General features: G+C 39.6%; 1 protein-coding gene across 3 annotated transcripts; it reads right to left on the reverse strand.

Moving 5' to 3' along the window:
* Positions 1-46,907: 46,907 nt before the first annotated feature.
* Positions 46,908-120,901, reverse strand: SATB1 (SATB homeobox 1). 3 transcript variants are annotated; one of them, XM_084282788.1, is made up of 12 exons: positions 120,805-120,901; positions 117,675-117,910; positions 113,697-113,873; positions 112,690-112,816; positions 111,838-111,961; positions 93,221-93,332; positions 90,259-90,713; positions 81,756-81,968; positions 73,295-73,450; positions 51,739-51,942; positions 51,144-51,239; positions 46,908-48,581 (listed from the first exon to the last, which is right to left on the reverse strand). In XM_084282788.1, exons 2-12 carry the CDS (start codon positions 117,883-117,885, stop codon positions 48,099-48,101), a joined length of 2,358 nt encoding a protein of 785 aa, XP_084138914.1. In that variant the 5' UTR covers positions 117,886-117,910; positions 120,805-120,901; the 3' UTR covers positions 46,908-48,098. The 3 variants fall into 3 exon arrangements, with proteins under 3 accessions (XP_084138914.1, XP_084138913.1, XP_084138912.1); XM_084282787.1 differs by lacking the exon at positions 51,144-51,239 and having other exon boundaries at positions 46,908-48,554; XM_084282786.1 differs by lacking the exon at positions 51,144-51,239.
* Positions 120,902-144,179: the final 23,278 nt, after the last annotated feature.

Below are 144,179 nucleotides of genomic sequence, written 5' to 3' on the forward strand. Positions count from 1 at the left end.
TAATCCCAGGCCTGCAGGGGCAATGGGTCAAATCCTTTTGCCTCTGGGAACTTCTGTTAAAATCATATTCTAAAGCTAAAATGGACTCAGAGATATGAACTTTGTGTCCTTGACAGATGGGGCAGACACTGGCTATAGACTGAAAAGAATATATTGACTCACTAGCTCATCTTCTTTTCATAGTGAGAAGTACTCCATTGATGACATTTCATGATGTTTAAATGTGGGTAGCATTGCCTGAAAAGACAGAGCTGGAGGGAGGGGACAGAAAGAGATAATATTAGAGCTTCAGCATACCAATGTACAACAAAGGCCAGTCTCAATCCTGAACTGACATTGTAGGTGGATTTTTACAGCACTTGTGACTGTTACTAATTGGGATTGAATCTGAACACTCTGCAACATGGCTCAAAAATAGCATAGATCAGACACGAAGAGTTATTTTCCTATACTTCTCGGGCATCGGTTTCTAGACATTGACATGATAGGTGCGGAAAGTGAAAGAGACAACTGCGCCCATGCCTCGGATGAGAAGGGACCAAAACGTCATTTAGTGTGAATTTATTTAAAGTCCAATAGGTTTGTGTCAGTTGACAACTGAAGAGGATTAGACCCAGAATAGACTCATAAGAGTGTGATTGGGTAGGGTACAATAAATATCTTTAAGAAGAAACACATTTGAAAGACATTCGGCATGAATTCAGGTGAGAAGCACCTCTGATATATGAGAGACATGAACTCCATATCTAAAAGATGTATATTTTTTTGACTATTCAATCTACTTTTAATGCCATACATGAATATCTCTGAAATCTGCTTCCATTCCCTGTATGCACTGATCACTGAAGAAAAAAGAAAAAAAAAAAAAAGGAAGATAATACAGCACAATATCATCTAATAATCTAACCCCCATTTTTTAAAGGAAATTGTCAGATATCCTATTTACTACTTGGCTATTTATGTTAATATGTTACCTGGAATGTAAGTAGATTTGGGTGTCTATTGCACTGAAGACATGACAAAGATTTATAAAGCTTCATCACAATGAGTAGAACTCTCTGAGAATATTGACAGTGACTAATGCTGCCTATGTCTCAATGGCAGCACTCTATACCTTACCCATTTTCTACAGAGAACAATCATATTACTACCGATTAGTTCTTTCTATCCATAAATGAAAACCCCTCTTGCTTATTGATTCACTTAGTTCAGTCATTTATGATACACTTGAGTAGATATATTCTAGTTAAAAAAGGTTGAGATATTTTCTTCTGGTTTGTGATGGGGTTGGAGAATTAAGTTTGCAATCCTGAGACATTTTACATCTCTAATAAAACCTGCATAGAGTTCTGTGGCTTATAGAAAGTATTTTTGGCCTTTGATCCACATGTCACTCAGCATACATAGATCTGGCCAGGAGAAAACCAAAGGAACATATCTTCTTTTAGCTAACTCCATGTTCTCTGCCAAAAATACATAATTGTTTTAACAGATCCTTGCTTGTGGATGAATAGATAAGGACAAGGATATAAGAACATGAATACAATGGAAGAAAGAATGGTAGGGCAGAAAATACATTAAAAGGGGAAACTGGATGTGATGCATAGTAAGAAGGAAAGGGAAAGAGTGAAACCAGAAAATACCTTTTTAGCAGATAGTGGTGTACGAAGACTTCTTTAAAGCATGTGGTGTGCTCTCTAAAAATATTGAATATCTCACTGTCTCCATTAGTCATATGAGTAGTTCAGTTGTTGTTGTTGTTTTGTTTTTAATTTAGACATGATTCCCACAGCTACCTATCCTTATGAGAAATCTACAACAGATTTTCTAACCTGTTATAAAACTCTAGTGGACTGGGTCTATTTTCTAAAGAAGAATTGTAAACTTCCATAACCAAATACCTGTAGCGGGACAGCAGAGCAATTTAGGAGAGGAATATATTTTCAGTTTACAGACTGCAAAAAGTACACAGCAGGATATAGTTGACAAGCCATTGACAAAAGTTATCTCCTTTTTTGTGCTGGTTTCATACAGAATTTCCTAGTCTTTGAATGCTCTGGAACCAAGATGAGAATAGTCTAAGAGGTGAAAACAATAAATGATAATTTTCAATCAATTGGAGGACTCTATAATGTGTGAAGTTCTGGGGCCCTTCCACAGCTAAAAGACAGTCAGCAGCTATGTTGTGACCTTTTGAGTTATTTCTCTTGGGATGTCTGATGGTCCTAACATAGGTCCCAGGGGAATAAACCTCCTCACCAACCTTTATTTAGTTCCACTTAAGAGAGAAAGCTGGACTTGAAACAGTTGCAGAAGTAAAGGTCATTGCTTTATCTACATGAGCTTTATATGCTAGACTATACCCTCTGTTTTCTCTTTTATTCCCCAGAGATCTCTGCTTAAATCATTCCATCCTTTGAACTATTTCTTAGTGATAAGTTTTCTTCATCCATGAGCAGGGACTAAAGCAAGTCTTGTCTTTTAAGGCATGTATTCAGGCAGCAATATGCTAAATGGCTGGTTTTGTCCCATAATTTGTGCACTTTTCTTCTACTACTTGAGTTTTTCCTAGGTTTCCCTATATACCACAGCACAAAGTATATATTTGCTGCCAGGAACCAGAGCAAAATCAGCATTTGGGAGAAAGTACAATTGAGTTTCATATTTTACAGGGAATAGCTGCAAATCACCGTGTCTTTCCAAGAATTGTGAAATCCTCAGAAGAAAAGGTCTTTATTACAAGACCACTTATTAGACTTGAAATGCTCACTACTCCTTCTAGAACAGCCTCTACTTTCAACCATACCTGATTTTTTTCTTCAGCTGGTAGAAAGAAAAACTTATTTAACAAAGTTGGGGTTTCATCCAGTGACTCTATATATCAGTGCTGACTTCAATGAGAGCTATGTGCAGCTCTTGAATTGCCATCATTTTCCAACTAGTGAAGACACTTGAGCATCTGGTGCTGTTCTAGCAAGCTTCTTACACAGCCTTGGTGAGAATTTTGAGGCTGACATAGAAAGAATTTTCCAGGGCTCACAAGCTCTTTGTATCTTCTTTTCTTTTTAGAAACGCTCCTGACACGCTTGTGATACTGTTTGAATATGAAAAAATAGAAGAGAAAGCTAAACTGAGCATTGTAAAACATTCTGGGCAAGTGTTTGCTTAAGTTTAAAAATGGACTTGCTTCTCTGTGCTTATACAATTTTTTAGCACTTTGGAAGAACTGAGATGCGTGATTGCTCTTGGAACGTGGAGTTCAACCCCCTCCACCAGACTCTGCAGGCAATGAGGGTCTGGGTGGTGAAGCAATAGGCACGCTGGGGGTAATACTGGGACAGATCTCCTGGGGCCTTCTTCTTCCTGAGTTTAGGAGGGCAGTTTCTCTGTCTCCCACTGTAAAGACATATTTTCTTCGTGTAGGCTGAGGGACATCAGTGATAATTTTACCATGTAACCAAATGATGTCTTACACGTGCTTCACTATACAGTGAAAATCTACTAGAATTTGCTGGAATGAGAATCGCATTTAGGAAAAAGCAGTGTGCTCACATATGTGCCAGTAGTAGAAAGACTGGCAAATAAATATCTACTATGCATTAGTAGATAATGCATAATTATGCATTAACACAATGTGTGTGCATGTGTGAATTCACTTAGACATGTCGAGGTACATGCACATATGTATCTCCCCTCTCTTTATCTCTCTTTCAAATATTGGTATAGTGAGTATAACAACTTCCATGTTGCTTACCAGACTCTAACAGTCCCATCTTCTGTACAGGCCTGGGCATACTTGCCTTTTTCCTCTCTTTCTACACTTTTCAGTTAAGAGGCTCTCTCCTTGATAGCCCCCCCTCCAAAACTCCCACTCACTTCAGAACAAATCCAGCCTTGCTTATACATGTGTGTGTGTTGAACAAGCCCTCATAAAATGCCTATCACATCATTATTTTGTTTAAACATTTTTATTTCTCCAGAGAATTTAAAATACACAAACATGTGATTCCATGAGGAAATGATCCAAAAGAGATTATAAATACAGCTATAAATGTCAAAGTTCTCAAAACATTTCACTGGCTCTATCTTCAGAAGAGACTGTTTACACAGAAAACCCACGTCAGTGTGTTTTATTATTGTTATTGTGTGTTAAATGTTACAAATGCAATCTGTTTGCCTTACACGTAAATGATAGTCTCCAAATATCTTGAAGAATCACCTCTAATAGTTGTACTCAGAGACAGGAGTATAATTCAGTAGGATATTAAGCAATCTCTCCACAGCAGGAAAGGTTTCTGGGTTTCATACAACTCTCGTCAGAGGCACCTATCTTTAATTTCCCCAGAAGTGTGTATTTTGCAGTGGATCATCACCCTGGGCTCCATGATTGTGAGAGAGATTGGAATACAGAAAGCTCAAAATGTGGACATTTGAAAACTGACTTCTTGCAGACTTGGGAACAGGCCCTTTGTGCTTACTGAGAGCATCAAAGGCTTTTTTTTTTTTTTTTTTCTTTACATGTACTTTAAATTTCTTTCTGCATTCACCATCAAAGGATGCCCAAGAGACTCCTGCTACGAAAAAACTCATGCTTCCTTCCTTCTCTGTGCAAAGAAGTTACCTCCAGAAATTAATAAGTCTGAGTTAGAAGAACGAAGTAAATAAACACCGAATCTCTTGCAAAATACAATATGTCTACATTTGACAGAGTAAGTTAAAAATACATGGCATGGAATGAATTCTAATACAGAGGATTAGAGTAGCATATATCTGAAGTTTGTGGCAGATATGTAACTTGTTAGGAATAATGATAAGTTTGGAAGATCTTTTTCTTTGGTCTACTTGAATGTTGATCACAGCTATTTTCTGTAATTATGGAAAACAAAGTAATATTTAAATTTCAAAATTTGTTTTTAGAGGCTGCATAGGAATGTTGGACATAATTTCCCTGTAGTCACGGGAACCTGTGGGAGACATTTTGTTTGGAGGGTGGTCACAGAACATCCATTTTATGTATCACAAGCTGCAAAGTCTTTCCCTATATCCTCTACACTTATTTAAAAGCAGCATCCACAAAACGGGAATGTGCCACAGGGGGAGAGCAGGAGAGGACAGGGACATCACCAGTGCACTAGGCAGTTGTGAGTGCATTTGTCAAAAAAAATACCTCTGGAAGAATCTATATTACACTGTCAGAGAAAGCAAAATTCCTCCCAAGTCTACCAATCTCACACAGAGAAAAATATTCCTTCCTGACCACAGATTAAATTCAAATTCCAAATTATGTAAATGGTAAATGATGTAAATACAGCTTTGCATGTCCTTTGTCTTCTCAGTGTTATTGTTCTTCACTTTTCTCTACAAACAGAAGCAGAAACAGTTTGAAACATACAGCATTGCATCATGCTCCATTTCAGTATTGTCTAGAATGAGAGTTGTGCCCTTAGCTCCTTGAATTTCATCAGTAGCTACAGGATAAGATTTGGCTCTCAAGCTTTCATCCTGACTATGTTCTGAACTGTCAGGAACTCAAAGGAGAATAAACGGAATATGGAAACAGTCTCACCGTGGCCCCATTTGGATTTAGGGGCCTATGGGAATGGTGCACAAAAGGGAGAAAATCTGGCAGCTCAGAGGGGAGAGATCATTTGCCCTTCATTTTTAGTGGTGAAATGTGAAATTTATTTATTGGCTACAGTTTACTGGCCCAATAGTCCCGGATTAGAGGTTTATCTCCTGAAAGTGGAATGTTTAATTCTAGTTTTGATTTTACCCCAAAACAAAGTCTCTGTAATTCTGGTTTTATGATTTATTGGCTGCAGTTTTCCTGAGATGAAAGTAGGAGTTCAGCAATCTGTTCTTGGAAATCCAGCATTTTGCAAGGATTCTCTGTCAGCAAACATGTGATAAGCAAAGACATTTTTTTGATTTTCAGGCCAGTGCCTTATTCACAAGATATCTTCCTCTTTGAAAACAGGTCCTCACTCTCACTGTGTTGCTCTATTGATCAATCTGTTTCAAGAGAATGAGAACTTAGAAAAAAAAAAAAAAGAAAAAAAAGTTTCTTTTCTACCACATTAAATCCATTGAATTTGCTTCAGCCAGGCATGATTATTCTCCAATGGGAAAGGTCTTACACTAAGTGTCTTGTAAGCTTTTCTGGTTGCTCCTGTAACATACAGGGAAGATAATCAGTTAAGCTACCAGAGACTAACAACTCTGTTGAGCATCTCCCTGTGGCAGAGGGAATGAACACACATCAGTGGACATTTTGTGTCTGTACTAGAAAGGGAACTAAGGAGAATGATTGGTGTTTGCCATCAAGCCTGAAGCAAGGGGATGATGTGAAATACACAGCCTTTAGAGTGATCACACTGCTGTTGCAGCCTATGTTGTCTGCATTGAGGGGCACTCTCATTCCCACAGAATTCAGATTGTGTTTACTCTTAAGTGGGGCAGAAGGAGACCTTGAAAGTTTGTCTTCATCTATTTTTCCCAAGGAAATGACTTTAAAAATGATTTTCAAGTCATTGTGGATATCCATGGAAAAAATTTTCCAGACACAGAAATTTCCTGCAGGAAGGTGGTACATAGCAATGGTAAAAGAACAGTTTGAGTTCTTACATGTTCCCACCTTCTTCTGGACTTCCAGTAAAGCTCATCTGTTTCTCTCCTATTTGTCTACACAGAATTAAAGAATTAAATGAAAATATTTTTTCATCCTGTTTGTGTCCATTGGCCTCTCTGGAGGCCAAGGACTGAGAACTTTGAATAAATCTTTTATATGTTCCAAAGAATTACTTAGTAGCTTGGCTGTGACTGAAAACATAATGAAATTTCTTGCTAAAACAAAAACACGGATATATTGTTAGCTAAATCATTTAGTTTTCCACTTACTCTGCAATGAGCCTAATGTTTGAAATCATGGGCAAAAATCTTGCTAGTAATAGAGAAAAATCAAAAGATTTTGGTTCTTATAGCAGCTAAAAGCACGTTACTAAAACCAACTTGGTCTTCCAAATACTAAGAGAAATTTATCAAGAATAGGATGCTTTTATGAGACTGACAGGAGTTGTTTTTGCCCTCTGGGCTGGAAACACTAAACCAGTCATATCACTTCCCATACTGGACAGAAACAGAAAGTCCAGAGACCTTCTGGGAGAAAGAATGGGGGGGAAATGTGTAATTTAAATTGTTACTCTCCACTGCCATTAACAGTCCCTGGAAAAACTAAAACTAAATTTTCTACATTTAACATTTTGTGTCCTATTTTCCCATACCACCTTTTATCAACTGAAGATTTTCAGAATTTTTATATTATTTTTCAAATTCCCAAGATGGAAGAAGTAGGAGAGAATTAAATGCACTTGAGTATGTTTTTTCCTTCAGCTTGCAATCCTGAACAGATTATTCCATTTGCTGTACTTCAACTTTCACTCTTGTGAAAATCGGAAAGAAGAGCTATTTACTGCAATTATTTCCCTACCCGCCATTCATGTCTAAAACAGTGACAAAAACATAATGGATCACTTTGTTCATTGAATAAACAACCCACAAATGCAACTTTATAAGGTACATTCCCAGGAAACAGATCTATAAACCTGGTAAATGCACCAAGACCCCATCAGGGATGTTTGAACTAAATCTTAATTTGTCATTCATGAACACTTCACATGCCCCTCTAAATGAGTTATGCACTGCATCATCGACAGGAAATATAACAGACTGCACGTTGGAGATTCCAAACAGGGCTTGTGGGAGTGTTTTATTGAGTATTGCACAGGTGTTAACAATAGAGTGGGTAACACAGATCAAAGGATTGTGCAGAAGCCACTTGATAAGTTATAAACTGTTCATCTACTTTGACTGATAATAAACTGCATGTCCACTCCTGGCTCCTCTGCTTACCCTGTGAGTGCTACCTCAGCAGAACAGAGGTGAGCAGCAATGATAACTTAACTCCACAGCTTCAGCCCTTGATGGGTTTTATGACAATTTAGAACAAGAGTGAGGCTGCCCTATCCTGTGATGATGCCTGGCAAAAAAATTGAGCGTGCTCTAAGACAAATTTGGTTTTCCACCCGTATCATGCCTTCTGCATGGTGGAGCTGGCACAGCACAGGCTACCAGACAGCCCAAATGAGCAACATCTCCACATCATGGTGAGATTATGTCCTCAGGTATCTGAAGGACCTCCTCAATAATACAAACCAGGTCACAGAGGAGAAAGGAAGGAGTCACTCACTTAAGGAGCATTATTTCCAGGCCAAAGAACATCCCACAGAAAAGCCAGACAGTAGTAAGTTAATTTTCAAATATGGACTTTTCTTCAATACCAGACACTAATTTCCAGGAGGAGGAAGACTTGAGGTTACTATTTCGTGTAACCTGTGGTTGACATGACAGTGATAGCCCAAATAGCTGTACAGCCACCTTCTCTATCCACCCTTCTTCCTTCCCTCCCTCTTTTCCTCCCTCTCTCCCTCATTTTTCATGTACTATATTATCTGTCCTGATTATCAAAAGAGGGTGTGAAAGACCGAATGACCTGGGTCATGCTGTCTAGCTCTGTAGGTTTTGTGCAAAGTCTAATTTAATCTGCTCTGTGTTTGTTTCAGTTTTCAGGCTCTTTCCCCAGTTTTCTGCATGCTTGAGAGCTTTGCTTCAGATCAGTAGTCATGGTGGCAAGTGCTGGGCAGTGGGCTGAAACAATTTTATCTTGATGTGATAAAATAAAAGTGCATTACAAATGACAGTGACAAGGTTTCAATACTGGCAGTCTAGCTGAAAAAAGGATGTGAAAAATGTCTGCCCACTGGTCCCAGAAGTTGTTGCTGTACTGACTGTGCTACAGAAGCACTTGTGTTTTTTGAGACCAAAGAAACAGATGGAGACAGAAACACTGATTTCCATGTATACATTCTGTTAACATCTTCTCAGCTTAAAGTTCGCTTCATGTCCTTGAGCCTTCCAAATAGCATAGTAATGAATATGGAAGAAAAGTGCATGTTTTTGACTCAGCATCAACAGAGCACCACTCAGTACTCTGTGAAAAGTAGATTGAAAGAGCCCTCCTCCTGAAGTTTATTATTTTTGTCTGAAGAACAAAGTCACATAGCAGACACGGCACACCATCTAGCATGCTAGGTATTGTGCTGGCAACCATTAGGGGCAATTCCTACTCTGATGATCTTACAGATAACTTTGGATTGCCTTGCTTGTTTCACAGATCAGTAACAGAGGTAAAGAGAGATAGAGGGACTGCATCCCATTCCAGTGTCCGAGCCACAGGAATCATCCTCTTTCTCTCAGATCCCCCGTGTATAAAATACCAGCTGATCTGATTCCCAGTACCTGATCTGCAAAGAAGAGGTGCTTCATTTGGAAAAGCCTAACCTACTAACAGACAAGGCTAGGAAATGGAAATGTCGCATCTAGGCACTTGCATTTTGAAGTTTTTACAATTGATTTTATTTTATTATATTTTCTTAGTCCATTAATTTGTTCTTCCAATCTGTCATTCCCACAAAGACACAGCTCCCCAGGCACACACGCAGCTAGCAAACCTGTATCTGCAGAAGGTCCCTCCTTACGCAATATGCAAATCCTTCTGGAAGCTGGGAAACATTTGACTTATGAGGTTCCTGTCTCCTATACCCAAGTCATTCATCTAATTTGCATGTATTCAGCTGCCTGTTTGTTTGCTTAGCATGTTAAGTATCATTTTTTAGAGAGAGTCACCATCTACATATGCTCTTTACAGGATGTGCTCGTGTGTTACACAGAGGCTGCTTCTCTTTTTACCTATTGCTGACTCCCTGGAGAAGACTGTGGTGAGGTCTCCTGTGCACCAAGTGAAGACTTATTTCTATGCTGTATGTAGTGTGTATGATACAGTGTACTTATCCATCCACCCTCACTGTTGGGCTGGCCCCTTTGTTCTGTGGTCTTCTCTTGCTTCTTTTCTTGGCAAATGAGATACTGATGTTGTTTTGCATTCTTTTTGTTCACCAAAATAAACAAATTCTGAGCAGCACACACCACAGCAGGGTGAGTAGGGCAGAGAAGTGTCTGCTGTTTGGACACACTGTTTGGAATCACTGAAAGAATGACTTCATGAATCCTTCCAAGGAAAACTGGTCTCCAGCCAGAGCTGATGTGCATAACCTTTGGTGATATGTAACTTTAATACTCAAATTTAGTAAAAAAAAAAAAAAAAAAAAAAAAGTTCCCTTTAAACAAAAAAAAACTATCCACCATCTAGAGGGAAATTAAAGAAGGGACAGAGATATTTCACTTTCTTTTTTTTTTTTTTTTTTTTTTTCTTTCTCATAAAGAATATTTTTCAAATTATCAAACTTGCTGTTTGAAGAACACATATTTGTACTTGGAAACCTCGAAAAAGCAGCTAGGTTTTCAGAGATGCTGACTCAACTTTCCACTGATGATAACAGGGTTTGGATCTGGCCCTCTGTTTGTACATGCCTTGTAGGTAAACAGAAACTTTAACATCTCTTGCTTGTAATCCTCTCATACATGCAGAGAACAAAATTCACCATGTGAAGTAAGGAAGAAATAAAATAAACATATAGGTCATGCTTGCCAACAAAAGCAAACAGCAGGCCCTCCAAAGCAGCCTAAAAAGCCTGCCTGAGAACAGTTCTGGAGTCTCAGTGCCGTTTTAACATAACAAACCCCTTCTGGGACTACCATGGTAATTGCTGCAAGAAAAATCATTTTCATCTGGTAGCTAACTATGCTGTATTTCAAGCCAGTGCCTAGATTATCCTTAAATACCTTTGACCCCAGGGAAATTTAAATTTAACCTTTTGTAACATTGCATTTGCCAGTTTCAAATTACTATTACCATTATTTTAAGTTATATGTTTGATAGACTATGTGACCTAGTGTAGATAAGATATACTTGAGACCAGTCAAAAGTAGACGATTGTTTCACAAGCTGTTCTGGGAACTGATCAATGTGTAAGTGTCATATCTTGCACAGTTGATTGATCAAGTGACAAAAAGAAGAACAAGAGAGGCTTTCATCCATCTGCTTTCGCAGGTCACCATTTCAGCCTGTACCCCAGATTCCTCCCTATTTACACCTGCAGATAACTCCCAGCTGCCAAGAGAGGGGCAAAAGGCTTTCTCCTGAAGAAAAGAGACTCTACATGTCGGACTGTAACACACTCAGAAGGAAAAAGACCTGATCCACTCACACCCCCTTGAGACCCAGACTGAAGAAATGACTGGTTCATATGGTGTCTCTCTAACTACTGAGTAGCATCTCCATAAGAATATAATCCACAGGGTAAATTTTATTTTTCACAATGCTTTTTGGAAAGCTGTATGTAAACACTGGAGTGATTTCAATAACACTCATATTGAGGACAGTGGGAACTGGGAGAAAGAGATTTACAACTTGCAAAAGCCTGGAGGAAAAGCTAAAAGTTGTGTAAAAAAAATAATAATACAAAGAAAAAAATAATACAGGAATGAATAAGGATTTCTATTTGCCCTTCAGCTGTCCTCTCTTTTTTCTATTAAAGCTGCAAGAAAAAAAAAAAAAAAGACAAAAAAAAAAAAAAAGACAACAGTTCATCTATTTTATTAACATCTTTTCTTCCCAGGAGAATTAGATGGGTGCAGACAGCAAGATGGAGAGAATTATTTTAAGCTAATACCTCGGGTATTAATTATATACCTAGGGTATAATTAGGGTACAGCTAAGAATCCTGGGATAATTATAGGAAATGGAAAACTGAGGATGAATATTTGAAAAATTTTTTTTTGTCTGTACTGAGCTGTAGAATAGTTGCCCAAGAGAAATGTTCATTGTTCTGCACATGTAAAAAAAGTGATGGACTACAAATTGGGAAATACATCTTATAAATGTCCTTGCTTTCATGACATGCTTCTTATTTTAAGTTCCAGATGATCTATATCTGTTGGTGTCCTCTGTTTTTCATTTGCGCCTTGTTTATATCAGAAATAAGAGATAACACAATTGATGTTAAAGAGCTGTTCAAGGGTCTGATATCCTGCATCGTTTGCTTTACCATACATTCTTTCTGCTATCATTAGTGTTTCAATGACAAGTACACATCTCTTTTCGATGCATAGTATTCAACTGTTGCATAGGGAAAATGCAAGCTCCACCAGGAACTACATCACAAAGAATGCCCTTTCCATGGAAGGAAGATGGGCAGGATGCAGGAACAAGTCTCTCCTAACTCTAACTTTGAGGATTATCTGAAAATGATACATTCAAGAGGAGGAACAGACAAATAAATTATCTGTATCTATAAATTCAGAAAGGATAAAACAAAAGAGTCTCCTTACTGCTAGCATAAGAAGGCCAACACACCAGTAAACTCTGCAATCTAATTATCTGTCTGAGCATCTTTGAGGGCTTCCCACAGCACCTGAACCCATTCCTTAAAGGTTTTCAGGAGCTGGTAGGCTCCAGTCTGGCCCAGAGTGAGAACACAGATATCCAGGTGAAGCACGGGCAAAAACATTATTTGAAATGTCCTTTTTATGACCATGAGGCTTTGGACTGGGCCACTAGCATTGATCAAGACTTGATTATTTACGTACCTTTTCCTCTGGTCATAACTGGTAGTACATGCTGGTTGCTTAATCGTAGCTTCTTGAGGAAAGAGAAAATGGAAGACTGAAAATTACAACTGGTATTTTGAACTGCAGGAGAATATCCCTGTTCTTCCCTTGTTCTTTGTAGGAAGCTAATTGCTGTCATCTTTCTAGGACAGAGTGCCCTTACAATTGAATGTCAGGAGTTGTATAACATGCCTTAAAATGTTCTGTTTATTATTTTGGAGTTTTCCTGTTGTTCCTCCACTCCGCTGATTTGCTTCAGAGAAGCTAAGTGTACTGTACATAAACAGCTATAGCAAAATCTACTTTCTGTTGTTTTATTTTTTTATTTTTTTTTTCTCCAGCTTTTTACATATGTTTTTAATGACATTTGATAAGAGACAATCTGTAGTTGTAATAAAGCAACGTATGTTTATTATTATTGCTATTGCATTATTATCATCATACTGTACACTATTATTATTGAATTGTAAACTTGAACTCTGTGGTGCATTTTAACAATTTTCTGTGATTTGCAAGTGTTTGGGGGGAGCATTTCCATAAAATGCAGAACTGATGAAGTTTTCGTGCATCCTACAGTGAATTTTACTTTGTAGATTTGTTTTAAAAGAGTAATGTCACTCATTTTTTGACTACCTTAATAATTTGCTCTGCCTCTAGTTGGCCACAATTTTAATTTAAGGAAAAGATTCAATGTCTCAAAGACACTGGCGGATCCTGACAGTGAATCCCACTGCCTGTGGGAAGCGTTGATTGATATTCAGAGCTTTAACACTTCCCATTTTGCTGAAGGAGGAGCTTCATCACAGACGTTCTAGCTCTTTGGGCCCTATTTTTCACTTTTTTACATCCCAACCACGTGTCTCATGCCTTGCCACAGCTACAGTACTGAATTCCTCATCAGAGAGCTCTCTGAAAGCCAGATAATGCTCCCACAGTCTAAGCAGTTACAAAGCCGTCTGGGAGGTAAAATACCAATTGTGGGGATCGATGGGACCTGTTTTCTCCTTGTTTTGCTGTTTTCCTTGATGCAAGAAAAAACTTGTCTTGAAGAGAGGGCACTTGTTTAGGATTTTACATCTTGCCGTGCCCAAAGATACTAGTCAGCAAACAGATGGATTTCAAAGCCATCTGGACATTTGTGTGGGGAACTGCATGGAGAACAGTAATGGTTCCTACTGTGATCCTGGGTCAGTAATGTTTGTTGAGGGATTTGCAGGCACACCCCCACACCTGTAGGTTACAGCAAGTCACAAGACAATTAGGTGTGAGCTGGAGCAGAGTAAAGGCAAAGGTTATGGCTCTTGATGTGAAACTGATGGTCCTGTTCTTTCATCTCTGGGTGACAGATAATCCATTTTATAGGCATTTGCTGAACTGGATCAATCAAGGGGATGTTTGAATGCCTGGGAGTGTTTGACCTGTGGTTGTGTCACCTCTGTGAAGAAGTTTGTCATTCTCAACTACTTTGCTGCTGCTTTATCCACGAGCTCATTCTCTTCATGTCCTTCTTAGCTAGGTGAAGTTTTAACTGTATACTAACCAGCCTTTACTTAACTAAGTATCTTGTTGCTGAGCAGGAAGACAGTTGTAAGCCCAAAAAGCAATGCATGGACTCTGCTTTTCTACTAGCACTAGATAGGGACATCAGAAATATCTCCTTCATGTCCTTCATGTTTGTATTTCCAGCAGCTTCCTCCAGACAGCTAAAGGCTTAACCACATCCATCCTTCTGAATGTGGCCAACACAGTTAACCCTGAATGTGTCTGTGGAGCTGTGCCTGTTTCTAATAACCTGAGTGGTTTTCTTTCTTTCTTTCTTTCTTTCTTTCTTTCTTTCTTTCTTTCTTTCTTTCTTTCTTTCTTTCTTTCTTTCTTTCTTTCTTTCTTTCTTTCTTTCTTTCTTTCTTTCTTTCTTTCTTTCTTTCTTTCTTTCTTTCTTTCTTTCTCTCTTTCTCTCTTTCTCTCTTTCTCTCTTTCTCTCTTTCTCTCTTTCTCTCTTTCTCTCTTTCTCTCTTTCTCTCTTTCTCTCTTTCTCTCTTTCTCTCTTTCTCTCTCTCTTTCTCTCTCTCTTTCTCTCTTTCTTTCTTTCTTTCTTTCTTTCAATAAATAAATTTATTTGTATTTTATCTGCTTCTGGCAAAAGGAAGCAAACAAGCTGACAAAACAGCTATGATGGAAAGGTGGGGCCTGAGGCCTGCAGGAAGGCAGCAGCTCCTGGCACAGATCATCAGAGAAAGCCCAGAGGCCCCAGGGGTGGGAGTGCTCTTTCAGCAGTTCTTGGAGACTTGAAGAGGAAAGGACAATAGATTTAATCCCCAGGCAGGTTATTTCTATTAAAACTCACAAGATAGTAAAGGTAGGGGTTGTTCTGTGAAAAGCTCAGGCAACCGCACTCAGCTAAACGTCCCCAAGAGGAGTTGCCACCACAGTCTGGTGCTCCCTGTGTATGGGGAGCTCCCTGGGGTATGGGGAGACAAGGGGAGCCCTGAAACTGAGCTTGTGTTAGTTCATGCAATCAGGAGAGAACTATGTTCGCTAAGGTGGAAGACATGCTAGCACTGCTGGGCCCCTGAGGAGCTCAGCTAGCAGGATCTTGTGGTGAGAACAACAGGTAGCAAGTAAGGCGAGCAGGCATAGTGGGGCAAGCAATGGGATCAAGACCTGTAGTTTCTTGGCTGAAGCAGTGAAACCTATCGCCCAAAGCTGCAATAGCTGTGGAAACGTTGCACCTCCATGAGGCCAGAGGAGGAGAGCAGGGGCTTGTCACCCATGCTGTGACTCGCTCTTGTTGAGGAAAGGCTTGGCCTACTGCCAGTGTGTTTTGGAGATTGGTAGTTAGCCATAGGGGATTATTAATATAGACAATTCTTTTCTATTCCTCCCCCACCCCCTCTCTTTTGAAATACATGTTCTGCTGGTTAAGTCCATATGCTTATCACATTGTGTGAGGGGAAAGAGTTCTTATGCACCCAAGCCATGGGTTTTCCTGAATTTCTGGCATAGGAGCTTGTACCAGTGTTTGAACATTTCAGGAAATATTCCCCAGAGGCTCATTGCGGCTGCCAAAAAGCATCCTGGCAGATGGGTTGCAACTCCATGACATGATGCAAGCAAGTGGGAGGTCATGCCTGCTCGGTGTGTCACAGCCCTGAAGCCTCCCAACACTGACACTACCCTGCAGCAGCAACTGTGCTGCTGGGCTGATCTTACCCAGTGAGGGGAACAGTCCCAGAGAAACTTTGCTTGCATGCAGCTATTGATCTCAGCAAGCGTTACTTTAAATGACCACTTACAGCATAGTCTGTAATCAGGATGAAGCTGAGATTTATTGAAGTTCCCATCCTCAGGGGCTAGGTGTATTTATCTGAATTCAGTGGGTCCCCATTTGTCTGAGAACAGGACTGTGCAGATCTTCAATCACAGCATTTTTATTTTAGCAGCAGCAAACACTTTTATTTTTGAAGTCTAGAAGGGCAAAGCCCTCAGAAACAAAAGCCCTCATCAGAGGTTGAAAAAGCCCCAAACATTATATAGAATAAATAAGTAGGGACATAGTGGGAATGTTTGCCCACAAGGCAGGTTCTTGCAGGTTGTATTTTTCAACATTCCGGAAAATAACCACTGAAAATTTCGCTTTTTTTTTTTTTTTTTTTTTTTTTTTTTAATAATTTTGCAAGCATCTACTTGTAAAGTCCTTTCAGTAGTGTGGTAGTTTCTCTTAAACATTTAGCATGTCACTGTTTGCAAAAAGGCAATGAATATTTTCTCAGCACATTCTAAATTATTTGAAGCTTTTTGCTAAAATAACAAATTAGTGCTCACCTTAGCCAAACCCACAAATATTTGTACAATTAAACAGCAAGCTTTGTAGTCAGAATGGGAAAAACATTCTCTTGCATTTTGTGGCGCCAAGCAGATCTTTTTGTCCCACTAGATTAAGTTAGATTAACCAATCAGATAAAAAGAGCAACATTGAATGTATTAAACAATAAATTAAAGCCTTCTTTTTTTAGGAATGTTTAATTCATTAGCTTTGATATTTGGAAAGACTGAAATGCTGTGGAGGTGGAATAGAGATAAGGTCTTATCTGGCAATTAGACCAGAGGTTTTAGAGGATTAGAGAGGGTAACTGCAGCACACAGGTGGGTCAAGACCAAGTACGTAGAAAGAAAGCAAAGAGGCATGCTACTTTCAACTGCCTCCTAGAAATTCCTCTTTTTTATGCCTTAAGTAAGTTATTGTTATATAGGTGACCTGCACTCAATCTTCCTTATGTTTGATTCCTGTCCATTGTAGGCAGCTGGCAAGAAGATAGAAGTCAGAAAAAAAAAAAAAAGAAAAAAAGAAAAAAAATATTAAAAAGGAAGAGAGATGAACTATTTCTTCAACCATGTGCAGACCTGAGAAGAGTTATGAAGGTGAGGGCACCATGCCAGAAGGGAGATTTTGAGAAAGGATTGACATGCCAAGAAATGCTTGGTAGGAAGACAGTTTCTCAGTGGAGAGCAAGAAAGGGGAGAGCCTCTCTTGCAGGCACAGGGCAATAGATGTATGGATCTTGTCTGCCTTGGCAAGCAGGACATGCCTTTGGCAACGACCCTCCTCTCTGGAGTAGGACAGTGGTGGGATTTAGGTTGTATGCCAATGCACATTTAATTCACTGTTTCCTGTGGGAATGGAGATCACTGACCATCACAAACATGTTATTTTACATGTATGTATGATACATCATCTATTTATTGAGAGAGAGAACAATTCTCTTACTCTCTTTGTAATTCACTAAGGACAAGTGAAGGCCAAATATTTCAAAAGTAGTTTTAAAGTGATAAAAAAGGTGTAACCCCTCCCCTCAAAACAAACAAACAAACAAAAAACTAACACCAAAAAAAAAAAAAAAGTGCTATTTTTTGGAAAGAAGTTGACACAGTAGAAACTATTCCATTGCTTCAATATATAATTTCAGCCTTTCTGTTTCCAGGGATATTTTCATAAAGACATGGTCTTTATTGCTTGAGAGATCATCTGCTCCTGCTGCTTATTCATCACTTGCAGCCATATAACACACAGTCCTCTGTGACATCATAATCATCTCCGGAGCAACTAATTATGATGCCACAATCACAGGAGTGACTTCAAGTGAGGAATAAGCAGCAGGAGCAAATGAACTTGCTAAGTAACAAATAGTCTGTTTTCAGGCAAATGTCCCTAGTAATAAAATAGGAGGAGGGGGGAAACCTACAGAAAATATGACACATGGCCAGAAATGTTCGTAAATAGAACATTTAACAAAGTTTTTCACAAACGCCTCTTTGATGTCACATGCGGTAGCTAGCTTCTCTGGGCCAAATTCTGAAAAACTGGAATAGCTCCAAGGATTTGAGTCACTTGTATTGGCAAGGAAATGAAATGCACCAGATTACTCCAGATTTGCCCCGGTGTAACAGTACCTATCATGGAAGTAAAATTAAAGGGACATCACATGGGGCTTTTGCATTCAGATTAGGCAAAATACAAGAAAATTGATAGTAAGTGATAATAAACAACAACAAAAAAATGGTTTTAAACTGATTTAGAATTTGGCTTTGTAGAATTAATGGTTAGACACATGTAAACATGAACGAGAAACCATATATTCATCTGCGTTATAAGGCTACCATAATCTTGAAAAGATGGTCCAGAGCAAGAAAATTAAAATGGTAATGGTGACTTTGGCAAGAAAATATGCCAACAAACCTCAGATATCTTGTGGATCAGCTTGGATTCAAATAAAGGGCAAAAAAAGAGAAAGATTTTTTGGAAACTGAAGACTTGGTGAAGAAGTAGTACTTTTTTTTTTTTTTTTTTTTTTTTTTTTAATTTACAGAAAGTATACTCTATATTGAACAACAACAGATGTCCTAGGAGTGAATGCAGGGCCGTAATTCACTCTCAAGGCTCTGCTGCTGTTCATAAACTGCTCAGGCGCTGTCTGACATCGGCAGAGTTCCGCAAGTGAATTACAGTCCTTTACCCACACTGGGGCCATACATTATTGGATGCAACGGGTAGCCAAGACACAGTTGGCTCATGTCACCAACTGGTTTGTAAGCAGACTGGTAGGGAAGGAAAAAATTTTATTTATCAGAGGTAGTTTTCTAAACACCTTTGTTCTGAAGTGGGTGTTGGTGTTGGCTGTGTTAACTTTGGGATTTGCTGCTGAAGTAGGAACAAGAAGCTTTGAGGAGCATGTTAAACCTCCAGGAGAACGGGATGCCTGAATTTCATTCATTTGCCTGTGCAACACCAGGAGAGTAAGAAAGGACATTAGTGCCCACAAAATGGTCTGGGGAACAGGTGTTATAGCTGATGGCAGGTTAAAATAGACCTGGAGGCTCCAAGAAATAGCCATTTCCCAACTACTAGAGAATAGCCCAGATGGTAGATATTCTGATATCAGTGAATCTTTAATACCATCTCATAAAGATTTAAAATGCAGTTCAATTTCAGCACAGTTATAAACTCACATCTTACTGTCATACCAAAAGCTCCCTTAATACAATATGGCTGCTTGCACTAAAAGCAACTTAAGCTAAGGATCACTAGTAAATCATTTGTTTTATGTTCAATTCTTCTGAAAAATATTTCCCATATGTAGTAACTTTGTTCTTAGCATTTTTCTCCTGGGATTTAAGTAACCCACAATCCCTTCTCATCTTTCTAGATGTCTGAAATACTACATATTGAAATAAAATTTGGACAGAATTCTTCATTTCAAAGGAATATCCAGTTTATTTTAGAATCCTTAATAGCTGTAGAAAACCTCCCTCCTCTCAAAAAAGCCTTTACTACCACTCCTGTCCCCAAGTCCTATTTCCACATCTCCCATAATTACCAGCCCCCAGATGCTGATTTTGAAGCCATCCATCTAGAACAGGCACAGCTGAAAGGAGTGGGAGGAGGGCAGTGACTCAGCACTACAGACTGCAGTGCAATTGGTTTTCCTCTTATCTCTACTCCACCGTAAAAAAATTGGCCATAAAGGGTAAAATGAGGATTATGGCAAGAGTCAGAACTATAAGGAAAATTTGTGATTTTTTTTCTTCTTCCTTATTTTGGTTTGTTTTTTCTTTTGCAAAACATTGAGGAAGGATTGGACCTACTTTTTAGGGAAACCTACTAATATCGGTCAGATAGTTGCTAGGAATGAATTAGGGAAATCCCGTAATAGCTTTTATGAATGCATTGAAGAGTTATATTTTAACTACTTCTTTGTTATCTACACAAAGGAGCTGGTGTTAGGCATCAAATTTGGAAGAGGAAAGAAATAGTATGCTAATGTAATTCATGGTCAGATGATACAAAGTCAAAAGAAGTTGCAAATCTGAGTGAAGATACAAAAAATTACAATAGGCTATAGAGAGGCTAGAATCATAGGCAAAAACAGCATAAAGGGATTCAGTGTGGGGAAAAACAGTAGCTTGGACGGAACAATAGAGGCAAGTGATCCAGAACATTGAAATTCAATGGAAAGCAAAAATATGGAAAGCAATTGCTCTGTTAAAAAGGAAATGTTGTTACTGGGCAGTAATTACACATGGGTTTGAATTGCAAATCAATCACCCAAACAAACAAAAAACAAAAAAACAACAAAAAAAAAAAAAAAAGAAAAAAAAGAAAAAAAAGGACAAGTGCAATATCAGGCTGTGTATGTCAAAGTGCAATGTGAGTAGAGACAGTGGTTTTTAACACACTATGTTTAGGTTGACTTTTCCTTTCTGAACATTTCAGTAGCAAAGGAAAAAAATATCCTAGCAAGTCATTAGCTTCTTTGAATCTTTTGTGAGGAACTTCAGATATTAGTATTTATTATTATTATTATTATTACTACTACTACTATTATTATTACCACCATCATCATTATTATTATCATTGTCATTATCATCATCATTATTATTTTATCCTCTAACACCTTACAATCAGTGAGGGAATATACCACTCTGAATTGAAACCTGCAGTTCCCCAAGCTGAGTGATAAAGGAAAATTGGTTGGACAGCCCCAAGACCTGACTCTCCCCACCCATGTGCAAGCACTGAGTGCTCTTCCAGGTACCTCTATTATTAAAAATCCTCTCTGCTGACATCCCCCTACAACTCATTGCTACTTTTTTTTTTTTTCCTGTCTTGAAGAAACACTCTAGTCTCAAACCAGTCATCTGCATGTTAAGCTGTATTTAGAACAAATCATTTTAAAGCAAAACAACAACAAAACCAACAAAAGAGCTACGCTGATTTTTTTCTCAATTTTTAACAAAATGTTTGATGTTGTAGAGATTTCCAAACAATTAGTGTGAAATTGGGGATTGTTGTTCCCATGATTTATTTACCATCTATAGAGAACTCAGCTGTGGTGCTGCTGCTGCTGCTACTTTTCCCTCTGCATTTAGAGTTGAAAACTGGTAAGCTTTTTGTTGGGGCACACTTCCATTGAATTAAAGTGTGCTGGAACTGCAAAGTTCAAGCTACAGCAGCATGAAACAAGAGTTGTTTCAATAAAGCACATACAGAAGAGGCAGGCTGGGTAAGAGCAAGTCAGGCTTGCTCTTTCCCTCCCTCAGTAATACACGGGGTAATGTTGGGAAGGCCCGAAGAGCCATTTTTTAAAATATGACTTGCTTTTTTTGGTGAGGAAGGCAGTGCTGTTCCCCTGGGGTTAACAGGGAGCTCACCAGCCTCCAAAGGGTGTTGCAGGGGGCCGCTGTGCTCCTGCCTGCCCAGTGCTCACCCAGTGCAGTTGAGCACTTCTAAGGTCATATCCTCTGGCAGGCTTCACACCCCCATCTCAAAAATTGCAATAGTAAAATTGCAACGTGCTCAGTTTGTGTCCTGAAAGTGCAAAAGAAGCAACCTGAGGCAAACACCTGATTTTGTTTGGAGCACTGGGGGCTTGCTGTTCAAAAAGGCATTTTTCCATAGAGGAAGAAAACCAGGTTGCATGTCCCTCACACCAGGCTGACACTCTACTCTCACCTCAAACAGGTTCCCCCAGGCCACTTCAGGCAGGAAATCTTTATCCAGGCTTAAGAGACGTCTTCAGTCACTAGCTCCCTGGCAGCATGATTCATCTGGAGCTGCAAATGTTGAGCTGTTTTCACTGGGCTTTCTTTTCGAAAAGGCAAATCTCAGAGGTCAGGGGTAGCCGTCGGGCTCCAGCTGCTTTCTGCTTGCTCCAGCCGGAGCCAGGCCTTCCTTGTCCACATGCTTGATGAGGACCTAAATTACCAGATTTGGTTCCTCCTACAATTTGCTGGTCCCCCCAAGGGCAATCAGTTGACTGGTTTCTATGTATATATAAGATGGAGAGAAGCAGTGCAGAGATTTGGAGCAGAACTTGAGGGCAAGGAGGATATTTTGTTTGTCTGTGCTTTCCTCAGCTAGAAGAATGTTTTATTTTATTTTTTAACCACTGCTACTAAGAATCCTATTTCCCCTGTCTCTTGTTTTAATACTGTATGGCTGCTTTCAATGGTAGCACTGTAGCCAGAATTAGATCTAATAACAGCCATCATATAGCGAACGCTAGATGCAGCACCACATAAATAAACCAAGCTGGGTATTCTACAAAATTGTAAAAATGAAATAAGGAAGGTGTGAAGTTAGGGGGTTGATTTATGTGTGGAAAACTAGTGCCAAGAATATTGTTATGGGCTTGGCTCCTAGAGGCAAGATTTGTTAGCAGAAACTGTCTCTAAATATTTATGCTGAGCTAAATAATTGCTAAATAATTCCAGTTCTCAGCTGGAAATTCAGGATCAGGCCTAGCCCAAATGGGTGGCTGAGTAGGATAGTATATTGGTATTTTATACAGCAGTCCTCTTACTCAATGACACTTGTAACTTTCAGGATATAATTAATCTCCTTTTATAAAGTGCTCTTCATGGTCTGTCATTGGAACACTTCTTTTGGAAGTATTTCTTTAAAATAAATGAAGCACTTAAAAGCAATATATTCGGTGTTATTTATTTAGGAATTAGTGAAGAAAGTTGTGCTTTTCTGCTCTGATTGTGTACTCTGCTTTGCATGAACTCTATTTTTGTCAGTTAACAACTTTGTGTGTGAGAGTGAGATTATGCTATTACTGTCATTATTTAGGCTTCTGCAGCTTAGGGACAAGATTTTTTTTTAATGTTCTTTTTACCATGTTGGCTAATACTTACTGTGCTCAAGATTAATGGTGGGCTCCCTGTAAGGAGTTTTTTATGGAGAGACTCTAGAAGAAATTACCTCTTATGAACATACAGGGAAGAGAGAGCCTCATCACTCAATGCAGCTGGGAGACAGACATCTACAGTACAATATTCTTGTATTTTCCTCATCTCAGAGCAGTGTTACAGTGATGTGGCAAAGGGGACTATTTCGAGTTTATGATCATGAAACAAAGAAACATTTTAAAGGGACCTTGTCAAGATTGGGAATTCTGATACTGGTATGGGCCTTCAAATGGACTGGCTTTTGGTTACCTCTGTCCTGTCTCCTAGGCTGCCCCCTCGTCCCCACAAGACCGTTTCTGTAAATATGTTGAAATAATCCACTGTCAGGATTTATAAAAAATCAGATCACAGCAAAGTAGCAAGTGGCAAGACAACAGCAAATGGGAGAAGCATCACTTCTGAGGGGGTAGCACAGGACTGCCCAGGCCTGGGAATGAGCAGTGAGCATAGTGCGCTATTCTACAGAGGTTCTTTGGTAATTTAGGATTAGGGCTACCAAATGGTGTGCTCTTAACATTTTTGAGTTAATAGCTTAGCATTTTCAAAAACTGGTCCCTTATTGTCAGAGCTGAAAGGGTATTGACCTCTAAGAAAATGTATTTTTGTTGGGGATTTCCCCAGGCTTTCTTGCACCTTGACTTAATTTACTGCCACCACCAGACTTTTGGACAAACCTACCATGGGTTGTCACAGTAGAACCAAAATTTTTCCTCTTCTTCCCTTCTCTCTGATCACTTTTCTAAAGTGCTGGACTGTCTGAAGCACAAAAGGAGGGAGAAACAGTTCTGTAACGCCTCTCAGTTTGCAGTTCTGTAAATGACTTGTCAAAAAAGGGACCCTAAAATCTTAAGACTATTGATCTTCTGGACTTCAAGACTTTACTGAATTTACAGAAGTTAAGGTATCTTATATCATTTACATGTACAAAGCAGCAACTGTCTTCTGAACCAGATATATTTTGAATATTTATGCAGAAACAGCTCCTTTATGCATTTTCAAATGTTCCTGATCTCGTTTAATCAATTAAAACAACATTAAATGCATTTGAATATCTCAGCTCTTTCTCTTATCAATATAATTCTCAAATGTTTTCTTTTCAGAGCCCAAGGTGATGAAAAATAGATTCATTTACTCTATTACTTCTTATAATTGTGGCTTCAAGATTTTTTTCCCCTAATTTTGAAGCCACAAGAAGACTTTATGTGGCTTTAAAACTGCTGTTGGTTTTCATACCACAATACTCAAGGGCATATCTCTCCTTCAGGCTGCTATTGTTTGCAATCTGGAGATAAAGGCACACTTGATAAAACTCTTTTAATGATGTTAATATTAATACTTTGGTGAAATACTTTATCCTCTAGTAATAGCTTTAAAGAGTTTGTTGAGATTTTGTCATCTCATACATTTTAATAGAAAATTAGGTTTGTGATTAACAAGAAAAATATATCTACCTGTTACTTTATTTTACTTACAGTGTCATATAACGGCTGCCAGTGGAATAATGTATACCTTGCACCATATGTAGCTCAGCACTCGTGGTGAATACTTGATGCTTCAGACAGAAAGTGAGGTGCAAGCTAGTTATGAGCATTAGCATAGGCCACGCTGTTTAGTGTCAGTCCCGTGGGAAGCTCTGTACAGAGGTAAGCTGCTCCAAGGAGAGGGTGCGAAACACTTCTTTCTGAAGCAGGGAAAGCTCCCAATCTCACAGGTGACCCAGCTGCTCTGATACTCCCATTACGGGAAGAAGGTCATTTTCGTATCTGTAACGCAGCAGGACTGTGTAGGCTCTGGAGCTAAGCCAGGAACTCGTAGTTTTTCCGTCTCTGCTCCTCCTCTGGGAAGTTTTTACACTCAAGGAAATAGTAGTAGCAGCTTGAGAGCACTTAATGGCAGGGCAATGGTGAGGAGGGCAGAGGAGTCCTCTGGAGGACTTTGTTGAATGGAAAGGATCCCAGTAAGCATGTGCAATTGCAGTCGGTGAAGCTGTGCAATATCCATGTGGAAGGAAGCTCAGTTAGTCCTGGGGCAGGGAGCAGGGATGAGTGGAGCAACGTCTACTGTCATAAAAGACAGGATAAGAAAAGATGCTTAGTGCTCAGGGACTTGCTTTTACTGCTGCCTGTCTGACAGTCATGATACACACTCTGCTGACTCCTCTGGCTCACATTTGTAACCCACTTTTACCATATTTGCCATGCGTCTCCTGAATCTCAGTTAAAACCAGCCATCCTCTGGGCTCTAGGTTCAGGTGGCCACATTTCTCTACACTGCCTGGTTTAGAAATGAGAATACTGATGACATGAACTAGAAGCTATTAAATTTATATCCAATTCCCCAACACATGTACAAGCAGGCTAAAACTAAGCCTTCACTAAAGGGACTTAAGCCTCTACACGATAAGTCCTCCTATGGGCTGTTAGTGAAACCACTAACAGGGTTTCTCGAGAAAGGTGGAAGCAGACCTGCTGAAGGGAAATCATATCTGGCTATAGTCAATGGTATCTAATGCTATCAATACGCAACAGGAGGGAGACAACATTAGTCAAATGGGCCAGATTTACTCGCATGTGGGAGAGAGAGTAGGGGAGCAACCTCTAGTCCCCTTGGTGGAGGACAGGGCTGCTTTGCCTGGCATGGGGCTGCATCACAGCGATGTAAGTGATACCACTATCCTTGCACGGGTCAATCACTTCAGATGCTATTGCATTCCCAGCTGCATAATTTATTGTGGCTGCCACGTGAGGGCTAGTGAAGACAGCCAGAATGAAGTGCTGTGCCAGTAACAGCCTTGGTAAATTAAGTAGTGATGGGCTTGAGCAGGAAGATTTTGATATGGATCTGAATTCTGAACAGCTCGAGTTCAAGGGAGCTGGGATCCTGGTTTTGGGCTCTGTCCCATTTAGAATTACAGCAAATGAACCCATCACCATTTTGAACCCAATGTTTCACACTGTGATAGTGGCTGTGGGAACACTTGATCAGCTGCTGTCAGTCAGAGCAATAAATTGGCCAGCTTTGTGTCAGCTGATGAAAATGCTACAGGAAAAAGTGCAGGCTCTAAATGTCCTTTGGTCTTTTTACTCTCAGGCCAAAAAACAAAAGATCTTCATAATAGTATAAATAAGAATGAATTCCCCAGATTCCCCTCCCTTTCAAGCTGGTAAAACAATCATCTTCTCTTCTTGCAATGCACATCAGAGCTCAATTCTTTGTGTCACAGCCAAGTATAGCAAAGGCACTACAAATAAGGGAAAATAAGCATTCTCTTCTTGTTGTGTGGAGTTATCTTAACACGATTCTTGCTGAATGCCACTTTGCAGGTCTCTTACACAGCCCAACTATATCCCCACCTGAAGGAACTTGCTTCCTCCAGAAAAGCTTCTTGGGGAGAAGTTTCCAACCCCTACATATGGAAGGATTTTAATCTTCTTGATACTATATGGAGTGCAGGATTCATACTACATAATGAGATTCCACTATGAATCAGGACTGGACTTTAAACCTGTTAGGGCTGGTGTAATGTGTCAATTAAAGATAATCCTGCTTGGAGTTCCTTAAAAACACCCTACCAACTGTTGGTCAAACTAGTAGGGCTGAAAGTGCTGATAGTTCAACAAGCTCAATCTGTGTAAGTCTGTATGAGCTTGGGCTATTCTGAGCGCATCTTTTTATCTTTCAGGTACATTATCCAGTGTGTAACTTTGAGGTGACACTTAAGTGGCATGCTTAACTGGGAATAATGCTTCATTGCAAAATTCAGTGTATGGTTGTTACGTTGCAGAGAAACTGCTGGGAAGTGTAGCATGGCAGGAAACCTTCAGCTTGCATTAAGAAAGTACATTAAGAAAGTACAATATAGACTACATGGTAGCTTTCTCTTACTTAGTGAGGAGATGGACTATTATTTCAACTAAACTTGTCAATCTCAAGTGTTAACAGTCTCCTTGGCCCATGTTAGATGTCCTCTAGTTATGTGCACGAGTGCTAGAATTATAGAGCTAGCAAAAGAGTGATTTCCTGCTGAATGCCCAGTATTCATGACACAAACTTTTTCCTTTCGACTCCTGCTGCCCCAGGATTAATTAATACTATTTTCTAGACCTCTGTGGAGAGGGAAACAGTTTTTTATTTTTTATTTTGCTGTTCTAGATGTAATTGTTATTCCTGGGATTTTTTCATTCTTTGCATTTTTTTTTCCAGCATCGTTTTTCTTACAGAGAGTTCACATTGCCCAATGTAACCTTGCTATCAAAGATAATGGACTTTCTGAAAGACTCGTTAAGTCCCTTCTTTTATGAATAATCCTAATTGCCTAAACAGCCCATATGGCTTCTATGAGATTACTTGTTTAACTAATGGTTTCTCTCTCGTCTTACAGTTTCTTTCAATCCATCTGGTAATCCAAGGTTATAATTGGTCACAAATACTTTGTTAATTTGTTTTTGCAATTCAGAAAGAAAAAAAAATCACTGAATAAATGGTTCTTCTATTACTTTGTAAGGCTATCATTCTTTGACAATTCAAAACTCTAACAAAAAGTTCTAGCAAAATTTTGATATGGTTTTATCTTCTCAGCTCTTCTGACTAGTAGTTTTGAATTGAATTTTCCCTATTATAAATCTACTGGGCTTACCTATTGTGTATGCATGACGGTAAATCTAACCATGTCACTCTACGAATATGATTTAGGAAACATGGCTATTCTAGGGAGGGTATTTCTATCTTGACATTACCATGTATTGTGGTCCTTCATTGTCCTACAGTGCCTTTTAAGTAGTTGCCTTTTTCCAGTCTCAGGAGAACTTTTCAAGTGTGACGAGGTGATAATCTATAATAGGATTTCTTCCTACACAGTGCTCACAGGGTTTTGAAGCTAATAACTTTAGCTAGAGATATTCAACATTCTTGAAGGAAGGGTGCCCAAAGAAGGAATGATTTCAATTCCAATGTAGAACAATAGATCACCAACCTAAAGGCTAACTGATGAGTGCAGATGTTCAGGGATCATGGCTAATTACATCAAAAGCTGGCAACCACTGGATTCTAAGTACCATATGTTGTTTCTCAAAAATAAGTGATGCTGCTCCCATCCAAGAGACTGCCACCACTGTCAAGAAGCTAATAAAAGAGTTTGGGGTCTCAGTGGATCTGCACTGGAGCCAAGGATGTAACTTTGAAGCTGCCACTTCACAGATACAGCCTAATGTTTGTGTGCCCAAGACCTAGACAGTAGTGCCCATGTTGCAAGTGTGAGAGTTGCTGTCTCTTCCTCCTGAGAAAGCCCTTGCTAGCTGGTATTCGATGGGAAATTTGGTAGGAAAATAGGGTGCCTGTGCTAGTAGTAAAACGATGCAACACTATAGGGGGTATTTTGCAAATACTTTAAAGGCCCACCATTTGTTCTGTGAATTATGTCACCAATCAGACCTTGGAAGAGTCTCGACTATTTATTCCCTTATACAGGAATATTTGGGATATATGTCTTCCTCCTGCAGCAGCAGCTGCTGTCAAGCTCTGTACTCATAGCTGTGCTTGTCGGCAGGAAAGAGTTCACACACACACACAGAATTGCTCCTCTGCGTCACTTGAACCAGTTGTACCTGCCCCAATGCAGGGCTGGGGCTGAGGTTTCAGCTCAGCTCAGCTCAGTTTCCTGCCCTCTCCGGGGGTGAGGTTTCCCTAGGCTAGGCACACAGATGGCTTGTCTCAGCTACGGTGCTAGGCGGGCTAGGCAGCTGGGTGGGTGTTTTTGGGCGGAGAACTCCCTTTTCTTTCAGAGAGTCTGGAAATGGACCCCTGGAGAACTATGCAAATGGAGGCCCTTGGATATTAGCAGTGAAGGAAAGAAAATACCATGGAGTAGTTTTACACTGAATTTTTCAAGTAGCTCAGTCACAAGTATCTGTATTGAGAGAACATCTGTGCAAGAAAAGTTGCATATGCAATATAAAATAGTGGTCTTTTTATTGTTGGTTGGATGGTCTACTTATCCACACTCATTGCTTTTGCCTCTTATATTAAAAGCCAATCAAAGAAATTAAACACCTAGCAACTGCAGTGAAAAAATACTAGGAAAAAAAAGAGACAGAGATGAGGTCTCTGAGGTTTCAATTCCGAAACACAAGATCTCATCTCCTGTTTTATTACAGCAAATGGCAACTTGACCAGCAATTTGGGGAACAGAGTCATTAAGAAACATAATGTTAAATATCCATTTTTGAAAAGTCTATTCTGTGTAGTTTTTATGATACATTATTTTCTTTGAATTTCAAATGTGTTGGCTGTCTTAAGAAAGAAATAATTTCTTAGAAAAAAGATCTAAATAATGAATAAAAAATGTGGTTTTAGCCAAGACCAGACATTGTAAAGGTAACTATACTCCAAGTAGAAGCTCTGAAAGGACAACGTAGAAAGTTGCCATAACAAATTCAGTCACAGTTTCAACCCAACAAGATAGAATTTAGTGTAAAAAAGGCAAAACCTTTAGCTGTATTAATTATGACATTTCTAGCTCAGAAAACCTCACGTAGCGACAGCTATCAAGAAAATCTTCATTTGGAGTGAGAGGTGCCTCTTCAGGTGTTCTGGAGCACTTGCTACACTTGCACCTTCATGAAATTGCTTATAACCATGACACTTACTATCCCGCTGTTTACTCACATTTAAGATTAAGAAATTATTCATTGTTTAATACAGCATGTAATGCCTCTCCTAGAAAACACCTCCTCTGTGCAAACATACCATGTATTTATTATGAATGAAACTCATTAATAAGTAGTGCAATCAATATTTGAGCTCTCGCAAATATCACATGCTAGAGGTTGCTGTTTGGCTGCTATTCGTCTTAATGTCAGGATTTGGAGAACAGGTTGTACTTCAACGGAGGTATCAATTTCCATAAGTCAGAATCAGAAGTCGTGTCACCTGTTTTGCCATCTATCTACTAAATCTTTCATCTGTCTCTTGCATACATACACACACATTGGACTCACTAGTTATGGCTGCAATACTTGCTAGTTTACTTTTACAGTTCTTCCCACCTCTGTGTTTATGCCCCAGTCAGGAAGATCTTTTTTTCATATGACTCCCCATTCGATTACCTTCTACTCAAATAGGCAAATAGTTTTCCTAACCAGATTCTCACTGACATATACACTTCATCATGTGTGAGACACTTCAGGAGACACTTCAGTTTAGTCTGGCTCCTTGAGATTTAGAAAAGGTTGAAAATATAAGTACGATGGATCTTTTTTTTTTTTTTTTTTTTTTTTTTTTTTATGTGTTAACCACTGTGTGTTCTGTACTTTTCTTTTCTGAACTCAATACATAGAAACTCCTTTGTACATCTAGAGAAATCCAGACCTGATGAAGAAGCAGTGATGTAATGTGAGAGTAAGTCTGAGTAAATGACTAAATCTGTAGGAATGAAGAAATGATCCCACAGGGTGAGATATTGGCTAGGTGTGGGATTTAGGATAATTGCAGAATGGCTGCCTTTAAACCTGCTCAAGTCCTCTCTGAAGCTTGCTGGTGGCCACAGAGAGAAGCAGCCCTGAGACTGTTGCTGGTCTTTGCTGGTTAGTGGCCAGGTTTTGGTCCTGGACACATGCCCCACGCTGCAGGACAAACAGCTCCTGTGTTGAGTAGTCCCCCACCTTCCCTGTCCTCCATCCCTGCCTCGCCCTGATAGGGATGCTTGCTGCCCTGCTCTGCCACTGCCCCCTGCAAGAGGGAGGCTGTGCTCACCACAGAGATGGAGAACCTCCTCCAAAGGCTTCTGGTACCGTTTTTTTTCTGGTGTAACCTCTCAGGAAGACATATTAGTCTAAATAAATAACCTGTTCACTTCACAATGTGCTTTCCAAGTACAGCTCTCTTTACTGTGGGAAGAAGAAGAAATACTGAAGTAAATGCAAAATTAATTCATATATATATGTATGTATATATGTGTGTGTATATATATATATATATTCTTCTCTTTCTCCTGAGGGGCCTTTGGAATTAGAGTAAGTTCCTTTCAGGGACCTTAAAATATTCCTTTTGAAACTTCTTAACCTTTATAAACTCAAATTTGTCTTCTTGAGCATGAAATCACAGTTTTTCTGTTTCCTTTTTGTCCCTAATTCTTACAGCAATTCTTTTAGAATGCCTGTTTTACAACTCTTGCCTATGTCTTCTCTTCTGAGAAAAGAAAACTCACTGCAGCAAGCCTTATTCTACATAAAGCTGGGCTGGAGCCATTCTACTATTTGTTAGGGCTGGTCTGTTCAGATTATTTATCTAACTCATTTTATGAGCAATGTAATACCTGAACCATGCACAGACAGACATCCAGGCATCAGGCTTCATAGCTTCACTGTAAGTAAATATATAATACAGTAAAAAGTAAGAATGTAGCAAGATCAAAATTGTAAACAGAGTTCATAATGTCCAACTGAAGTCATATGAAGATAGATGCCTCAAAAAATCACAGGAATATGTATGCTTGCAATTTAATTTTGTTACACAAATGTTTTAAAATGTAATTGCGGCACTTTATAAATTCAAATTTCTGCCTTTTACTTTGGAGCTGTTAAGCAGTAAAATACCTATTTGTTCCTAAAGGCAATATAGGTACAGATTTCACTGTCTTGTTTTCTGCTGTAGGTCTAGAAGCCTTCATCCCCCTCCTTATTTTTTTTCATATTATTTTTTTCTTTAGGTATGTAAGAAGCAGATTTGCACAGCAATCCAGTACAGCCTGTGTAAATCACTCCATCCAAATCAGCAGAGCTATACTGATTTACACCAGCTGAGGCACCAGCTGAAGACAGTCGTAAATTTTGTGGTGATGTTTGACTTCAGACTTCCTCCTTTTTCAAGGATATGTGTGATGAGATCTCTCATGTATCTCATGGGCAAGTGTGTTGTGCCTTTCCTTTTGAGAAGCTGTGTGGGTTTGTGCTACATGTAAGTCCTAAAGGTGTTTTTAACTGTCCTTGATTGTTCTTCCACTAAGGCTGCAGTTAAGCATAGCTCTGAAGAAACACTGCTTATAAAGAAACTATAGGCTTTTGTGTCTTTTTTTTTATATATATATATATATTGATATACTTAATACATGATGTATTAATCAAATAAATACCACTTCAAGCAGTGCATAGCTGATTTAAGGAAGAATATTCTCCTCTCTTAAGCACAACTGAAAGCTTATATACGGGGGGAAAAAAAAAAAAAAAAGGAACAGTTATCTCCTGAACTGTATCAGCGTCCTCTGATATAGCCATCTTTAAAGCACTCCTTTGGGTAATAGTACTAATTAAATCCTGCAATGCTTATTCAGTCTTCTGTCCATAAAAACTCCCACTGATGGGATCTGAGAGTCCTCTGAAAAGCAGGGCTAACTTTATTTACGTGTACAGATATGGAATTAGATGACTAACATTATACAATGTGTTGGAAAATGTTGGCCTCCATGCTCTAGGACCACAGAACAGGAGATTTCTGAGGTGGGCTGATAATGAAACAAAGCTCTCTCGGCCTTGTACCAATATAAAGGTGCAAAGAAACCTACAGTTTGTATAGCTGGGTAAAATTTCTTTCCTTCAAGGGGAAAGAAAAAAAAAAAGAAAAGAAAAAAAAAAAAAGAAGAAAAAAGCAAGCATTGAAATGATAGAAAAGGAAGTCAATAGTGACTTACTCCATAATATATAAGAAATTTATGGGACATGAGTTCAAGGTAATGTACAATTACAAGAAGAAACTATTTCAACTATTCATACCTAATGCTCTGTTCCGAAATAGAGAAAATCTCTACACAAAGCCATCAATACCAAAACATGTGGTTTGTTGAAACATTATTTTAATGGAAAAAAGCACAGAAAAATTAACTACACCATAATGTAAGTTTGTCCTATTGTATATGGATAAGTCCTTTATAAACTTTTGTCACAGTTGGGTGATTGTGACATGACATAGTGTTGATTCTTCTGTTAGTTGTGTTTTGGTACCTACTGCCTTGTTCTGTCCAGATTTCCATGGTTTGAGCAATGGAGCTTTTTTTCTTACTGAAGGAATGTTAGGAAGCATTTTGTGATATTCTGCCTAAATATTACCAGGTTTGGGGAATGTGTCCTATATTCCCCACTGCTGTTTATGTGCAAGGTCATTGTGAATGTGACCTTCTTCAAAACACCCTGGCAATGCTACTTTACCTTGTCACATCCTTGCACCCCGGTTTTCAAAAGTCTGTTGGAAAGTTAGCAGGACTGTGACTCCTAAGACAAATTTTCAAAGCTGCCTGTTTACATTTTGATGATTTGGCCTTATGTCCTGAATGTTAAACATTGAAATCCCTCTGGCTTTGCAAAGCTAAGAGGACTGAAGAGAGATAGGGATTGTTTCTGTATAGCACTTGGAAGAATATCAGGTAGTTTATTTTTGCCTGTTCATCCAGCTGCTCAGCCATTTACCATCCTAATAAGTCTAAGTAGGCAACCTTCTGTTTCCCTAAGGAGTCTAGATTGCCTGTGGCTACGTGGATTGGTCTCTAATAGGCAAAGTATCCTATACGCAGAGGATGTCGTACTGGTACATTGACATTTGCTCGTGGAGGGGAGTGTGCCTTCACTGTCCATCTCCTCAGCTTTTGCAGGCAATTTCTGCAGAGGCTGCAGATCCTGCACATTGGTCCCCCACCTCCTGCAGGGGTGACCCTCTCCCCTCCATGGGGTGCAGGGGCTCCACACACTGGTGTGGGATCAGGACTGAAGCAGCTCAGGCATCACCCTGGAAAGCTGCTTGGCATGCAGCATGTCTGCTGTGTTTGGCAGCCTGGTATTTCAAGGCTAATCAGCATGTGCTGGAGCACAGACAGCACAGTTTAGAGTGGAACTGACCCCCAAATGTCCCTTTTCAGGAGAAACAGCAAGGGTCAGATTAAGCAAGTCTCACTGCTGAGCTGACTAGGCTGGAAGGTTGCTTTGGTCTTGCTCCTGGCTTCAGGTGGCTCCTGTCTTGGCAAGGGTCATCTGGCCCAAAAATGGTCATCATGCCCAAAAAGATGGGGAAGGTTGGCTTTGGACCCATTCCCAGCGTCTGACCCCTGTAGCTGCCCAGTGGGATGCCCACATTCGGCCCTCATCCCAGCCACAGCTCTGACTCAGGGGACAGGAGATGCCAGGTAGCTGATGTCAGCTACCATCAGTTTGACATTAATACCTCCAGCGATTAGTGCCTTAACAAATAAGTCATTAACTGCAGTTTCAAAGTGATTTTAACAACCAGAGCACACTGCTGCTAGGAAAGGAAAGAAATTTTTTTATATCAATATTTTAACGAATAGGGAAGAGACTGTACCTGCTGCCGAGTACTTTGTGTTGTGTTTTAAATAAAACAAGAGTTCTGCAGAATTTTTCCTATTTTTTTCTTCCTTAGTAGTAGAAGATCAATTTTTCTGGCTGGACACAACACAGAAGAGAAACTCTCAGGCTTGTAATTCCCTTGAACAGGCAGGGAGCTTGCAAAGCAATTATGGGCTTCTGTGGATTAGGATAAATAGCCCCTCTGAACTACGGTGTAGCTACATACAAAACCAAAGTATGTCCTACAGCAATCTCTGCTGTGCTTTGGTCTAGCTTGAACCTGCCAATGACTAACTTGATATATGACTTTCTCAGAAGCCTAGCAATAAGTAGAATTATTTATGAAATTGCCAGACAACTAAAACAACGCTTGCTCTTCCTCACTCCTAAGCCACAATGAACTTCAGTGGCACTCTGTTTTTTCCTGCAAGGAGGTCTGAAGAGACACAGTGTTTTTAATGTGACATTATGTTCTCCTCAGAAGGAATTGGGGCATGGCAGGATACTGGCGAGAGCAAACATCAAGATGTGAGGAATTCCTTCTCCCACTGAAATTTTGAAGGAATTTTCAGAAAACAGAAGGACAGTTTCAATATTTCTAGGAAGATGTCAGGGTACTTGACTGACTGAAGGTCCATTTGGATCTCAGTGATGGTTGGGTACCTAGGTGTTTCATTCCTCTTTACCTGTCTGTGTATCATGATGCCCCTCTTACTCCTGGACATAGAAGGATATGTGCCAGTATCCTTTTTAAGGCCTTTGGGGGATCAAAGCTCTAGGGGCAGGAGGAAGGAACAGATTCCCTATAGTCTTCAGAAACTCCTGCCTCCAGATTGTGAGATAAAGAGACAGAAGAGAGAAAGGCAGTGGAGTGGGAGCAGCAGAGCTCCTTAATGCACAGCTTTTCTCTGTGGATCAGGCTTCAGCCCATGGCTGGGGCCGCTGAGGGAGTGCAGGAATCCCACTGCTGGACCAGGGTGCTTCAGCTGAGCCCTTGTCCACTTACCGTCATTAAAGGAACCACAATCTTTTAAATGAGACATGACTTAGCCATTACTTTCTGGTTATGTTCCAAATGAGTAATCATATTTTACACAGGTTGCACACTCTTCAGGGAGAGTTTTTGATCTATACTTAGGCTACTCACTATTAATAACGGGGACCTTTGCAGAGGTAGGTGATAGCTCATTAACATTCTTCCCAGGACCTTCTATGTTTAGATGTTGTGTTGATAATACTGTCTTCTGGTACAAGTGCTCAGAAATAAAACTCTAATATAATCGGCAAATTAGCTGCAGAATAATAAGCTTCATTACAGCTAGCCAGCTACTCCAGCCTTCTGCTTTTATCAATGAATTAAAAGCTCTTCATCTGCAGTTATTACTGTAACATGACACGGCAGCAATGCTGAACAGTTGAGAAGGCGATTTTGCTGTGATAAGCATGGTCCCCCACAGACTCTGTGGTTCTGTAACATGCATCCCCAGCCATGGGATTGTTCTCCATAATCAAAGATTTCATTTAAAAATAAAACTGCATTACATCCAGCATGCCTGTAAAGGCAGCTTTTAAAATAGTCCTCCAGTGTAGGACAGCGTCAGGATGTCAGTCCGAGACTGCAGGCAGACAGGAAATTATCAAGCCTAATTTAGTCGCTGCATTCCTCCCTGTGTTTTGTGCAGGGGACAATGAGAAAATGTTCGGGTCCCTGCACAAAGACAAACTGTGGCAGTTGAAAGCTTAGGGAAACCTTACCTTCTCTTGGGATTTCTGAACTTCCCAATGGCTTTTTGTTGAGTGCAGGGTCCTCGCCGGTGTCAGTGTTCTTTTCTTAGGTATTTGTATTTGTCCAAGGCCGAGATTATTAGTTTTAATCCTTCTTCTTCCTGAGATTTAGAGTTCCTTGTGCTGAAATATTCTTTCCATGATGGTTTCCAATGGTGTTTGCTAAAGTTCTATCTGGCATTTTAGGTGTAACTAAAGGTACAGAGATAAATGTATGACAAAAAACAAAACAAAACAAAAACAAAAAAACAGCTTGGAAAAGTTTTTGCTGTTGTTGGTGGTTTTTTTGTTTGTTTGTTTGTTTGTGAATTTATATCCACACATCTTTAAAAGTGATTGTCAGCTACATATCTGATTGGAAATCCTTACTGATTTCAGCATAGGTTATCCAGGGCTTATGTTTCCCAGGTTCCATTTTGAAAGGGATTTTGTCTGTCACTCCCTGACTTTGGTAACAGCCCAAATGTTTCTTTTCCAAGTGGAAAGTCCTTTGAACGGCGGTCATCAGACACAAGGACACAAGGGCTTTGTGTGAGTGGTGGCAGAATGAACTTTTTGGGTGCTTGGGTGCGTGGGAAAACTCCTCCTACATTTCTCCTGTATAAGGTCTTCCTGTACTTCTTCTGCTCTAGCATGCTGAGGGCAATGGCAGCAGCAATGTAGCATTGTGCTGGCTCTTCTTAGAGTTGGGAACTGCTGTGAGAAGCTGGAGGAGAAGGTAAGCTCAGAAGAAAACAAGAGAGGGGGGGTTGTTGACTGCAGTCACCTTCTCATCATTGACAGTTTCTCTCAGGTGTAAAAAAATCAGCAGGCAGTGTAATAGCACACTAAGCATATGGACATAAATTTTATTTATTTATTTTTTTTCTCAGGAGAAACTTCTCCTAAAAATCTCATTCTCCCACACTCTCTCTAATAAATCTGGTAACAATATTGTCATTAGCCTTCTCTCCTTTCCTTCCCAAAACTCTTCAGGATGTGTTTTTGTATGATACAATAGCTGAGGCACTGGAAACAGCCTGTATTACCTAAGTACAGCTTAATCCCTCCTGCTGGCACAAATAAAGGGACGACACGAAGGTGGGAATGAGTACCCAGCAGAGGCTTTTTAGGTTACATTACAGTTCAGGAAAAGTTGTAGGTACTCATATGTTGAGGATTTAAAAAATATGAAAAAGCCATCCCTTCAAAGTCCATCTTCCTTTTTTGAACTTTCTAACCTTTGGGCTTCTTTCTCCAAGAATGAGCATAAGCACTGAGTGCACCCTATGGAGTCAAGAACTTGGAAACTTTTTAGAAAGATCAGAAATCTTTTTAAAAGTAAAAACCTGAAAATAATCTCAGCCTTACAACTTGATGTCTTTGAATGTTTTAGACATGACTACGCAGTTCGGTATGTGCAAAAGAATAGCTTTTTTTTTTTTATGAAAAATCATATTTCTGAAATAAATGTTTTTGCTGAATTTCAGTTTGTTTGTGTGAAAAAGCATCATTTTCTAAATAAAAAAGTTCAGCTGCTGTGTAAGAAGGCTCAAAGAAAAAGACATTTTTTTGAGTTTGAGTGACTTTTTTTGTGCATCTATTTTGAAATGCCAGCTCAAAAATGAAATGCAAGTTTGAATCTTTTCCAGGCTTGCCATGTGAAAACAGCACTTTTCTAATAAAACAATTATTTTATCTGCTGATTTCTTTCTCCTTTTGATCTGCTTTAATAATGATTAATACCAGACATAAGTTTATAGCAAGTCTTTTTTGGCATATGCCACAGATAGCATGTACATTACATGTTGGCTCCAAAAATAACCAGTCCAGTCCAGGTAACATTAGCCTCTGCAGGTGCTCGTGGAAGGTAGGGCGGGAAGCGCTCTCCTCCTCAAACAACTCAGCAGCTCCTTGCCAAGGAGCTGGTGCAGAGGAGGCCTGGTGTCTCCAACTAGCCAAACTTCTCAGCTGAATCAGTAACACCGCTGATGTGCCAGCGTTTGTGGGCTTCCAGGGCTTTGGTGGCCTTCTTGGTCACTGATCTCCTGTGCTGGACGGAGACCAGCTGTTTTTGTCCAGGCCAGGGCAATAGCTTTCCAAGGGATGGCCCATCCAAGAGCCAGTTAATGGCTGTTGTATTAACTCCTTCAAGGAATTTTTATTCGGCTTTATTGGGGCTGAATGGTGGTTTGATTTCTATTGCACATTCGTCTCTGTGTAAAGATGAGGCAGGACTGTTTCTGAGCCAAGGAGAGGCCCATCATTGCAGGAGACAAGAGAACAAACACTCTCACAGTATAATCAATCTTATAGAGCAGATGGATACAGTAATTAGAGCAAAAACAATTTTGCCAAGAATATTAACATTTCAACAGTTTATCAGAAAGGGGGTGTTGACACCGGTCAATAATTTTCTGATTATTGCAAAAACATCTTAAGTTGTTGACTGTTTTGTGCAAAATGGGACAGACTAATTTTGGCCTCCTGACCTTGTTTACAGCGATGGGAGGTAGCTTTGCCACCATTTTTTTTTTTTTTTTTTTAAGACAAACAAACAAACATGTGTTTTTCCATGATTTGAAGGTATCCTAGGCCATAAAGATGTATGGGGTTTCCAAAGAGCATATTTATTTATATTTTACTCAGTCTCTTGATACTTGGGTGCATGTTGCAAAAAATTAAACAACTGTTGCCAACATTTAGCATGAGTCAAGTCTACCCATTCCTCCCCCTCTTCCCATGCGTAGATGAGATAAACATCATGCCAATGAGCCCCCAAAAAAGAATAAGAATAAAAAAATAATTTAGAAGAATCCAAGTACTTCAAAGTTTAAAACACTTCCTTCACTGGGTAGGAAATACTTTCTATTTGATTTCTACCAGCTGAGTGAAAAACTGGCAAATCTGTGAGACATGGAAGGAAATACTGGAGTAATATATATATATATATATATATATATATATATATAAAGTATGAATGAGGGCAGGGGCATTTTACAACTGTTAATGTATATTTCACTCATCTATTTGTCTTTTGTTTCCTTTTTGCCCTTCCCACTTTATTCTTTTGTCTATTTTCTCCCATCAGTTCCTCTGTTTCCTCCCCTGCACTGTTCCGCACATGACTCTGTCTGAGATCTATTCTCCTCATGCTATTTCAGTGTTGTGCCCATTAGCACTGGTGCTGCTACACAGACCCAAGGCATCAGATCCTTCTGCTGTGTTGAAAGACACTCTCAACTACTACTGGAAGGGATTCCTCCACAGGGCAACCTTGATATACCTGCAGGTTACAGAGCTGGACGTGAGCTTCTCAGAGAAGTCAGGACAAATCCCCTGAAAGCATTTCATGCTCCTAGTTAACGATTGCTCACATTCAGGTATTGTGAAAGACTGGAGTTGTGGATATAAATTCATTTTTTGTTTCTTGCTTTGCATGAAGGAATCACAGAAGTCAGGCTCAGAATGAGGCCATGAAGGAGAAATCAGCAGAAGGAGGGAATTTCCTTGGTATCAGGAAAGATACCTACCTGCTGCAGCTCTTATGCCGAAGACGGGTAAAAGACCAAAAGGACCGTGTGTCCTACAACTTCTGACTAGTGGCAGTAACACTTCACGGCTCTAATTTTATAGCCTTAGACTGTGACCGTACAAATGGTTTGATATTGATGAGCATTTCTTGCAGCAAAACCAGACAGTATGACCTTAAATCAAATTTGTTTAGCCCCTGTCTCAAGTGCCAGGTGACAATGAGGCCAGTTCCTACCATAAGCCAGAGCAACACAGAGACTGCTTGAAGTTACACTTTCTGGTCCATGACATCTGTGGGGCCACAGCAGAACTGAGGGCTCAGCTGGATGAGTTAATGTGTTGGCTGCTCACTTTTTTTTTGCCCTAACACAATCTTACCCTTAGGAGGTGCGTTGAAGAGGTGCAGTCCAGCAGTCATGAGTATGTCTTGGAAAGGGTGAGGGATGATATCAAATCCCTTGATCCTCCTCAGTAGAATAGCTTACTGTTTATTACGTGGGAGCTGGCTGTAGGGCTTCACCTCCCTTTTAAAGGCAGAAGTCAATTAAGACTTTATAATATGATGTCTTGAAAATAGAGATTTTTCCTCTTGCCATAGCAAGTAGCCAGAGACCAGGAGCAGAGCAGCTCAGCAGTTGCAGTAGAAAAGGGGCAGCTGCTACTCAGAGCTCTTAGAGCTGCTCTGTACTGGACCTGGTGGGTTAAAAGTCTGGGCTTAGAAGTCCTTGTGAGAATAATTGTCCCATCTACTTGCTATCTGGCAGGGGTTGCCATCGACAGCTGACATTGATTAACCAGGGGAGAGAGTGGGTAAGTGGGTAGAATCCTATCTGCACGTGAAATTGAAGCTAAATCACTGGAAATTTGCCCCTGTGAATCCTTAAAGGTCAAGAGTGTGGATCAGAGATCTAGTAGTGCAGGCCGTGGCGAGAGAGTCAGTGCTCTCAAGGGCCTGAAACAGCTTGAGTTTTGGCTGTCAGGGCTTGTGCAAAGCATCTCCCAGAAGGAGGTGGAGAGGAGCAGGGCAGTCTTACGCCAAGCCCTAGGGCAGGCGGTGGCAGATGCTGCACACTGGAGCGGTGCTCCACGGGACACGATGCCAGCCTGAGGCTCTGCCTGCACAGGAATGATACATTGGATTAGGCTATTCACCCTGGCTTCAGGAATGAGCTGTATCAGACGTGAAATGCAATCACATTGCTTTGATCTGCTTTCCCACGGTGCGCTTTTTTGTCCAGCAGCATGCTTGCAAGCAGTGCCATGCTTGTGTGCCACGCAGTGCCCAGGGAATGTACCCAGGGCTGCAGTGTCCGTCCGTCCGCTCGCTGCACCCTGGAGGGCATTGCAGAAAGCCTACTGACAGCTGGAGGAGACCTGGGATCAAATCAGTACATTCCTGTGATTATTCTCCCAGCCGTCCTGTAGTGCACCCTAAATAGCTTTGGGCTGATGTAACATAAGGGAATGATGCAAATATACACGCCTGTTTTTTCCAGTTGTCCCAGAAGCCCTCACTTACCTTTCTCCCACGTGAACCTTTCCAGTGGTGCTTTTCAAGAAGAGAATGGAACAGGGCAGCTAAACCTGAATGAAAGTAGGATGGGCACAGGGGGGACTGAAAGAAAGGTGGTACCACATAAAAACAGCCTGATTTCATAGGTAAGTGGGTCAAAGGAGCCTCAGTTCACTCTTGCTGCAGTTGGAGCACAGTTGTGAATAGTGACTGCACTGGTACCATGGCAATGACCAAAGTGCTTTGGGTATAAATTGTTATACTGGCCTGTGTGGGAGGGAATGTTTTCTAAATAATCAGGTGACCCACTCCTCAATGAAATTATTCAGGTCAGTTGTTTTAAAATCCGGTTATGAACAAGACAGGGAATAGAGCATACAAACTGCACTCAGTGTACCTGAGCAAGAACACTGCCGCTTTCAGAGCTCTTGCATTCGTCTCACTCATGACTACGGAGCACTTGAAGCAGCCATGCCCCTGCTATGAAACAGGGTGTGCAACAAGAAGGTCTGCAGTTCAAATTTTTTTTTAAGCTGTTGCTTAAACCTGCTGCCTGATAATCTCAAACATCGACTTTATTTGCCTTATAAGAAATTTTGAGTTTTCTTTTTGTATTCACCCCTCACAATTTTGCAGGTGTTTGTTAAGGAAGGAATCTGCTGCTACCTTTTTGCAAGCCTTCAGTATTTAACCTTTCCACTAAAACAAGTCCATAAGACTGATCCTTCTTTCTGTGTTTTTGCAGGTTGTTCCTATATCTACATCTAGTATGTGAACCATGAGTGCTTCTCACTTTTTTTTTTTTGGTGTCTTAACTCAGATCTCCTTCAGTTTAAACTAGTCTTACAATTCTCCACTCACTGTGAGGCATGACTGGCCCTAAGAAGTTTGTATCCAGATACTTCTCCTCTGTCTTCCTTTTCTGTCTCCTTCGGTCTCTCAGCTGTTATTAAATTCCTATTAGGCTGGGGATATAGCATTTTTCCCACTTAGGCAAGCCAACAACAACACCTGTACTTATTTCCCAATCCAAGCTGTCATGCTGATAATGATAAAGAATCACTTTCCCTACACTTTTGAAAGGACATCCTCGCCTAGCTTTCCCTGCCATTGTTTGCTCTAAGGTAAGATGTTTTCTAAAAAAAAATCTTCTGCTTTCCCCATGTAAAAATGTAGCCTGAGGAAGAAGGGCCTTTTTTAAGTTGATGATAAGAGAGTAAAGAGAAAGAAGGAATATAGGGGCATGCTTTGAGCAGGGAAGCCCCCTTGAGATGGGGTAAGAAGTGATGCACAGCTGTGGGCAGTGCTGCCAGTTACAGGATGGTGTCCTTCTTTAATGCAGATGTAGAAGGGCAGCAACATCCAACAGCTGGTCTTGCAAGGCTGTTTATTTTGTAATGTGAATAACTCAAGAGTGCTCTTTGCCTTGAATTATGTTTTGGGAGAAAGTCTGTGGCAAAGTCAGCAACATTCTACACAATTTTTTCTGGCCCCAATAATAACAAATCATTGCAACTGGTTTAAAATGTCAGTAGCAATCTGAAGCTTCTTGGAGAAAATTATTTGCCCCAGATTTTTACCCCAGAACTGTGCATGCTTATATAGTTCTGCATACCCACAGAAGCAATGTTTTTTTTTTTTGTTTTGTTTTGTTTTTTTTTTTCTTCTGTTCTATTGCCCTGTGATAAACATGCAGGCCATACAACACATCTGATTTGTTTCAGCTCCTATGGCACATCTGGTTCAAGGAGGAGTTAAGGCTGTAAACATGCTGTTTGTGGTTGCATGGAATCCTGTCGGAAAAGGAGTTTTTTTTTGTTTTTTTTTTTTTTTTGTTCCACAGACTGTATATTGCTTTAGCATATTGTGTGGGTAAGCAAGGGACCTGGAAAGAGAGCCCTACCTTCATCTGCCATGGCAGCTGCCAGTCTGCAACTAAGGAAAAAACCTGCATGCACTACATGGTGGGGTGGCACCAGAACACACACTGTTATGGAACCTCTTTTGCTGTGGACAGGCAAGGAGACTTTTGTGTTATGCTGTATCTTGTATTATGCTGTATCTCTGTTGGAGACCATGGTACATTTCTGGTCAAGAACATCTTCTACAGCATCCTGGTAGTACAGTGTAGCCTTCTGGGGTGTCCCTCTAGCACACCCTGTAACAGAGCCCACTCCTCCAGGATAGCTACTGTGACTTTCCTGATGCTCCCATCCTTCTCTGTCGTCATCCACTTTTTCTCTTCCTGCTTCCCTCTGGGACACATATCCTCTCTGCCCCCTCTACCCCAGCACCCCAGGGACTACTTGCCTGCTGGTGGCTTTGCTCCAGACAGCACAATCTCTCTGATGAAAGTGAGCTGTTCCAGAAAACCTATAAGGCTCACGGCACGAACGGTGATGATAAAAGGTAGGTGACGACAGATACGCACCGTATTTACTGCCTAATAGTAAACTGTGGTGCACATACCCGAGTGCTTGCATGTAAGAGGAGAGATGTCATTTGGGCAGGCTGACCCAGAGCAGGAAGGGTGCCTGGGCCAGTCCAGTGCAAAACAATGCGGCGGCGGGTGGCGGGGGGGCTGCCAGTAGCTGAGCGGTCGGGAAGGCTCCCGTATGAACCTAAAAGCAAACAAACGCACTGCCAAGTAGTGCTGCTCCTGTTCCAAGGAGGATCACTTATTGCAGTTTGAATTATTAGCTCATTTGTTGTAGTAAAAGACTGTGTGGACGCAAGGCACTGTGAGGAGACCAAACTAAAATTACATCTGTGTGCAAAAAAGGCCTGGGAGTGTATTTATATCCCTGCTTTGCCATGGGACTCTTATTCAAAGCACAATATAAATCATTATGTAAAAATAAAAAAAAAACCTTTGGTCTCTGCAATGTACCTGACATAAAAACACACAGTCGATGTTAAGCAGAATTGCTAATACTTGGTGCTCAAGTAGATCTTCAGCAGTATGTTATTTACTGTTAATGTATGGGGCATTCGCTTTGGCAACTGGACTAAGCAGCAGTGTTTGGTGTTTTCCAAGCACACAACCAGAGTACTGAGTCAGAAAATCACTGAAACCGTATCACTGGTTCAGGGAAACCTTCTCTTCCTCCTCCACTTGCTTCACTGTTTTATCTTAAATAAATAAATAAGCACGATAATTTACTTTCAAACCTAGACATTTCTTTCTGCATCATCTGCCCAGTTCAAAGTAGCAATGCAAAGTGCAGCTCTAGAAATCCTCTACCGTAGGGCAGGGAGACTGCAATGGCACTTAACCTTTGTATGTGTTCTTCGGGCATCTGACTGCCCCCAAGCCATGGCCCTCCTGGAATAGGGGGCCTCTTTGGTTTCATTTCAGGCTTCAAAAATGCTCACTGGAGACTCCAGTATATCTGCATAAATCTTGTCACTTAAATATAGATTAATGGGAACCAGCAGGGAGTAAAAATACTCTACTTTTTATGGTAAAAACCATAAAGCATGGTAAATGCTTAACTTCAGTTTTATAGCAAAAGCTGTCCTGCCATCCCCACCCAGCACTCAGTTCTCTCTTTTTTAGGCATTTGGCTTTATTCACAGCTTAAATTTTATTCCTAGTAAGCACTATTATTTCCCCATACTTCCCTAAGCACATACAAAATACTCTATTTTCATACACTGCCAGCGAAGTCCTACTCAGCAGTGAGTTCTACTGACAACTTCCCAACTAATTGTCTTTTTGTCTGGGCTGCATTTAGAAAGAGACTTCATTACTGAAATCAAGCCCAATTTCTTGATCTCCAAAGAAATTGAAAGTTTGTTGATAGGGTTATGCCAGATGATGAGAAAAAGAAACAGAAAAGGGCATAAGGTATTTCCTACGTAGTCTAACCGGTCCTAAAGTCAAGGTGACATATACTGGTAGTAGCTTAACTTCTAACAGTATAAACCTCTTGAACCCACGTAACATTGAGATCCTTAATATCTGTATCACCTTTGAGGATGCTGCTAAGGATTTAACAGAAATACTTTGGTCACTCAGGCCATGGTAAAAGACTGCTTTCAGCCCACCCACGGGGACACAAAATGCACTGACTCAAACCTCTGAGCAGGTGATGTGTGACTACACAGGCTGGACCTCATCTGAGGCAGATAACCTCATCTAGGCCAGGAGAAGGAAAAACAAAGGTAATGGAAAAGAAACAGCTATAATAACCATCTGCAAGCCCACATGGCCTCCACTTCAGCACCCATAAAACTTAAAAGGATAAAAGAAAAGGAAATTGCTTTCAAAATTGAAAAGACAATTTTATAAATATTTCTTCATATGCTTTTATAGGGTGTTGGACTTGTTGCCCTACTTCTGATATTAGGAGTGCTGCATATATTAGCTTTTAGCGTGAAGGGGAATATATTCCGGGAAAGTGGCATTTTCCTTCTACCCTGCATATGCACACATTAGTTTAAAAGTGAGTTTTATTTTTATTTTTAATCTTAAGCTTAATCTTACTGCAATGGGCTCTTGGCTCTTCAGCTGTCCCCAAGGTGCCAGTGGCACCATCCTGCACGTCAGTTCAGCTTGCACTGCCTGGACTACAGCAAGTCTGGATCCCAGAACAAATGATCAAAACAAATGATCCCATTTACAGTATGAGAAGAAAGTCAGTGGTGTCCACAGAGGCTTCCCTGGACTGAGCTTAGGTTATGCCCTTTTGCAACCAGCACAGCTGTTGGCTATCAATAGCTTTATACCCAGTACAAGTTTCTTAAGTGATAGTATAGCCTTGCTGTCTTTTCCTTAAATTGTGATGTCAAATTACACATCTGTGCCCCTCCTAAGGCTTGTTGCCCTCCCAGCATGGCATGAAAGCTCCATTCTTTTAAATCAAGCCCAAAGCCCGGTGCAGCCTGGTGCAGCCCTGGGAGCAGCCCAGAGGTGCCATGGCTGGGACCTGCTCAATAAACCCATGGGTGCTGAGACAAAGGCCATGGACAACAATGATTTTAAATGTGGTATGAAAGACTGCCTTGTTACCTAAGGATTATCTTCTTAAAGAACTGAACGGGGCTAAAAGGAGAATTTTTCAGCCACCTAAGAGCCACTTGTGCTTTTGAAACAAAACTGAGGTTTGTAAACTTTTAGTCATTTTAGAATCACTGTGCCGAAATTGAATCTCATGTTAAAAGCTAAATTACACCAGGTGGAAGTTGTCCCTCCTCTAGGAATGGAGAACAACTGCATACATGTCATGTACAAGTTTCAGCTGTAGACTCCTCTGTAGCCTAGACAAGAGCTTTGCATAAATTCAGAGCTCCCCAGTTATGATGGCTTTATCAAGAGACTTATTAGTGATCATTTAAAATTATCTTGCTTAGAAGGGGACTGCTATGTGCAAAGCCTATCTTTCCTATGTAGTATGTGACTAATAATGGTTTATTTATTATTATTTTTTAATGTTTCTACATTAGTGCAAGGAATAGTGTTAGCATAATTCTAGTGTAAAAGAAAACCAGCTGTATCCATTATAAGTGCATTACTGCCAGGAACTGTAAATATGTTTATGCCTGATAGCCTTTTGACTCAATAATATCCTGCTATCTCTGTTGGGCAGGCAAGTTTTTAAACCAAGAAAAGACAGGTTATGATTTTCATAACCAAACTGTGTTTCTTTTTGAAGTATGTTATCTATATTCAAATATTAAGAAGGTCATTAAAAAAATCTACTTGTGATTTTAAAGGAGAACAATTGAAATGTCATCTTCAAAGTGGTGGCAAGAAGGTACGATGTGCACTAAGAACAAGTTATTCCTCCCAGATATACACATACGCAGACAAACCCTGCCATATCATACCATACAAACAATTTTAATTGTGTAGTTACAGTCAATAACCACTCCTAGTCAGAACATTTCTGCATAAAGAAAATTGTGATACACTTATAAAAACAGCCAGCTGTAACAAAATAACTGGTGTTTTCATAGCAATAAACTCATAAAAAAGAAATACACCTTTATACAGAAAATTTATACAGCTGTAGCTTTAAAATTGATTGTAAACCAAAGGAAGACACATTGCAAACATCAATTATTTTCACATTAATTGCATAAGTTTCTAAGGTGATCTATTAGTTTTATTTACCTAAGCTTATTTGCATGATAGTAAAAATTGCATACAACAATAAGAGTGAAGCTTATAGTATGAATTGCTTGGATAACATAGAGCACTTTTTATAGGCAACTGTGTAAAGCACATTTTCTCTATTTAAAACTTTTAAGACACTTTGTTTTACTGCCCATCAAAATACATTTATAAATAGAAAAAAAAATCAGTATGATAACAAGAGAAGCAATATTACATTTAACGGAAACTTCCAAAAAAATTAATTACAACATGATGCTGCAGGATCTACAAATAAATAATGAGGACTAAATTGTGTTTCACATTTTCTTTTTCATTTTCTTTAAAACCATGTAACAATGAGAATGGAAAAAAAAAACAGTGACCTTTATTTCCAAAAGAAAACAAATCTGAATTACGGCAGTGCCATATAATACAAGGCATTTGTTGGCATATGTTATCTTTAAACTGCATTCCACAGTCTATAGTTTTTTTGTAACATACAATAGAACAAGAGTAACAAACTCTTTTTATTTTATTTTTTTTAAATAAATGTGAGTTTCCAAAGATCAAGTGTGGAGTGCTACAGTAATAATTAAAAAAAAAAAAAAAAGGAACAACAACAACAACAAAAAAAAAACAGTAAATCACAAAAGTTGTAATGCTTGTCTGAAGGCTCCAGAATCAAAATCACTGGTATCATGCTTATTGGGTACACTCACAGTGTATCCAGTGAACACAAATTAATATCAAACAATCCTCAACGCTTCATCTGTTGCTGCGAAGCAGTTTGTAAAACAGAGTAAAACATCTAGTGCAGTCTGCATTATCCTTTTTTCAACTTTTGTGCAAGTTTTGGAAGATTCATTGGCCAAACAATGTATAATAAAGGTTTTTGACAGAACGCAAGATGGAACTTTCATTTCATTAGTAAATACCAGTGGCACTGTTGAAAGAAAATAATACTTTTAGATCAGTCTTTCAATTCAGCATTAATTTCTGTGTTCCCTTCTACCGATAACTCTTCTTCTAGTTTAACCGGAAAAAGCGTGTTTGCATTTTTATCTTGGATGCTGTCTTCTAAATCCTTGAGCAACTCTTCCTCCTTGTATTCTGCAACATCCACCTCTAACCCAGAATTGTCCTTCAGCTTCCCGTGGTGCTTGAGATAATATCGCTGGTTCTGAAAGAACTTGATGATGGTGTGCTTGGGCAGGTCAAGCTGAGCAGAGAGAGTCTGGATTGCTTCTTCATCTGGATACAGGCCCACGTCTTGAATGAAACTCTGTAGGATCCCTAGGGCTTCAACAGAAATCTTTGTTCGCGGCCGGGGTTTCTGACGATTTTCATCCTCAGATTCAGCTGGTGATGCTACTGTCGGTTGCCTTGGGGGTAGTCTGGGACCTGGTTGCTGTTGCTGCTGCTGCTGCTGCTGCTGTTGTTGCTGTTGCTGCTGCTGCAAGACAAAGCACAGCATTTTTTGTACATGCATTCCTGCCCGTATTTTGTGTTATGAAGAAAATCCATGGGAAAAAAATTGCAGAGCTATAAGTAATCGCTCAGTAACTTTAAGCGAAACAAAAAAAAGGCTCATTATCAATGGTAGTAACGTGACCCTGAATTAAAATAATTAGTAAGCCTCGCATACCTTCCACACATCTGCACATGTGTGAGCAGGGACTGGGGATAAAGGGCTGGCAAGATGCGGGCAGAGTGGTGGAGCACTCTGAGTTGGTCCAGCTGAAACACCGATGACGTGACATCAGCGGCAGTTCAGCCGACAGTTCAATGAACGTGCTCCATGAGTCAAGTGCAGACAAGACAAAATGCTAAGTAGGTGACATAGCGTAGGATTAACTTGACCAGCTTAGCCAGAACTGTAGCAAGGGCAAAGTGAGAAAAGTGCCAGATGAGGGCAAACACACAGGAGCTCTGCCAGCAGCAGCAGCTGCTGCCCAAAAGCAAGGACTGAAAATCTCTAGCAATGGCTAGACAGAACGGACCGGGGGGATCGGGGAGAGGGAAAGCATTTTAGCTAAGTGTGGAATATCCCACTACCGATCTGTGCTGAGCAGCCACTGAAGCCTCCCCAAACTTGCAAACGTTACTGCAGACTGCGTTAGCTGGAAGGGTCTAACATCATGCTGCCAAACCCTGCCTCCACAAGGACAAAGAGATCAGGAGGTAGCAACTCCTTGTTTCCCGGTCTGGCTCTGACCCATCTTGCCTGTGGCCACGGAGAGGGTGTCTTGTCTGTGTTCAAGGATCCCAGCATATAAACGGGGAACAAACATATTTACCTACTGCAGTGTTTGTGCTGGGGATTATTTAGTTAATATTTATAAAGCACTAAGATGCAAAGCTCTAAATAAGTTGCACTATTATTATTAGAAGGGAACATGCTGCATTCCAAAAACTCAAGCAATAAAAATGAGCCAGTATGCACATCAGAAGAATAAGATAAAGCAAATCATGATGTAAATAATTAACAAGAGCTTAAAATGAAGTTTTGCAAGCATGGATTCAGAAACATTCTTAAAAGGTGAGGCACTGAGCCCTAGGGACAGAGATGTTTTTCTCCTCCACTGCTGGAGTACAGCACATTATAAGATCATGTTTAAAATCAAAAGTAAATTTATCAGCTACTGTTTTTGTTGACAATTCTCTTGCTTCACAGCACAGGAAGCACTGGTTAGTAAGATATTTTGGATCAGCAAATTTCTTGTCATATGGTACAAACCACCAGTTATTATTAAAAAACAACAGCAGCAAAACAAGCAGCTGCTATCACTACATTTCATTTCCCTTTGCGAGTCTCCCCTCGACAGTTTTTTGTGTGTCAGAAGTGGTTCCCAAGCTTTTGGTTGCAATCTACTTGCAGACCTTAAGAAGCACAAAATATTGTAGGGATTGGATGAATTTAATTTCTGGCCATTTTGCAGTGCCACTTATGGTTGTGAAGACTTCATGTAGGTCTCAACACCCACTTCAGCAGCCCCTGCTTGAAGCGATCCTGTTATTGTAAAATCTGATGCAAATGCCCATGGAATTAGGGCTCTTGCCTCATCCCTATTCACATCCTTTCATGTTTTACGCTCTGTGAGCAGTCCCATTGAAGGTTTCAAACCCACAGAGATTCAAGACTACTCCCAGCACATTAAAATCTTACAAGACTGGAGGCTTTGTATATACAGTTTGAAAACTCATGTCTTAACTACACAATTTTGCATCTCCAACAATTACAGTGTAGAAGAGCACAGACAAAACTCAGGCCCAGTCTCCCAATCCACTCTTACAAGTCATATTAAGAGATTACAGTGCAACTGCTTAGGTGAATAATATTTGTGAGATCAAACACAAAACTTTTATCAACAAGGCAAGAAAATCTAAGTAAATGGCATAGTGGCAAAATGTTTATACCGTGCATAAGCTTTTCCTTTTATCCCCTTAAGAAGTGATTTTATTAAAAACAATGTACGTTTTCAAACAAGTGCTGTTTTCTTACTTAATATAGATCTTTCTCTCTCTTTTTGCTAAATCAAACAGCAACTTTCCAGTCTTTCACAATTATTTTAGTAGTTGATATCCTAAGGGATTGACTTATTCAGTTTGCTTTATCTTTAATATACACTTGTGTTGTTTCTGGCTGCAAGATAACTCTATCCTCCCTAGCTCTGTAAATATTTTCCTGTATAGGTAATACAAATCGTGCACCATGTCTCAGCTGAGGTTGGGAACTGAAAAGCAGGGGTAATATCTGCCCTGTAAGAGGGAGCACTTAAAGGCTGACCTCAGGTCTTCAGTGAGAAGGGATTAAAGAGTCTCTAGCTCAGAGAGCTGCAGATCTGGCCTGTGATATTTAGCAAACTGGCCAGCTGTGCTCCCTGGCTGAGGGGCCACCAGGCTCGTGTGCGTGATGCCTGGGAGAGCCAAGGGACCAGCACCTCCAAGCCAGGTGGCGTGGGTCCTGCAAGCCTTCTGTTCTCTCCCTGGCACATTTGCCCTTGTGCCAGCTCACCTGCGGAGCAGCACCCAGCCAAGGTCCAGCGGTCAGCAGGCCTGGTAAGAAAGCGCCTCTATGCTCTCCTTTCCCAAGGGTGGTGGGAGAGGGGCTCTAAAGGAAAAACAAACAAACATTGACTCATCCCGGTCTCGGCTGGGGATCAAATGGGACGAGGAATCATGTCCCCTTCCCTCACTCCTACCTGGGGTGGGACATCACTGCTGAGGGGTTGAGCTTAGCTTTCCAACAGCAGCATGTTATCACCTCCTCCCACTCTGCTGGCAATGCACAGCTAGTGCCCAACACATCTGTCTTTTGGTCCTGATGCCTGTCTGATGCCAGGCAGCTCATGCGGACAGCTTGTACTGCCCCACGCACATGTGCCTGAGCTGCCCTCTCCATGCAAACTTGAAAAAACCCAAACCAGAAGAAAAACACAGGGGGTCACCCACTCATCTTTTAATTCAGGTGGCGGAGGGCAGTGTGCTGTTATCTCTTACCAGGAGACCTGTAGTTAGTCTGGCGGGGAGGAAAGAAACACTAATTTCCTTTGCTATGTTTAAAGCTTTATTTACTTAGTGCTCTGCTGGATTGGCCAAGGTAAACTAACCTGAATCTGGTCTGCTGGCACATGGATAATGTGGGAAGGCCTGTCACCATGGTGATGAACTGCATTGCTTTCTTGTTCGTAAATGGCATCGCGTTCAGGCTGAGGAAGACTGAGGAACCTTCGGATCATGGAGAGATTCTCCCAGAGGGTCCTGTTCTCTGGTGAGGGATCTTCTTTCCAACGTAACAGCTCGCAGAGCCACCCCTTGAAGATAACACCAGCAAAATGTTAGTATTTCCTCACCTCATGAGGAGCAAATGAGGGTGAAACGTGGACTTCAGCAGCACTGCATTCTCTCACCTCCTTGGCAAGACGTGGCTTTCACTGTAAATGCTGGATGTGAACCAAACGTCAGCACACCAAGAGACCACCACCTTATTGCTCAGACCCTTGCAAGACACAAGCACATTTTCCTTGGTCCTGTACCCCAGTGCTCTTTGTTCAACAAACCCATTGACCAAGGCAGAATCCCCTATATCCTCCCCTACAAACCGATACCAGTACGTGATACTCTCTCTGCTGCCTGTTTTATTTTATGCAAGCCTACACCCATCTGAGAGCATCAACACCACATTTCAGTAGCTGGTAGATCAGCTGCTGTGCAGTTTCTAAATGCTGGTACTACTCCTCCAAACAGGAAAGTACTTCAGTTACCTGCTTTGACTGCAGAGCTGCCTGATGGAAATCAGAATGATAGCAAAGCTCCCTAATGTCTTTTTAAAAGAGAGGAATCCTTTTATGGGATGCAGGAAAGTAAGATTCGTGCAAATGCTCTGGGAAGCACAGTGTGCATTGGCAACAATTTTTTGGTATATTAAAATTTAGAAACAAAATATTGCACGCATGCAACATGCGTATTTCTTCCTTTTAGCATCAAGGATCTGTTTTCAAAACTAGGTCCATGCAATTTTATTTCTTAATGCTGTGGGAAAGATAATATGACATTTTATTGAATCAACAAATAATATAAATGTACAGAAGCTTTTAGATCCTTTTTATATGTACTGGTATTTGAAAAATGGTTTATCCAGACCAGTTTACTACTAGATACAATAGATACATAGATACAGAATAGATACATTATTTTTTTGAAGACATTCATATCTTTAGCTAGCAGTTAATAAATGCAGTGTAAAAATATTGCCATGATAGGAAGAGGTGAAAGTAAACAAATAAACTTAATGCATTCATATTGTATACAAAAATATTTGGTGAGGTGTGTATAAAGATTTCAAGTGTATGCTCTTGGAGGAAAACTGAACAAATGACACAGGAGAAAAAGCAGAAATAACCCAACTGACAAATGTTGGTGAGATGCTGGTAGCAGAGCTGAGAAGGCAAAAATTTAAGCAGGGCCCAGACCCACTGTGTGCTCATCAAGTGTGCTGAGACGTAGGTGAGCAGTGGCAGCAGAGAGGCCCCCTGCACCCTGGAGGTGGGGCACACCCCACTTTTTGGCCACACAGATGCTGGGTGTTGCCCCAGGGCTTAAAAAGTGAATTGGGAAATGTAGCCAAATGCCATCCTACAGATGTACACATAATGTACAGCTTGTCTCAGTTCGAGCTCTATGGCATGTTTCTAAAACAGTAGCAAGGGTATGTATGTTCTCCCTCCCCATCATGAGGAGCCCTGGGATGCGTCAGCAGGTCGATGCACAAACTCTCCCTGCCCCTAACAAAATCCATATGCTGCTTGTGGTTCTCTGCTTGCCTTGCTTCTGTGGGGTCAAGTGCAGGACTGTGCTCAACAGCAGTACTAGCTTTCTGCAGCAAGTTAAGATGTGAAATCAGAAAGCATAGGTGGTTTGTTGGGATGGAGGGGAGAAGATGAAGAGAACCAAATTGAGATCTTTTAATTGAAATGAAAATTTCATTAAAAAGAAACAGGCCCACCCTGAAGCTGAAAAAAATGTCCTAACCGAAGGACAATTGGAGTCTGCACTGCTTCATATTGAAACTGTTGGTCCTGTTTCTAATGGTGGTGAAAGAGAAAGGTGAACTTCAAAAGCATTTAGGTGAAAAGTTTTTTTTTTTATATATATATATATATATATATAAATATATATAAAAATACAAGATAGACAACATTTCCCCTTCCATGACAGCTCTTTAAGGTATACTCACAGACCTAACAAGAAATTGCACCATGCACTTAGAAGCTGCACGTTTTGTCTACTGGCAATGGGAATTTCAGATGCTCTTTTGAAAAGGCAGTTGTAACTCTTATTAAATGCCCCATAGTAAAAATAATTCCTAAGCAATCAAAGTTTATGCTGATTAAACATATTTCACAACAACACTTTTGTTAACTAAGAAATTCCTTCTCCCCATATTGCCTTTTCTGTGTTTCTACAGTTGATAGATGTCTTTAGCCTTACAAATTACTGTTAACTAGCATTGCACTTTCAGTACTATGCTATTAGTATTTGCACTGAAATCTCACTTCTAATTTTTTATGTAAAAATGATTTAATGAGTTGTAAGATGAAGCATGTCTCTGCTAGCCTTTCAGAGAAACACTGATTTTGAGATACTGAAATCAGTTGCTTCTGACACTGTGTATAGAGTATACTGCTACTCTAATTAAATGTCTCTTTTCCACTCTGTTCTTCACGCTCTTAAGTAAACAGTTATTCTGATAAAATATATGATAGACAACATGGAAATGACCAACTGAAATCTTCTAAAATTACAAGGACAGAAGCAATTTTGGGTCTTTGTTTATTTTGAAAATATTTGTAAAAGTTGACCTTACAGAAATTCTCAGAAGAGTCAGTGAGTGGGCAGTAACAGAGACTGTAGGGGTTTATTTAGTTAGTAGGACTTTATACCACCGTGTTCAGAAAACCAACCAACCAACCAAAACCCGTAAGTATTTAATTTAATTTCAGTGCAGACTTCTGTTTGAACATAAAGCTTATTCAGAAAAGTAAGCTAGATGAGAATGTATGAAATGTTTTTGTAAATTTGAGAAAAAATAATGATATAGACTCGTCTAATGGGGATTTTAAGTTATGCAAAATTTGTAGGTTTTGCTTCTATTTGATCTAAAGAAGTATGAAGTGCTATTGTTAACATAGTTTAATTTACTAGTGAATTTAACAAGGCTGATTTTTCTCCTCTTGTACGCACCTACATCTAGAGCAATTTCTGTATAGTTCATACAATTTATTCTGAAGGAGAGCTCACACCACTGCTTTTTCATGCTTTTATAATCTTATAAGAAGTGGACTGGACCCTAAAATAATAAGGAAGTATCTATAACTCAAATTTGATGACAGCCAGTTTCTACAGCACATACAGCACATCATTAAAAAACAGCCTTAAAATAATTAGACAGATATATCTATGCAGCAAGGCAAACCCCCCAAAACTCTGCAATGACATTGGGAAAAACCTTGATTTTAAAACAGAGTAAATTTGCCAGGCAACATTACACTGAATATAAAGAGAGTACAAAGCAAAATATAAACATTAGCCACATGTAAATATGTTTGCAGAACTTTCAGGATGTTACTACTTTTCAAACTGACAAAGTTTAATTTGACACCTTCTGTTCTAAAACCTTTGTTTCTATTCAAAATCACGCCTTTAGCTGCTATCAATCACTATGCTCTCCCTATTACTTAAAATACTGGCATGGGCCCTGGATAAGCTGAAAATGCCATGCAGATGAATTCTGAGATAATATGTTCAAACCTGTTATATACAACACAAATCCTGTAAAGTTATGTATTGTAAACCTACATTTATTGGGAACTAAAAGTCTTAAATCCATCTGCTACAAAGAAAATACTGTTATGCACTTTCAAGTAACCAAGTACCATCTGCAAAGGTCTTGCTACAGTAAGCAAGAAAATGGTGAAAAAAAAAAAAGATGCTAAACCTAAGATATTTAAAATAAATAAGGGTCTTCTGCCTGGTTTTCTTGTAGGGATTTAGTAAAGAAACATTAAAGAAACATAAGATATTAAAGGAAAAAAACCTGTGAAAGCTCTACTGCCAAACTATTGCAAGAAAAGCGCAAAGAGGATAACTGCCAAACATTAGAGTCTGCAAGACCCATGAGCACGCTTATTTTAAAGAAAGCATACGTGCATTTTATTTACGTATCCAAATGCTATTTTATTCAGACTGAGTTGAGCTGTATTTAAAGTCCTGCTCTGTCACACACAGCGTCTAAAAAAAAACTATTCTTGCATTCCAGTATCCTTCTTATTATATGAAAAAAAAAAAAAAAAGGAAATCTACACTTATGGTGTAAATACCAATTCTAACTAGATCAAAGAGGGTAGCATTACCAGCATGAAAGATGCTCTCTGGGCAAAGCTTCCATCCAAATCAGCAATAAACAAGTCCGGGAAGAAAGGGCTTCAAGGTGGAGCAACGGAATTCTTTTGTTTGGTGAATTTGCTATAGTGATGATAATTTGCCAAATGATGATTTTTTTTTTTTTTTTCAGAATAACTAACAAGGAATCAAACATTTTTAAAAGGAGCTGTAATTTGAATCCATGAAGGCAAAACATTTTACAGTATCAGTGCTAAGATGCGAACAGCTTTTCTTTGGTATAGCATATCGGAGATTATTTTGTATCAGTCTCTGGGGCATATAGCATAATAAAAATATATAGTGTTAGAAGAAATCAGTCTAAATAAGGAGGTATTTGATACAAACATTTTAGCAAAAAGTGTGAATTGCATTTCAGCTTCTACTGTGAACAAAGACTAAGTACATAATCCATTAAACAGTACTTTGAACTAAAAAAATTGAGTATTGTAGACTAAACTAAAGTAGGCATTTTGAATGAGCACATTTTCAGCAACTAACTATAAAGCTAGCAATTTATCATTCAGCAAATAATTTTCTACTTTTAAAAGAATCTGTAAGTGTTACTTATGCTAATGAAGACTGTTTTTAATCTGCCCACAAACATGCTAATAGAGGGCAATTTTTTTTATTTACAATGCTGAAGGCACTCCAGTTTATAGAGCACAGATATGAAATTACACTTGGTAAAATGGGCTCTTAATTGTCTGAGCAACCCAAATCCTTCACCTTTAACACAAAAGCTTATAGACAAAACAAAGGAAAAGAACTCATGAACTAAACTTTAAATATTGACTTTTTCCCTTCAAAAGCTGTCCAACTTGCTTTACAAATCTCATTTTTGTTCCAAATGGCTGTGTTTGTCGTAGATATTTCCATTTCTTTTCAAAACTGAATCCACACATAAAAGAGAAGAAAAAAGGCCGATACCACCACTACAATACATGCATATAGTCTTAGGCCTCAGTATTAAACTTGTAAGCTGCTCATTGTACAGAAAGGTTGCTTTTGGAAAAGTCATAATACTTCCAATGAGATACATTATGGTAGCATAGGAGTACTGAAAGCATTTTAAATTATTTACTAGGTTAAAAGGGTGAAATGGTACTTTAAATACATCAAATTTCATCATCTGGGCCATTTTTTGGTGGCAAAGTGGTATTGATCTTTCCAAATGCTTAAAATTAACTATTTCCAGAAGGTCATTATTTGATTAAAGGCATTAAAGTTGAGGGCAAGAAATGATGCACTTTGTCTTCCTTCCCATTCAAATAATCATGTAATTTAATCAGAACTATCCCTTCATGTCCTGTAATAAAAATGTTTGTCTTAAGATATTGTTCTTTACCTAACATATTAACCTTTAAATGTTATGAAGTTCTTAAGAATAATCTCTGCTTAGAGAAGATTCTTCCATAATGCAATGAAAGGATCACCAGCATTTAAATTGATAAGGCCAAATTTCCTACACATTGATTGGAAAACGCATTAAACCCTTCAACTGAGATTTCTCAGAGTGTTGAACAGGATCGAAAATTCAGGGAGTTCAGAATACATAAGCTTCTGTATATGGCATCATGAAGGAAAACAAACAAATGTTGCTTCAGCACAAAACAAATCCAACAAATAAGTAGCAATGGACTCTGTTTTAGTTTACAGTGGGAATGCAGTTTGCATTACGTTTGTATTATCCAGAAAACTACATCAGGCAACCCCCACTGCAGTGGAAGAAGACAGCATTTAATTCAAAATTCATCTTTGGGCTGAGATTACTGAAATTTGACTTCTTTCTGGGTGAAATACTTGTGGGTTCAGACATGGGTACAAGCCCAGATGATCAGAGTGCTCCTTTTAAGCCTTAAATATTCTTCAGGAATTCCCTGACTTCAGGAGAATTTATTCTGACTGCAGGTTTGTATTTTTCCTAAACTACATAAATTGTCGTGGTTATCTCCTATCAAAGTTGAATAGACCTATATGTTTCCCAGAAGAGCTGAAGTCTGTTAAAAGAATGGCCACTGCATATCTTCATAAAATGTTAAGGAAAATTAATAATCTGTCAGATTCAGTAGTTTTTGATACTGAACAACGCATTTGTTAGTGAAAAGCTTTTCATTTTAGCTTATATTTTCAAGTACTTTTAAGAACTGACTTATGTGAGGCACATACTTTCAAGTAAATTTGAAAGCTGCCATCAACGTTCAATAGCTTGGGATTTCCCTATTTTGCTCACAAAACTGTGTATCTGTAATTCAAGAAGCAAAAGCTGGTGTTCAGTCTGATCCAGAGGATGAGCAGAGCTGCTAGAACATGAATGCATCTTCTTGAGATGTGGTGTAAAGTGAAAACAAATGTTCCCAGAAAGATGTTTGCTTTATTATTTTATTCACACTAATCAGTCCTAAATTTCAGGCTCTGCTTTTTAGCATTCCACTAAATCAGAGAAAGTTTGAAACCTGAAGCTGTCCTTTATCTCCAGCTATTTCTGGTTTATCTGTTCTACTGGCTTTCATTACTAGAACATTGAAAGGGGAAGCCAGATGTGAATTTTAAGTAAATCTGTATCTGCCATTGTAATAGATGAGATTTAGTAAAACAAACAAACTGAAAACCCCACAACCTCATAGGGCTTTTCAGAAGAAAGGTAAACTTCACTAGCAGGAAAAACTTCCTTTGAAGAAACAGATTATGCCGTTAAATTTCTTATCCAACCTATTATTCAGCTGCACCATCTGTCTGCATGTTACCTACACCTCTTCTCTGGGTTAGGAAAAAAAAAATGACCAAGCTGCCAGCAGTGGTGCTGACAGCATTTCACTGCATTTTTCTGGGGGGGAAAAGATCCCTAATGATCTTTTTCCCTCTGCCTTTTTTCCCTGCATAGCTGCAGCACTTACAAATTAAATATGTATTTCTACTCTTGTAAACAACCAAACAAAACAAACAAACAAATAAAAACCACACACACACACAAAAAAAAAAAAAAAAAAAAAAGGAAACTTGCTAAAGCAACCTGTAAAATTCAATGATAGGCATGAAATGAGTACAGCAACAAAACAACCCAGGAAACTGCTGCCCTGCTCCTGCAGTCTAGTCTGTCATATCAGACCTCTCTCTACTTGGAGCCCTGGTGTGTGGCTGGGAGCCAGTGCTACAGAAAAACTTGTCGGATTAAGGGCTGAAGCTGTATCAAAATCGGTATGCACGGTCCCCGGGTGCGAATACTTGAGACGTACCACCAGCGCCTGGGAAGAAAAAAAACAGAACGCTCCTAACCCGTTAACTCTAAAACTGGCTGAAAACATAAATATCATTACTTTTTAGTCGAGTACAGAGGGAATTAATAAACTAAATTAAGGGCTTCTCCCAGGCTTGGTTTCTCTGCTCTCAGCCTCCTCCACCTCTCCGTTTCCTTGTTTAAATGTATCTTTTCTACAGTATTGCCTTCAATTGCCTAGCAATGATAGGCACAAGCCCTAATCAAAAACATAATATGCATTCCTTTGAAAATCTTTCTTACATAAAATGCAACTACATTCATATGTAAAAAGAAGGGAAAAAGTAATAGATGCAAAAAACAGTGGGTGAAGCTTTATTCTGCCTTCCTCTCCTCCATATCCTTCCTTTTTCACACACACGATTCAGTTGGCATTGTAACCACGAGATATGCAGGACAAAAAATATACTTAAAAAAATCTAAACAAGAAAAAATATCTGCTAATTATTAAATAAGTCAGTCTTAGTCTGGTACATTACTTTTTATGGCATAGGCACATAAAATGGGTCAGTGGGTTTCACAGAGGGTGACTGGTAATATATGGCCCTTTATCTTTCATTTAAGTAGGGAGAACTACTGATTTCACTGCAATGCCAATGCTTCCCCTGAAAGTAAATACAACCCTAAATCCAACCATGACCCTTAATAGCCCACATTTATTTAATCTTAAACGTGCAATCAATTTTCATGTGGCAGCTATAGCTACAGCTTAGTTAGAGAAGGGTCTTTAACAGAAAGAGCTTGGCAGTTTTAAAAATCTTTTTTAGTACTATCAATTTACAAGTGAACTGGAAATGTTTATTATTATGTTGCTTATGGAGATTTAACATTTGCTTTGGGGGAAAGATCTCTAGTAAAAAGGCCATAGGTCCAAAGTGTCACTTCCGCAATTACTTGTACATGTGCACCTCATGTCATTAGATTTATTTTTTTTTTAAAGATTATAATTTCCCAGAGGGAGTAATTTAAATCTGTGGCTCCTTGTCATATGCCTTTTTTCTTTCCAGAATTCATTTTGGATCACAGGAAGATCCACCTCATGCTGAGGAATCACAGACTTGTAGATATTCGGACTTAACTGTGAATTCAGCTCAGCTGACAAGATGCTCCAACAAGTGACATCAGTCCAAAACCCACACGGCTCAAACACGCTCTCAGACATCTCAGGCATTTTTATGGCCTAACTAAATGCTTTCCTGTGTATTTGAATTAGACTTTTAAATAAGCTGAGAAGATTTCTTTTAACATTTCTCATACGATTCAGCTGGATCCTGCAGGTCCTGGTTCCGTGGTGAACAACATGTAATTCTTTGATCGTGCCAAAGGTGAAGGGGTCTTAAAGAAACTGAAACCAAACTTTTCCCTAACTTCCCTCCACACTTTGTAATTACATCAGAAAATTAAGAATGCCCATTTCCTCCACACATTTTAAAAAAAGTTTAAAATTCACACTTGTGAAAGACGGAAACCTCCCAAGCGAATGAGAAAGAAGCCATCAGAAACACATACATCACCCATGGAAAAATAAAAGCAGTGAAGCCATCAGAAAGCTAAAATCCCCCGAACTGCAGTGTGCTTGCTTGGGGCATCGACTTACAAGAATAGGAAAGCTGAACTAAAAGGGGAAGCTGGAGAGGAGGTTTTTCCCCCCTGGCTGGCTGTGGCTGGGAACCCACACAAGGGCATTTTCAGGTAGCTTGCCCTCATGCTGGGGACAACCGTGGCCACGAGGGAAATGCTCCTAGAAAGAGAGCAGCTCTTAGTGTTAGGTGTTTCCTCACCAGCCAAGAAAAGTAGCAGCCAAGTGGAACATTTGCAGGCAGCAGAAGGGGCTGGGAAGAGCAGCATGGCTCTGCGGCAGCTCCTGCCCCTTGAGCAGGCGCCAGGGGAGCAGGCACCCTCCTGCCTGCCCTGGCCCCTTCCCCTGGCTGGGGAAGATCGATCCTTTAGTAAGACTCCCTCCTCATAAGAATATGAAATGATATATAAGAATAGGAAATGATTTCTTAGACATGAAGCAAACTGGCTTCCCCAAAGCAAAAATAAAAAGCAGCTCCTTTAAGCCCTCCATAGCTTTTTTTTTTTCTTCTAATAATCATTTTTATATAAACATTGGAAAGTTCCTGTATGAGTATGCATGTTACATAGACTAGAGATGCTAAGCACCTGGCTCAGCAAAATACCCTCACTTGCCCTAACACTAGTCATCTAAGCACACCCACAGATACTCGTACAAAGCTTGTTCACGTGAGGTCCAAAACTTGAGGGAATTCTGCTGCAGGCCCCTCAGTCCAACACCTTTACTTTAAAAAGGTTCTGAAAACTCTTTTCATTTGTTTCTTGAATGCCATCCTGTATTGTAAGGGAACTTGACAGCCACACAGGAATAAAAGTAAGATGACCATGGAATAATGTGGATTCTGATATAATCTGGCAGATTGGGAATTAGATAAATATTTGCAAATTGGATTTTTTTTTCCAACTTAGCAAGCTGTGCACTTGCCCTAGTCTTTTCATTACATGACAGCAGTTTGGGCTAATCTGTAACCAAAACCTTGGAGTTCGACTTAGAGGTTAAATTTGAGGAAAATGAAAAACAGACACAATAAGAAATCATCAGAAACAGTGAAATTAAAAATTATCTGCAACAAAACGGTCTCCTTTCTCAGCTTGCACCTAACAAGCCTGTAACATTCTTTCAGGTGTTGAATGCTTTGAATTACCCAGCTTAATGTCACAAATCTACTATTCCTTACCCCAGGAATAGTAGGGTGTTTCTTAGTATTTCTTAGCCCAGCTGAAGTGAATTCACCAGAATTTTAATTGGTCACTCCTTTAGCAAATTGCTTCTCTGACTGCTGCTGCATGTTTGCGTTTGCAGAAGATGCCTTTATTCTTTGCAGCAGCGTATTTTGTAGCCCTCGGTTTCTCAGGATGAAATTTACCCTGCCGCATCCTGTTTAGTTATGCATTTTGCTCTCTTTTGTTTTCTGCACTGTTTACTTGGTGCCCTGCTTCCCCCAGTGCCGGGAACCAAGGGCTCCTCAGCCTCTTCCTCAGCTCTGGCACTACAGCTTTGTTTTCATTTCAGTATGCCATTAACTCCTGTACAGCTCACTCAGACTTTTCTTCTTCCTTTTTTTTTTTTTTTTTTTAATACCTTAGTTTCATGTTAAAAACCCAATATACTGAGACCTCAGAAGCCCCTACATATCACTAACCTGCATTGGCAATGAAGAAGGGGTGGGAAATACACATTGGGTGAGATGCCCTACACACAGTTCCGACATGCAGAGAGCAGCAGTGGGACAGGAGAGAGGGGCAGATGGAGCACAAGGTGATGGTGAGCATGTAGACAAGGTGGGAAGAAGTCAAGGAAAGGCTAAGAGGAGAGGTATAGCTACAGGGATTAGTGAAGGTGATGAGAGGAAAGCAAAACAGAAGGTGAGGATACAGAAAGCGAGGATACAGAAAGCAGGAAGAGAGATTAAGAAAATCCATCCTGCCAGAAACAGCACCTCTTGTCAGGCAGACAGCAGGTGCTGCCTGAGGAGGAGCTGATTCACGCATCTGGAGTGTAGGAATCGAAACACCTCTACCTAGGAAAGAGAAATTGAAAACAAAAGACTCAAAGGAGGTGGGAGAGGGTGCCACGCTTTCTTTCTCTTGGCAATCCAGTGCTTCCAGACTGCATTGCTATTTTCAAATAGCTTTGCAAGAAATGAGAGATGGATTTCTGGACCCTTGCGAGCATCCTGACAGTTCACGCTTAGCTTTCTCGCTTCCTCTCCTCCTCTGCCTTACCCTGGACTTATTTTGGAATCATCAGCAGCCACGGCACCTCCGGGGCTCCTACTGCACATACAGAGGTTACCTGCTCATGTAGGGTCCACAGGGACCCCGGGGATATGTCCCAGAGGTGGTGGTGCCGTGAAGCACTGGCGGCTGGCAGCACACCTGCATTGCCCTGCTGCAGCTCAGCACTGGGGCCAGGCTGTGCGGGCACAGCTTGGGGCATGTGCTCTGCCTGCACCAGGCTGGGGGGTTATCATGTAGCGAGATTTTCCTCTGCAAATCAGGCCATCTGTGGCATTCAAACACTACCCTATGTGCTTTTTTTTCAACTATCTTTGAACACCGAGTCTTCCTTGCACGTTTCATGCACTTTTGATATTGCCACCTCATCGCAAGTCAGTGGCAATGGCTAAAGCGGTTGCTTACTGAAGCCACTTCTTTTAAGCCTCCCTTGGAAGCCTTATTACAGATTAGATTTGAGAAATTTCTCTCAGCTGTGTGGCACCACTCATCTCACCTGACAATACCTGCAGCATCATTTGGGGAATCTGCTCAGTTGCACAACACACACATTTTTTTCCTTGCTGTAAGAAATGTTTTAGACACTTTTAATTAAAACTTTCAATCAAAACTGCTTTTTTTTTTTCTTTGTGTAAGAAAACTAGCCAACAGTGATCTACTAAAGAGTAGATGGTTTTACAAAGCCTAACTAAGTACTGAAGGCTGTTTAACTAGCTGAGAAATTGAACTGAAAAAATTGGATTTCTAAAAAAAATGTATCAATTTATAGACAACATTTTGACTCCTAAAACCCAATTGTAACCTGTTTTCATAGGAAATACTGGAGTGTTTTCATTAAAAAAATCAATTCTTCATTTGCCGAAATTCTCAACACTTTGATAATTCTTTAAAAAACAGTATCTTCTCCCCAAAGGAGGAGGAAAAAGAAAGAGATAGCACAGGGACAAAATTCATGGAGGAAAACTTTGGCAGAAAATTTTATTTCTGCTAAATTCAGGTGGCGGCAAAGGCTCAATTTTTTGGTTAGAAGATCTTCTTGAAGCGAGGTGTTTGCTGGCATGTTATTTTGAAAAACAGCACAGTAGGATGACTTCTTTAATAAGTGGGCATAAAACAGAGATTAGAAAGTCTCAGAGTGAGAGGCAACCCCCCCGTGTGATATCGGATTTCTTTGCCAAAGCAAGGAAGGTTTTTAATAAAGGTCATGGAGAAATAATCTCCAAAGAAAGCAGTGTCTCTCCCCCCCCCCATATGTTTACCCGTTTATTTCGCTCCTTTGCAGCGAAAGGCAGACCTCAACACACACACACGCACAAAAGGAAACAACAACCAAAGAGGAGAGAAAAAAAAAAAAAAAAAAGAGCCTGAAATTTTAGTTACACCACATGTGGTTTTCATTTGTGAAAAATGAACAAGCTGTTTGTGGTTAAACTGTCTAATCTGCTGTTATCAATCTAGCGCTGCATTCAAGATTTACAGGATACATCAGCTTCTGTGCCACATTAGCTGTAAAAGGGAGAGGGGGTGGGAGGAAAAAGGAGGAGGAGAGAGTTTATCCTGAGGAATAATATTTCCAATGCAGCCACACTCACACTACATCTGGTTGTGCTGGTAGCGGCAGTTAAATTGAAATATTTCACAGCGTGTGTCAGAAACATGCAGAATGGTAATTATGACAGATCTGATTAAGCCTGAGTGCCACTCGCTCCCCGGCCAGCTCCGGTTGTGCAGGTGTGACCTTGTGCGTGCCTGCGTGTGTAAATAAAATTAATTACAAGCGAGAGGGCGAAGGCTCCGGTGACATCACAAAGCGGAGAAACTCCCAAGGGGGAGACCTAATGGAATATTTTCCCTCAGTCTAATAATACAGTTCATATTGACTTGAGGTAATTAGTGGGATCATTAAAGCAGTTTTCCCGGCGTATTTGGCTGCCTGATCAGATTAGTGAAAATGTTCTTCAGAACAAGCCCTGTGTGGTCTGCCAGGGAAGGAGGAAATAAAAAGCAACAAAGCATATTTTGGAATGATAAGCAGCGCTGGACTTCTCGCAAGGCGCGTTGCAGGGCTGCTCTCGGGAGCCTGGCTGCCCTGCTCTCTTGATCGTCTCGATGCTTTCATCCCGGCCGCATGTGCTCCCGCTTTGCAGGATCCAGGACTTTGGTTTAATTTTTGCTCCTCTGTCTCTTAAAACTACGCTGTCCATATCCCTCACTGCTTCAAAATCAGGTAAAAGCCCAGAAGAAGTGGTAGCCTTAGAATAACCACCTTAAGATAACCGGGGAAGGAAGGAGAACAAATACATGATCGGCTCCCCCCGCCTCTCCCCAAAAAGCTGATAGGCCACGGTTAAAAGGATTGAAGGCACTGGATTGAGAATTAGTAACGTTTTCATTTCCTAATGAGCTTACCCCAGAAAAAAAAAAGGGGGAAAAAAGAAATTAAAAAGAAAAAAAAAAAAAAGAAAAAAGTTTCACTCTAATATAAAGTCTTCCACGGTAGCAGAACACAGAGCCCTAGTCAAGAAATGGACCATTTGTTCAAAAACAGTCTATTGAGCATGCTCTACCTTGCAAATGGAATATGCCAAGCTCTGTCACAGATGGCAAGCTTTGACAGTTCCCATCCGTAGCGTCGATACTCGACAGTTCAGCACAAGATCAGTGACATTCTGTCTCATTAGAGCCACGCTAATTATCACAGCTAGTTTCAGGGGAAACCATGTGTTGCAATGGTCAATTTGAAGGAGTCTGTGCATCAACAAACTGGTAATAAGGATCAGACACCTTATTATATGACAGCATGCTGCCTATGATCTGATTTACTGAATCAGAGGTACTGAGGCAACACTGAAGCCTGATGGGTTATGGAATCGTGTGTACACAATGCATGTCTGAAATGTGCTTTAAAAAGAAAAGGGAATTATACAGAAATGGTACATTATTTTTTTTTTTAAATTGGGAAGCTATAATAAGGACATCTTTCATTTGTCATTAAGACATGAAGAGATGTTCAAGATATTGTTAGCTGGTTTTATCTTTAATCAAATCAAATAAGATAAATAATTCAAAATGAAAACTGTAAAATTATGGATTATGCTACATTATAATTCATTCCATACTCTGATTTTTCAGTTGCAATAACATGTACCAAACATTCCTTATGTTGTGCCGTCTTGCTTCCTTAACAGAATTTTATATTTTGTAAAAAGCTTTCCCTACTTGGCTCTCTTTTGTCATTTGTACATTTGACAACTTAAACTTGCAGCTCTCATCGCTTCTCCCCCCTACCGTGCTCCTTCCACTGGACAAAACCACCCAAGCAAGAGTCATGAATGCTGCTCCTGGCCACCTGTGAGATGGGGCTGCATCCTGCCCAGTGCTCAGCAGCCGCAACCCCAGCGCCTCGAAGGGATGCGCTGCAGGATGAGACCGTGAAAGCATTAAGCATTAACTCCCGAGTAATGCCAGGCAGGTGTGCACTGCATTCCTCTGGGAAATCTCTCCTTAGGGCTCAAATATGCGGCGCTTCTGGAAACTGCTACCAGCTCCTCAACCCACCTCTCTGGGAGCCTCTTGCAAGAGCTGTTTGACCCCACGTGTAGAGTACACTTGGGAAGCACACTCTTCAATCCGTGTGTCAACAAACCCAACCTTTGCCTTACGTGCTGAAAGGGCTGCCCGGCCCCCAGGAGCAGCTTGAAGTGGTCAGTATTGTCCTCTTACGAGTGAAGTATTTTCCATACTGAACCTTTTTCTTTGGCTTCAACTCTATCAGGGTTTTAATGCTTTTATTCCCCTCCACACAGATTTCCATGGGCAATTGCACACTGATATGAACTGCCTCAGAGATTTTCAGGCTTACACTCTTCAACATATCACTGTTGATTCAAAAAAGTTGCTGTCTACTTTTTACAAGTGGGAACCCAAGACTCGCTGAAGACAACCTGCTTAACCAAGGTCATGTCCATAAAACAGGGATGGCCAGGACTGCTGCCAGACCTTCTCAGGTTCTGCCTGGAGTAAGCAATAAGCCAGCTAACTGGACCTCATTTTTCTATTGCCTGAGAAAGAATTCAAAGAAAAGAATCCTTCAGAAATTTCCTAAGGTTTTAACCTTTATTTCTGAGAAGACACAATATAAACAAAATTAAGACACAGGCAGAGGAAGGACCTGGAGTGCTCTAAGCACTCCTTTTGTTCCTGCAAATAGAAACCCGAAAATCTCTTTGCATCCGACCCGGGCGAGGCAGAACACACTGCCTCTGCCATACGATATTTTGTGAAAGAAGCAAATCAGCTTTATCTGCCAAGTTTCACAGTTTCACTGAATGACACGCTGCTTTATGGGGCCATTCTTGATCAAGCACAGGAGCCCATCTTGCCTTCTCGGTTCACACTCTTCCTCTCCCGTCCCTGCTGACACCGGATCCCATCCCAGCTCCTGCTGCTCATGGCACGTCTTCAACTGCCAGAGCAATCCCCGCGGGGAGTGAAGGGGGGGACATGGAAAAAAAATAAAGGGAGAGGCTGTTGCATGGTGTGCTTCTGCTGCTAACGCTTGCTATCTTGCCTTCCTGCGAGGGCGAGGGGTTTATCTCCAGGTGGAAGCGAGGGATGGCGGAAGACCTCGGAGCACATTTTTATTTCTACCTTGTGGCTGCCTGTGCAGCATCCCTCCCCACTCCACAGTGAGCCCATTGTAAGCTGAGAGGGGGGAAAAAAGGAGGTTTTAAGCCAAGATTTAAAAACAGGAAGTGACTCAGCTGCTCGTAGGGAGACAAAGCAGGAGACAACTTCACAGAGGAGTGGGGTGAAGGACCGAGCCCCCAGGCTGGACTGCCCCAGGACAGCATGAGATGCAGCTCTGGGAGGAAACAGCTTTGGAAATAAATTGTGACCCCCCCCTCCCCTTCCCTTAAAGCCACATTTTTACCAGAGGGTTACTCCTGCTTATAAAAAGGTTTCTTCCCCCCCCCCCCCCCCTTTGAAAATAGTTGAATAGATCGTTATATATCTGCAGTAATGGCATGTTACATCTTCGTGCCAGATCCACAATACTGTGCTTGTTCAACGTGGGAAGCTGTTTAAAAACGACTTTCCTATTAAGAGTATATAGCTCAGTCTCTAGATGGAAAAAGCCAGATCAAAGATATAGCATTTATAAAACTGCTGGTTAAAAGATAAAAGTGAGATAACAGACATCAATTTTTCACTATAAATCTCTGGGTTTACTACAACATTAAAATTTCCAGTAAAAGCAGGGTTTTATATACCTGAACTCTAATGGCCTATTCTGAAAATATTTATGTCAGGAAAAGCATGGTATTTGCATGCCAAAAGCAATTTTAGTGCCAATGTTTAGCATTCCCTTCCCATTTAACTCCTTCCAATCTACTCGCAAGTGGGAGATGCTGTTTCAGTCCTACCCCATGCACCTTCCCATGCAGAGCTCCAGAGGAGGGAACTCCAGGTGCATACTAAGGCTAAGTTGAACACTTCTGATAAAATACCACTGCACGAAATACTTGTGCGATGGCTTAGGGTGGAGTCTGTAGCGTGGTCTAAACCACTGATGGCACCTCCATGGTTTGCATGCAGAACTATTCATTTCAAAGAGGATAACTGCCTAACCGAATTGAAAGACGGGGACAGAGGGACAGGAAATTAGGCAACACTTTGCAACAGCTCAGAAGTAACGGGTCAAAACCCTCTTTAATTACATGATGTTTCTGTAGGTTTGGCTAAATTCTTATTTGTTTTATTCCAACATTATAATCAGAGTGTGATCCTGGAAGAGCCAAGTGCCTCAGCAACCACAGGCTTCAACATACAGACATTTTTATTCAGGGAGAAGGAAGGGCATCTGATACCTATCTGCACACGCACAGTAATTCAAAATGCACTGAAGCTGCAGAGGGGTATCTATTTTACCTAGTTACCGTACTATAACCTAAAATTACTTAGGTATAATAAACCAGGCAAACAGCTTTATATTATAGTGCATAGGACTCTCAGAGATATGGAAGTTGGTATCAATTCAGGTTTTGCAAATTGTAATTTCTTAAATTTAAGACAGCTTTTGCAACATAAACTGATTTTCATCAAAGTTTTGCTTTCTTCCTCATTTCATACCAGCATGCACAGGCCATAGCTTTCAAGGATAAGACATAGACATAACTTCCCAAAATACAGAAAAATGTAGGAGCACTACAAGTCTCTACGTCCCTTATCTCTCGGGGCTTTTAGGTTTTTGTTTGTTTGTTTGTTTGTTTCCTTGTTTGTTTTTATGGAATAAAATTAGATTTCAGCATCTGTCACCATCAAAAAAACCTTCATCCCTAGCTCCCACATGAAAACATTGTAACCAATGCACAGTTACTGAACCATGATGCCTTAATGATCATTACACAAATCAACTTTTTTTTTTTTTTTTGAAGTAACGAAATTAAGAATGTGCTCTCAGAATTATTTGAATCAGACTGTTAGGTAATAAATTTAATAAAACCCAAATATGATTAAATTGTAAAAGTAATGCATACCACACAAAATGTTATGTGTGTGGATTCTTTTCATTTCGACTTATTCAGGTGTGCTGATTAAATTTTAGCAAATAATGCTGTTAGTTCTGCCTTTCTTTCACAAAAAAAACCCAGGGAGCAGAGACAAAGCACTTGGTAAATATTTCTGTCTTTTATTTTTATGTGTTTTTCTAAAGCTCTCTTTTCAACGCAACCTAACAAAAAAATTGCAGGCCTATTATGCAGGCCAAATGCAATAAAGATGTAAGACTTTAAATACTGATAGTAGGTGTTTTGCTGATTACAATTCTAAATTCCCCCAAATATATTATGTATTCAAGCATTTTTAATTATGGCATTTTCCTGAATTCTTTAGTATGATCATCATAACTTTTAAAGTACATATTTTGAATTTAACATAATTTGAATTTATTTTGCAGATAATATATTGATCCTTAAATACATAGGATTTTCTGAAATACACTTATTGTGTACATTCCTGCATGGGAAAATAATCCAACACTGGGAGGAATCTCCTAGCTACAACCCCAAACTCATTCCAATCTATTTCTTCAGGAAAGTCAGGAAAGTCAACCAGCAGTTTTTGAGTGAGTCGCCAGCAAAGTGCACCGTGAAACTGCAAGTATGCAAATCACCACTCACTTAGGGCAGAGCACAATCTCACTGGTATCACTGCAATCTCTTCCTGCTGCCGTCATCTTTCCCTTGCCCTGTGCTACGACATCTGCTGCACCCAGCCCCTGCGCCCACTGGGTCCGTCGAGCATCAGGTCCTCACGTATGGTCCTCAGTGAAGCAGGTAACTGCTGCTGAAGGCGCTAACACAGCACAAGGGAGGATGCTCTCGATTTTTACCTCAGCGCTACCTAAATAGAAACTTCTGTAGCGCATCATTTAACAGCTCTTCTGTTCAAAATGCTCTAGTCAGCAGAACATTATCTGCAGTCTCCTGACTCGGGCAAGCCCAGCCACCTTGCAGATGCTGGTTGCTTAGTTAGAGGCCCAATCTAATGTTGACACAAACCAGTTTCTGGTTTGTGAAAGAAAAAAGCCCTCCAGCAAACAACTATTTTTGTCCGCTGGGTCACTGCTTTAGGTCACACACTGTTTTATACCAAAACTGCAGACTTTACATCCAGCAGTTAATCAAGTTTTTAAATGGGAGAAGAATATACAATTTTGGTGAGGTTTAAAAAAAAAAAAGAAAAAACACACAAAAAAAACATTTTTAACCAGCACATCATTTTCTACTATGTGTTCTCCAGACTTTTCATTTTAACTGGAATTGATTATCCCAGGTTTTCCAGTCCTGAGTGAGAAACCAATATCCCCAAAAGAAAAAAAAATAAAATAAAATAATAAAAAAAAAAAGAAGAATGAGCTATGTAAGAGCCTCTTAAAGAATATGTTTGAACAAGTCTCTGGTTCATGCAAGACAAACTTCTTTGCCCCAAGAAATATTTCTCTGTACTACTGACAAGCTCCAATGAAGATTTTTTTACATGACAGATATCTCCTTTACTATACATGGCTTTGTTACATATTTAAAAAAAATATATTGATTGGCTGACTTGTACTGAACTAGTTAGAGGAAACAAAATGCGTCCAGTTACCTATGAAGTTACTTCTGTGAGGCAGGTTTCTACTACAAATGGCACTTTGGCTAAGTACAGTCTTGAGAATTTCCTTAATAAATTAAAAAAAAAAGTAACATTAGCTTGCTTAAATCCAGGAGAAAACACAGCCTCTGAAAATAAAGACAATTTCCAGAATGAAAGGGAAAAGAACTAAGCATTTTCTCTTGTTTGTCTTGTACAGCCTTGTGCACAATCTGCACAAGAATTGAAATTTTATACTAATACTCTAAAAAGAATGCCCTTCATCCTTTGGAAGCCTTTGTCTTTCCTGTGCTGATTTGAAAAGGGATTACCTTTCTCTTTTAAAATCACAATTGGAAGAGCTGTCCTGCCTAGAAATTTTAAGATTACACCCTTAAATAAATACTCTATGACATAAACTCAGATCGAAATGACATGGACCAGTAGATCAGATTCATACCTTACTTTTGTGGAGAACTGCAAAGGGATGGGGAAGGTGTAGAAAACGGACAGCTCTCTAGCCCCTGGTCTTGACATGTAAATAAAGACATCTGAGGAGCACACAGGTTGGGAGCTGCTGTAACATTCTATCATAATTAGAAACATTTCAAGAGCCCTGTAATTTCCAATCAAAATTACAGTAATTTCTGATATACAAGCCATGATTCATGACAGAATTTTTACATTCCATGGGAGATTATAGTGGCCTGATGTATGACACACTGAGTACAGCACTAACATAAACAATTCAGTTTAATGTTTAAACAGCACTTGGCGTTTAGAATCCCACAATAAAAGAAACATATTATTGTAGAAATTATCACTTTGACAGTGATTGAAGGGTAGGCAGGCATGTGGCCTATAAAGCTATAATTTTTACAGTCCACAGCTTGAGTTTAATCATTTTGATATAACATTTCCAAAATATCCCTTTAAATACTCCTTACAGCATATAACTTAAGAGACAACATCCTTTCTGTACAACAAAATGCAGTAAACTCCAAAATGGAAACACCATAGAAGTCAAAAGTCAAATAAATTTAAAAAGAAAATCAACACCAAAATGCTGAAGGTCCAAGAAACACTGGTCTAACTTGATAGCTTGCAGCTCTCTCTGGAAGAGGATGTGTTTTTCTAAGAGTGAGTTTTAGAAAAGTAAAGGAAAAGTGACTAACTGGACTTAACATTTAATCTGATGTGAAGATTTAATGTTGCAAGGAGTGGTGCCTTTGACATTTCCTTCAAGTGTTGGTATAACTGTGGTTCTATTCATTTCCATTTTTCTATATGTTTTTCCTTGAGTTGCTTTTTGAGTACATTCTCACTTACATCAATGCTTTTGCATACTCCAGTGATCTTTCTCAGAAGACATGTCACTTATGGTAATCACAACCAACAAGTGCTCACTGATTTCCCTCTCTTGCCACTAAACTTGACAGAAATTCTTCAGTTGAAGAAAATAGCATAGAAAACCACATAACAGAAGCTTAAAACTGAATATGCAATATGACTGTAAGCCCCTGCACAAGTAACCAAGCAGCCACAAAGACATGCTTTTTCAGATGTACCTTGTATGACCATGTGCTTTTTTTTTTTTTTTTCCCTGGACATGGACAATTCTGCCCCACTTTCAATGCACAGCCTCACCGAACCCCATTTCTGACTCATCATTTTAGCAAAAATCAGAACCCCGGTGTTCCTTGTTACAGCCCATGCAATTAAAACACCAAAGCCTACCTTCAGCACCACTATAGATAGCTTGTACACCGTTTTTGCCTCATCCATGCCAACTATGTATTTATGAAACCAGCACTTGCTGAGCTGCATAGGACAGTGAATAAACAGTACCCAGACGTTACCTTTGAACTCAAAAATGAACTCCAAATTGTGGCACTGTGCCATCATGCTAACCCACGTCCAGCCACTATAACTTACACAGAAGCAGGTCAAAACCAGATGGGGAAAAAAGAGAGGCCATTACGACCCAGGAACTTTACCTGGCTTTTGGTTGCTGCCACCTTTGCAAACAGTGCTTGAGACACCTTAGCTCTCTTCATTTCCTGCTGAATCTCATCATAAATGGAAGCATTAATGTTCATGGAATTATTTTCTGTTTTTCCATTCCTCTCTGTAGCGATAGTAGCAGTTTTGACCTAGAAAATATGTTATGAGACATTTTTCATTATGAAAAAGTTATTTTCCTCTCATTCTCTCCCCTTTCCATTTTATTCCTTTTATTCAGTACTGCTCTTATATTCTTTCAGCTTTTTGGTAACTTAAGTTATCCATAGTTCAGGCAACTGGGAAACAAGATAATTCAGCATATTGTAACAGGTGAATGCATCTGAAATATGAGTTACTCTTAGCTGACCACTGTGAATTTCCATGTCATAAAACAAATTAGGTGGAAATCTGTCAAACAGTCTTGTAGAGACTTGTGAATCCTTACAAGATTTCTTTGCCTTGGACAATTTAAGTAAAAAATTTAACTGTAGCATAAAAGTATTTCCAATAATATAAAGAACAACAGAAAAATGCCTTACGTCCAGTACACTCAAAAGAATTGTGATGTAGAAAAATTGTTGCTTTAGATTTAACTTTTTAACGTATTGTCTGATCAGTTTAATTCTTAAGCTGTTTTTAAGAAAGCAACAATTTAGATTAATGCATATTTTAATCTCACTCATGAAATCAAGACAGGCTTATCTTAAAACTATTAATGCTGGTTGTATTTCACTTACATACATCAAATATGCATTTTCAAGTATGTATTCTTCTTGCAATCCAGTTTAAAGAAAATAACATGAAAATAAGGCAGAATGACTACAATATTGCCTCTTCTGTGTTAGCTGCGTCTGCAGTTTGTGCGGTATCAGTTGAAAGGTACAAAAAATTAGCAAGTACACTGAGAAACACCTCAGAATATCCCTACAATACTGTCAACAGTTAAGGACAGCATCTTCCTTTAGGATCTCCTCTTGCAGTGCTTGCCTGAGATTTAAGGACTTTCAGAGGAAAGACTGTATTTCTGCCAAGAACCCTCAAGGTGATGAAACAAAATCAAACCTTTAGATTTCAGTTCAAATTGGTTCATACTGAAGTTGTAGGGAGCTGAATTAGTTTAGCCATTCTGAAGTTAGCTGTCTTGCCTAAGTTAGTCATTCAGGCTACCTCTAAGTTAATGGCCAGAGACAGGCAATTCCAGAAGGTGATTCAGCCTACTCTCCAGGATGTGTCTAAAACCAGTTTCACTATCAGTTTAATCCAGAGCAAGTCAGCATCTTCCTGTGCTCTTAAGTCCCTTAGAGTTCAAAGGGAAATCATTAGAGCATGACAATTCATCTCCTAATCTCACTTTTATATGAGCTTTCATGTCACAGGTCTACCAATATGAGAAGGAAAGGGTTTGGGTGAGGGACATACTTAGGCAAATCATTGGTCCATTTTTTTCCTAGAAATGTCATGCTCAATTTAGCCTAACTATCCTCTGTGGTACTTTTAAAATAAAATAATCTAGCCCAGAAACTGGGAGTGCATGCCACTTCTGCTGAGCCTTATTTGTCTATCAGGCATTTCCAGCGCTGTACTAACACCTCATCATTTGCAGCAAATGGCAAAACCTCAGCATGGACAAGGCACATGCTTCCACCTGCCTCCTACTGGCAGGCATTAGTCTTTCTAGTGTCTGAGAACAGGAATCCTAAATCAAAAGGGAAATGGAAAAAAAAATCCCAGAACTCGTTCATACAGTCTGACTGTACATGACTTTTTTTTCCATCTGAAAATAACCAGTACCTTGCAGCAGTGACCAGGACAGTGAGGTGTTTCCTTTTCTGCAGTGTGACATTTAATGGGTGATACTACAGTAAAGGATGGTCAAGCCTGGGCCAAGGGCTGCTCAGAAACGTTCCTGGCACCAGGCAGTGAACAGCATGAGAAGCAGCACCACGAACCTCCTCTTATTCACATTGCAGGGTGGGAAAACACATGCCTCACACTGAGCAGACTAGCATGAGGCCACAAGAGCAGGTGCATCTCCTGAACACCATGCAGTGATATAATTTGAAAAATACAAAATCAGTGGAAATTTTATAACCTTTAAATGGAAAGGACTCACTATAAGATAACTGATGAACAATGGGGACATTAAATTTACTATTGGAGAGAGCCCTCACTGTGCACATATAAAAATCAGGCTAAGCTAACTTAGAAAACTAAAATGTGATGGCTTTGTCAACACATCATCTTGGACCAGAGATTTAAATTTTGGCAAAGTTATTTCACTCCTTCCAAAAGAAATACTTCTAACCTGTATCTAATCTTGGAGGGTTCTCTCGGGAAGAAGAGACGTGGCATCTTTTGGAAAGGAAATGCTTTGCTCTTGTGTTCCTGATCAGAATGTCTCTTTTCTGCAAGCATACTGACTTTCTGATTGCTACTCAGCTTCAAAAGACAGCTTCATGTCATAGCAGTACTTCATAGACTACTGAACTGAGCTGTGGGGTGAACAGCCAGATCATCAAAGAACAGAATTCACACACCATATTGGAGACAATTTAAATTGCGTGTCTTGGTCTATATTTTTCCACGTTCAATTTAGTATGGATATGCATTTAACTTAGAAATTACTGAAAATTCTCGTTCTAGTTGTTAAATCACATCTATCTTTATAGAAGACAATAAACTCAATGGCATCTAATGTTTCTGAAGTTAAAAAACAAACAAACAAACAACCTCATACTGCCCTGTTGCCTTCTGCTGATCTTGAATTAGGAAATGAACAATAGAAAACGCTAATACCTTCATCAAGATGCCCTATTAGCCCACAGATCTTCAGGAGAATGAAAGTCTTAAAGTTATAAAATAGTGGGCTTGGGGATTATCGAGAGTTGTACTTCACAGCCATATCCTAGCCCTCTCCAATTTACATCACTGGCCAAGTATAAAAATTCTTCCCCCGCTTCTTAACAATTTCTCTTTAAAGATCAGGTATAGACTATGGCTGGACTAGATGGACCATTGGTCTGCTCTGGTCTGATGAATTCCATGCAATAATACTAATTAACCTCTTGGAGAATATCCATACATAAAACTGTTTCATAATTTATACATAGCAAGCATCTAGCCTGCTGTGTTGAATTTAGAATTGAGTTCAAGCTAGAGGCTGTTTGAAGCTGAGTTGAAAAACACCCTCCTCCTCAAAACAAGAAAAAAAAAAAAAAAGAAAAAAACAACAAACAACAACAAAAAAAGCCCTCAACAGTGCAACTTCAGGACTTGAGAGAGGAGGTGAAAACAGTATTCATTTTGGACAGAAAAACAAAACAAAACATAATGTCCCATCTCATCCACACTTAAACACAACCTCTCACCCCACCCACACATATAGCCACATTTTCTGTTTAGAAACGAAATCATAGATAAGCTTTTTTTTTTTTTTTTTTTTTTTTGACAGTACCCAAGTTTTGCAACTACTTACAGAACAAGGGAGCATTATTTTATAAATGTAGCACACTGAGAATCAGAAACTCATTTGGCCATCTTCCTATCACCAATCAATTTAGTTGTTTAAAAACACTTGGACAAAAAATAGCACATCTATCCCCTCCTGGCCTGCCTAGGTACATATCTTATCATCAGATAAGGCCAATTACAGTAGCAAGAAATTCTGGATTCATTTTTTTTTTTTCCCAAACAAAGTAGAGACTATTGTAGAAGAAATAACTAATCTGAAGAGGTCTCCATAAATATGGACGTTCATTTCTTCCTCACCAAAACTAAAACAAAAAAATCTTTTATAACACATTCTCATAAGTACTGTTTTAGCTTGGGAACAAAAATCTTCTTTAATCCTGGTTTAGCTTTTAATATTACATCGTACATTAAAATTCATAAAGTAGTTCATTCCAGGCAAAACAAACTACTTTTCAGTTCTACTCTGCAAATAGCAGAGGAGGTACAATAAATGCTGTTGCTTTCAGAACAGCTTTTATCAGGACAAGGTTTACTACTCCATTATTACACTGGCGCCTGGAAGTGCAGTTATAGTTAAGTGTCAGTGTTTCCATTAACTCTCCTCCATGGTAGTTTTCACGGGGGAAGGAGAAGACTGCATTTATTATTTGGTTCACTTTGAATTTCATTAAATTGCAACTTGGCACAAGGGCTACCAACCTAAATTTTGAATTTTTGTAGCAAAATAATTTTTTTTTTGCTGGTTGTGATGTTTGTGCGTTTGAAGTCCAGGTCTCCACTGTGAAGTTTTGAGGGAGCTGTCATTATGTGAAGTTCCTTGAAGTGGAAGTTCACTGGTCCTCAAACACCAGCAAAGCCATGTCCTGCTCAAGATCAGTCTTTCAAAAGTGACATCCTATCTCTGGGATCCAAGCTGAAATTGCTTATCATGAAGGAACTCTATTTGTAGTCACAGGGAGGCCAGGATAATATTTATAAAAATGAAAGTTTTTTCTACATTGAATACCTAGAACCATAAGTCATGTAAAATTTGTGGATATTTCTTAAAAAAATCATTTGCTAAAATTATATTCTACTCTTGACTTTACATGTACTCTGTCTTTACACAGGCTGATGATGGGCCCGTACAGTTAGCACTTTTTTTTTTTTTGGTGGTGAATATGGGTGGGGAGAGGATTTCTTCCTCAGCTCTTCAGAAATTGAGATTACCTGTTCCGAGACAGAACTGTTCATAACTGCAGGATGGCTAACAAGCTTTAACTAGAATATATTGCAAAAGAAAATCTGTAAGTTGGTCACCAGTCTCCATCCTTTACAAGTTGTACTGAGGAGAAGGCGGCACTCATTCTCCATGGCCCCTGAACTACCATGATGAGAGGGAAAGGCCATCCCTAGCAACTCTGTGGGGAACTCCAACTACCCTGAACCCAATTTGACACTCAGCATCCCCTGAAGTATGCTATGAAGTATGATGTATCCCCACATCCTCCCACTCCTAAGCAATGTGTGTAGACATTGACCCATTCTCTGAGCTTGACACTGAAAAGGAACCACCGTGGGGTGATCTGCAAGCTGAATGTCTTGGGGAGGGAGAAAGAAACGAGTAAAAGAAAAAAAAGAAAAAAAAAGTTTTATTAATCACTTCTAGGTTGGAAATGTTGAACTAGCTCTCCATGCAGTATCTACCTGATGGAGATGTTAATATTTATACATTCCACTGCCCCAGGAAAGAGCCTGACAGACAGGCTTCTGCCCCAGAAGGTGACTAGGTGAACAACATCCAAGGGAAAATTCTTGTGTACCCTGTCTGTTTGTGGTTAGCCCACCAGTGTGAAAGATGGCAGCAGACTTTTACAACTTGACCAGCTTAGAGGGCTAAACATGTTCCTGAAAGCTCAGGCATTAGAGGCTAATGATTTCAACTAAAAAAAAAAAAAAAATTAAAATTTTGCTTTTTTTTCTTTTAAGTCAGAGAGAAAGGGAAAAGTAAAGGGGACAAAGAGCTTCTTAAAGGATTTCAAAAAAGAATTGGAAACAATCCAGATACATTAGCTCAAGTAGCAACTAGTAAGAATGCTGTAAAAATGAGATAAATTCAATGCAGTTTCTTCTAACTCAGGCACTGGGGTTTGTGCTTGGTGAGTTCCTACTATCCTATCAGACCTCCAAGGTCACGCTTTCTGTTTTTGCATGTAATAGTATGCAAAATTCACACTGAACAAGCCCAGCTGCTAAACGGTTAAGTCTGCTCTACTGTCTGGCCACCAGTTGGCAACACAAAAATGCAAAATAGATCCTTTTCAGGATGTTTATTTTCACATCCTTCCGAAACTGATAACTTGCAATTGCAAAATAAACCTTCATGTGTGGCATATTAGCTCCCATTTTTCATGGTTTCATAGTTTAATTGTTTCAAATGTTACACTGGTCTAAAGATTTAACATTAAATATGTTGGCTCTTGCCTAAATTCTGTTGTCAGGATAAATGGTCTGTTTTGTCCTTCAGTAGTTATGCAAAAAGTTCACAGCTAAACCAGAAAAATATTATGCTCTATTCCTACACAGTGAATGTTAAATAACTGTTTATAATAATTTTAGTAATAATGTTGTTAGTAGTTTTAGTTCTTTAGTGTCAAATATTCAATAAACTGTGGGCATTTTTCTTGGGGCGTGGAGGGACAGCAATCAGAGCAGTAGCTTGCATTAATAATTTTGCAGAATTGTTTGTTTCTGGTACAATTTGTAAAATTATATTTGCTAGTGCAATTAATAGAATAATTTCATTATTATTTCTAGCATTAAGTGTTGTACTTATGTTACTACCATGGACATTTCAATTTTCTATCTTAGAACCTACAGAACCTACTAGCAGCTGGCTAGTGCTACATGTGTTTATAGGCAGATAATTCTGGCAACAAATTAAAACAGTTCTGCAGCATCCTGACTTGGAGGTATTTATATCCCCGATCTATCCAATAGATAAAGTGCTTATATGTTTTGTTGAATGACAAACAATAACTAGAAAAATACTTGTTTTGTTCTACAGAACTCAAGTATTAGTCTATAAGGATTCCTTGTTAACCTGTTTTCCTTTTAAAAAGGATCCAAACAAAACCATATGCTGTTTCTACTTTTAACTGTCGTGATTAGGTTAACAATACTCTGGAGTCTCAGGAAAAAAAATGTAAATGTAAACAAATACACAATAGCAACATACATCTTCCCAACACCACTGAAAAAAAAAAAAAGTGGACTTACAGTATGCTTTGCCAGTAAAATTATAACCAACCCTAAGCCTGCCTTTCTGGCTGAAAATTTATTCAGTTTAAAGTGTGAATTAAAACCAATACAAGGACTACCTCTGACTCGACATCCTTCTGGAAGGTCCTGTAATTAACTTTGTTCTTTAGCTGTGAAATTGCCCAAGACCACTTGAGACAGAGTGAGACATTACCTTGGCAGAAAGAGATAAGTTAAGAAGGAGGGTTAGCCTTTGCTCTGAATTACCTGGGCTGTGGGAGCAGGTTCAGATATTAAACCAAACTTAAATGTTGTCTTAACACAGTTATCTATACTTAACTATTTCCCACTAAAGCATTACTATGTAAATAGACTCTCTTCCTTTATCTTGGAGAGTATCTATAGTGGATTTCACAGACAAAACTCAGTCAATGATAGCAAAATTAGACCATTAGTACAGTCTGTTCTTTCTGGAGGTTTTTTTTTTTTTTTTTTTTTTTTTTTTCCTCCCCTTCATGTGAAAAGTACTTGTAGCAGGTCAGAAGAGATCTTCTGTCCTCCCTTTTGCTATGTTCTCATTATTCATTACTCTTGTGTGGTCCTTAGCATCCATTAGCTTCAGGAATATTTGAAAAATAATCTGCAGAAATTTGTAGCATTCAGAAAAGGTGCAGAATATAGTCCTAGGCACTTGCTTGAGCCTGTTTAGTTAAAAAAAACTGCCTTGAGTTTATACATTCAACTGTCACAAAATTTTCAGAGTCCCAAAGCCTTGCTTTGCATAGTGAATCTACGACAGCATGACTTCCACCTATCTGTAGATCAGTTTGTTTTTTCCTTGTAAAAGTACAGCCCTGAGCCACAGCAATGCAGAGGATTTCAGAAAAGGTACGGAATTTTTTGGAGTGTTTCTTTCCCAGCTGCATTTCTTCTTTACGGAAATCATATGCATTCCTACAGTTCACTCTTTTATTTCACATGCACCCTAAAACCAGCATCAAGAATTTCATTTACGGACACAAGAACTGCACCACTGAATTTCTGGATACCTGTTTATCAGACTTTTTCATTTGGGGAGAATTAAAGAAATAGTCCCACCAGATTTGATGGAAATCAATAGGAGTTTCATTTGAACATGAACTAAAGTTTTAAAGAATATATCCCAGTCTTTCAGAGCAGTGACTAGATCAAGGCTGTTTTTTTACCCAGCCCAAACTGGTGAAGGTGCCCCCAGCATTTTAGGAGGGAGTCTTCTCTCCCCAAGACCTTTAGCTTTACCTGTTTGTTTTCTGGAAGATATTTTTTAAGGCAATATGATGTGCTCATACTTCTGCTTTTCATTCCCACTCAGTTTAGTGGTCCAAATCCTTCAAAATCCCTATTTAAAACTCTATCATTAAAACAATACCTGAGAATTACAGGAAAAAATAAAGACAACAACAGAAAACCAGCATGTTCCTGGACCAAATAAAGCTCTTGTCTCAAAAGAAACAGCAAAAAACTCTGTGGGGGCCATAATGGATAGAGTTTATCTTAAAACTAGAAAATAGCTAGTAATGAACTGCTACTATCATCCATTACATTCCTTAAATTTAATTTGTGACATGCACTGCAAAATAATGATTCTGCGAGCGTTTAAAGAATTCAACAGCAAAAGCTGTCTTGTTCTGAAGAAAGGCATCACCCGGCAGGATATGGAGAAAGCACAACAAGCAAATCCAAAAGACAGAGAGAGCAGTTTACTTGTGGAGGCCGGCTAGGCGGTGTGCTTATGAGAGGTGCAGGGCCCATGGCAGAGGCTGCGTTCAAGCTCCTTTCTCTTTCGTCCTGGTAAATTCGATCTCGTTCGGCTTCTGGCAGCTGCAAGAAGTTCTGCATAGCCCGAAGGTTTACCAGCAAGGACTGCGAGGCAGTCTTGGGATCCTCTTCCTTTCGGAGGATTTCTGAGAGCAAGCCCTGTAAGGAGGGGGAGGAGAAAAAATGCTGGACAGTTAGCCTGGTGAAAACATCCTTTGCACAGCCGTTGCTCATCAGTCCTCCTTCCACTGGGCTTGGAACGAGAGCAGCCAAATGTACTATCCACTCCACACAGGAATATATTAATGGCAATTTAGGTAGCAGAGAAGAGAGCCTCAATTGTGCTCTTAATTTTATTAAGCATCTGTTTTACATACAACACAAACTGAATCTGCCTAATAGGTCTCCTTCCTTTTACTGGCTTAACTTGCCATGAAATCTTTCACAGTCGCCAGACAATCACAAGAAGTTAAGAGTAAGTAAAACACACATAGTCCAGAGGCATGATGCTGTGCTGTTCTCAGGCTTTCCAGGCAAAGCACATACCAAACCTAAAGAAATTGGCTTTCCACATTTCTAGCACTTTAAACAGCTCTTTGAAAGGAAGTGATATTCCACAGCTAATCTGAGAAGATAAACTCGTAATGGTCCTGTAGGCTTAACTGACTCAGGTCCATATTTTTAGTCTAAGTCAATACTTAGGTAAGAGAGTTTTATATCAGAGTTTAACAACAGGTGTAAAAACTGACTGTTGGCCACTGAAAGGCTAGAAGTGTGCCCCTCTCCTCCTCCCACCACCCTCATCCCCTCACCAGACCATCCTAATCCTCACCCTGTCCATTGCCTGGGCTGTTTATTTGAGTACCTGCTGTGCAGGTCCCACTTCCTAAGTCCATTTACTGTTGCTGTCTTTTGACAACTTTCAGAGCCCAACAATGATACACAAAAGTGAGCATTGGGGAGTGAAAGAAAGCCAGAATAAAGGGCATAGGCAGCAGTGAGCTGGGAATGGCAGGCTGCAGACGATAGCATGCTGCCGGCTCATACAGACCACGCCAGGTTCCCTGCGTAATCACTTCATCTCGGTTCTCAGCAATGGAGCAGGTCTGGCGGTCTGGGACACCTAATTACTCTAAAAGATGAAATATTTATGAACCTGTGAGTGCAACTAGAAGTTTAACGTCAACAGGTTCTTGAAGTCTCCCCCCTGCCAAATTCTCCTTTTAAATACGTCAGGCATACAAAATGCTCTGCTGTCTTGAAGTTACAAAACTTGCAGTAAGAAAACTGTAATTTCTGCAAAAGCAAACAAACTTCTTTTGAAAATACATGTTGTTGCCATGCAGGGACAAGGAGAGGCTTGGCCGGAGAGACTTCTAATGCCAGTGTAACAAGGGAACATGGATGTGACATTAAAGAACACAACCCAATGTTCCTTTTCCTAAAGGACATTTAAGTCATTTGGGGGTAATCGAGGTGTGAAGGGTGGAGGTGTAAGGAGGGAGTAATAAAAAAGCTAAGAGAGATGACTGACTGTAGATGGCCATTCACACAGAAAGCTACGGCCAAAGTATCAGCTCCTGATGATGAGTCTGATGCTCACACCTATGAAACCACCTATGGCAGTTGTCTTCTATCCCCCCAAATCCTTTTTTATCAGGCAAAAGCCCCTTATGGAGACACTGCTGCAAAGCCACTGCTCCCAGGCAGCTGTGCTCAGGCAGGCCAGCACCCACCAGCGTGGCTCTGAGCTGTTTGCCCCACTGCCCCTCTGCCTCCCAGGGGCAATGAGGACAGAGGTGCTAATCACTATGTTGGAACCACGTGGTCCTCATGACTCCATATGGGTCTGCAAACACAGGAGGGAAATGGGATGGAAAACACAAACCAACCTTCCAGCACTGAGTCTGAAAGATAATTTGGAGGTAAACTTTAAAAAATTATAATAATAATCTGGTGGATACTTTCTTACCACTGTTCTTCATCCCTCCTCTTTTCTGGTGTCCAGGCAGAAACTATTTAGAAGGTAAATAAATGGGTTACAGACAAAAGTATAATTTGGGTGGAGACAAAATTTTTAAATTTTGTATAGCCTCAACAATAGACTTATTAGCAAATATGGAAGTTAAATTCTTGTCTACAAGGTTAATGTACTTTTGTACTTAAGTACTCACACTGTTACTGCTTGTTAATGGTAGGGTTATACTCCCCATCCTCCAAAGAGCATTAAAAATGATTTTGTGCCACTGAAGAGAAGGCACAGCTGCCTGCAGAGCACAGGATGTATCATTATGGTGTAAACATGTGATTTCTGACTGCTCCTGTGCTGAAAACAAGTGCTCCAGGATTAAAAAGAAGAAAGGAAAACTAAACACAAGTGGACTGGTTACTGGCAGGAAGGAAGACTCCTTCCCAGCAACCCACTGTCAACCACAGAAAACGTCCTTGAAAAATACTTTGGACCATACTAGAAAATAATAAAAAAATAAAACTTTTTTTTACCCTCCCCTGTGTCTGTCAGTATAACAATTTATGCAGGAAGTGTCATTAGGTATTAATTCCCCTGTCTTTTCCCCATCACTGGCGTGAATCTTTGCATGAGCTGGGAGCACAGCATAGGACTCAGATGTGGAGAGAAGAGGGAAGATGAGAGTATGGGGAGAAGGCATGAGGAGGTGCTTGCTTTGAATGAAAAGGTCAGAATATGGATGCAAATAACAGCTGAAAAAGGTGTAGTACCAGGTACAGGGCAAGTCTTACAATACAGTTTGCCGGCTTTAAATAGTAATTTGTTGCTACTGCTTCAATTTTTTGAGCAACAAAATTCAGCTAAAGACTGTTGGACAACAAGTAAAATGGGAAAATCCTAGAAAGAATACATTGGCTCTTAAGTCTTGCCTCCTACATACAGTAATTTACCATTCATTATACTAGGCCTGAACTGGCTTGCAAAGCTGCAAGTCTTGGTGTGGTTTCCTGATATTATACCTCAGGTCACACAGAGGATCCATGCCATTTGGTATAGAGATTATAGAAACTGTCAGGCACAGAGTCCCCTTTGCTCATCCTCCCTCTTATTCTTTCACACTGGAAATGTATTTTCTTAAGATGTTACTAGGATCCATTGAAAAAAGAAAGTTTACACATCATCACAAGTATAATTCATTACTAATTGCACAAAAATGTTCAATAAATATTATCAGTGCTTTCAAAAGCTAATTATGAATTCTTTAAAACTGGAGATAAACGAAAGTGTCTGCCAAAGTGAACAAAAACGCTGCCTGTCTGGCCCCCAGTTTGTCTCCTCTTTGAATGTAATCATTGATTCAAATAGATTTTATCAGCCTCACAGAACTTCAAAGCTTCCAGAAGAAAAATGCAATTTACCCAAACCTCCCCAAAATATGCAGAACGTCCTCGAATGCTATCTGCCTCCATCGTGGGGTGCTTAAGCCCCATGTCCAGGTGGAGGATTATTTGCAAGCTCCACCCACAGGCCTGGATCCCCGCCAAGGAAGTTATAAGCAGACACATTTATCTATGTCGCTTAGTAGCAAGAGGAGAGCCGTCATGATAGTGTAATAGCACCTTTTTACCTTTTATTCAATAGTGATATGGATAGTGTGCTTTTTCTTAAATTACAGTACGAAGAATTATATGAATACAGTGGCAATTTCTGTTATACTTAAGCAGGCAAATTTCTCTCTACCACATAATTTACAGAACTCAAATTCAATAAAACATTACATGATGGTCCATTACTGTTATCAATTTTGAATAATCCATCTTCATTTTTCATTTTACTGGAAAATAAAGTGTGCCAAAGACAAAGTGGAAGAAAAAAAAAGTGCCTGAGAAGGTGGTTGGTGTAAACTTGGATTTTGTTTTAAAATTACGTGGAACCATTTATCGCATCCAAGTGTTCTCCTCTGAAACAACAGTTGCCCAGAATTAGTATGAGCAAAGTCCTAAATACACAGAAGTTTTCACATAGGAGAGAAGGCATTATACATTAACAAAATGCGATAAATCCTGGCAGCTAATATTTTAAACAAGTATGGGGGTGAAGGAGAAAGGAGGGGGAGAGAAAGGTATCTGGCAGAAATACTGAGAAGTACTCAAAAACCTTGAGATGTAAAACTGTCACTTGTGGGAAGAGAAGAATTACAATAGTCAGACATGGCAAAAGCAGCAGAAAGCACTCCCCCTCCTTTCACGATGATGGAGATGAGAGGTCACCTCCGTACAGCAGAACCTGAGCTCAAGCAGCAAATGTTATGGTTGAAAGTGTACACAAACAAAGGCAGGCAATTCGGAGTTACAGTTCCAACCACAACCATGACTAACACCTCCTCACTTGCGCAGCACGTAGATGTCACTGTGCCATGCACCAGGTTAAGTTATGCCTTCAAGTCAAATGTCAGACTCGCTGGTGGGAACCAAAGCTTTCAATTTCCTGACTCATGTTTGCATTTACAAACACTGCAGAAATTGGCGAGGAGTTTGTTTATTTGTCTAAGACTCCGAAGGTGGTTCAGAGGAACAAATTCTGATGCTCCTCTCCAGCTCTTTCAAGAAGAACCAAGCAGCGTGAAAAGCCTCCTGGTTTAACAGGAGCACTGCAGGGGCAGACTGAGCCTATCTGCTGGGGGAGTCTGTGGAACAGGCTGGAGCAGGGTCACTGCGCTTTGCTGCAAACACCATTTCTGCCCAGCAAAGTGCCTGGGAAAAAGCTGAACCATCCAGTATACCGACAGCAGCTGGAAAAGATATTAAATTTATTAATTCAGCTGAATGGCAACTGAAATTTAATTTACTGAAATTTTTGAAATGTATAGCTCAATTTACCAAAATTGCTCTAGCAAGTTGAGAGACTGGCACACACATTTGGTAGCCAAGATTGAGGTGAAACTTGGACCTGCTTGCACAGATCCTGACTCAACAAACTTTTCCAGGGTGCATTACAAAGCGATACTAACAGGATTCAGCCTGTTTCTTTGCAGCCAGTGAGCTGGAATAGCAACTGCTGAAGGACAAATAAAACTTCAGACCTCACTGTGCACTGAAGCCTTCCTAGCAGGCCTACTGTGAAATTTCTTGCAAGGAGAGGCGTTCCAGCCTCCAAAGCTACTTCTGCTGCCCACAACAATTGTGCTATTGTGCACATATGGTGCACGCAAGTTATAGCTTTCTGGCCTCCTCTTTGATTAAACTTTGCAAGGCACATTCCTGAAAAATGCACGGTTTTGAAACTACCATTTTGAAGGTATGGGTAGGGTGGAAATTATCCAAGAAGAGATTAAAAACACTGAACACCCTTACAATTTTCTTAGGTGTGGCTGAGGTTTCTTCTGTCCTATTAATAGACATTAATTTAGAAACAAAAAACAACAACAAAAAACACCAAATGATTTAGTTCTCAGTAGTAATTTTATCATTTTTTTTTCCTTTGGGCTAAGCGGAAGCAGAAATATTTCCAGGCAATACTTTTGCCCCAAGATAAAAATTAAAAACATCTTGAAAATGATGGCAAAATGATGAACTACTATCTAAGCTGGTAGAACCACCCCGCATTTACCCTCTGCACCCTCCCCCCCCCCCCCCCCCCCCCCCAAACAAAACCACAAATTCTGTATTCATACTACAAAGCAGAAATGCATAAAATGAGGTACCAACATATTCAGCCAACTCAACTGAAGTTCATCTTTATTGCCAAAACACTAAGCTAAATTACTCTGAGTTTACAATTCACTTCCTTCCGTAACTTTTACAGTGAAAGCAAATCTCTCTCCTCATCTGAGACCATATCTTAATATCAGATTTATTTTTTATTTTTTTTTAGTGCAGAACTACTGACTGATTTCGGTGAGATCTGCCTTCAACAACTGATGGCATGATATAGTCCCTGGACATGGCACAAATATGCTTATAGCAGTTTCAAAAATGTCAGTGGTAAGCCTGAGCTAGCTTTTTATCTTGGAAAAGAGTAGATAAATTTAAACAAGCATTTTCACTTGCTTTAGAAAAAAAAAAAGTCAGAAGATATTTCATCAATATTAGAAAACAACTTCTAAACAGCAACAGTTATTAAAGTGCTGCCTTAATTTTAGTTAAATGTGATATATCCTTGAATAAGCTGTGATAAATTCTGAAGCACAGCAAGCAAAACAAATTTTCGTGCTTTCATATAAAAACCACAGGTGACTATACCCGTACTTATACTTGGATGTTAGCTGTTCCTGTGGGTACAATGGCAATTTTCAGTTTTGCAAAGGTGAAATGTGCCAAAAGCAAACTCCTCTGGATTTCAGTGGGGCTTCACTTGTATATGAAAAGTATACTGACTTATTTCTTCACCATACTGAGGCTAATGTTGCCTAGGCTCCTAGTATTTTTCCTTTCTATTCCCTACGTTGGCCACAATAAGTAACAAATACTGCAAATAGTTATGTAGCTAAATGCAAATACTAATTTGATTAGCTAACACAATTTGTAGGATATGGGGATATCCTACAAAGAACTCTGTGTTCTTTCAAGTTGATTTGGTTGAATATTGCCAAAATATATTACAAATACATATATTTCATATATTTCATATATTTCAATCCATTTCTGGATTTTTTTCAACGTTTGTTTTTTGATTTCTTCCCAGTTTTGGGTCACTTTGAATAGCACATTCTTCCTAGCTGGTTAACTACAGTGTCTGTGGAAGAACTGTACTTTAAAAAAATATTTAATAACTTTGGTAGTAACAAAAATGTCTAGTAATCAGGAATCAGTATTTGCACTAGAAATCTGGCTCTACTGTTGCTTTCATCCCATCTTGAGAGCATGTTTATGCAGAACGTCATATAAATTCAATGTCCAGTCAGAACGAATTGTCCTTGTACTTCAGATACATACTGTTCAAAAACAAGCAATAGACCAAAGACCAAAACTGCATGAGAAAACTGAACAAATGATTTTGGAAGGGGGAGGAAGCTGAGAGAAAAAAAAATTGTTTTTAGACAAGTCTGAGAAATAAGTAAATAATAAATGATTTATTTTCTGAATTATTTGGCAGCTGCAAACTGTGGTAACTTGAAACTACTATTAGTATTTTGATACTTTAAAGTATCAATACCCAAAATACTACTTATTGTATTAAACAAATCTCTATGTCACTTATTTATAAATATAACAACTGACACTGCCTAAATTTATGTAAGCTGTGTGAGTTCATGTATCCCATGTTATAAAAGACCCAAATCTTCAAAGTCTCCTCTGCTGTTAAGAGGAAAGACACAAGGACACATACACAGCTCTACAGAGAATTCACCTCATAACTGTACTTCCTTTCAGTTGTAAAAACTGAAGGATGTAAAAAATAAAGGTAATAATAATAATTCTGAATGATTACCAATAACATGCTGATTCAAATCTGGTACAAGTGCATATGAAATATTTTTTATTCTCTAAGTCTGAAACATCAACAAGAGAATCTTGAATTATAATTTTTATTATATTCTACAATGGGCAAATACTTGTTCCCTAAGTTAAAAATGTGAAATCCAAAACAAATTTACCTATATCCTTTAAAAATATTTCTTATAAGGAAATCCTATTTTATTTTCTGTTAAAACAGACTTTTTAAATTTTGAGATCTTATTTGCTTTGGGTATACTGACGTTTCTTTCATAACTTCTGCTTGATTAAATTCCATGCAACATGGCATTAAGTTAAATTCATTAAACAGAATAAATTATAACAGGGTTAGCTTCTAAAACAGGTGTAAAAAATAACACATTTTAGTGTTACTTATCAGCTTTGCTAGGGCTAGTTTTTTCTGCATTGAAGAGCCGAAGTATATGCTCTGACGTGGACATCAGCAATCTCAGAAACTACTGATTTTGCAACAAACTGCAAAAACACATAAGAGCAGAAGATCTAAAAATAAAGCTTTTTTTTTTTTTTTTTTTTTTTTTGTAAATTAGGTCTTTTCAGAAAGTTCCAATGAGTCATGTCGTTAAGACTTTTACTAGAAAATAATAAACACAAATAAGGAAAAGAAAATAGGTAGTTCAGTGCATGCATGTGATCAGTACTGGCATACCTTTACAACACAACGGCAATCTGTTGGGTGACTTTGTGAATGATCACAAAGAGCTATTCATTCCCTTTCCAGGGAAGATGGAGAGGAACCAAGATATCTCTAAAAACAACATGTATTTCCACAAACCTATCACCGTGGATTTCTGTACTGTATCAACATGGACACTGGTCCTATAAGGAAGTGTGGTTCCTTCACAGGAGCTAAGTGACAAGACAGAATTGAAGATAGAGACTTAAAAGGTGATAATTACTGAATATGTAAATTAATTAATGAGAGAGAGAGAAAAAAAAAAAAAAGAGAGAGAGAGAGAAAGAGAAGAGGCTGCTAGATTTAAAAGAGCAAGAAAAAAACACTGACCTGAGTTCGGTTAAAAGCCACGCGTGCAAATACTGCCTGTGAGATTCCTGCTCGTTTCAGTTCATCACGGACCCACTGGTAGATTTCGGAAGACACCTCTGTGTTTGTTGAGACCTGCTGCTCCAACGGCTTGTTCATGGATCTACTGACAGGAGGAGGGTGGTTCAAGTACTGTTGATTTAAGGACTGCTGGGCTAGAAGTCTGTTCACTGCATACTGCTGGTTCAGCAACTGGGCCATTACCAGCTGCTGATTTACCAGCTGAGGGCTAATGGGAGTAGATACAAGTCCAGGGTGCAGGTTTGGAAGCGGGGTCCGAACTGATGGTTGACTACCATGAGAAAGCTGAACAGGGGATGGAGGCTGTTCGGCTGTGTTCCCTGGGACCGGCTGCTGACCGAAGTTGACATGGTTGGCACCTTGCTGGGATAGTTCAGAAAGGCTATCCATCTCAACTATGGTGGAAAAGAAACATTGAAAAAGCCAACATAAGACTGAAAATCACAAACTTCATGATCCTAGCAAGACATGCTAACAAAAATATATAAATACAAACTAGCTCAACATTCATGGTTGAGCTTACAATATTCTCCAGCCTAGATCTGTAAGTGCATAAGATCACTGTTGCTGTTATTTGCCTTCAAAATAGCTACAAATAATGGTGTAGTGGATATTTAAACAAACAAAAACAAACACCACCAACAAAAAACACAACAAATTGCCCATCACTGTCACCAAGCCATTGGAGGAACCAGCAGAACATCAGAGCCAAAACAATGTGCTGGAAACCACATATGGCAAAGGAGTCACTGCTAGAGAGCTTTGCAAAAGTGCAATGCACCAATTGCCAACCAAACCAGGAGCATGTGGCTACAGAGGACATCCCCACAGTGAGGGATGCAGGGTGCTTCAGGCATGGCAGCAAACAACCAGAAGAGGGGCAAAAATGGGAAATCCCTCTGTATGCTCCAGAAGTGGCAAGTAAAATGGTGAGAGTATCTGTGCAAAGAGTAAGGAGGGTTGTTACTGGAAAACTCACCCAGATTGGAGAGAGAAGCCCCAGTGACTGGTTTTGCTTCTCCTGTGGGGTCCCTGCCACTACATCTGCAGTTCTTAGCCACTGGAAATCTGTAACAAGCAGGGTGTGGTGTAGACCTCCCCATGCTTGCTAATTTCTAGATGCAGCATCAATTGTATGGGACTGCTAGGAACTAGTATAATTTATGTAAATTACACAGATGGGCTGCTTTATCTTGCAACCATGTACGCATGTTTTTTTTTCAGTGACTTGCAACATGGTTGATTTTTTTTTTCCTATATTAACTCATCTGCCTTGACACACCCTCCTTTTTAATTAACAACACAGTTTTTTAAACTACAGAGTTCTTCCAGCTCCTCTCTCATGTGTGATAAGACAATACAGAATAACTCTAGCTTAATGTAAAGGAGTCTCACTTTTACCAGTATACGTCACTTTTTCATTTTAAACAACCTCAGTTTTAGAGGTTTAGCAATGCTGGTCTGGAAATAGCTTTAAGAAAACATGCTTTATTTAAGAACCAAAAAGCTAGTATCTTCATGAAAGTGTTGTAGCTATTTTTTCTTATACAGTAAATCATAGTTAACAAGGATAAGGCAATATCTGTACTTTTCATAGTGGCTATGATCTTCACTAACAGGTATTCAGTACAAAACACCCTTTTCTCCACAAAAATAACTGGAAGAAGAAATCAACACCTGGACTCCCACCCACAGCCTGCCCTCCCCTGTTGTCCTAAGCATGAATATATGCACACGTTTCCTGTGTCCCCAAATGAACAGATGATGAAACTATCTTGGAAGGTCACATAAGGAGAATTCTGCAGGGGTTGCCCCATGCATGGGCCCCACAGCAGGAATGCCGCTACAATGGGGCTGGAAGGAGGTGCTGTGGGATGGTCAGCCCCCATGCAGGCACTGCTGACATGGACCGCCTCAAACCAAGTGCAGTCATGCAGGTCCTAGGAAGGCTATAAACCCTTAGAGCAGTTCAATTTTGCACACAAGGTACAAAGTAGATGAAGGAGAGAAGCTGCCTATTTCCACCAGCAGAAAGTAGAGATCAACCTAAGTGGGCCGTTCATTTGGAACAGTAATTCAAACAATTATCACAAAAGTGATTCATTGTCTTCATTACAGCCTTAAGCTATAAAAGGCAAGGAACCTGTTTTGGTAGATAAATGATTTTTCTCCAAATACTAACAGGTAAGTCAGGCCAAAATTTGGTCCAAACTGAGGTACCATTTCTTCATTCTGCTGAAAACTATGTAGAAATTTTCTGACATAAAATGTTCAAAATTATGTTAATAGCTTTAATAAATAGTTTTAAAAAGGGACGTCATAGAAAGATAAAAGGTATTATAGAATTAATATGTCCCAGTGATATATTTTTCTCTCCACTACTTTACTCATGATTACTACAACAAGCAAATGATTGTCACAACAACTACTTGCTAATATGAACCAAAATCAGGGTCCCAAAGTTAAAGAAATATATGAATTCATGAAATTATAGCATTCTTCTTGAAATGCAGTGATAGTTATAGAAGCCTTTTTCTTTAAATATACATTAGCCAGAGCAAGAAAAAAATACATACATTAAAGAAACCAGTCCATCACAGTTCCAGGAACAAGTTTTTTAAACAATTATTCTGGGCTGTAGAAGATCTCTAGATTTACAGAATGACAGCTTTACATCTCTGGCAAACCAAGTCAGTTTGGCTGTTTCAATAGCAAATATTTATTTAAATGAATTCTTTCACTATATATGTACTTTCTACATCTACTCATCAAAAGCATCCTAAACTTATCATGAAGGGGCCTGGCTTCTTATATGACTGTGACAGACCTCAACTTGACACATAATGGTATGTTATGTATCTACCATCATGGCATTTTTTTTTTTTAATTTTTTTTTGCTTACCCATCATATCTTTTGCCTTCTTGAAATGTTTATACCACCTTCCAAATTCCTGACATTTTGCTGCTGAGACATTTGCATAGTAAGTGCTGTTCACAATGGAAGAAATCATACTCTGCGTGAAAAGGGGAGAAGAAAAAAAATAATCTGTAATATAGAGCAGTACAAGTCAAAGCACAAATTATTTCAATTGTTGAAACCATTATATTTTTAGAGTTTGAGAACCATATTGCATTTTGATCCTGTTGTCCAAAGCCTTTTAAAAAACTCATTAATTGAGCATAAAACCAAACCAAGGTTTATTATAAATGAGAGCAAAAAAAGCAGATGTACTACGGGAAGAACAAAGTTATCGACCAAGAAACATCAGGCCATGGGATGGGCTCTGGATGGAAAATGCTAATCATGAAAGTGCCTTTTGTTTGTGCTATTTCTGCTTTTAAATTTGATTGACCCTTCACATACCAACACAAGTTTACAGGAATACAATTGCTACACTGAGTCTAGGTATGTAATGATGCCCAAGGAATCCATGTCCATTCCCTTTGCACCACTTACATACAGCGCAGAAGCTGGAAAATCACAGGACCAAAGTTTATCTGAATGTGTTATTGGTAGGGTAAAACAAAATGATTTCTGGAAGGATAAAATACACACGTAACTACCTAAATCAAACCCAGACTTGCTTTTCCTAAAGAGGGCATTTTAAGTGATTCACAGAAAGAGGCGTATGAAACTCTCATTGTCATGTCTAATTCTGTAAGTGAATATTAGCTATAAAATAGACTAAAGGATGATAGAGATTTTTTTTTTCCTCAAAGGTTCTCGAGATATCAAATAGCTACAGTGAGAAATTTACCTTCTGCTCAGTTTTAACCAATTTTAAAACAGTAGAATTTACAATGCCTAAAACTTTCAGTTCTAGTACATTCTTTTTAAAAAAATCAATTAAAACCAAGCCTTTCAAAATGAGGTGTTGTTCCAACATGAAAATTATATTTGGTTTATGATACACTAATAACAAAATTAGCAAATGTTATTCCAATAGACTGAACTTTGCCACCCTTTAGATTTCTATGAGGAAAGTAGATTCTTTTAGCTTATCTAGAGGAATCATCCAACATATTGAGAAAACAATGACATTCAAAAAGACAAAGCTTTGATTATTTTGTTTCTTTGCTATTCAGCATGTAACATTTAGCTATATTTGTGCTGTCATAAAATCAATGTACAGCATGAACTCTTTGTTAAAAAAATTGCAATAACCACTAGAAGAAACAGTTTGGAGTAAAAATACAATAAATATTACTCTAAGTCTTCTCTTATAAGGCTAGTTCAGCTTTTGATTCAAAGGACCTTGATTATTGATCTTAGTGAAGTTCATTATAACCATTTGTTTTCTAACATTACACAGTAACACGCTATTTGTAGAGTCTCAAAACTGCTGGAGTGAGGCGGTACTACTTACGCCAAATGTAGATACCCTTTACCCATCAGGTAGCTATTTTAGTATTTTTCTGAATCACCAAAATTCTCACCATTCCTTGATATTAATCTGGCACTTCTGAAATTAACTATAACCATTTTGCAAGTGATATAAAAGGAGATTGAAATCTTAATAGACTACTGCAACTTTAGCCTGAATGACCTGAACCAAGCTCAGCTGAACCCAATTTCAATTTCTAACATAATAGCAGTATCATTAACGTCTACAACTTATAAAATTATTGTTTAAGCTCTTTTACAGATTAAACCACTTAAAACATGGGCACATGATATAAATTGTGTGATTAAAAAAAGCTTCTGTAGACCTGAACTGACAAATTATATGAATGTATAGTATATGCAAAACTTGCAGATCTGTATGTACAAAATGGGGAACTGCAACTTTAATAGGCCACTTTCCCATATCTGCATGTATTTTGTGGATGGCGTTTAGACTTCATGATGTTTTTCCTTTATTTTATTTTGTCTATCTCAGATGTCTTCTCCTGCTCAAGTAACTTTATTAAGCACGAAAACATGTAGATGGATAATAATTTTAATAAATTACCTATTACCGATGAATATGATTGTCTAAGATTTCCTATTCCACCCCTCCATGTCATTTTACGAAGATATGCCAATGACATGGCAGTTTGTGATATCCCCTGCTTCTTCAGAAACAAATATAATGCAGTTAATTTGTTTTACAACCAAATAGGGGACTAGTCGGTTTAAATAACAGTGCTAGGAATTTCAGCTTCTTTGACACAATGTGAATCTGATACTCTGATGGCTGAATAGTGGGATTTTATTCTAAATCTTCAAAGTAGATAAAAAATATCATAGACATTACCTACACATTTTAAAATGAAAATTATCCTGCTTTTTCTTTGAGAACACTCATGCAAACTTTCGAGCGATATTACATACACTAAAAATCCTCATCAGGAAGAATCAATGATTTATTTACTAATTCACTGAAGGCAAAATTTTACAAGCCAGATAAAATATTACTACCTTGTTAACTCAGAAAATAACTTGACAACATTGCATTTCATTGTTTCTATTCCTTATATATTATCTTGTCATCAAATCTTCAGTCACATCAGTGCAGAGAGATGCACTTTGCTATAGAAATTCCTATAGAATTCTTGTTGCTGTGTAATTCTTATACGTTTTAGTGATAGTCTATCTATACAGATGCCCACTATGTTTAGGGACTAAAACTGAATATAAAACCCTCTAAGTTAATGGTCTTCAGAGATTTACACTCTAGACTAGAGGTACATTGTTTAACAAGTTTTTCTTATTTCCCTGGTCACTACATGTGAGGAGCTCCCAATGTCTGGCTTTAGGCTTATCAGTAATCAAAGTGGGAATGATTGTATTTGAAGCATACTCTGGTACTACTGTACATAGGTATTGCTTATCTGTGAGCCACAGAGGAAGATACTTTCCATGTACAAGGATGACGAATATAAATGCATCACACAAATATCAGGCGTATTCAAATGCATCACATTCATCACTCATAATTTCATTTCTTTTTCACACGTCGCCAAGAAAATTGATAGAATGCAAAAACTGGTCACAGATCCACAGTCTTAACACATCTCCTAGAAGTTTACCCTTGAAAGCAAGTTGCAAGACTTCAAGATCACAAATTTCCCTCTCTCGCCTCCCTCCATCGCTCCCCCCAGACACGGCGTTTACAGTCCTGCTCCGAGAATCAGAAGATCTAGTCTGAAATGGTGCCACCTTCACAGAAATCCCACTATTCTGGAATGATACCATCTGCTGCAGCCCAAGTGCTCTTTTTTTAGCCAAATAAGTTAATTATAATTAGGCATCCAACAACTGTGTGGAGGTAGGGGTAGAATTCACTGTGAAGTTCAGCTGAGGTTCATTCCATGTAGCTTGAACCAAATCCCATTCTCTCGGGGATATTAAATATCAGAGAATTGAAAACTAGGCACCGTAATTTCTCAAATAAGTTGGGGAACTCTCTGGGGAAAGACCTTAAATCTCAGCCAGAATCGCTTTCATACGCCCATCAAGTAAAAACTGATAAAACAGCAGCATCAGACACTTTTCATGTTGTGTCAGAAACTAATGCAAGGTGTGTCCTGCAAGCCAAGGCAAGGGCCCATGCCTTTCATGCTGGCCAGTTGCTTCAGCCACCAGCACAGGTGCTACCAGGGAAGCATTTGTGAGTCATTTCCTCTAGTACTGCTCTCCGACCAGGTGAAGCATTGTTCAATCATTGCTAAAAGTATACTGTTGTCCTTTTTGCAAAACAACAAAAACAATGTTAATCAGGTTAATTCAATCATCTAAACCAAAACTGTTCATGCTTTTCTGCCAAATCAACCAACCACAGCAAAATCTGTTATCAGTGATTGCTCAGCTTCCAGTCAAAAAAGCTTTTAACCCCCACAGTCCCAAAACTTCCCCCTAAATAACCTTAAAATTATTTTTATATGGGCAGAATGAGGTTGTTTTCATGCCTCATGAAGGGGTAGTTGGGCTGCAGTATTTACACAAAACAAATATGTGGTAACTGACTTAGCAGAGAGGAACAGGCACAGCAGCTTCCTAAAACACCACGGCTGAATTAGATATTGGGGATTCCTGTGCAAATGAAGCATTCCCCTCAAAAGCAGCATTGTAACCCAAACTTATTTAGGCCTTCCAGGATGTTTAACTATGAGGAGGGAAAAAAAAATCCAAGCGTTTCTGCAACTCATTCATCGGTGTTTAAAGCTTCAAGCCTGCTCAGTGGAAGGGGCAAGGGCTGCAACAACTTATTTACACAATTATCTAAATACGATTAAACAGCTGATGGACAAATATTAAACTGGAAAATGTATAGTCATTTCAGCTTAATGTAATCCTCTTTCTGTAAACACCCAAGATGATTTTTTTTCAACCAGAACAGTCCTGACATCTCATAAGCCTAAGGGTGAATAGCAAGAGATTGTTTTTGATAGTTATAAATATTCAAAAGACATGCAGACCATCTGCTTTCATAATACAGGTAAAGCAAGACTGAAATGGTGACTGCTGTATAAAAATGGTTCTTTTAACAAAGTCTTCCTCTCCTCGAAAACTATAAAGACAGATGTCAAAAACTGTTTACACAGGGTAATCAGGAGCGTGCAAAATGTAATATTCCTTTTACACACAGTGCTTGCTAAAGAGATTTTTTTTTCTTTTTCTTCCCATCTGTGTGTTGCAACACATTTCTACAAGTTAAAAACATTTTTTCAAACAGAGATCTCATGAATACCCAAAAACATGCTATCTGGTTTCTGAATGCTAATTAATTTCAACTAAGGAATCTGATTTTTTTTTTTTTTTTCCTGTAGGAAGGAATGCATGCTTTTGAAATGGAGCACTTCAACAATAACAGCCACTGAAAACAGAACACCCCACAAGTTTAATTTTGCACGAGTTTGACACTGGCTATTTTCACAACTGTTTTGCATTCAAACCCGCATCTGCTAAATCTGGCTATAAGACAGGCAGGAGCTGTTCTCCTGCTTTTCAAATGAGATTTTATTTATGTTTTACTATTTATCAAGTTTTTCAGCATAAAGCCTTGTAACATCATAATGGTTTTGTCAAGTGATAAGTAGAAGGTACCTTGTCTTCCAAGCAGAATATGAACAGTGCTGCCCATAAACCTTACAGTCAATTTTCAGAGCTGAAACACTAATCTTGACAGTAACCTTTTAATGTATTATATTAATGGCAGAGAGGCGTTAAGCACCTTTTTTATAATTCTCAATAAAATGAACATTTACTGAACAATCTGTCAAACTAGTGGCTCCATTTTTTAAAGCCAAACTTTTAAGGCTCTATTCTATTTTCTCTTCCATAAATCCTCCACTTTACACCAGCAGGGCAGCACATCCCGATTCTGCAACCCTAATACTCCTTTTAAAAAAAAAAAAAAAAAAAAAAAAAAAAAAAAAAAGAGAAATGCTATGAGCCTTTGTTCCTAGATCTAATTTGAATAGTGATAAAGTTGCAGAGCTGGACAAAACTTCAAGATATGGGTGGGAGGAGAGATCTTTTCTTAAAGGACAGAGGAACTTTGTTTCCCCCATCCTAGCCGCTATCACTGGCTTTTGTTTGCATAGAAATGGAAAACATCAGTATTAATGCAAGCTGAACCCTTAGGAGTGTTTCTTTCTCAGAAGACTCTATGTTAACATTTTCCAGATAGGAATGAACATTCAAACCCCCAAATGGATAAGACAAGATTACCCCAAATCAAAGATTTTAGCTTGTCTGAGCCTATGTTAGCCCATATACAGCAAAAACCCAACCAGGGCAAAACATTGCTCCTAGTGCTCCGGTATAGCTGAGAACTATCACTTGCCACTTCAAGTAAAACCAGACCTATAGCTCTGATATACCCAGCCACTAGCTTTTTTTTTTTTTTTTTTTTTTTTTTTTTGACAAGGAATCATGAAATTGCATATGAAGAAATAATTTTTTTATTTTATTTTTACCTTGAACTATAACAAGCAACACAATGGATTTTGTTGATGCATGCCCTATAAACATGTAGAATAAGGAAAAAAAAAAAAAAACACAGATGGACAGAGAAGAAAAAAAACTTTTGTTTGTGCCTTTGGCACTGCACTTGGTTGGCTATCTGACCTCTATACTTCTGCCAGGGTCAGAAGAACTAAGGATCTGCACGGCAAATGCTGGTCATATAAGTTAAAACTGCCTAAAGGCTGATTTCAAATGATGACAGAAGTATTTCTTCCAATACACAAGCACTTATTTTGTCCTTTCTCCTGTCCTTGCATAGCCTAAATTATCTTCTCTTCCTTTTCTACCTTATGTCATCTCTAAGAATTCTAAATGTACGTATTAATGCAATCATTGAGCTACATTGAACATAACAAGGGAAGATTATAAAACAAAAGGAACCTCAATAAGTCATATATAACCCTACACAAGAAGACCTGAAAATCAGAAATGAGGATTAATCATCTGAAGAAACTGATCCTTGCACTTCACAGTTTGGTAATGTAAATTTCCAGTTGCTGCACGATCAAACAGCATCCTCCCAGTACTTTCTGAGTATATCCCACTGACGGATATAAATAAAGCTCAAACAAAAAGCTGATTTCCAGGATACTACAAAGGTTAAAAGTTTAAAGAGCAAGAAAAATAGGTGAGAAATGTTAATTCAGATCTGAAGTACTTTATAAATGCTTTACAATCTGTACGGCATAGTGGCCTAGACTTGAAAAAAAAAAAAAAAAAAAAGTCATCACAACACCAACCTTTAAAAGATAGGAGACATAGGACATTTTTGTCTTCACTGTCAGATGCACTACATGAATCTTTATAATCATCCTGATCTTTATTGCTCTCTGTTTGTAAATCATAGGTACTTAGTAGCAAAAATATTTCTGGCTAAGCCTTTCCCAAACTCAATCTGGATAAAATATAAAATGCTAAATAATCAAAATTTAGTAAGTTAATTTGCAGTTTACTTCACTGAATGAAAATGGTCCTTTAGTTTTGGGGGTGTTTTATTACAACTTAAGATTTTGATTCTGTAATGCCTTTGCTGGAAAAGCTCTGAAACCAGAGAGCTGCACAGGTAAGGCAAGCACTTATTCAGTTTAGTCAGAAATCTGACTGAAAAAAGCTGTTATGAAGTAACTAGGTTTCTTTATACTACTGTTTTTGCTTAAATCAGAAATGCACATTTTCAAGGGACTTTCCCTGTTGCTCCCACTTTGGTGCCTATCATGAAGCCATCTTGGAATACACTGGCAGAGTTTCTGACAGATGAACTAAACCCAGAAGCTGTGCTCCAACCTTGGGACCAGAGCTCAGCTTCTCCAGGGAAGCTCCATCCCTCCTCCCCATTCCTGTAACGTGAAGACAGGGTCCTCTGCCCCAACCATCTCCCTCTCCAGGCTGCTGCTCTTATACTAGGCAGTGGCAGAGTGCACTGTGGTCAAGGCCAACCAGCATTTCTTGTACAAGAATGAAGGTTGGGGTAGGTGGGGTTTTGGAGATCACACAGACTGATCTAGTAGAAAACTGGAGTGAGATCTTCAGTCTCCCTCTTAAGTGGATTGCTTTTACTTCCAACAATTCTGTTCCAGCAAGGTCAGAAAGCTTCTGACTTGTTTCCTAGCTGGAAATGACAATCCTAATACAAATGTTTCAAAATGCTATCCTAATGCAAATGCTTTTTATGACAGATAACATTTTAGATCTATTAATGCATCAAATGGGCACACAAAAAAAATCCATAAAAATGAAACATACACATCCTCTTGATACAGATGTGGGTAATTTCTCTACCTTCAACCAGCTGCAATGGTTGTTTCCTACAATGTTTTTTGTAAAAGGCTGCTCAAAATTGTTTAGCATTACCCACCATGTTAAAGAAGATTTCCTTGCTGGGAAATAGGACATAATTTTCAGCAAGTCTCTTCTCGGATTCCACTGTTCTGCTAGGCAAAGCATCAGATGTCTGGCATGAAGTTGAGCCCTAAGGCACAATGTCCAGACAAGAAGTCATCAGACTCAGTAGCACTAACAGTTGTCTTGCTGAATTTCTTTTGGTGTTTAGGATAAGCCCTTTCTTTGATCCCTTTTCCTTTTCCTACACAAGATTTTGTAGATTTTTAAAGCCAAAAGGGACGATTTTTAGCATCTATTTGGACTCTACATAAAAACAGACCCTAGAAGTTCATCTAGCAATTTCTGAGTTCAGCCAAGTTACCTGTGGCTGAGCTAGAGCAAACATCCAATATTGATCTGAAGACTTCTTGTACTGGATCTTTCAACTTATCCCATGGTAATCTGTTTCACTAGCTAAGTACTTCATAAAAAAAAAAAAAAATGACTAGCTTTTAGTTTGAACTTCATTGATTTCAGCTCCTAGTCAGTGCATCTCTTATGTCTCTGATTACTTGCTTAAATACCCCTAGTGACAAATGTAACATTCCCTGCCTATCCTTTGTTTAAATGGTTAAGTGTCAGATTTATTGTTTCAGGCCTCATACCTCTTTATGAGCCACCTGTACTTCTGATTATTCTTAATCGTATAGACCCCAATTCTATGAGGATATTTACCCTGCAAAAAAAAAAACACATGAACAAGCTTCTTTGTCCATGGAAAATATGTAAAGAATTATCAGGAGAAAAAGGAGTTATAGAATGAAATTTGCTAAGGATTCTTTACTTCTGCTAAATAAAATTATATGCAAGTGACATTTTAAGCAGCTGTGTTAGACAAGATACTAGTTTCTTCTGCATTGCTGCCTTTCATTGTTAAGAGTTTGTGAAAAGTCTAGATGTTCTGAAGAGTTCGTAAAAAGACGCAAAACTCAACGATCTTGGAAGACAAATGTTCTAGCTAGTTTCTATGTGGAATAGGCATGTGCACTTTGAGGTTCTACCCCTTCAAAAATTATCTTAGTTACCACTCAGATTAAAATGTAGCTAGATAAGGTTTTGCACACAAAGCTATTCCTTACAAAATGTGTAGAACAATGCACACAGCTTTAAAGGCTTGGGGATATACTAGTGGGCAAGCATATTTTAGGGAGATTGTATTGTAATACATACAAAATCCCACAATTCTGGGAGAATTTAGATATACTGACTTAAATACAGATGCTAGGTAAATTTCAAAGAGATGAACTCTCTTCTTCATCTCTAAAAAGGATATAGACACTGATGTCCTTCACATATATCTCTGTTTTTTTATCATCACAAAATCCATCCTTCTCTATGACATTTTGCTAAAACTTAACAAATCCTTTGAAAAGGTGGCAAAGCCAGGAATAGGTTATGCTTTAGGACAGTTTCCCCCTCACCCAGCACACAGGTAATTTAGGTAATTGTTCTTCACAAGCTTATGAAACAACTGCAACTCTCAGTGTAGGAAATCTTAGTTCTTCAAAAAAAAAAAAAAAAAAGAGAGAGATGTAAGAGACGTGCATATATGAAGAGAGTCAAGTCTTTCATGTGCTCCCACCCCTGGGGAACAGAACTTTTTCTTTTTGACTCGTTTATTCCATGTCTTGTAATGAGGCAGGTCTGAGGCTGTTGATGTCCTGAAAAACCTGTCCTCTGATAGCTGCTGCAAGGCACCAGAGGAATCTGATACTGTTTGTGTTGTTCTTAAAGACATGTCCAAGGTAAGGGAGACAAAACTCACCCTTGCCTTAGGTTTTCCTACTGTGTCTCTCGGAAATAAATAAAGAACGCAATTATTAATTAAAAAAAAAAAAAAAAAAAAAAAGAAGAAAAGGGGGGAGGAGGGAAGGGAGCAAGCTTTGAGGTTTTGCTCAGGGTCTTTTTGAGAAACATAGCTCTTCTATGTTGTGATTAGAGCCGAGAACTGCATGAGTCTGGTCTGACAAGGTAAGAGGTGCTCATCTCTTGGCACCACCTCTCAGTGAGTGGGGCCTTTCATTCTTGTCTGGTAAAAGATTATTACAAATTCAAGTAATTTTCTCCAGACAAATCTTTATGCCTACATCACCATTTACCCTGATGCAGATGTACCTCGGCTTTAAATCTGCTGACAGCACTGCTACAGCACCTACAGAATTTGCTCAGCTTTCGGGTAGGTTTTATAACCACACTGATATCCATGCCTCCCACCACTGCTAGTAATAACTGAACCAGTCAGGGAAGGTCTCCGCAAACCCATCGCAGCAGTGATTAAGACATAGACGTACGTATCTACTTGCCCTTTAAATAGAAGGCTTAATTGGCGATGTGGATAGCAGTTTCCTAATGGACAGAAATTAAACTCCATTTAATTCCTGAGCAGACACTTCCAATGCACAAGGTTTACCACACATTTGGAGCGGAGAGGGGGGGAGGAAGGAACAAGCCGCATGCACGACTCTCCCTACCTCTGACAATCACTGAGGAAAAGCAACATGAGGACCAGAATGGCATAAGTGTGGCAGGTGTGAATTGACCTGCACTGGCAAAGCTGCGAGCTGGGAAACTTGCAAATCACATGGTTGTGCAATACTTGGCTCCAGTCAGCGCTATCATGTTCTTTTTAAAAAAAATAAATAATAAAAAAAATCTTAAAGACATGTACATCAAGTTAAGGGATTAACTGTCAAGTGACATTACTGAAACAGAGACAATATATTTCTTTATTGTTAATGAAATTCAGTTAAAAGTGAAGGAAGTGATAAAGAAAGTACTGTTTTGTAATGTATTTTACATAAGAACGTAATATAGAAAGGGAAGTGCAATTAAATCTTAATGTGGACTTTTTTATTTTTAGTTTATCATCTGGTTTACATTTTGAGCCCCTTTGCAGCAGTAAATTATACTGGCATTTCTTAGGGAATAGCTGCCATGTTAATTTAGTTTAATAAAATAACTGACAGAGAAAAGGGGGAAAAGAAGCAAGAAGAGACAGTACCCCCCCCTCCCCCCGATGCATACTCTCCTTATCTTTAGCTAAGTATTCAAATGCTTTCTATATGAATTGTCCGTGGTCCAACTCCAGCACCATGTAATAATACAATACATTACAACACAGTACAATACAATCTTGGATTTCTGTAGCGCCCTTCATACAAGCATCCCAGGGTGCTTTACAATCATTATGAGTTAAAATTAAAACTGAAGCACATACAATTCCTAATAGAATCATTTTAAAAATGCTAAACAGAACAAATAACTTTTAAGTCTAGATTTAAAAGTCCCAACAGCCAGAGCTTTCCTTACTTCAATTGGCAATGAGCTCCAAAGCTAGGGAGCAAAGCGACTAAAGGCTCTCTCATGTTATGTTAAAGGATCTCTCATGTTGTTTATACTTGTGCAGTACTCTGCAGCCAACAATTTGCCAATAAGAAGAAGAAAAAGACTTATTTGCAATCTTGCTTTAAAGAACAGTGGAGGAGTGGCTTGTTAACCCTCTAATAAAGTTACAGAAAAAAACAGGGTTCACACTCAGCCATAACTGCATGAAGAAGTATGAATGAATGAATACAAAATTTTGTAGCACTGCATTACTTGGCTGACTCTTTACCAGCTAGCTGTAAAAAGGGAAAAAAACAACAACAAACATGTTTTTATATATATGGAAAAATAAAAAAGAAGAACATTATAACAAGTATTTAAAATGCAAGTTATTCTATATACCATTCTCAGGACCACTGAGGCAGTGAAAACAGAAGCTGAGTAGGGTTCAGTTCTACAACATATACACATTTTAGAAGAAAAATGCATCAGAAGAAAATGCGTTTTGTTCCTTTTTTATTCTGTCACTTCCCTAAAACTGAAAGGTCATATGATGCAGATAATCCCTCACATGACACAGTTCTCAAAATTGCTGAGACACAATACCAAGTGGTTAACACACGAAGTGGGGAGGACAGTCACAAAAATGTTATTCCCCTAAAAAAACATGAATTTTGTACTTTGTTCACATAAAAACTTCGCAGAAAACAACTACTTATTCCTCCATACAGCTGAATTAAGGGGATGGAGGGGGGAAAATAAATAAAGAAAAAAAAAAACAACAAAAAAAACAAAAAAACAAAACAACAAAAAAGAAGAAATCAACACTAGCACCATCCCACTATTGGACTTCTCTTTTTCAGAAGCATGCAACCTCATGACAGCACAGACAGATACTTATGGATTTGTTGACACGTTACAGAGTCTTCTGAAGCCATAAACTGCACTTATTTGAGAAACAAGGTATGCTCCCTTTCCTTCCTGCCTCCTTCCCTACACAGTAAGTCCAGGCCCCATAATTGGTGTGGAAAGGGACATCCTCATAATTTTACCTAATGAAGAGGCAGGAAAAAAAAAAAAATCTACATCTTTTCTCCTATAGTAGCTACTGCCCAGAGAAACCAGTTTGAGATTGATATAACTGTAACATTGAGAGTGTTTATATGCATCTAAAGAACATAAATCAATGATCAAAAGATTAAGCGATTTGAATTTTGAACTCACTGTCCTCAAAAGAAATACAACACTAGTGAGGTCAACCAGCAGCACATGAAGGGTATCAGATAGAAGATAAAATAATTTTAAGGTTACACACAAGAGTTGAGTATCCTGAGATCACCTTAAATACAGTGTACCTCTAAGGTTCACCTTGAGTGCTCAGGGGCTTCCAGCACCACACCGAGTCTTGCAACTGGGTCTTGCAGAGGAGCTGAAACAGAAGCTCCAGCAGCCCCATGCAAGGCCAGCTCTGGGATCGGAGCCCCTCTGTCCCAATGTTATTATTTCATCTTTCCCATCCCTTCAGCAATAGCCTCAGTACTTCACTCCAAATGCCCGTCTTACTTGGGTGACTAAAAATCACGGGCACAAATTTTAATAGGCAATTGTAAATGTTTTAAGAATCCTGATACCTTGTCAGCTTGAAGAGACATCAGAGGGAATACTCTTGAGCAACTAGGGGTGGGTTGGAAGGGACCTGCCTGCCAAGACAGGGCCCAGGGCCCTCAAGGACTTACTTCCCTGAAATAATTAATGACATCTTCAAAACCTAAAGTACAGTAACATCTAAAGTAGAAAACGGAGCTGCATTCCTTACTGAGTTTATTAATTAGGGGGAGAAAGGGAGAGTGGGAGGGGGAGAGGGGAGGAAGAGAGGAAAGAGAAGGGAAGCACAAGCAGCAAAAGAAACCCAACAACTTGGTCTCAGGTCTAGGCAAGTAAAATTAAAAGGGGAGGGCAGAAAACAACCTTTCGGTTTTGCGAAGAAAGAATTCAGAAATGCTCATAAAAGCATGGATTTTGGCAACTCTTAATAGCTCATTCCTTGGTTATTTATAGGTCTGGAAATTTTAATTTTAGCAATTGCAACTTTTTTTTTTTTGGTCGTGATGGGGGTGGGAATGCAGGTTGTCAGAACAGCAGCCAGGAAATGTGAGAGGATTTCTATATTGCTATTATGCTGCTTGTTTGCTATGATGGCCAGGTACACTCAGATCAGGTAAACTGAGAAACACTTATGTTCCAAGCAAGCTTTCTTCCTGGCATCTCTGCCAGATCATATAAAAACTGCATAAAACAGCATGCAAATTAAGGGTAGGAAATTTGAACAAAGAACAAAGTATGTGATATATATTGTGCCCATGTCATATGCAGAAAATCATTCACTACAGCACCAGGAGTTTGATCAAAATGCAGTCAAGACATCTATATTTATCACAAGTGCAGAGCCATTCAGACTTCAGTATCATACCAGCACTTGTTTGGTGGGTGCACACATTTTACGGACTGCAAGTGTGTATCTGTCCCCAGTCATCAACTGCAGAATTATGTAAAAGATATTCTGGGAAGGGGAGGGAGAGGGACAGGGACAGCAAACAAAGACCTTCAAAATAAATGTAAATAGTAATAGAATGCATATTAACTGCTGTGTCCATAAGTACCACAGACTTTGGATATATTCCATGGAAATACTTCACGTCTTCTACAAAATACATTGAAAAGATGCAACCATGAGATTCTACTAAAGGGACATACAACACAGACTCCTGATGGCTCTTGAACAGAAGGCCTTCTTTGCCCTTTTTCACTACTACATTTCCCCATAGCCCCACACACCGTCCACGTGCCCAAATCTGTCATACAATTTGTTAGAGACCCTCAGACACGCACCTCGAGCCAGCCTGCAATTGGCCACTGCCCCAAAGCTCACCTTTAACACTGTAGCCAGTTTTCTTCATCTTGACCTTGCTCATGTTTTTACTTCTACCGCTTGTTTCTTCATTATCTCTAATCCAGGGATGTGTGAAACAGCACAGAGACACCTGCAAATTCCTTTCCCACATTCTACTATACATCAGGCTTGGAATTTCTCATCTATAATGCACTGGCTATTGGTTGTCCTGAGAGTTAGGCTAGGACAACCTCAGTTTCAAAGGATGAGCAAAAAGGAAGGAAAATAAATAAAGAAAGAAAAAGACCATAAATAAATAAATAAAAAGACCACCTTCATGTTTCAGGATACTGTGGGGAACAGGAAAGTATTCCTTGCTTTCACAAGTGCTGTTACAGCAGTTCAATACACGAACAAATAAAAACACTAAAGTGAAAAACCCAAACCTGTTTGTGAATACAAACAGCAATGATTCAGAAAATCTTTTTGTAGAAGAAATTCAAGGGAGATAATACTAGTTAGAAAGTCAATGTCATTTGATCATTGCCATATTTTCAAAGCTGTGCCCAGAAACTAATTAATCTCTACAATCTCTTAGTCTGGTAGGTGACCTATTATCTCCCTCTCATGGAAAAGATAACAGGAACTCAAGGGGTACATCTAAAAGTTCAAAAGCACACCAACAGTGCGATTGTTCCAGAATCAAATGAACTTCCAGCCTTTCTAATTCAAAAGAGAAAATGAAACAAAAAAAACCTCCTTATTAATAACAGCATAGATATGATCATAGGTATTTCAGTTATTTTCACTGTAGAAGTAATAAGAAACTTGAGCACTAAAACTCAAAACACAGCAAAACTGTGAAAATGAAGTATGAAATGTTAGAACTAATGCTGAGCAGAGAGATGGTATGATTAACATTAAATAAATAAATGCAACAGGCCTGCTTGACTGATCACTTTGGAGCAGCTCCCAGTAGACTGAGGTAGAGCAGAGCTTCAGCGTAAGGGTTTAGAAATAAGAATTGATGGTAGAACAATTTCTTTACAACCCTTTGGAGACTGAAGAACCAAACCAGGAGAGAAATGAGATCTAAGCCACTTGCTAGATGTACCAATTTAATGGAATGCACAAGATGGCCCAGAATTGAGCCCTAGATTAAATTCTAAGTTGCCTTCCCCATCAAAAGAGATCTGGAGAGGAAGCAGAAATGAAGTGAGCCGTGCGTATCAAACACAAGAAGTCTTTCACCCAGCACCTGCATATGCTGCTAGTCTCTAGCAATAAAATCTGCAAACCCAAGGAAAAGCATGAAAATACACTTCAGAGCACAAATCAGAAAAGGTTTGGCTTTTCCATGCAAAATTTGTAGCACCATTTTACCTTACCTTATTAATAAAGAAATTGAGAATAAATCTTGATACCTATACTCTCAACTCTACGGCAATTGAGAGCTGTGTTTTTGCTCCAATCTGTCCCAAGGACTCCAATTCATGTCCCTGTGACATGGGTTCCTCTAATAAGTGGTAAACCTGGTTGTCGGAAGGTAGCCACAGCAGTCTCAGAGAGAGACAGCTGCAGTAACTTCAAAAGAGCCCATGTATTCAACTCTCCTAACAGGAGTAAGAGTTGTAGTCGTATTTTACTGAGGAACGCGTGTAGAGTTCATATCCTTACTCCCTAAAGTTTTAGTTTAAACGAGAAAGAAAATGGCCAAAAAAAGGAGGAAAAAAAGAAAAAGAAAAAGAAAAAAAAAAAGAAAACTCCCTAAAGTAGAAGATGCTGTTGAGTTTTCTAGACTCTAATGCAAACTGTATCTCAAAGTTTCTTTGCTGATATATTTTCAAGCCATTAAATATGCTTGCACAAGAGAAATAGCGCGCTTGGTATTTTTGCAGTTCACAGAATATCAGTGTTCTACACAAATAAGAGCAATTTCCTAGTATACAAAATGCAAGATAAATAAGAAAAAAAAAAAAAAGTAAATTCTAAGTGAAGATGATGACTCTGAGTCTTCCATGCTTAAATTAGGCTTTGGAGATGCCGCGCATTGAGCACAGCAGCTTACATATTCTCTAACAAATCCTCCATACCTACACAAAACAGAATACTGCTAATGACAGTGACATAAAACGATAACTAATCTTGTTTCCACTTTGAGTCATTTTTCTGTGGTTAATAAATTATATCCATAACAGTGTTAATAAGTTATGGTACGGTGTCACTGCATTAGTCGCATTTGCGATGAAGCGCTTCATATGGCATTACCTATGCCCATGGAAGTACATAAGAGGAGAGACCACTGCTCCTCTCTCACAAGGGTCTAATGCTGGCATTCTGACAAACGCTCTAAGGAAAAATTGCCCTCTACCTTCTGCTTTGCTCTTACTTCTCACCTCTGTTACGGCAGCACAGTATTGTGGGCAATTCACAAACTTGAATATATTTAACAAAACACAGACACTTTAAATCAGTCTCCTTTGCACAGGAGCAATATACAATTAGTTATTATTTCTGCAAATATGGGAAACATTCATATCAATTGAGTCACTTGAAAAGGCACTATCAGACCAACATGTCTTTCCTCTTGCTCATGGAGGAAAGCTGAAAGATTTAGACCAACCGATGGGATCTTGACCAACCACTTCTTCTTCCAAAAGTTAAGATTAAATAAACACATTTTAATCTTAATGTGATATAGTCTTTAAAGAAACTGACTACAAAAAGAAAAGCAGAAGCTATTTAAATTCCCAAGCAACCCGACCACTGCAGCACCAGTGAAGATAAACAGATGACAAAAGTACTTAGCATGTTTTAAACAACAGAAAAAAAAATATCTCATGGTTTTAAATATATTCTTTTATATTAAAAAAAAAAAAAAAAAAAGTGAAAACCAGCAAAAACAGCAAACAAACAGCCTCAAATCAGAGTTCTGTAATCTGGGGTTTTGGTAATCTCAGGAGCTGTTTTTGAGGACTGACATTAGGCAAGATTTTTGTCCATTAAAATTATGATGTAAAAATTCAGTACTGTTTTTAAAAAAATCTTTTAAAAACAGTAATTGCTGAAATTTCTCCAGTACTATGGAGAATGAATACAATGAAGTATTTCTTTCAAAAACTGTTTTCCTGCTTTGCCACTTCATCATCTACGTATATACACAAGTTGCTATGTGAAACACTAATCCCAATTATAAATGAAATGTTCCATCTTTATACAATTTACTGGCTTTCCATCACTATCAAGTAAAAACTAGCACTGTTGGACTAAAATGGAGAATAGTCCCAAATTATCCGCAGCCTCCACAAGCCAGCAGTGCAAAAGCTCACATGCCTTTATAGTAGGTATGCACAAGATAACTTTGCAGACGTATTACTAGAATGGTTTGCAACCAGTGAAGATAATTTTGATTATTTCCACTTCAAAACTTCCTATATTGAAGCCACATCACTGAAAACAATCTAACCATAGGGGAAAAAAAGTGATGGGAAAACAGACTGCTAATATATCCACTGGAAAGACAGAGAGAGAGAGAGAGAGCAAGCAAGTAGTTCTCTATAGATTAAATGATGTCTTTCAGAGACAAAAACTCCAATATTCTGAGCAAGAGAAATAAAATTCCTATAAAAATATCTCAACTTCCTTAACTTCCTTTTTCTTCTCTCTATCACAATTAGCATCATTTATTTGTACACTGAATTTCTGTCTCCACTGTGCCACAGCAAAATACAATTTAAAATCTAAAACGTAACAATATATATGAAGTTCCCACCAGAACACCGGCGGACTCCATACTGCATAGAAAAATAAGTTGCTCCCTCCCAGTAATTCGAAAAAGGAATGACAAAAAAAGAACAATACGACTAAGGCTTCAGGAAGGCATCAATTCAATATTTAGCAATGCATAAATTGAGACTTCATTTTTGTTTAGGTATATTTTGATTAGAACTAATAAATGGCTGATTTTCCTTTGGTTGTTTGCAACAACAACACATCATCCAAAGAGCTTTATTCTTTATTCCCCTCTCATATAGCATGCCAAGGACTGTCTCATTTTATGAATTAGCATTTAAAACTACTGCAGGTTATCTAACAAGCATTCAGATTCAATAGTACTTTTGACAGCAGTAAGTAGAGAGCCTTTTAACATCTTGAACACATGTGCTTGAAAAAAGTAGTTACATCAAAGCAGTTCAAAGACTGAAGACAAAAACCAGTTAAAATCCAGTTTGCTGTGAGACAATTTTAGTGTGGTGTAAACAACCTTTCACAACTCCCCATGGGAAACGTTGTAAGACTACGTTCAAAATGAATCAGGCATATTTATAAAGATCATGAAGTGGTCAAATGAATTTGCATTTTTGGCAGATTCACTCCACGGATACTACTTGCTGCAGTCTGTAGAAATCTCAAATCTCACATCAGTGTTGCCTGTAGTGCTTTATTATTTATTACATTTTATGCTAAGTACCTGTGAAAGGGGACATTCCTTGGCCAATGAACTCTGGTTCATATCCTTCAGTAAGTCCTTCAGAGCATTTCTTACTGTTGTGTGAGACCATTGTTCAGGAGGCAAGTCTTCTAGTTTAGGGCAACTATTTGAAACACAGATTAGAAAAGGGATTATTACAAGATTGCATCCTGCTGCAGAACATTCCTTTAAGACAGACAGATTTCATTTTGCGCATCAAGCAGATGCATCTGGAGATTGCTCTCGGTCTCCTGATTGTTCCGATTAGTTAATTACTTTATACAACACATCTGCTGTATTGATGCATGAATTATACATCAGCTGCATGTGGCGACTATTTTTTCATGTTACTTCTACCTTCCTGCTCTGATGCGCTTGGTAAAACAATTTAAGGTGTAATGCTTTCTCACGACTGATCATGAAAAGCATTAATATATTAACCATTTTTTTTCTTTTTTGTTACCGTGAAATGTAAGAACCTAGACAGCAACAATAAGTGTGAGCAAGTCATTCTTTTACAAAATGCACACAGATGGTACTGTTCATGATATGCAAAAATATTTTTCTCTTAAGTAAACTTTATGTAAAATGCCTTCTTGTAATGCATCATTTAATTGACTAAAATGCAATATAGTTTTAATGAGATATCCAAAGAAAATCTATGTATCAGAGCTATAAAAGTTTTCTGCAATAGTATGCTGTAAGTTAAAGAAGAATTAGGGTAACTAAAAAGGAATTCAGATAAGCCTTTGTACTTTGAGCACACAGCACAGCGGGAATTAAATACAAGCAATATTAACCATGAGAGCTGACAAATAACAGTTCACTTCCCAGAACTGGTATGCAACTTACCTGTGTAACTGGATTTTCAGTGTGACCACATGATACACGTCTTGCAGCATGTCTGCTACTGTAGCATCAGGGGCATCTGTCACATAGGAGAGTGGAACTGGATTCCACTTCCCAACCTGGATAAGCCCTGTGGGATATGTACATATATATCTATATATTATTATTTTTTTTTTTTTGGAAGAGGAGGGAGGGCAAGGAGGACAAAACCAAAAAAGTAATGTACCTGCTAATTCCTAGGGGCAAAAAAAAAATGACCAATTTTAACAAGATTGGCACTTTTGTTTCTAGCTTCTTAAATCTGACATGATAAAACGACAGTCCCCCTACCCCCCCCCCCCCCAAAAAAAAAAAAAAAGGAAAAAAACAGACAAACAAACAAACAAAAAAGCAACACCTACTCACACATCACCAAGGGCATTCTTTATATGTATTGTGAAATTATACAAATGCATTATAATAGAGATTTTTTAATACACATAGAAGCATATTTTCCTCAAGTTATGATTAATTCAATAGGATGTAATATAGTAGTTACCCTTCTTAACAAATTATAAAGGATTTTGTAATGCAAGGACTGAGTTAAAAAAAATACTTTGCAGTCTCTAAAAGCATCGGGAACAAAATAAAAGAAACAGAGCTGGATATTCAGTCATAAATGCAAGTTGACTCTCAACAGTCCATCTGCTCAAATATGCTTTACACTTCCTTGTGGATCCTCAGTGGAGCAGATTATTAAGGTCAATAAGCATACTAATGATTCAGTTGAAGTCTTTTTTTCTTAAAAAAAAAAATAATAAAATAAAGAAAAAAGTGTCTACCTCAACATTCCACATGAACAAAACATGCGCTAACAAAAATACACTAAGGAAAAAAAAAGCAACAGAGACAGAATTTGAAAGAAGTTTAAGAAGTGAAATCCGCATCTCATTCCTGAAAGAAATCCTGCCCCTCCCCCAGGACCCCCCAAACAAGCACAATTCATTGTACAATTTCCCAGCATTATTTACCTTTTGCTTGGGCAGCAGAGCTGTGAGAATATCCGAGTGATAGCAATGCCATTTCAATCAGTTGGTTGAAAAGCATGTCCTTCCTCACCAGCACAAATTCTGCATGCTCCTCCTTAGAATCATACTCAATGGCATTTTCATAATGTTCCACTACACAGAAAACTGGAAGCATACTTCCTGTTAAAAAAAATAAATTTTACGTATTAAACTGGAGTTATAGTAGAGTAGGTGGGTCTACAAAGCATTATGTAAATAAAACCTGTATGAACAGGCAGACGAGGCATCAGGAATCATCACAAATATTTGATAAACATATTCCCTGAGTCCTTTCCCTTCGCTCTCCCCGAAAAAGAGAAAGTTCTGCAAAACACCCCTCTCTATGAAAAGCAGAAATGCAAATTTACCTTCCTTGATGGGGTACAGATGAAAGAATTACCTGCTATAGAAATCACAAGGTTGACTGAAGAGAAGTTGATTCTCTCTGTCCTGCCTGATTTGTTGTGAGTAGCAGGCAGCACGAGAACCTAAATACACACTGCAGATGTCTTCAGTGTATGCCATTTTAGTACCAGCCACATAATTTTGTTCGTTAACACTAAAACTTTCTCGGTTCTGCCAAAAATATTTCATTACCTTCAGCATCAACAACAAATCACCTCGCATGTTATACATTTGCTCTGAAAAGGGCACACAAGGAATCAAGGCAAAAGTTAACACTAATTCATGCCTCATTCATTGAGTGCACTTGAGCACTGCTTTCACTCACATCTTTAAGAAACAAACTGTGATTTCAATTCAGTTTTGAGTAGTGTACCTGCAGCCGGGGCTTTCTTTTTGTTGCCTCATGCACTTACATTCAACATTCCTGATGTTCACTGCTATTTCGGTATGCCTGAAACTAATTACTAATTTCTAGTTTTGTAGCATTTCACAACAGACCCTTCCCTCTGCCGCACAGAATATTGAGCAAACCACCTCTTTCCCTTCCTTTTGGATTTTATTTTATTCTTTTAATTCCTTTTTGACAGCAGACAGGAAAATTAACGAACAGCCCAGGCTTTTTTGGGGAAATCATCCCGGCCGGCAGCCGGGTTTCCAGACGCTGAGAGAACCCCTCCCAGCCTGCCAGAGGCACCTCACCCCTCAGCCTTCTGCCCCGGCCCTGTCCCAGGTTAGGATCTCCCGGCGACAGAAAGCCAAAGGGTTAAAAGCAGATGTACTGAACCGCCTTATGGCAGCCTGCCAGAGGGGTATCATCTTTAGCATAAATGATGACAAGGGTTATTTTAACAGGGCACCCAGGAACTCCAATTAGTCCTACAATGTTAATGCCTCTATAACCACTGCCCTCTAGACTGACAGAGCCTCCTAACCTGCTCCGGTGCACAAGGCATCTTGCAGCTGAAAAGGAAGATTTACTGTTGACAACAGAAATGTTTTAAGATCACGTCCGCTGACTTGTACCATAACATCTAGCAAGAAATCACAGTAAAAAAGATACCTTTTAAGCTTGTATATTTAAACTACATCTGTTCACCAGAGAGTCAATCTCTGGCAAACAAACCCCTTCAGGCTCGCTTGGAAAAGCTCACAAACTCACTCCAGTTTGCCCAATAGGCTCAGCATGAAAGACAAGACTAAACGCTTGCCAATATTTATGTAGTGCACGAAGGAGCTTTTTCTTTTTTTTTTTTTTTTTCCCTTTGTGTGTGTGTGTATGCGTGTGTGTGTGTGTGTGTTTGTGTCTTGTTTTTTTAAATCTCAGCGAGACTGGTCAGGAAGGGAGAGAAGACCAAAGCAAGAGCAGTACGTGCAAACTGGTGATTTCTTCATTGGTTTTAATTAAGCTGTGGAGAGCTTTCCAACACACACACACACACACACTTCATCTGCAGAAAGGTTTTGGCTGTTTCTCCCCCCCTTCCTTTCACACTCTTACAATTGATGTTTCACCTGCTACCATCTGACTGAAAGAAAGAGCTCAAAATTCTTAAGTGGTTTCACTGCTAATACCTGAAGATGAAATGTAAACAAAGCTTCATTTTAGCAAACAGTGCATATACACTCAAAAACAGCCAAGACAGATTTGTCTTTCTCCTTATCAGTTCCTACAAATCAGGTTATGATCAGACACAAAACTAGCAATGCACAGGTACTGCATTGCATGTCAGCACAGTTTTTGAGAGGTATGCGGTCTCAGGAGTTACAACATTCTGAAAAATGTAGTACTTTAAACAAAACAGGAGACGCTCCTGGACAAATTTTGATGTCCAGAGTAGCTTAGCAAAGGTGGATCCTGGTACTGTGACACAAGTATCATCTGACTACAAATCAAGCTACTAAATCTTTTAGCAAACTGTCACTAGTGTCCTTCTGTTAATGTGAAAAATGTTGTACAGGAGAGCACAACCTCAGCTGGCTGATCTCTCCTGCAAGTGCTTGGCAAGACCTCCAAGTGCAGCAACTCCATAACCTTCTAGTATTAAAGGGGAGAGCACTGGTCAGTGCTCGCTGCTAAAAATACAGCATGATTTAAACCTGAAGGCAGTGTTAGAGCTTTTGCTGAAGGTTTACGAGTCTGTGTAAACAGCACGTCTGCCATAAGGAGCAGTGAAGTCTGTAGAATCCTTGTCTAAAACTGTCCTGGCATTAAAGTTTGCTGTGCAAATATCACATAATACCAGAGACAGCTGAAATCTCCTATTTAGGAATTTATGGAACTTATATGTTTGCAGGCGTCAGAAAGTCCTTTTTATATAGCCCCACTGCTTCACTGTACAATATTAATGCACTCTGCTTGAAAAGCCGTAATAAATTATATTTTTAATGCTCTTACCCTGGCTTTCTTAAGATGCATACATTCTTGGCAAACAATCAATAAATAGGGTAATCATGAGCAGAGGCCAAAGAATTTGCTGAAGTGCTGTTTTTCCATTTTTAATAGATAAAGATCTAACAATACGGACTGCTGTGTCTGTTCATTTCAGGATCAATATATTCTTTGTTTTCGCCAAACCGAGGAAAAAATAAATGATTGTACGATAAATGTTATGCATCAGACACAATGAAATTCCTCTGCCTTCTAACTTTGTGCGTTTAATAGTCTTGGTTGGATTTTGCACTTTGCTTAGCAAATGCAAGAAAAATCTGGATTACAAACATATACTGATTATACTGAGAAAAGTAGAGGCTGTTTTAATACAAATGCCAAATTACATACAACATCTTTTTATTTAAATTAGCAAGCCTGCAGAACATGGTAAAAAAGGTTTCTATATTATGGTATGAAAAATGTATAGATTATTGTCCATTGAAAGTATTTTTAATGCAAACAAAAGCCATCTATATACAAACATCAGTGATTCTAAATGTGCCTTTTCCTTGTGTAAATGTCTAATTACAGCAAACCAGCCACTGAAAAATATGACACCCAAGTTGTTCATTGTTCAATAATGAATTGTACTTAAGAAAATAAACTGCGAAGATTGACATCATAAATGACTTTTCCAATGTGATACCTAAAGATTTATACACTCTCCTTTCAACCAACTTGCAACTGTTATGGAAATAGTGCTGCCCTTCCAAGCTTGGACCATCATTAAGAGGAAAGGCGAGAATTTGTTTCAGGGGTTCGGTATTTGCTCTTACATATTTTTGCGTTCCTGAGACCAACACTTCCTCAAAGAATTAATGCATTATATTACTTCTATTTCAATGTAGGAATTTGTTTTAATCAGGGCAGCTAGCCTTTACCTTAACAAAAATCAGACTCCACCCTGTAAAGCAAGATGCTCCACCCAAGCATGAAGCTTACATTTCCCAAATGTGATTTATATCAGAGTTGGGAATATACAGTATTTTAGAATGGAGATTTAATCCTGAAATATAAATGAAGTAGAGTCTGCAAAAGTATGCTTCTTCCCCCCCCCCAATATTATAATTCATATTTCTCAAATGCAGAATTAACAAAAGTGTTACCTTTTCTAATATTAGTTTTCATCAGGTGTCCAGAGTGTTTTAAAGGCACTCCTTGCATTTTAGCTCCTGTACTTCCAAGTCTTCCTCTTCCTAATGGGCTCCCATTCTGTTCCAAGCGCGCAATTTTGGCTGGTGGACCCTTCGGATCGCTTACATTGTTAGACATTTCTGAATGTTCTTTCCCCTGAGTTGCCTCGTTCAAATGATCCATACTCAGTCCCGCCTCTAAAGATCACCTGCCATGATTCAAAAAAAAAAATATATATGTTGTACACGTGTGCGCATATGTATACGTACACAGCCTGCACATGTACAGAGATATATATGTATCATAAGCTCATAAAGAAGAACAAATAACTATTTTAACTAGGAGAAGATGCCTTTTTTAAAAGATACAAACTTATTCTCCAAAAATGACCCCATACCCCAGTTTACAGAGGGATAGCATCGTAATCTGATGGAATTATTTTTTTAAAAAGCCAACTAGAGTACCCCTTAAAAAAAAATAATCTTCATAGTTATTATAAATCTGAGAGGTACTAAGACTCTTATAAATGATGATGTTTGTCAAGGTACGTACTCCAACACATCTATTGTTACAAATCTCACAGAAGGGGCTGTTATTAAACCTGGGTGTTTTTATTGTGTTAAAGAGAGAAAGAGAGAGGGGGAGAGACAGGCAGAGAGAGAAAGAAAAAGATTCTCCTGAAACTATTCTCAGTCTACTTGATAAAAAATGGATGCACAACAATAGAGGGATTGTTAAAACTTTAGCTGAGGAAGCAACAGATTTATTAGTGAAGTAGAAGACTGGCCATTCACAATTTCTCCCGACACCTTGAGAATAAAAATTAGAAGAGAATTTGACAATTTAATATTCAACTTCAGAAAGCAGTGGCGGGAGGTGGTTGCTTTTGAGTCGCCCAACTGATTTTATACAGAAAGTTTATCAACTTTTGCAAAGTTCAAGATAAGCATATGAAAATTTAAAGGTGTTAAGCCTTAACGGTTAAAGAGTAATTTGTTTTCTTTAAAAAAAAATAGAAGAAGGAGAAGGAAGAAAACCAGCATCTCACAAAACACAATGCTGAAAAAAAAAAAAATCACAATTTTGACAAGACATTTGAAACCCTTAAAAATAAAGAATCCCTTGGTGATGCAAAGCAAAGTTACACACTGGCACAGCTACGTGAAACCAAAAAACGGAAGTAATTTCAATAGCAAATTAAGAAAAGGTATTTGTTAGCATGCTTATATTTCCCTTTTTATAAACTTTTGAAACCTCAGTCCATGAATAACAATTCCAGTGAAATCATTAAAAATCCCCCAAGCCTAGAACATAACGGAGTAAATTTCAAGGATTTTTGTCACTCGTCAGAATCAATTTTACCAAGTAGAAAGGCAATCAGTTGCTGAGAACAGAGACATCTTTCTGGTTATGATTTCATTCATCAATACTGTTATGATTGTTAGGGATTTTACCCTACCTTTCTCTGACGGAGAAAAAGTGTGACTACACTCACAATTATGTTATGCATATAAGATAATCACTAAGGACAGGTGACTAGACATTAATTTATGAACTAGTATTTACATTACCGAGCACAAATAGTAATACTGGGGAAGTCATATTTAGAAAGACTGGTGCGAATCTGATAATTGCTACTTTCTTTCAGTTGCCTAGTAATTCAACACATTTTCTGCACAATTCATAGCAAAGCTATTAAAGTCTAAATATCTTGGGATTTTATTTATTTATTTTTATATACTACTCTATGTCATTGGTATATACGTCAATTCTGTAAACTATTTTTTTCTCCCATGAACACTGTGCTGTTTTTCTGGATAGGGTGAAGAAAGAGGTAATGTATTAATGTGAATGTTTACGAGCAACCTAAAGAATGCCAGCGAATAGCTAAAGTTTAGAAAATCATTTTTCCTTATGCTGCAAGGTGACATGCTAAGGTTTCCCGTTCATCTTGATCCCATCTGTTTTAGGTCGTGTCTCTCATTAATGGTAAACATGCCTATTTTAGCCACTTTCTGAAGAGAGTATTTTTTTTTTCCTTTTACTGTGTTAACTGCAGTCTAAGGAAAGAATTACAGTCTCAAACCGTTAACATCTTCCGATGTTTCTGACGATGCTAACGTGCTATAGGGCTGCTTTTCTGAGACTGCCCTCTCTCAAGAATAAGGGAATTAAAAAAAAAATAAATAAAGGGAGGGGGTGTTAAATAATAATAAAGAAGCCTTGAACGAGAAAATCCTCATCACTTTTGGCAACTTCGGAAGCACTCTAATGCACCAAGGCTCTTTGCTACAAAAAGTATCTAGTCATCATGAGTCAGAATGGCACTACATCATGTACAGTGCATAAAAGTGATAGATCACAGCTCAGTTAATACCCTGACTACAACCAAAACACCAAATGGGTCATTTTCGCTTGGCCTTAGAATACCCACCCATCGGCATCCTCTCCCCGCTTAGTCATCTTGTAAAAAGCTTTATGTTACAAAGCAAAATTACATGCACATAAAACACCTAATTTACTCATTTAAACTCCATGCCCAAGGCTAAAGTTCACTGAAACCTCAGCCTGGAATAGTGATGAGCAACAACCAGCGTGGCCTGCCCAGGGAGAGAGGGCTTGCAGGGAGGAGGAACTATTATCTCCTCCGCTTCCAGGCCAAGAGTTTCCCCGGGTTTCGCGTTTCGGCATCTTTCACAACTACAAGTTCTCGGCACAGGCGTTCAGAGCAGAGCCCGATTTCGAGGCACGGTTTCCCAGCGTAACGCGTACGGCCCCACCGCGCGATTTCTCAATGAGAAGCCGGTGCCGCGTCTCCTTTTGTCGCGATGGAGGAGCCCCGCCGCTATTATCTTATTTCTCCCTCTCCTCCTGAACCAGCCCCCTCCCCAGTCGTTTCCCCTCCTCTTCCCTCCCTCCCCCATAAAACCCCATAATCACATTTGCGAGAGGCTCCGCACTTATCCGTTCCATATGGCTCTGGCAATCCAGGCCAAGCTTTCGCTGTGACCTTTTAAAGAGACAAAGAAGCAAAGTACTTATCTAGAAACAGAAACACTGCAGTTTTCGGAGTGAAATTAGCAAAACCGACCCGAAACTCACCACTTCAAAACTTGACAGCATATAAATAACAAAAACAAAGGAGGTTTCCTTTGCAGCCCGAGCTCTTGAAGAGGAAGAAGTTCAAGACTGATGTTTTCTAGGTCCCCCCTTTTGGGGGGGAGAGAAGGGGGGGGGCAGCAGACCTGAGGGCTACTTCCCCTAATATTCGCTTATTTGTCTTGTTTTCTTGTTGCTATTTTCCTCTAGGCGGGGAGGGGCAAAAATAGAGAGCGAGAAACGGAGTAGCCATGAGAGAGAGAAAAAAAAAAAAAAAAAAGCAATGGGCAAAAAAATAAAATATCTATATTAAATATCTTTAGAGAGAGCCCGTTTTCAAGGTTTAGCAACAGAAGAAGAAGCTGGAGAGCGAATTGATCAGACAAGTGTAACGCTCGAAACGAGGAATTAAGAATAATAATAAAAAAATAATAAAGTACCAGGTTTAAATTGGGGTGGAGGGTGACTTAAGTCTAGCTATCCTTTCAAAAATAAAACCAATGCATACAGGAGCAAGTGAGAAAGGGGGGTGATTAAAAAAAAAAATCAAAGCAGGAAAAAAAAAAAAAAAAAGGCAGCTTTTCTATCCAGTGTGAAGAGCAGAAAGTCTACTTCTAGGTTGTCACTTACACTATTATTCTCCAATAGGCACCCAGAGGAGCAGCACACACAGAAGGAGCCCGCTCCCCTCCCCCTCCGCCAAAATACACACCGTAACAGCCCCCAAACTTTCTGCGGAAACCTCAGCCCCAGAGATCGCTACTGGAGATAAAAAAAAAAAAAAAAAAAAAAAAAAAAGAGAGAGAGAGAAAAAAAAAAAGTGTCGAGAAAATTGCAGGAAAAGGCACTAAAATGCCACTTTTAATCTCGCCTTTGCGGTCCGGGGAGGAAAAAAAAAAAAAAAAAAAAAAAAAAGGCAGAGAGGACCTGTCTCCTCTCATTTACCGGGGGCTGTTGTGCGAGAGAGGGGGGAGAGGGAGCGAGGAGAGGAGGGGAGAGAGAAAAAGAACAGAGGGGAGGAAGGAAACACACACAACAAGGCACACCACCACCACTACAAAAAGTGACGAGGTTTCACTCCCCCTCCGAGTCCAAAACCAGGAGAAATTGTAATAAAAAAAAAAAAAAAATCACAAAAACCTCTGTATAAAAAAAAAAAAAAAATTAAAACCTGTCTGTCTTTCTGCGAAGGAAAAAATAATAAAAAATATTAAAAAAAATCTGGTAACTCCAAGAAGAGTTACTCGCAAGGGGGCAAAAATATAAAATAGAAAGGCTGCAAAAAGCCAACAACAACAAAAACCAAACCAGCAAAAAAAAAAAAATTAAAAAATAATAATTAGAAAAGAATAATAATGGTAGGCTTTGGGGTTTGTTTTTTTTTGGTCTCTCTCTTTTTTGCTTTTGCTTTTTTTTTTTTTTTTAATGCTCGTTTCCCCTGGCTGGCTGAGGAGGGCTGCTATTTAGGCCGGTTTGGTGGTTGTTGCTGGATGTTACACGGCTCTGTGTCTGTGTGTGCGTGTGTGTGTATGTGTGTGTGTCCCCGGACGGAGCTGCCTGGCTCTGCTCTCTCTCTCTCCCCCCCCTCCTCTCTCTCTCTCCCTGTTTCTGTCCCCATTAAATTATTAGTTGACTCATCACTACTCCTCCTCCTGCTGCTGCCGCCGCCGCCGTCCCCTGCTCAGAGCCTCCTCTCCGCTACCGCTCGCTGCCGCTCCTGCCGCTGCCGCTGCTTCTTCTTCCTCCTCCTCATTTTAATACAAAATAACACCGAGGCCACCGGCTCGCTTTTTTTTTTTTTTTTTTTTTTTTTTTAATAATAATACAGCCCCGAAACAGGGAGGAGGAACCCGCAGCCTCCCCGCTGCTGCCCGGAGCCCTTCCCCGGCGGCCCCGGATCATCCGACGCGTCCTGGGAGAGAGAGAGAGCGAGAGAGAGAGAGAGAGAGAGAGAGAGAAAGTGGCAGAGGAGGAGGAGGAGGAGGAGGTGGTGGTGAAGGAGAGAGGCGTGGGGGAGGGGAGGCCGGGGAGCTGAGGTTGGAGGGGGGGGGGAGTGGAGGGCCGGGAGAGGAGAGGTGGTGGCACCGGGGGGGGGGGGGGGGGGGGGGGGGTCCGGGCCGGGCAGGGGGGGGCTCCGGGAGGTGCGCGGGGGTGGCCCGGGGGGGGGGCCGGGGGAAGAGGGCGTGCGGCTTCCGGGCGCGCACGAATTTGCAGCCAGCTGGCTGCGGGTGAGGCGGCCCTGCCTGCGCCGCGCACAATGCCCGCCGTGCCGAGCCGCGCAGGGCCGCGCAGACACCGCCGCAAGCTGCCCCCCCCCCCCCCTCACCCCGCAGGCGGCAGATGGGGGGCCTGCGGCTGTGTGTGTGTGTGGGGGGGGGGGGGGCTGCTGGAGGAGGAGGAAGAGGAGGAGGAGGAGGAGGGGCGGGGATGAAGGCCGAACAATATCCTGCCGGCGTGGGCACGGCGCGGAGCCCCCGCCCCGCCCCGCGGAGCCTGCGCGGGCAGGTGCACGGCGGAGGGGGGGGCTGTGGGGAGAGGGGGAGCGGAGCAAACTTCTGCCCCCTCCTCCCATCCCCGTCCCTCCCCGCTTCACCCCCGGCTCTCCTAAAAGGCTGGGAGAAGCCCCCCACTAAGCCCTGTCCCGGGAGGGGTCACCCCCGGTGCTGGTTTTTGGAGGGGGCTGAGCCAAGCCGTGCCGTGCCGGGCCGGGCCGAGGTGCCCCGAGCGGCGTCCCCGGGCCGGGGCAGAGGGGTCCCCGCAGCGCCTCCGCCCCGCGGGACCCGCAGCCACCAGCGCAAGGCGAGGGCTGGAAGGTGGCAGCGCGCTGACAGCAGAAATAACCGGCAGCCAGCCGTAACTTCTTCCCACAATGCACTCGGAAAAACAACAACAACACGAAAAAAAAAAAAAAAAAAAAAGAAAGAAAAAGTAACCCAACTAGCCGAACTTGAACGCAACAAGTTTGTACAGGCTGCGAGATAAGAGAAAAATTAAAGTTCTTTATTGATAAAGGGCATGGTGTTTGAAGGCGCTGTGTCTAACAAGGGGCGTTGCATCACCAACCAGAGAAATGCGAGCTGGTGCGCGGGCGGGTATAAAGCCCAAATAGTTAGGGGAGCAACTTAAAAAAAATTAGCGACCTGCACATACAAACTTGACGCAGAAGCAAAAGTAGGCAAGCGGGGAGACTGATAACAGTTGTAGAGTACGCAAAATAGCATGGCCTCTGAGCAAAGGGAAGGCAAATCAAATCTATGAAGAACAGAATTATCACTACGCGTACTACTATAAAACAAGAGGAATGTATCAGGACCGGGTAAAGAAACAGGCTGACATTCACCCAAGTAAGCACAAACAGTGTACAGAAAAAAAGAAAATGGTAATAGGGTGAAATACATGAAATATTTATCATATTCAGCAACACACAAAATAGATTATAATCTCAGAAGCAAAGAAATGCAATGCTTGAAAATGAGTACAGTGTTACATAATGCTATTATTCAGAGCAAGTGGAGGTGGAATACATAGGAAACATGAAAAGTTGTACAGATGTTGCATGTCCTGAAAAAGGTTACTAAGATTGTTACCGAGAGTGCTTAAAAGGGGAAAAAACAAAAAACACATTTCACAAAGAAAAACAAGGGAAAATGTAGATGACATCTTCCATAACATATGATCAAGGGATAACTGTCTTGCAGGTTGTTTATTTAGAAACCCATCTTTTTCCAAGACGATAGATTGAATATTATTCAGTCTCTCCAAAAAGAAAGAAAGAAAGAAAGAAAGAAAGAAAGAAAGAAAGAAAGAAAGAAAGAAAGAAAGAAAGAAAGAAAGAAAGAAAGAAAGAAAGAAAGAAAGAAAGAAAGAAAGAAAGAAAGAAAGAAAGAAAGAAAGAAAGAAAGAAAGAAAGAAAATTATTTCCCGATACATTTGAACCATTGGAGGAAAGACGGTGTTTACTAGTTGAAGTTAAACTTCATGAGCGCAATGGAAAATATCAATATTGTATCAGTTTTCATCTTTTCCTGGAAAGTCTGATGCAGTAAACTTTAGTAGCTAGCAAGACTGACCACTAAAGAAGAAAAACATGAAAGATGAGGGAGTTTCAGCTGGCAGCGTGCTTCCTGCAGTGCAATGGAGAAAAAGGAAGATAATTTGAGGGATGCAGTGAAGATAATTTGAGGGATGCAGAGCTGGTTAGAATAGATCTGATATTTAAAAATATGATTTGGAACAAGATTCGGGACTAAAACACCACTTTATAAGAATGATTACCAGATATGACAATAACAACCACCAAGAAAACAAAAAGATTAGAATCTGTTCTAAAATAACTTCTGCCTTGGTGTCACAAACCATTCCCTCCGTGGTCAAAAAACCCTTAAAATGTTCAGAGTAAAACAAAGTGATTAATCTAAAAAGCAGAGACAGAGAATTAAAGGAGCAGGGAGATAACAATCTGATAATACAGGAGCACAGAAGGCCTAATAATGATATTATTATGCACACTAACCAAACACTGACAAACAAATATTCTGTTAATTATATAATCATGCATATGCTTCCTATGCTTGAGATAAATGATTACGGAAAATCACTGTCTTCTTGAAGCTGCATATATGTACTAAGCCCTACAAACTCCCTGCAACACGGATTAATTTAATTTCTGTGTATCACCTATGTCTGGTAAAGTGTTTACTGCAGACTTGGGAGGTGGAGCGTGGAACCTGTGCTGTAACTAGAAAGCATGGGTAACTGAGGGCTGCTGCGTCTTGGCATATAGGCAGCAGATTTCTCTTATCAATACGCAACTACTTGGAATGAATTCAAGATACAGATATCTGATTTTCATTTGACCTATTCCAATTTGCACTTCACTGTGTCAACTTTGATATTAAAATGTTCCACTAGAAGAAAGATATTTATAATAAAAACATATATAAAGAACAGAAGATGAATAGATATTGTCATGGATACATATGCAGGCAATCATTTAAACATGCAGCAAGAGTAACATCACATTTTTCATAGCTTCTAGTCAACATTCAGCAAACAAATATACGCTTAATAAAGCTTATTAATCCTTAATAAAGTTGTTGCACTGTATTTTTTTTTTTTATATATAAAATGCATTTTGTGCTAGGTTACATTGAAATAAGACAAATAGTTATAAAGTTGGACTGTGTTTCTTCACCCCCACCATGAATTAACTCTCGAGCAGCGGTCTCAGTGGCTGCAAAACAAAACAAATTCTCCAGTGTGGCATGCTGCCTCGGTGCCTTCTAAGGTCTCCATTCCAATCTTTTCTTGTTCAAAATGAATTAGGAAATACGGGCCCAAATCTTGAGGCTTGGCTCTTGTGCAATACAAACAGAAATGACCTGGCAGCAGAGTAAAACCAGCATGGCTGTGTATTCTCTTTTATCAGATTTCTTTGGGGAGATCAGGCTGATTGGGTTTTGTAAATATGTATTTCTGACAACTCTGCAGCCATTTGGGTAACTCGTCAGCTCCCGCCCGTGCTGGAGGTGATGCAGAGAAGCTGTGCAGCAGCGGGACTGTCAGGAAATTCGCTTTACTCAGAATTTGAGCAGTATTTTCCACGCTGTGAGGGACCATCTACAGCTAGTGGTAACTGCTGGACCGCAAGGCAATGAAAATACCAGTGCCTGACTTTCTGAAGGGAAACATCTATGGCCAAAAGGTGGATGGCTCCCTCGCAGTTTGTGCCTAATTTCTGCATGGGGTACACAGAAGTGTTAGGGGGAAATAGCGCCGGTAAATCCTACTGCCCTTTACTGGCCATCTGTGCAAGCCCCAGCATGGTCACCACTGCATTGTGGACTCAGTCCTGAAGCCCTCCAAATGTTGTACCTCTAACTGAAGGTGTTTCTCAGTCTCTGCTGACTGCCTTCCCCTCCGTTTTGCCCTGAACAACTGCAGGTGCCTGACCACACACAACCCACAGCTGACCTGGCTGCGGCAATTGCAACTTTCACGCGCCTCGAGCTCTTGATGCACACCCATGGGGATTGTGGCATTCACCGACGTCCCCCACACTGAGCACCGAAGTTACATACCAACCTAGATTTTTTTTGACTGCAACCTGCCCCAGCCTGGATAGTATGCCTGTCAAAAAGCAAAAGTGCTATGAAATGAAATTCATAGCACTGAAAGGCATCGCACACAAGCTGTCGTCCCCTCTCACATTTTGCATGAGCAATTTCTGCTCGTTTGTGTTCTCTCACATACAGTGTCCTGAAACAGTTACGTAAAATGGATATTTAACTTACAGGAGTCAGCTGTATTGAACTGCACTTAATTGCTTATTAAGTGAAGTAAATTATCCTTACCATATTCGCCAGAGGTGAAAAACCTACATATATGGCTACATGTAGAGCACTCATTAGTTTACGGACCCCAGATCCCTTGGAAAGTATCAGGTATCTACACAATGTCCCATGGTGCAGTATTTTGTAGTTGGATGTCTCCGCTTGCTTGCAGATATGTAAAATCATATACAAACAGACATCTCCCTATTGATTGCCTATGTGACGAGGCTCGTTTACTCCCACAAACATTTTCTGCAGTGTATTTCAATGATGGAATTTTCTTTTAAAAATAGAATTGAATAGGAATATGCAAAATGAGGTTTGGGATAAAACAAATTACTTTTAGTCAAACTACTGCACCATTTTGCATAAGCACCTTTCATAGCTCTACATCTATTTTGACTAGGATGAAGGTATAACTGAAGTAAATACATACATTTGCTGATGTGGTCCCAACAGTCATTTAGGTTTGCCTCTTGCTGCCAAAAAAGTCATGGAGAGGCAAATTACTGGAAGAAGATAACAGAGAAAAAGCCAATAAAACTGTTTGGCGTGGTGGAGGAAGTGAAGGGTGAACATGACTGCTAATGAGAATAGAAAGTCTTTCACCTCTGCCTGCCACGAGGAATCCTAGCTGGTTGAAACTGCAATAGACAGGTGTCCACATTCCCATAAAAGATCGGAGCATTAATCATTCATTAATGAATATTAATGGATTAATCATATAATTCTTACTCTGTAGTTGCCCAATCTCTACCTGTTCTGCGGACAAGCTGAGTTCATTCCCTAAGTATATTATTAGCATTGCAACTTCCACAAATACTATGTGGTATTTAATATAAGCCAATATTTTTATGATTACGGATTTCAGAACTACTTCAAACAATAAGCTTCAACTAAAATAAAATAAAATAAAATAAAATAAAATAAAATAAAATAAAATAAAATAACGTTTTTAGACTATATCCATTTCTATCCATAATAGTAGACTAAATCCTTGATGAGTCACGCTTGTAATTTCCATGTGGCAGCTACAGCCAACTACTTCCACAAGAAACAACAAGCAAAAAAATGCAATAGAGTTTTATATATTAGTTTTAATGCAATTAGGCAGCTGGAAGAAAGGAGGAAAGCCAGCATCTTAGGATCAGCCTATGTTATAAATGTGTGTTTTGCAGGTTACTTATTTCCCAACTTTCTCCAAAGAAGTATAATTTTCAGGCCTATCATGTGAACATATTTAATACAAGATAAGAGAATAAGAAGAGAGAATAGTTCCTGTAAAACCCTGATCATCACAACACTAGGTAACTCATAGGAAATACATGGTCATATAATTTTTACCTGGAAGAAGAGTTGGTTGATAAGCAGTTATTTTAGGGATGTGCCTGAACAGAAGCTCTATTAATCTAATACTATGTAAAGAATGATCCCCAGACATATAAACTAGTAGAGTTTCAGTTAGTTTTGCTTGTTAAAAGCAACGTTACACCAAGCTAACTCTAAAGTGTTTTGCGGTGTTGCAAAACACCGCAAAACTTTGTCTTTGCTTTCCTGACTCCTTTTCCATCACCTCCAACCTCTGTGTTTCTTTCCCAGTCAAAAAAAAAAAAAAAAAAAAAAAGCTTTTGGGCATACAGAAGTTTCAGAAGTTTAATCCAACACTTCTGAGTGAGGATGAATTTCACACAGCCCAAGCAAAACTGCACGGTATGGTAGAAAATCAGAACCATTGCGGTTAGCGCTACAGAAGGACTATTCAAGCATTATTAACTTGAGTTCAGGTGCTTTCTGTGAGCTCAAAGAGCACTGATTCGTTACTGGAACACTTCGCCACCATGACAAACTATCATCTTTTTCTTTGACCTGATAGCATAAATAAAATCTACTGATAAAAAATGAAAATATGGAAGAGTTGAAGTCTAAGGAAATGGTTAGAACTGATTGATGACTTGAACTATGTCAAACTTTCATTATGAAACCCAAAACCACATGAAATGTCCTGTTTCCAGTTTCATTGTTAACTCAGAACTCTGCCCAGGTTCTTCTAGACTTTTTCTAAAGTTCAAAACCTTTTAAGTAAAACTGTGCATCTAATTACGGCCAAACTTGACAGGAGTCAATATTCATTGTACATAAAATACATGCAAAATGTGTGGTTTTGGTGTAAAACAAATTGAAAGTTGGTGGTTTTGGCCGAATTCACTTTTTCTTCTAGGACTTGTTCCAATCTCAAACTCAGAAGATTCCACAATAATGAAGATTAAATGAATGAGTTTTTCACAGTTCTTTTCAGGAACAATTAGCTGTTAATGTTCACAGTTCTTTTAAGTAACAAGGTACCTGTTAATATCTGGGTGCTAACACAAAAAACGTATATCATATTCAGTGTCACTACGATAAAGGTCATCTATACATGCATCAGTGTATGTTTAGTTTAACCGCAAACAACAGAAGGCAAAAACTAGTCACTTTAAAATGTTACTCCAAGTAACTTGTTCAAAATATTTGTCCTGATTAATAAAATAAAATAAAATAAAATAAAATAAAATAAAATAAAATAAAATAAAATAAAATAAAAACTGTAGCAAAAGTTTGCTCCAGTATTTAATGCATTTATTTGCTAAAATAACTACATTTCTAGATTTCCTACCTATCAGCTACAATGAAAATGGGCTGACATGGGTAAGAAGTTGGGAACCCACTAGAATATGACATTTTTAGGGCAAAATGCGGTTAATATTCATGACAGTTCATTTATTCTAGAACTAGAACAAAATGCCCATGTGTAAATATATATATATATATATTTCCGAACTACATACAAACATTTGGGAGAAAAGTTTGTATTTGATGTTGACATAATAGCTGAGGAAGAAGCGTGTGGGGAAGCTGAGGCATGCACATGAAGATTCCTACCAGAGCTCCACCGGTGACAGGCGAAATAACATTTGAAATCAATTATTTTCACATTGTCCAAAAATGTCCATGTTCATTTTCTAAGGAACTCTTTTCAATATCATTCATTCCTGGCAGGTTATATTACAAACTCCTTCCTGTAGTACAATTTTCTCTTCAAAAGTGTACGTAACATGCTCACAAGAAATTTTGATTTTTTTTATTCATGAAAAATATGGGGTGCATTCCCTATCAACTAATCTTTATTTCATAGATCGAAAAGCTCCCTGCACCATGTCCAAAAATGTGCAGCTTCAAATGTGGATGAAGCCAGGTAAAGAAATGCTCCAAACTTTTGCAGGCACAGAAAAAGAATGTTCAAATCACCTTACCCCTGCGTTTCTGAAACACAGGACAATTTCCAGAATCCCCCAGTAAGCCACCAGGAAGGAACTACACACAAAAAACTGTAAACTCACATCTGTAAACTCATCCAAGCACATGCATCAAGCTCTTTTAGAATTTTCTATATTAAAAAAAAAAAAAAAGAGAGAGAAAAAAAAATATATGTAGCTCTTATTTTACATAATACCAATTGATTGTTGCTGTGGGCACATAGCAAAGGATTATTGTCTTTTGCGTGATTTAGGCCTGTGAAAATCTTTCCATGACCAAAAGAAATTGTATGCCCAGTCCATACTGAAGTTTTTAATAAAAAGCAGTAAAGCAATCTGCTTCATTGTCAAAGGATTGAAAGAAATTTAATTAATGCCTTCGGAGGGAACGCCTATATAAGTATCACAATCACAAGAATGTGTGCATATGCATATATGAATACATACGCACAGCCATAGTCTACCCTGTTGCTTTCATGTCGTAACACTATAGGCCATGAGCAGCTAAAGGCAGAAGTGAACTCATATAATTTAAAATATCACGCTGACACAATTTTAAGGTTAAATGACACTGTGTAGTTTATGAGAAGTTTAAGTGCTATCATCACAGGATAATTTGGCCCTAGAAAAGTAAGGCAGTATAGAAATGCCAACAGACAAACAAATTAAAAATAGTAAGTTAGAAACAGAGGAAAATGAGTTTATGCCACACTAACAGAAACAAAAAGAAACAACAACAACAAAAAAAAACAACCCCCCAAATGAAAAAAAACACAAAGATGCATGAAAAGCAGTATGCTATGTTAGATGTTTATCTATACATAAGAGACAGGTGTCACAAAAACAAAACAAAAAAATCATGAAGCTAAAGAGAAACTTTAACTCACCAGTTTCCATCTGTTATATCTGAATTCATGCATAATTGATTATCCATGACTGGTAAGTTCTTTTTTTTCACTAGCCTAACACAGTTTTCTAAACATTATGTGTTAAATCACCACCAAAGTAAAGGGTGTTTGAGAAACAGTAAGGGCAGAATAAAAATTTTTTAATGAAAAATAACATGTCAGTTAATAATAGAGCTGACCTATGTTTAAGAGAGAAATTTTAATCATGTGCATATTAAATATTAATAACCTATTCTGTTATTGTTATAATAAGGTTAAGTAAGCTTCTCCATGCTTAAGGAAAGAGAAAAAGTAGGAATATGTAACAGTGAAAAAAAGCGCTGAGAAGCAGAGACATAAGGAAAATGTGTCAACAATAAACAAGAGGAAATGAGAAAGAAGGAAAAGATGAAGGTGGAAACTAATCTCTATGTGTCATTATGACTGCCAGAGTACTGGCAAAGAAGCAGCATCCTTTTATTTCAATTTTAATCATTTCTGAATTTTAATACCCTGCTCCTTTTGTAATTCTCCTGGCATTCCCTATATGCATCCATCCCAGCCAAAACACCAGTGTAAATTAAATGGCACGCAACCACACCACTGATGTAGCTCTCCCAGTAGAACCAATTGAGTGACCAAAAAGCAGAGAAGGTATGACTACTTTGTGTCCCCATAGACCACTGGCCAATTAAGTGACTTAATGTTCTTCAATTCCTTTAATTTTGAAAAGAAGGGCAGTGGTTAGGTAACCCAGCAATATAGAGCCATTAAAAAAAAATAAAGCAAGCCAGTAGTAATACAATAATCAGTGACCATCAGGGCCTGGAAAAATGAGTTTGCTCTCACTGGCACTAAGGAGCATCACATGATTATTTAATTACAGCTCTAATTTTTGTCTCGTGGATGGCAACATATCAACAATTAATAGGGCAAATAGAGGAGACTGCATTTTTAAAGAGACAGAACCTATATGAAATACTGTTTAGAAATGCAATTTATCAGACAGTATAATGTGTCTTAAGGCATATCTTTCATCATGCCACACAAATAAAAAAGTTCTAGCAGTTTAATTTGCTGGCATGGCATCTAGGAAATTCTTCTGGAGTCCTTAGAAAATAATAACTGCATCTATGCATATCCTAATAGTCATTTTAATTGGTAATGCAGAAGTCAGTTTCTCATAGGACATGCAATCCAAATAAACTAGTGGAATCACAAGTTTTAAATCCAAAAATGTTATTACATAATTATTACATCCTTTATCTTAAAAAGATGATAACAAAATCCTTCAGGAATGGCCAAAAGGATTATGGTATTCAGCAAGTCAAATGAAGAAGAAAAGAAAGAAAAAGAAACCCAATACAGTAGAATCAAGGGGACAGAGATTGATTTTGGTTGATTGATTTCACCATGAGATTTTCTTATAAAGAGTACTGAAATGAGGGGTCCTACTCCAATATTGTGGTATTCCTGAACAATAATTCTACTTAAGAAGAAAAAAAAGAAAAACCTGAAAGAGGACCTGCACCTGATCAATTGGAAAGATCTGCTCTGAAGGGGTTAGATGCAGTTCCCATTGTGCCCAGTCCTGCAAATGACCAAAGTGCAGAATGAGAACTACGGGCACAGCTCAGCACCCTACACATGCTGCACAATTACCGGAATCTGCAAATATAGCACAAGGAAAACTCTCATTTAACTGATCTTCCTTGCAAACAAACTCCCTATTCCACAGCCGTGCACGGACCAAGTTATGAATTCCAGAGATTTACATTATCCACAACACATATCAGACAATATTAAATAACTGACACAGGGAAAGCAAGCTCTAAATTTCCTTCAAACATTAAGCTGTACATATGAAGACCCTACCTAACTACTCTTACTTTTTTTTGAATCTTCTGTCTCAATATGCAAGTTAAACATGCTTTTTCATTTGATGATCTGTAATCTATCCTTTGAACAAGCAAAGAAATGTTGGCTTTCAGCTCTCGCACAGGAAAAAAAAAAAAGAAAAAAACAAACCAAAACCGCTGTTAAACAGCCGTTCAAGTATTACTGTAAAAAGAAAAGTAATGAGAGAAGAAATATTATTACAATGAATGCCCCATTCCTCCTGAAAATTGTCTAAAATTAAGTTGTTTTGATTGAAGACATGAACATTCTGGATTGGAGATCTTAATCTATAATCTTAAAAAGAAAGCTGGCAAGCAAGAGCTTGTATGTAGAAGTATATATCATTCTTTTTATGCACTGGTTACTATACAGATAACATGTCTCACAAAGACTGTAATTAAATGTCTAGTGCAGAAGTAACACTAAAAAGCATACAGTATTATTATATTACAATGAATCCTTAGAAGCTAAAACTGTCATTTTTAAAGTTTTAAGATGCCTCTAATTATTCTCAAGACTTTTTACATTTATCAAGGAAGCCCACCTATGATGAAAAGCATTAATGATTTAAAGTCATTCTAATACAGCTCTACAAAAAAATAAATAAATAATAATTTAATCTTTGATTATAAACATTGTAAAACTCACTCTGAAATTTCTCCCCACATTTTTTTTCCCTTTAGTTCCTCTCTGAGTTTGCATGCATGCACAGTCTCGCACGCTCTCCACTCCTCTCTGTCTTTTATTTGATGCGTTAAAATTGGGAATACTTAGGGCATATTTAGAATTTTTATTCTGTTTATGGCAAATGTTTTTCATTACAACTAGACATATTCTAAGCGAAGTTACTGAAAAGGAAATACCTTTGTCAAATCTTTGCATGTGGGCTGGAGTTCAGAGCAGCAATTCTTTGTACTTGTGCTGTAAAAATGTCTTCCATTCTGGGACCGATTTACAAATATAAAGAATTAATTAATATTTCAGTGATATATGAAATGTATATATTGCTAATTCCATAGAGGGGTAAATAAACCAGAGGCGTATTTAGGCCACATTTACAGAGAGATTGTGTGCTGCAGCTTCCTCTTCTTTCATACAAAGTTACGAGTGCTTCGGCACTCACAGGCTCATGACATAAAGGGCTGCAAATGTGCCATGGTCAGTGCTTTACCAAGACCACACACCTTGTCAGTGTCAGAACTGAAAGCAAGACCAGGACTCCAGACACCAGAAAAGGTTACGAGACAGTCCTCCAGGTATACATGATCCCACTGCATCACCACTTATACCGAGCAGCAAGTGGAACGACGCACAAACGATTGCTGCTGGCCAAATAAATCCTGTCAGAGCAGGATCCTGGGAAGATGAGGTGCATTCTAGGTTTAAAGCACCTCCCTCATCTCCTCAGGTCATATCATGTCATAATGTGCCAAGGGAAAGAGATAAAGCAGATAGTGGCTGGGAGTTATGCAAGGCCAACACAGCTGATAGACGTGGCCCATCCTGAAGCTTTGTTCCCAGGTGCAGTTCAGGTGACTGAGGTCCACCTGCACACATGCAGATTCTTCTGCCCATCCAGCCTGCAGTTCATACCAGAAAAGCAGGAGATGGCTCGAGCTAACTCCTGTGAACCCACAGATGTGGAAAAGCATTTCCAATGCTGTTTTACAGCAGCTTAAGGACAGGAGCAGGCCCACGCTCCGGTGAGAGGAGGCCTTCTTACAGCCTGTGCCAATCCTGGCATACACCAATGCCCACAGTCTTGCTGAAAAACTGAGATCACATTATATTGGCATTATAAATGAATAGGAAAAAGGTGACTCTGGCATAAATGTTGTATAGTAAATGCTAGTGTGTCCCTCAGCCCGTCTGAACACCTAACACTGATCCCATCAAAACCAAAACCGTCAAAACAAAGGTCTACGGACCTCCACACAGATCCACAAGTGTGCATGAGAGGAAAGTCAGGCCCAGCAAGTTTAAAAACAGATATTTACAATTCAGACAGTGCCTGAGGTACGTAACTATGCTCCACTCCCGTACTTTGCTGGTGCTACGCTATTCCTAGTATACTATACCAGATTATGCAGATCAAGGGTAGATTACAGTTGGCATAGGGTACAAGGACATGTGAACAAGATCAGGACTGGCAAAACCATGTAAAATTAATCTCTACCTGGATTTATACTTATTGAGAGCATGCAGTGCAGGAACCATTAGAAAGTCAACATTTGCAAAGCAGCAAGCAGATATCAATTAAGCAATAAAGTGTCGGTGATACTGTGGTGAAGTTAGATGCCACAGTATGGCAAATGTTAGAAAACACCTACATTTTAGAAGGCACCATTATATCATATCCTTTTTGAAGTAACAGTTACAAATTGTGGTCAGGTACTGTTGAGAGCTTGTGATACCAGTACCACTTCCATGGGAGCTGGCATATGAGCTAACTTAATGCTAGATTTTATAATTTACAGAATGGTAGAGAAAAATATACTTCATGGGTAAAGATTATTAATGGAACCCTCTGGCAGAAAATTTAAGGGTGCTTTCCGTAAATTGTGAGTTACTCTACCTGCAGTTATCTCCAGTTGAAGAGCCAGCGACTTACACTGGTTAGTCCAAGATAAAAAGTAACATCAATGGGGTTTTCGGACATGGACTTTATAAAGTTGCAAAATTTCAGTATAACAAGCAATAAGAACTGTAAGTTACTCTTTAACCATCAAACTGTTTTACTTTTTTTTTTTTTTTTTTTTTTTTTTTTTTTAGAATCGGTGGCAACTTTGTGACAACTAAAGTTTAAAAAATGCACTTGATTGCATAGTGACAGATTTGCAGAACATTTTTCATCACACACACATATGTGCTTTCAGTTATTAATAAAATGCTTCTGCCCTTAATCTGCCGTTGCCTGAATATACAATTTCAGTGACTTGGATAGACAAATACTGTTAAGGAATTCTGTTTTCCCTGTTTGAGATGCAATTCAAATACACCAAGCAAAACTAAATGCTGTGTCTTTAAAACTGGCTCCTGCATGCCACAGAAAGGAATACTGATTCACTTTTCTACAGAGTTTCCCTTGGAGTGGAATGATAAGGAAACTTTCTTTTCTTCCCCTGCCCTTCTTTTCTTTTCCCCTCATTTCAAGCGAGGAAGAGTCAGCTACCCTAGATAACATCACAGGTAGATATTAAAATGGAGACAGACATTATTTAGTGGCAACAGGAATACACATACATGCACCAACCTATAAACTGGTGTTTACTTCAGGAAAGTAAGTCATATTTTTCCTCTGATTGCTGTGCTGTCAGTTTAATGCAGCGTAAATAAACAGTAGGTGCATGATAGCTTTAAGTAGAAAGTGTTCATTCCACAAGAGGAGCAGATTACTGAAGCCTGATGCCTATAATGGCAAAAGCAGAACTCCCATTTTACCTGAAAATATAGCCTCCCGTGCTAAGAGACTTGTGGCTTTTCTATTAAATTAATTTGTCAGAATTCTATGAAAAATATTATGTACTCAAAGAACTTTACCAAAAACATTCATTTTTGTAGCCCTCGACTTGAACCATTTGAAAAAACAAAAGCCAATCACTCCTCTGTAATTTCATCATCCCATTGCTCTAAATGAAAGCTTTATATAATCAACCTAATCTAACAGAAAATAAAATGATATATAGAATTGCCTATACTTTGAGTTATTTTGTTCTTATAAATATATTCCCTGACTGAAAGTAAAAAAATTCCCCTTTGGAAAAAGCAATGATTTCTGAGAAGATTGTATATACACTCTACATCTATTAACATAAATTATAAGAAAGTAAAATGTTCCAGATGTGTTTAAACTGTTGTGGAAGGAAAGTTTGTGGCTTCAGTGGATATATATTAAATATATCTAGAGAGAGCAATGGCAGTTATGTACAAGAAGGCAATAAAATGCTTCACTAGTATCTACGTTAAAATAGCGTAGTTCCTAGAAATGTGACCGAAACATTTCATAAGTCATGTTCGCTCCATTTTTAATTCAGAAATCTACTTTAAATATAAATTTTCTATATGATGCAGTCTATTTTATTAATAAAGTAATGACCTTGATTTTTTTTTTCCAAAACAGAGCTGGAAGCATTAAGAAGGTCTTTGAATTTATCCGACAATTTCTATATAAAATATAAGTGATAATAAAAAGGTGGCATCACTTCCAAAATTGTAGTCGATACAATTAAAAGATTTATGTTATTATAATTATTATTATTGTTATTATTATTATTACTGTTTTTCAGGAACACCAGACTTCAGCTGAACATCTTCTAAACTGCAGTCGTCCCCATTTAAAACCCCTGTCCACCCTGAACCTGCAACATAGGGCATATCAGCGCCCATTCAGGACTTTCCTACTCTGGGAAGGTTTCATGTCCTCATCCCCCGTGGGACTGGTGGCCGCAGTCGGTGCTACTGGGCTGCTGGCAGGGCCGCAGGCAGCGCTGGCCTCTCTGCTCTCGCCTGGGAAGCGCAGCAGCAGAAGGCAGGTGCTCATCAGCTGACCCGCGGGGCCTACGCCGTGCACCAGAAAAGATGCCCTGCTCAGATCTGGGGCTTTTGTGGCAGACCCTCTCCAGTCCTCTGTCTAGCAAAGCAGCGCATCCCATCAGCGAGTTATGGACTGACTCTGTCTGCTTTACAGGGCAGCAGGTTCGGATCGGTGCGCACTGCTAAAATAACAAACAGGAGAGGAGAAACTGGGAGTCACTTTCCTATTTAAAGTATTAGCAGCAAAGAATGTAAAAAGGAAACAGCTAGATTTTCAAAGTGTATGCACAAAAAGGATTCCATTTAAATATTTTTTGTTCCAGTAAACTCTTTTGCATACAAAGGACTTATTTATTACATATTTGAACTTGTGGGAAAAAGGGAAGGAATGCACTGACTCCTGAAATAACTCTGCAGTCTTTTTGGAGACTTCACTTTTCTGTCCTCTTGTTCTAGTCAGAACAGTTTTATTCCAGGGCCGGAGGAATTCCTGGGGGTCAGTTTTTTCTTTTCCACTAGCTGTTTGTATTCACGAGTGGGCATACACAGCACGCTAGCCCATGATTTTAATTTTTCTTCTATGTGCGCGTGCTAGCTGTTTAGATGCACGCCTGGAAGTGAACACGTTACATTTTCTGCTTGCTCATTTTGCTACCTACCCTATGTTATTACACATTTCTGCGCAAACCATTGCTTCGACCTGAAAAGCAAGGTAATACCAATAACAATCGCAAAGACAGAATGAATTAGAAAATGAGTGCATGTACAAATGCATTAAAGAGCATATAGGAACATGGGACCGATAAGAGCACTCAAATTCTACAGATAGTGCTGCAGAGTCAGAAGGAGATACAAATTGCAGAGAACACCCTACGTTCACGTCTTTACACTCCCCGCTTACTGTCTCAAGTTGTTTTTGAATAGTGCGCCTGATTTGACACATTTCTATCTGGCGATTGTGCTGAATGCTTGAAGAGATAGTGAAATATCCAAGCATTCCTTGTGCTAACTACAGTTGAAATTTTACACTTATTGTAACCTTTTCTAACAATGTGAGAAAAACAGAGTAAATATATTAAATTTGTTTCACAACAGATGCTTAGGTTGTTAATATTTAAGATGCCTATTCATGCTATTCCTGTCTGCACATTTGTCAAAAATGTAAGCTTGAATGCTAATGTTTGCCAGCAGACAGCAGACAAATATATGAACGCACTATACCAAAATAATAGAGAGTAGAAATAAGGGACCGCTGCTGACTCACGCCCGGACCAGAAGGCAAGGGCACTGCCCGCCCGGGCCCCTTGGAGGCTCTGGATCCGAATTTGTGAATTATTTTCCCAGTCGCGCTGCGCTCACTTGGGCTGACTACGAGCAGCGGAGAGCTTTCGTCATTTTCAGCTCACTCCAGCTTCCGAAAGCTGGTGCGAAGTGTTTCATCTAACTTGCATTTTAGCGAAGTTTCTCTCGCGGTCCCAGAAGCCTGGGGACAGGCAGGGGGCAACTCCGGACCTGGCAGGTGCCTGCCTGGCAGGAGCGCTCCCGGGGGCAGCGAGCGGAGCCGGCGACAAAAGGAGGACGGTTTGCGCAAAACCTCAGGGGCCGGCTTTGGAGACGGAGGAAAAAAAAAAAAAAAAGAAAGAAAAATAATAATAATAAAAAAAGAAAAAATCCCGGAGCGCGGCGACGAGCCCCTGGCATCGGTCCCCGGAGCGCCGGGTGGCCGCGGGGGGGTCCGGGGAGCTCCGCAGCCGCAGCTCGGGGGGCGCCCGGCCCCGCGCAACCCCCGCGCCCCGCAGCCCCCCCGTTCCCTCCAGCTCCCCCCTCCCCGCCACTCCTCCCGACCCTGCGCTTCGCCCCGCTCTCCCCCGCCGTCGGGGCTGCCGCGAGGAGCGCGGGGAAGAAGTTTGCCAAAGTTTCAGATTTTTTTTTTTCCTTTTTTTTTTTTTTTTTTTTTTTTTTTCCCTCCCCGCTCCTTGCGCCTCGCCGCGGGGGCGGCGGGCAGGGGAGCGGGGCGGGCGGCCGGCAGCTCGCCGGCTGCAGGTGTGTGAGAAAGCGCCCGTCGGGAGGCTCCGCAGGCTGCAGCGCCGCACGGAGCCCCCTCCGGCCCGCACCCCCGGACCCCCCCACGCCCCGTCCCCCCGCCCTCTCTGCCGGGTGGGCTCCGTAGAGCACCGCGGCGGTGCCCCCGGCGCGGCCCCGTCCGTCCCCCCCCCCCCGTGCCCGTGGAGCGCCGCCGAAGGAGCGGGAGCGACTCACTCATGGGAGCGCGGCGGGCGAGGCCGGCGACACCTCCGGCTTCCGAGGCGCCGGCGAAGTTAATTGCACTGAAGTTCAAGTTGTCTTTTCACCCATCAGGAGTGGGCGTTTAAAGGAAGGAGAGCGAGGAGGAGGAGGGGGAGGGGGGAGGGGGGAGAGTCGCTCTCGCTCTCGCTCGCTCTCGCACACACGCACGCACACGCACACACACACACACACGGAGGCACAGACCGCCAGCCACACGCACAGACAGACACACGGACACACGCACACAGCCACACGCGCGCACCCGCCCGCTCGGCTCCGCTCCCGAGCTGCCTCAGCAAGGAGGAGCCCGGACGGAAACCACCAGGGCAGCAAGGTACCGGCGTGGGGCAGCCCTGCCCGTGCGTCTGCGTGTCTGTCTGTCTGGGCGTCTGCCTGCGGCCCCCCCTCACCTCCCCGGTCCCCCCCCACCCCTTCCTTCCTCCGGTCCCCCCGGGCGGGGAGGTGCGCGCTGCCCCCGGGGAGGGGGTGGCGGTGCCGTCGGGGCAGCGCGGCCGAGGGAGGCCGGGGGGGTCCCCGCCTGCTGCCTCCCTCTCTGATGGGGGCGGCGATGGGAAGCGGCGGAGGGGGGGGTAACCGAGCGGCGGCTGCGTGTGTGTGTGTGTGTTTGTGTGTGTGTGTGTTTGTGTGTGTGTGCCGCCTCCCGCCGAGCAGGGAGTCAGGTGGGACACACGCGCGCACACACACACACACACACACACACAGAGCCCCCCCCTCCGCCCCCGCCTTCCCGGCCCCCTCCCCTTCCCTCCAGCCTGCCCCCGATCTTTTATTTCCACACCTGCCTTTCCCGGCCCCTGTCGGGTAGCGAGCGCCCCTCGGCCCCCAGCGGTTCAGGCAGCACCGGGGCCGGGGTCGGGGCCGGCCGGGCAGGGGCTGCGCAGCCCCCCGGGGGTCGCCGCTCGCCCGCCGCCGCCCCGTCGGGACCGGGAGCAGAGCCGGGTCCAGCAGCGCCGCGTGGTTTTGGGAGCCACGCATCGCCCCCCGCGGTGGTGTCCGCTGCAGTGTCACCTGGCACCCTGTGCCCCTCGGCACCGCTCCTTCGGAACTGGCTTTGTGCGTGTAACTTCTCCTCGGGGAGGGACTCTTTCTCTGTTCTTTTGTTTTTAAGACCCTTCTTTCCCATCTTCGCTGCTGCACGGTTTGGATGTGGAGTTCCTGGAAAGTGAACCTGGCAATGAGTGCAGGTTTCCCTGAAAGCCGAGGCTGCTTCTTATTCCCTAAGAGATTGAGAAGAGAGGGGACCCTGGATGTCAGCCCATCTCCTTTTTTTTTTTTAAAAAAAAAAAAAAAAAAAAAAAGACTTTGAGGCACATTACCTCTGCCAGCTCTGGGAACTAGCAGCTACAATTCCTGTCGACACCTTTGTGTGTCTCAGAAACAAGACCAAGACCACAGAGTTGATATGTCAATGCTTTTCTCAGTTAACCTGTGCTGCACTCTTCTATTAATTGGTATTAGCAACTGCAACCTTGTAATGCAGTTATTGAATAATCATTAATCAGTGGAGGATACACAAGCCCAAAGGTTAATAATAAGAACAACAATTAATAATATTGACCTTGCCAGCAGGGAGAATTTTTTTTTTCAGTTATTAAGAGGCACTCCCATTTATATGAGGTACAGTGAGGTGAATTTGGCCCTGGTATGTTGAGTACCAAACTACTGCAGGAAGCCCAGAAATGAATTCACACCATTATCTCCACGTTACCGGGCCTCTGACTTTTTCTCCCTTTAAAATGTATCAAGCACTACCCTCATTTTAAATAGAAATGCTAAGTCTTTAATCAATTCTGACATTTCCACTAGAAAATAACATCTAGCTCTCTTACACAGATAAAAATTTATTTGCCTGCAGCTGGTTTGTTGTACTGTTTTGGACCTATTCCTTTCTCAGAGAGGACTTAGCTTTTTATAGTCTCTAGGTACCATGGGGTAATAAATAGAAAGTCAGTACAAAGGGGACGTTCACACTTTTACAGGCATAACTATCCACTCCCTAGAGCTGCCTCCTCGCAGAGCTTCTCTGCCTGCCTGCCTGCCTAACTGGCATGCTTCTATTGTCAAAGACCCATCTCCTTTATTTGTATCCCACTCTCCCGACTGGCTGGTCAGTGAATCCTAATAATAATCATGTTTCATGTCTCAGAAATCTAATAATCGAGTTACTCACTCTTATAAATTGCAGCTAAGCTGTTTGGGTTAGTCGTGTTATCCCCACTTTAAAGACAGGGAAACTGAAGCAGGAAAATTAACACATTTGCCTGAGGCCACACATGGATGTAAGAGTAGATCCAGGACTGGAACTGAATTCTGTATTTAGACCATGCTTCCTCTTAAAGATTCTGAAGCAAGCTGTGGAAAATGCTTCTTTAAGAAAGAACTGTAATATAAACCTTATTTTTCATTGATTTTGTATGTTAGTCAAATTACACACTTTAAAAAAAGTGTGTATGTGTGTGTATATATATATACATATACATGTATATATAAATATCACGTTTCCCTTTCTGAATACAAGATTTATTCAGCTTTTAAAAAAGTGTAGTGATACCTTTCAACTACATGGTCAGGCTGTTCACTTTGGAAACAAGAAACATTTAATATGAGATTGTGAGCGGTAATGGGAACAGAATTGCTCGTTATTAGGTTATTGTAAACAATATTCACTGGATGTTATGGAGTAGTTATAGCCCAACGTAATATAATGAGTTCAGCATTAGTATAGATAAGGTGCTGTTACTTACCTAGTGTGCGTTGGTTTTCACCATAATTCTCCTTCGGTGCTTTCAGTATCAAAATACTTAGTATGGGTTTAAGCGCTGAAGAACGTGTATGTGGAGGCAACCATATACTGTGAGAGTTACGATTTATATCATTAAGCAGTGAATTTTACAGAGTTGTGTCATTCATGTCAATGAAGCAAGAAGTATATTGCCTGCCCTTTAGCTGTGGCATGTCATCAAAGCTGTATTATGGTATGACTGAGCGCAGATGGCATGCCTAAAAAGCAGGTGTACAATATAACTTTCCTATTACTGACACGTAGATATTTCCTCTTCCTCAGTGTCCATCTCCAGATGTTTCCTTGCCCAACCTTCTACAGGAACTATAGAAAGTCCTGCTCATCCTGCTTGTCTCTGAAGTCTGAATTTGTACAGTCAAAGTCTATACAGATTACATGTATATGCTCATACATATTTTTATGTTTTTATACTGACAGCTCCATTCTGATTTTTTTTTGTGTTTTTTTTTTTTTTTTTTTTTTTTCAGAGTCCTGATTTCAGGGAAGTGAGTGCATGTCATTCAAAGAATCGCTCTCCAATGCCATTAGCATTACCTGCCAAAAATGAAAGTGGCATATGAATCACAATAATTCACTCATGATTTTGTGGATATAGAGCCTGCCAAGGAACATCAGAAATCCACATGTTGTTCCTGAGTTTTATGGACTTTGAACAGTGGTAAAAGTAAATTTATCCAAAGACCATCTTGTTGATGAACCATCCTATATGAACCACAAACATAACATATTAAGAGAAAGACAATATTAACTGAAAATATGAATGTCCAGATGTTTATCTTTAAAGCAAGGTGGTGAAATTGGTGAACCAGAAGACTGAAACTATGTCAGAAGCCTTTCCTGAGGTGCCCCTTGTTGAAGTGTTACTGTGACATAATGATTTGGAAATACGCTTTTGTGTGAGAAGAGCTATCAGATCCTCTGGGAAATATTGCAGATACTTTCCAGTTCCTTTCAGACATGCAAATACATTAATGTTTAGACATGAGTAGAGAGTAGAGGTGGGGAGTAGAGTAGAGCAGGGAGTGGAGTGGTGTGGGGTTAATGCCTCTGCATATATCACAGAACCAAATAAATACTTTTTTTTTTTTTTTTTTTTCTGAATCTGATGTTAGTGGGGGCTTGGAATAAAATGGTCATTATTAAGAAGAAATACTGCATAAATGTGTGCATACTTGAGAGTTATGTTGACCCATGGCTGATAGAGAAGACCATCTCCTGCCTGTTATTACAGATGATCGTCAGATCAACAGAACTCTCAGTAATGCTCAAATACTTGTGTCATCCCCAAGTAGCACACACCTTATAAAGTATGGCTTATTTCCAG

Source organism: Netta rufina (assembly GCF_964035555.1).
Source record: "Netta rufina genome assembly, chromosome: 2".
In the NCBI taxonomy this organism is placed as follows: Eukaryota; Metazoa; Chordata; class Aves; order Anseriformes; family Anatidae; genus Netta; species Netta rufina.

What these genes read in the sequence shown, in the direction of transcription:
- SATB1 (XM_084282788.1), bottom strand. Translation starts at nt 117,885, where the DNA reads ATGGATCATTTGAACGAGGCAACTCAGGGGAAAGAACATTCAGAAATG. An exon ending in TGGCAGCAACCAAAAGCCAG is followed by an intron (nt 51,943 to 73,294) that starts GTAAAGTTCCTG and finishes GTTATCTTCAAG; the next exon opens with GGGTGGCTCTGCGAGCTGTT. An exon ending in TGCCAGCAGACCAGATTCAG is followed by an intron (nt 51,240 to 51,738) that starts GTTAGTTTACCT and finishes TTTTTCCTTTAG; the next exon opens with AGCCCCTCTCCCACCACCCT.